Here is a 144,179-nt window from a genome sequence, read left to right as displayed (position 1 = left end):
ACCTCGAGGTGATGAAAATCAACTTTAGTTAGCAACAGTTTCTATTAACCCAGCACGGTCTGTCTAGTAAATGCCAACTGCATTTAATTCAGTAATCCACAGTTAAACAACTCTCGTTTATTTCTTATTCTTTCTTTGAGCACTCTTTCTTCAGGATCTGAATGTACCCACAACACAATGTATACATTGCGTGCCTTCTGCATTTTTCTCTTCCTATCAGAACCAAATGGGGCCAGTCGGGTGGAGAACAATTGGCTCAGATCCATCTAGAGAACTTCCACAACTGAAAGACTTGAAATCAACCCAACGCCCAAAATTTTATGCTCCATTAACTTATTACAAAGGATAGACTTGAAGTGAGAACATACTGTAGGAGATGACCGGGGAAGGCCTGAGAGAGGGGTCAAATGTATCATCAGTCTCGATGCCCACAAGAGATCTAAGGCCTGCTCACCTTGAATTCCATTGACTCTTTATCTACCACCAATTTTCTTTGACTGCTAGTACAGTGGTACCTCTACTTACGAACTTAACTTGTTCCGTGACCAGGTTCTTAAATAGAAAAGTTTGTAAGAATAAGCAATTTTTCCCATAGGAATCAATGTAAAAGCAAATAATGCATGCGATTGGGGAAACCACAGGGAGGGTGGAGGCCCAGTTTCCTCCCAGGAGATTCCTAGAGAGGCCCCATGGAGGGAGAACTCCAAAATTTGTTAAAGAAGATGAAACCAGAAATTAAATTTATATCTTCAGAATTAGATATCCCCCCCCCCCTGTACTGTCACTCCACCTGCGATGTTGTGCTGGCAAGATAAAACCTGTCTTCTTTAGTGATTTATCATTTGTATACCCTCAGGTGTTATCAGAGGTGGGTTCCGGATTCTGCTACTGCTGGTTTGCTCAGAAACGCACTGTGTAGGCGGCTTTGCGCACATGCCCAATACTAAATAAAAATACTAAAAACAAGATGGCGACGCCTATGGTGTCACCAAGAGGACCAGCTTGGGGGTCTGGCAGGCCTGGGTCACTGCCGGTTCCAGTGATTCAGGCTGCTAAGTTACTAACGGTTCTATAGCACCAGTTTGAACTGGTAGGAGCCCATCTCTGGGTATTATTTAGCCAAATTCATTTGTTGTCACTTGTTGAGATGGGTAACCACACAAATTGAATGAATGAATTACAGCTGTGGGCACGCAATGAATGAATCAATAAATAAATTACAGCCACGGTTGAAATTATGCTATAAATTAGCAGAGCAGAAATAGAATAGAATAGAATAAAATAGAATTCTTTATTGGCCAAGTGTGATTGGACGCACAAGGAATTTGTCTTGGTGCATATGCTCTCAGTGTACATAAAAGAAAAGTGCACCAAGAATCATGGTACAATATTTAATTAATTTATTTATTAATTAGACTTGATGATAGCCCAGGTACAAATAAGCAATCAAATCATATTAAGAGCCAATCAATATAAATTGTAAGGATGCAAGCAACAAAGTTACACTCACAGAACCATTTCTGGGAGGAGATGGGTGATAGGAATGATGAGAAGACTAATAGTAATAGTAATGCAGCCTTAGTGAATAGTTTGACATTGGTGAGGGAATTATTTGTTTAGCAGAGTGATGGCATTCGAGGGAAAACTGTTCTTGCATCTAATTCTTTTGGAGTGCAGTGCTTTATAGCGACGTTTTGAGGATAGAAGTTGAAACAGTTGATGTCCAGGATGTGAAGGGTCAGTAAATATTTTGACACTTCTCTTTTTGACTCATGCAGTAGTACATATCCTCAATTTAAGGCAGGTTGCTAGCAATTGTTTTTTCTGCAGTTCTAGTTATCCTCTGAAGTCTGTGTATGTTTTGTTGAGTTGCAGAACCGAACCAGACAGTCATAGAAGTGCAGATGACAGACTCAGTGATTCCTCTGTAGAACTGTATCAACAGCTCCTTGGGCAGTTTAAGGTTTCTGAGTTGGCACAGAAAGAACATTCTTTGTTGTGCTTTATTAATGACGTTTTTGATGTTAGGTATCCATTTTAGATTTTGTGATATGGTTAAAGTTAGAAATTTGAAGATCTCTACTGTTGATATTGTGTGGTCTAGTATTATAAGAGGTGGTAATATGGGTGGGTTTCTCCTATAGTCTACCACCATTTCTACGGTTTTGAGTATGAGAAAGAATTAATTGAGAATTCTCAAAAGCCATGGGAAATAACCTTTGTGTGCATATTTTTCCATCACATTTAAAAACTCAACAAAAACAGAAGTACTGTACATTCTGGGACTTTAACGGAAGCCTCCAAAAACAAGATAAGCCAAGCCATACAGCCCCTTCTGTTTTGTGGTCTATTAACTGAAAAATAGCATCTCGGATTTCACAAGATGGCAAATGTTGGGAACAGATAACAGAGGGGAACGACAGTGCTGTTTGTTGCCTCTTTCAGATCTCTTTAGCCGGTTTTTTTGGAAACACAGTGCTAAACCCAGTAGATTATGGCTTCAGTAGTTCTTTTCATATATAATTGTTACAACTTTTGTAAGAACTGATACAAATTTTTTTAACACAAATACTATGTAGATTACTATTGTTGTTCTCTTTTATAAAATCCAGTTGCTCTTAACTGAGAACAATAAATACATAGTTTAATTGCAGCTGCAACACTTAGGTTTTCACCTTGGATTAATGTTGTGGAATCATGGAATTCATTGGCGAGAAACCACATATACGGGAGGAATAAGAATGCTAAATCTTGGAAAATCTTGGTATGTTTTGTCAACACTGAAGGAGACTCAAGGATAATCTGCATAGTGAGCAACTGGATTATTTTGAAACATTGTTTTTTTTCCTTTTCCTTTTTAATTTGTTTTTATTACTAATTAATTTTATTAATTAGTATACAAGATAATTTATTGTGTTTTTATATTGTTGTAAGCCACCCTAAGTCCCATTGGGATTTTGCGGCATAGAAGTCGAATCAAATAAATAAACAAACAAACAAATAAACAGACAGACAGACAGACAGATCATGCCAGATTCATCTTATTGCATTTTTGGACAAAACATCAAATTAATAGACTAGATGCAGTGATGGCGAGTCTTCGGAGAGGGGCGGCATACAAATCTAATTAATAATAATAATAATAATAATAATAATAATAATAATAATAATAATAATAATAATAACAACAACAATAATAATAATAAGGCACGAGTGCCACAGGTGACACGTGGAGCCATATATGCTGGCACGTGAGCTGTTGTCCTAGCTCAGCTCCAACATGCACGTGTGTGTGAACCAGTTGATTTTTAGCTTGCACAGAAGCTCTGGGAAGACGTTTTTGGCTTCCAGAGAGCCTCCGGGGGGATGTGGGAGGCATTTTTAACCCTCTACTGGCTCCAGAGAAGTGGGCGAAACATGATCCTACTGGGTCCACCAGAAGTTGAGAAAGAGGCCTTTTCCAGCCTCCAGAGGGCCTCCGGGGGACAGGGGAAGCTGTTTTCACATACCCCAGGCATCGAATTATGGGTGTGGGCACTCACACATGTATGATAGCGCATGCCCACGTTCTTTCGGCACATGAGGGAAAAAAAGTTGCCATCACTGGACTAGAGGAATGCTGTCGATATAATTTACTTGGATTTCAGTAAGGCATTTGATAAAGTAGACCATAACCTACTACTAGATAAAATAGAAAAATGTGGGTTAGACACCATCTCCACCAGATAGATTCGTAACTGGCTGACCAACTGCACCCAATGTCCTTACCTCATTTGGTATAATGACTATTCTCACATATTGAAAAGAATTCAAGCAATAAACCAAACCCCATTTCATAGAAACAATAGAACCGATAGGAACTGAGCCTGCGGAGAGGGGCGGCATACAAATCTAATAAATAATAATAATAACAACAACAACAACAACAACAACAACAACTAGATGAGAGAATGTCAATAAGCTGACTTTGATAATGTGTCTGCAATTTAAAAACTGGTCCAGCTTCAAGAAGCAGTGGGAAAATACTGACATCTTACAAATGAAATTGTCTGGAATTCAGTTAATGATGCAGAATTGCAACACACGTACACTAGATATATGAGGACCCAAATGGCTGGGGACAATATGCTGACTCTTCAAACCACTTAGAGATGGCTGAAAAGCACTGTGAAGCAGTATATATTGTAAGTCAAAGTGCTATTGCTATTTCTATTTCTACTGATATGTATGTATGTATAGTGATCCCTCGATTAGCGCGGGGGTTACGTTCCAAGACCTCCCGCGCTAATCGATTTCCGCGTTATAGTGGTGCGGAAGTAAAAAACACCATCTGCGCATGCGTGCCATTTTTTTCATGGCCGCACATGCGCAGGTGGTGGAGTTTGCGTGTGGGCGGCAGGGAAGACCAAGCGCGGAAGCAGCGAGGAGCCGAAGATGGGGTTTCCCCGTTGCCCAGGCAAAGGGGAAACCCCATCTTCGGCTCCTCGCTGCTGCCGCGCTGCGGAGCGGATCAGGTGTTGGGCGGCTGAAGGAACCTTCCCTTGGTCTTCCCGCCGCCCAGGCAAAGGGGAAACCCCAAGATCGCTTGCCGCTTGCCGCTTGCCGTATTGCAGCTTGGAGCCTTGCTTCGCCTCCTTCGCTGCAATACGGCAAGCGGCAAGCGGCAAGCGATCTTGGGGTTTCCCCTTTGCCTGGGCGGCGCTGGGGCCATGCGGAGCCGCTCATCTAGGGGGGCGTGGACCGGCAAGGTGCCCTCCGCTCTCTCTCTTTCTCTCCCTGTTACCGGTGTGGTATAAGAGAGAGAAAGAGAGAGAAAGGAGGGCGACTTGCCAGTCCACGCCCCCCTGGATGAGCAGCCCCGCATGGCCCCAGCACCGGACTCCGCCGTTGCCTCCGCCCTTGTTCGGTTCTGCAGCTGAGAGGCCACGTCCACCCCCTCCTCGGTGTCCCCGGCACCCAGCGTCCCCACGCCGCCTCCACCTCCCGGTAATGCGCCCGACCTCTGCCTCTCTCTTTCTCTCTCATATACCACGCCGGCAACAGGGAGAGAAAGAGAGAGAGAAATGATAGAAAAAAGTGGAGAAAAAAAGAGAAATAAGAAAATGATTGAAGCAGAGAATGACAGGAAAGAAAGAGAAAGAGACAGAGAAGTGACAGAGTATGACGTCATCGGGTGGGAAAAACCGTGGTATAGCAAAAAAACCGTGGAGTATTTTTTAATTAATATTTTTTGAAAAACCGTGTTGTAGCGTTTCGCACTAATCGAGACCGTGCTAATCGAGGGATCACTGTATATCTACGTACAGTGGTACCTCTACCTAAGAACGCCTCTACTTAAGAACTTTTCTTGGTGTTCAAGATTTTTTTGCCTCTTCTTAAGAACCATTTACTACGTAAGAACCCAAGCCCAGAAAAAATTCCCAGGAAATTTGAGAGTGGTGTGAAGGCTCGGCCAGTTTCCTGCCATTCCCCCTAGGTTTCTCTCTCTGGCACAGTATATGGTGTATGGGAGGTGCATGCTTCTCCTCCCTGTCTCAGAGTCCCTCTTTTTTTTTTAAAAAAAAAAACCCTTAAAATTTTGGATTTTTTTTTATTCACCTCACCTTCTTCCTTCCACAGCGACTGTCCTCCTCCTCTTCTTCCTCCTCCTCCTTCCACCCAAATTCCAAGTTTTTATTTCTTTTCTAATGGGTTTGCACGCATTATTTGCTTTTACATTGATTCCTATGGGAAAAATTGCTTCCACCTACAAACTTTTCTACTTAAGAACCTGGTCATGCAACAAATTAAGTTCGTAAGTAGAGGTACCACTGTATATATTACATTATCCTGGAAATCTCTAGGGACCTCTAGTGGCTTAATTCCAGAAAACAACAATATGATAAAATATTTTAATAACATAAAGTTTTATTTTCAATTAGTTATACTATAGCACAATCAAAGCAAAATTCAAGTTATATGTTAACAAATCTGGCTAATTAACATTCATTTTTAAAAGGAGGTGACATTAGAAAACCCATTTCACAGAGACACTAGTTTGAATGAAATTCCAAAATGAATGTTAAATATATTCCTGCTTCCAACATTAAGATAAATATGCTAAGGGAAAATATCTTCATAAATTTGCCTCCGAAAATGTATATAAGCACAAGATATAAAAAGAAAAGAAACGATAATCCATAAATTTTCACACATATCCCCAATCTTATAACAATTAATTTTTAGAAAAAAATATTATAAATGATTGAATTGATAGATTACATTAAGTAAGCCTTGTTTTGCTTGGTTTGGAACTAACCAATTCTATGAATTGAACCAACTTAATAAATCATTGCTAAATAAACTTTGGCTTAACAAAATGTGATGTATCTTCATTATTACTTAAACAGAGGCTTTTTTGTGGATTATATAATCAATTTTATTTTATGAATCTAATATCGTATCCAAGGTATCTCTTTTTCAATACTACCTTAAGTTTATTCTGCAGTTAATGTATACCTTAAATATTATTGTATTTTTGTTTAGGTTTTCTGGGATTGTACCTAATTGAAATACCTGCAATTTATTTTATCATAGCTGTTTTTAATTGGTTCTGTCTCTTGTGACATTCAATTCAATTCAATTTATTAGATTTGTATGCTGCCCCTCTCCGAAGACTCAGGGCGGCTCACAACAACAAATACAGTAACAATAATACAAATCCAATTAATAAAAGGAGAATTAAAACCCCTTAATATTAAAAACAATCAATGTGACACAGTCATACCATTCTCAAGTGCTATAGTCAGAAGAGAGGGGGAAGTTAATCCCCTCATGCCTGGCAGCATAGATGAGTCTTTAACATCTTGCCAAAAAAGGGGAGGGTGGAGGCAATTCGAATCTCCGGAGGGAGTTGATTCCAGAGGGCCGGGGCCGCCACAGAGAAGGCTCTTCCCCTGGGGCCCGCCAACCGACATTGTTTAGTTGACGGGACCCGGAGAAGGCCCACTCTGTGGGACCTAATCGGTCACTGGGATTCGTGCAGTAGAAGGCGGTCCTGTAGGTATTCTGGTCCGATGCCATGTAGGGCTTTATAGGTCATTACCAACACTTTGAATTGTGACCAGAAACTGATCGGCAGCCAGTGCAATCGATATGTTCAGCAATAGTTTAGAAGGCCATTGAGTTGAATCTCATGCATACTTCCAAATGTGCTAAAGCATTTTGAACAGGTGGCTCTCCAGCCTCTGCTGAAATACCTTCACTGAATAGGAGCCTGAATGAACTCTCCTTAAATTTATTTTATTTTATTTTTTATTTATATTTATATATATATTTATTTATTATTTATTTATTTATTTATTTATTTCATTTGTATGCCGCCCCTCTCCGTAGACTCGGGGCGGCTAACAACAGTAGTAAACAGCACATAACAAACCTAATGTTTAAAATAATTGAAAACCCTTATTAAAAACCAAACATACACACAAACATACCATGCATAAATTGTATAGGCCTAGGGGGAAAAAGGGTAGTTCAGTTCCGCCAAGCCTGATGACAGAGGTGGGTTTTAAGGAACTTACGAAAGGCAAGGAGGGTGGGGGCAATTGTGATCTCCGGGGGGAGCTGGTTCCAGAGGGTTGGGGCCACCACAGAGAAGGCTCTTCCCCTGGGTCCCGCTGAAATAGCTGAAGACTCCTATCATCTCGCCCTCAATCTTTTCTTCTATCCAGTTCCTCAGAGGACTAGGTTTCAAAACCCTTCCTCACTCTCCTTTGAACTTGATCCAACTCATCAATGCCATTTTTGAGTTATTCTGCCCATATTCCCAAGTGAGAACCAACGAAGGCAGACTGCATATAAATCTAATAAATAATAATAAGTTATTGTTATTATTATTAATAATAATAATTAATTATTAATAATAATTAGTATTATCTTTACAATTATGAGTAATAGAAGCACAAAGACCCACCAGAATCTCCAGGCCCCACCCCCTTCTATGAGTTGCTCCTCCCCTTTTGGTTCCAACTCAATCAAGCGGCAATTATTTTAAGAGAACGTCTTTTAAGCGGCAAGAATTAGTTGCACTTCTCACACTTCCGGTTTCCAATTGACTGTCCCATAAGAGTAAGAGATTAAAGGAAAATGAACAGACGAAAATGCTCCGCCAGTCGGAAGAAGGCATGATTGCGCCTTCATGAATTTGCATTCGACACTCTTTCGACGTGGGACGAGACTCATTCACGTACTTGTTTCCCCCATGAAGTTGAAACCAGAAGTGCTATATTTTATTTGCTGTGTCTTTAACACTTTGCTCTCACTTCCGGTCTAAAACTGAACCTACGATATCTTCCTCTTTCCAATGTGGGGGTCGCATTGGAAAGAGTTGCGTCGCAACTTTATCCCGCCCTCCCGGCAAGCCAAACCGACCAATCCCGATCACACTTTCTACCGGAAGCGTAGCGACTGAGCCACTCTAGCCCTCTTTCTTTAATTACGGAACTTTACATAGAGTTATTACTCTATGATTTGACGTGCAGTGGGTGCTGTCCCGTGTGGAGGAATAATGGCGGAGCGGGCCTAACCGCGCGGCGCTAACCGAGAGCCTTGGGGTCGAGCTACATGGTTGGATCTCGTATGTGCTTCACAAGCCGGGAGCCGCTCCATTTAAGCCAGTCGTTACAGCAGGTAGAATCCATTATAATACAAATGTTATGATTGGGGTTTTTTTCTTGACGTAGTGCAGAGCTTTCAAGCAATTCTAGGTTGCAGAATCTGTTGATACGACATCCCTGTAAAGTAGACCAGCAGCCTCATTTCCCCATCACAACCCAATAATGGGCTGCTGCCCCCACGGGGGGGGGGCGCATTGGGGGTTGTAAGTTTATGCACTATTTATTGAATACTTAATAGGTTTTTTTAATTGTCCTTCCTTCTCTAGTACCTTAGTCTGATCCTTAATTACTTTTAAAATAGGAAATAATTAAAATAGTATGTTTTAACCCATAATCACTTAAATCATTTTAATCATTATCTAGAACTGAACTTCTATAGCAATTAAAGAAAATTGAGCTGAATACTATATATTCTTTTGCTACATTTTAAAATGCAGGCATGTCATTAGGGCTTTTGAGATGTAGCAGTAGAATGAAGATAACACCTCTGCTTAAAAAACTGTTTCAACTCCTACCCTCAAAACGTCCTACAGAGCACTGCACACCAAGACAACTAGACAAAAGAACAGTTTTTCCCGAACGCCATCACTCTGCTAAACAAATAATTCCCTCAACACTGTCAAACTTTTTACTAAGTCTGCACTTCTTTTTCTACTAGTTTTTTATCATCATTCCTATCACCAATTTCCTCCCATTTAGGACTGTATGACTGCAACTTGTATCCTTAAGATTTTTATTAATATTGATTGTTCCTTCATTACTTATTTGACCCCTATGACAATTATTAAATGTTGTACCTAATGATTCTTGACAAATCTATATTTTCATTTATGTACACTGAGAGTATATGCACCAAGACAAATTCCTTGTGTGTCTAATCACACTTGGCCAATAAAAAATTCTATTCTATTCTATATTCTATTCTATATTCTATTCTCTGCCATTCTGTGTTGCTTCATTGCCACCAAACCTCTTGAATTCAGTATATAGCTTGCTAAGAAAGGAAGATAGGCAACATTGAGACCATTGTCTTGGATGAGATGCATTGACCACGCTTTGTTTTTGTTTTACTATTGTAGGTTTTAACCAACATCCAATGGTGTGAGTTTGATTCCCTGCTTGTAAGATGACTACTGCTGCTCGGCCAACCTTTGAACCTGCAAGAGGCGGAAGAGGGAAAGGCGAAGGGGACTTGAGTCAGCTCTCCAAGCAGTATTCCAGCAGGGATCTTCCTTCTCATACGAAAATCAAATATAGGTAAAAACCACGTTTTTGTATTTGGTGATGCTGGGAATTGATTTTGGTTGCGGGTTTTATTTTGCCTGAAAAAGGAACACCTGCCATTTTGTTTTGTGTCTGGCATCTAGTGTATTGTCCATGCATAAGAACATAAGAAGAGCCATGCTGAATCGGGCCAAAGCCCTTTGAGTCCAGTATTCTGTGTCACACAGTTGCCATCAATTGTACATGGGGATCTTGAGCAGAAAGAGAAGGCAGGGTCTCAAATTTCATTTCGGGTCATATAGACCCGAGCATAGGAGAGGAGCAGGGTTAAGGGGTCGCGGCATTAGAAAAGGTGAGAACCACTGCTCTAAAAGGATGCAAATGACCAGCTGTGGTCTGCAAGGAGTATTCCATTGGCCACTATTCTGTCAGAGCTGAAGAAGCTTCATGGATGAGAATAATAATAATAATAATAATAATAATAATTTATTAGATTTGTATGCCACCCCTCTCCGAAGACTCTGGGCGGCTCACAACAATGATAAAAACAATATTATAGTGAAACAAATCTAAGAGTTGGCCTTCTCCGGGTCCCGTCGGCTAAGCGGTGTCGTCTGGCGGGCCCCAGGGGAGGGGCCTTCTCTGTGGCGGCCCCGGCCCTCTGGAGTCAACTCCCCCCAGGGACCAGAACTCTCCCCACCCTCCTTGTCTTCCGTAAATTGCTTAAGACCCACCTATATGGCCAGGCATGGGGGAATTGAGACATCTCCCCCAGGCTTATATTGTTTTATGTATGGTAGGCTTGTGTTGTATGGTTTTTAAATGATGGATTTTTCGGTGCTTTCTTTTAAATATTAGAAGTGTTCATTGTATTCTGTTTTATTATTGTTGTGAGCCGCCCCGAGTCTGCGGAGAGGGGCGGCATACAAATCTGATAGATAGATAGATAGATAGATAGATAGATAGATAGATAGATAGATAGATTAGATTAGATTAGATTAGATTAGATTAGATTAGATTAGATTAGATTAGATTAGATTAGATTAGATTAGATTAGATAGAAATATATAAAACCCTATCATATAGTGAAATCTCTTCCAAAGAAAAAACAAAAGTCCAATTTGCCTCCTGAAAAAAGCAACCACGGCCTGAATGACTGAGAGTCTCTACAGACTTGCAGAGGTTTTTATGTTCCCAAATAGAAAATGGCTGATGGGAACTTTCCCATCAGCCAATCATGTTGCTTTAGCACTTCCCCGCTTTCTTGTTTCATTTTCTTTGCCTGCTGTGCTGCATCGGCTCTGTTTTCTTGACTCTGCCTTTTTCATGTGCTGCTTCTTTCAGGCAAACCACCCAGGATGCCCCCGAAGAGGTGCGCAACCGTGATTTCAGGAGAGAATTGGAGGAGAGGGAAAGAGTTGTGGTGAGAGAGAAGAACCGAGACAGGCCGGCGCGAGGTTTGTGCCACCATCATAGCCAAGAGGAGGTTTTGTGTGGTTGATTGGCCTCTGTGGTGATAGCTGTGGATCGAATGTGTTGTGAGTGGTCCTTGATCAACTCTGGTAGTGATGGATTCTGAGGAGGATGGGCCAGGCCCATCTTGGTACCCTGGGCCAGTGGTGTTGCCAGCTGATGCAGAGAGTGAGAGTGAGGGAGAAATAGACCTGGATGAACCTGAAAGACCATGCAGATATGCCAATGACAGTAGAGTCTGACTTAGAGGAGGAGGAGGAGGAGGAGGAGGAGGAAGATCAGGAGCCCTTGCTAGAAGACTAAGAAAAAGACAAGAATACTTGTATGGGAAAAGGAAGTAATCTGTAGTTTGTTAACTCTAGGGAATTGTTGACCACTCCTCATTTAAGGGTGGCATATGGGAAATTCGGATGGAGTTTCAATGTTTTGCAATGGAGTCGGTTGATGATGATGATGATAATAATAATAATAATAAGAAGAAGAACAACAACAACAGTTTATTTATAACAACAACAATAATAATAATACAAGTTTATTTATAATAACAACAACAACAATAATAATAATACAAGTTTATTTATAATAACAACAACAATAAATGTTTATTTATAATGCCCTTTTAACAAAGGGCATAACAGCAAGCCATATACAACTAGCAAAGACAGACAGTAGGCAATACACAAACATAGCTAAAACACAACTAATAAAACCACAAAATGTGTAAAAAGCCTTCCCAACCTCTCCTATGTGTTCCCCTCTTGCTGATCCCCAGAACAAAGATGTTTCAATCTGCTGAATCCAAGAGGAATGTCTTTAATGCCTTGCAGAAGCGGAGAAAATTCTCCTCTAACTGAGGCTCTAAGGGAAGATTGCTCCACAGACATGGGGTCAGATCTTGAAAGGCCCACAATTTTGATGTTGCTCTACGTGTCTGTGGAACATTCAATGTTTGAGGTTTCAGCCAGGTTACGCTAGCCAACTTATTTCCCTGCTAAAATAGTTGGAGTAGAATTGCCCTGTCTGTGGAGATGCTGGAAGGCTGTAAATATAAGTCAGTGAAACTAGAGACTCTTTATCTCATAAAGGAATTCGCAATTAGCTTTCATCTTCAGTAGCAGCCTAGCCACTGGACTGTTATCTTTGAACTCCTCTCACTGAGAAGCTACCAAGATGATGATTATCATTATCATTATTATTATTATTATTATTATCATTATCATTATCATTATCATTATTATTTTTTATTGGATTTGTATGCCGCCCCTCTCCGTAGACTCGGGGCGGCTAACAACAGTAGTACAAAACAGCATGTAAATCCAATACTAAAATAGTTAAAAAACCCTTATTTGTAAAACCAAACATACATACAAACAAACATACCATGCATAAATTGTAAAGGCCTAGGGGGAAAGAATATCTCAGTTCCCCCATGCCTGACAGCAGAGGTGGGTTTTAAGGAGCTTACGAAAGGCGAGGAGGGTGGGGTCAATTCTAATCTCCAGGGGAGTTGGTTCCAGAGGGCCGGGGCCGCCACAGAGAAGGCTCTTCTCCTGGGGCCCGCCAAATGACATTGTTTTGTTGACGTGACCCGGAGAAGGCCCACTCTGTGGGACCTAACTGGTCACTGGGATTCGTGCTGAACTCGCATGCATGAATTTGGCTTGTATAAATGACGCTTGCTATATAAAAAGATTGATCTGAAATACTGTATCAGTGTGTGGATTCCTCCTTTGTTTTCAATCTGATAGGCCTGGGATAGAACAGAATGTAGGCCCAGGAAGTTCAAGAGGGGTTCACTCCAGGGGTGGGATTCAATCGGTTTTTGAGTGATTCAGGCCAATCAGTAATATTGATTTGTGGGTGGGCCTGCCCAGCCACTCTGGCGCTACGCCATCCTATTTAGCCACATTTTCTAAGCCCTGTGCTTGTGTGGTCACATTTTCAGTGCTGGGTCAGCTGTTAGATAAATTATATGAAGCACATCTTTGGTTCATTCAAGTAAATTTTGAAAATGTTCCATCAGGTGTAATTAATATACAGGCCAGCTTGTCAACTTGTCACTAGATTTTTTAAAAGGTACTGTATATAATTAACTTCTTTCCTTTATTTTAAAGACTGTTTACTGCTGGTGTCTCCAAACTTGGCAACTTTTAACCCTGGAGGACTTCAACTCCCAGAATTCCCCAGCCAGCTTTATTTATTTTTTATTTTATTTATTTATTTATTAGATTTGTATGCCGCCCCTCTCCGTAGACTCGGGGCGGCTTACAACACAATAAAACAGTTCATGACAAATCTAATAATTTACAATTTAAAATATTTTTAAAAACCCATTATTAAAAAGACATATATACAAACATACCATACATAAATTATATAGGCCCGGGGGAAATATCTCAGTTCCCCCATGCCTGACGACAAAGGTAGGTTTTGAGAAGTTTACGAAAGGCAAGGAGGGTAGGGGCAGTTCTAATCTCTGGGGGGAGCTGGTTCCAGAGAGTCGGGGCCGCCACAGAGAAGGCTCTTCCCCTGGGGCCCGCCAACCGACATTGTTTAGTTGACGGGACCCGTAGAAGGCCCACTCTGTGGAACCTAATCGGTCGCTGGGATTCGTGCAGCAGAAGGCGGTCTCGGAGATATTCTGGTCCGATGCCATGAAGGGCTTTATAGGTCATAACCAATACTTTGAATTGTGACCAGAAATTGATCGGCAACCAATGCAGACTGCGGTGTGTTGGTATAACATGGGCATACCTTGGGAAGCCCATGACTGCTCTCGCAGCTGCATTCTGCACGATCTGAAGTTTCCAAACACTTTGCTTTGCCAAGTTGCCAAAGTTGAAGACTCCTGGTTTACAGGCTTACAAGTAAAAATCACAGAGTCTTGGCAACTTCCTCTGCCTCTTCTTTTTTCCCAGTTAGCGAAGCAATAGCTATCAAGGCTGACAGTTGTCACGACCTGTTCTGGAAGTGAATTTCATAAACAAGTCAATTTGAATTTGGATAAACTGATATATCAGTGTGACCTAGTAACATTTTTTTTAAAATTAGCTGTCAGCTTCATTTTTTGTGGTATTCACTTTTCTTTCATCACTGTTGATTACAAGTTCTTTTTTTGTTGTTTGTTTTTGTGGCTATGTTTCTTTCTCAGAACACACAACTTCCTCTTCGGTCTCAAAGAAACCTCGACTCGATCAAATCCCTGCGGCTAACTTGGATGCAGATGACCCTTTGACTGACGTATGTTATTTCAAACAGTTTGAGTACTTAGTGGTTCTCTGCTCCGTGGCCCATCTTAATTCACTTATAGCTCCTTTGCTGTGACCGTTAGTGAAGTCATCACAAGAACATAAGAAGAGCCATGCTAAATCGGGCCAAAGCCCATTGAGTCCAGCATTCTGTGTCACAGTGGCCCACCAATTGTCCATGGGGATCTTGAGCAGAAAGAGAAGGCAAAACCCTCCCTTTCCCCCCAACAAATGGTACCCAAGGGAATCCTGCCTGCCTCAACACAAATAGAGGCGGAATTGGACATCCGTTTCAATAACCACTTATACACTTGGCATCCATCAATCTGTCTAATCCTGCCTTGAAGCTATCCAGGCTGACAGCTGTCATGACCTCTTCTGGAAGTAAATTCCATAAACCAATGACCCTCTGGGTGAAGAAATATTTCCCTTGATTTGTCCTCATTTTCTTACCAATGAGCTTTAGGGAGTGCCCCCTCGTCCTAGTATTGTGTGATAGAGACAAGATTTTTTTCTATCCCATGCATGATTTTATACACTTCGATCAAGTCACCCCTTAAACGCCGTCTTTCAAGGCTGAAGAGACCCGGGCGTTGCAACCTGGTTTCATAAGGGAGGGGCTCCATTTCCTTGGTTATTATTGTTGCCCTTTTTTGCACCTTTTCCAGTTCCATGATATCCTCCTTGAGGTGCGGTGACCAGAACTATACTCACTCAAGATTGAGTCTGCTGTTTCCGTTGCATCTGCTCTAATGGCACTCAATTGTGAGAAAGGAAGGGGTGGATTCAGTGAACCTAGAGCAGTGATGGCGAACTATTTTTGGTTCACATGCCAAAGGGGTGTGTGTGAGTGTGCTAGCATGCGTGCACGTGCCCACACCCTTCTGCATGCGCACCCCCACCGCACTGCCCCCCCCCCCCACATACGCACAGGCTTACTGAAGCCTGATAGGTGAAAAATAATGAATGTCCAAATAGACAAACCGGAAGTTCGGGAAAACGCACTTCCTGTTTGCCGTTGTGCTGTTTTTTGCACTCCGGACGGGTTTAGGGAAACTTCCTGAAGCTCCGGAGTGCAAAAAAACAGCACGACGGGCAAACCGGGAGTTCGGAAAACGCACGGTTTGCCTGTCTTGGCTTTAAAGCAGCTGCATCTTGGGAGGCAGCATTTGATCAGTGTAGGTAAGGAAGGGCTGCGTTTGGGCCTTTCCAGGATGGGATCCGAAGCATCGCACACTCCTCTTGGGTATAAAATTGAACGGTCTGCTGGTTTTGCTCCATTTGTAGGAAGAGGAGGAAGAGGAAGATTATGAGGAAGAGAGTGACGACGATACAGCTGCTCTGTTAGCTGAGCTGGAGAAGATAAAAAAGGAACGAGCTGAAGAGCAAGCCCGGAAGGTAAACACGTGATTTACGGTTTGTTGATGAAATTACAAAATGAAGAAAGATAGCTGGTTGATAACCTTTTAGGGCAGGAGGTATCAAACTCTTTATATCATTGAGGGCCATGTTAGGGTTGGTGTTTGACCTTTGGGGGGTAGAGGTACCACTGTATTTATTTATTGTTCAACTTGCGACCACAATTGAGCCCAAAATTTATGTTGCTAAGTGTGAAGCCTGTTAAGTGAATTTTGCCACATTTTACGATTCTTCTTGCCACATTTGTCAAGTTAATCACGGCAGTTGTTTAATTAGTAATATGGTTGTTACAATGCTTCCCCATTGACATGGGTCATCTGTAGGATGCAAAAGGCGATAGGATGCTTATTGAAATAAAATCTAGCCAAAATATAATAATAATAATAATAATAATAATAATTATTATTATTATTATTATTATTATTATTATTATTATTATTTGTTGTGATTCCGTCTGAGGCCCCTCAGGGAACGGCTGATCCTCTGCCGGCTTCCTGCTCAGAGGGGGAGGATGAGGAACAGGAGGTTCAGGCAGACGGGGAGGAGGAATCTCAGGCTGAGGGAGAGGGAGGACAGCCAGAGTCCCCCGAGAGGGAGCTCTCCCCAGCAAGCAGCCTGGATTCCTTAGATGAAAATGCACAAGCAATAATCGATCTCCGGCAGAGAAGAGCAACACCACAAAGGGGACAATTAGCCAGGTACTTTCAGCACTGAAGAGGCAACAGCTGGGTTTGGGTGTGGTGCTCTCTGGAAAGGCTGAAAAGGCAGACCCACCCTTCCTGGCTTGTGGAGTATTATCTTTGGGAGTCCTGGGACCTGGCTGTGATCTTTGGCGTCTTGGAATTCTGGTTTGTGACTTTGAATACTGAAACCTTGGGGGGAAAGGGTGTGGGTCTTATTCTCTACAGTGGTGGGTGTGCCAGCAAGAAGTCTGCTGTATTGTCTGGCCATCAGGACTCTGCTGTGAAGTCTCATAGCCTGCCTGTTGGGAAGAACAGGTTTTTCTCTGTGTTTATTTTTCAAACTATAAAGTGCTTTTGCTTTTACCAGCGTGTCTGGCTGCTTATTCCAGTTGGTGTTGAAGTCTGGGGGCACCCAGACAGAACAATTATTATTATTTATTAGATTTGTATGCCGCCCCTCTCCGTAGACTCACTCAAAAAAATAAAGGGAACACTTAAACAACACAATATAACTCCAAGTAAATCAAACTTCTGTGAAATCAAACTGTCCACTTAGGAAGCAACACTGACAATCAATTTCACATGCTGTTAGCACATTCAACTTTGTATAGAACAAAAGTATTCAATGAGAATATTTCATTCATTCAGATCTAGGATGTGTTCTTTGAGTGTTCCCTTTATTTTTTTGAGCAGTGTATATTTTATGGTTGCATATGGTAGGAGACAGCAGGGTCTAATTCACTAATAAAAACAGCCTGCTAAAAAGAATAGAGAGCTGGCAGTTCACCAAGGAGCAGCAAACCCTATGGAGAATTGTTGGGCCTCTGATGTAAGTAAACAGTTTTATTTCTTGGTAATCCAGAGATGCCAACAATCAAGTCTTGCCCATTACATTAGAGCAAACCAGTCATTGCAGGTGAGCTTAGATACGTGCAAAATTTTCAATTCAGAATGATTTGAATTTGGAATATTTTGCCGTTCCCAGATACAAAGATTGTTTCTAGAAACTCTGGTTTAGGACCACTAGAGGCTGCTAGAAGCTTTTCAATGTAAAGGTGTCCAGTTAGGCACTGTTCAGATTAACTTTCTCCAAATTTGGCAACTTTAAGGCGTGTGTACTTCAACTCCTAGAATTCTCCAGCCAGTATAGCTAGCTGGGGAATTCTGGGAGTTGAAGTCCACAAGTCTTAAAGTTGCCAAGTTAGAATACCTCTGGTCCAGAAGAATTGAATTGCAGTTTCTATCCGTGGGGAAAGGCTGGTCTGCAGCTTGCTTGGATCAGGGATGTGCAAAATTCCTTAGCACAGGAACAGTTCGCTCAGATGTTCACCAGGAATGTTCAACTCTTTTTCTTTCCAGAATGCACCAATTGTCTGTTTTATTTATTTATTTAATTTATTTATTGGATTTGTATGCCGCCCCTCTCCGGAGACTCGGGGCGGCTAACAGCAATAATAAAACAACATATAATAATAATCCAATACTAAAAAGAGTTAAAAACCCTTATTATAAAAACCAAACACACATACAGACATACCATGCATAAAATTGTAAAGGCCTAGGGGGAAAGAATATCTCAGTTCCCCCATGCCTGGCGGCAGAGGTGGGTTTTAAGCAGCTTACAAAAGGCAAGGAGGGTGGGGGCAGTTCTAATCTCTGGGGGGAGCTGGTTCCAGGGGGCCGGGGCCGCCACAGAGAAGGCTCTTCCCCTGGGTCCCGCCAAGCGACATTGTTTAGTTGACGGGATCCAGAGAAGACCCATTCTGTGGGACCTAACTGGTCACTGGGATTCGTGCAGCAGAAGGCAGTCCCTGAGATAATCTGGTCCGGTGCCATGAAGGGCTGTATAGGTCATAACCAACACTTTGAATTGTGACCGGAAACTGATTGGCAACCAATGCAGACTGCGGAGTGTTGGTGTAACATGGGCATATTTGGGAAAGCCCATGATTGCTCTCGCAGCTGCATTCTGCACGATCTGAAGTTTCCGAACACTCTTCAAAGGTAGCCCCATGTAGAGAGCGTTACAGTAGTCGAGGTGATGAGGGCGTGAGTGACTGTGAGCAGGGACCCACGGTCCAAATAGGGCCGCAACTGGTGTATCAGGCGAACCTGGGCGCGAACGCCCCTCTCGCCACAGCCGAAAAATGTTTCTCCCCCAGGGTTATGGACGGACAGATGGAATTGACCTTGGGAGGCAAAACCCACAGCCACTCCGTCTTGTCTGGGTTGAGTTTGAGTTTCTTGATACCCATCCAGGCCCCAACAGCCTCCTGTTTTGTGGTGGTATTTTCTGGATGTGGTCTGGACCTCAATCTGAAATCTTTTCTAGAAATCACGAAGAGAAAACCATTTTTTTCTCAGCAGAACTGTTGGGAATGTTCTTTCTAGTGCAATGGTTCTCAACCTTTCTAATGCTGCAACCCCTTAATACTGATCCTCCTATTGTGGTGACCCCCAACCATAAGTCTAGCGCCAATTCTCCCAACAGAGCTTTAAGATGATTGACAGGAAGGTCAGAGGATCACCCCCACTGTAAATGCCTGATTGGTCAGATTGTAAAAATATGTTCCAAGGCGCCAGAATAGAAGTTTTAGTTCCTAACACCATGGGAAATTTGTCTTTTCCCATAGTCTTAGGCGACCCCTGTGAAACGATCGTTCGACCCCCAAAAAGGTCCCGACTCCAAGTTGAGAACCACTGTTCTAGTGGATCATTCCAGGGAATACCCAAAAATGCTTTTTCAGGAAGCAACTGGACTTATTGTTTTTTCTTTTGAAAAAACACGATCATGGGGAATGGAAGGATTTATATTCCTTGCAGACAGCTGGTTACTACAGGAACCAGGAGCACTACTCAGTTGACCTTGAGGACATAGGTAAGCCTCCAAGTGCTTCAAGAACCCTCCAAAAGGATGCAGACTGCCAGCTGTCTGCAAGGAATATAAATCCTTCCATTCCCCACTATCCATCAGAGCTAAAGATTCTTCTTCGGTGAGAAGCGAAATGTCTTCCAAAGAAAAAAAACCCAAGAAAAGTCCAATTGCCTTCTGAAAAAAAGCACCTTTGAGACAACCATGACCTGGATGACTGAGGATCTTCACAAAATTCCAGGGAATATCAAAATATTCCATTGCTAGATCATTGTACGTTGTGCATAATCTCATTATTACTAGGGGTGTTGCAGTAGTACGGTTTGAATCTGAAAAGATGCTTCGAAGCATAGATTGCCACTCTTTAAATCAGCTACCTCATTTTATCTACAAAAGAGGGGACCTTTGTGATTCAAGAGAATATTAACAAATTGCAAATAGGACTCCCGTTTCTGAACCACGATGTACCAAAGTACTTTTTTAAAAAATAATCAAATATAAAGTATCACACAGCTATTTTTTGTTTGGTTTCTGTTTTAAACTTATCAAACTGATTATCCTGCATTGGATAGCTGGTTTACCAAGTACAGTGGTACCTCGTGATACGAACCCCTCGTGATACGAACCCCTCGTGATATGAAATTTTTTGTCTCTTCTTACGAACCCACCTCAGATCGCAAAATGGCGCTCCGCTGGGCGCCGCCGCCCGGCTGTCACCTTTTAAAACAGCCGGGGGGCTTCTCGGCGTTCTCCCGAACCCAAACTTTTCAGGTTCAGGAAGTCGCCGAGAAGCTCCGCCGCCCGGCTGTCACCTTCTGAAACAGCCGGGGGGCTTTTCGGCGTTCTCCACGTTTCGGCCTCCAGGAAGGACGTCTTCGTGACGTCAAAGCTCCGCCCATGGAATTCCCTATTGGGATTCCCCACCTCCTTTCCAGCCTCCAGATCGGCCGAAAACACCGCCACCGATTGCAAAAATGGCGCTCCACCAGCCGCCGCCGCCCAGCTGTAACCTTCTGAAACAGCCAGGTGCTTCTTGGCAGCCTCCTGAACCCGAACCTCCGGGTTCGGCGTTCAGGAGAACGCTGAGAAGGCCCCCCGGCTGTTTCAGAAGGTTACAGCCGGGCGGCTGCGCTTCTTGGCGGCCTCCCGAACCCGAAAAGTTCAGGTTCGGGTTCAGGAGAACGCCGAGAAGCCCCCTGGCTGTTTTAAAAGGTGACAGCCAGGCGGCGGCGGCCAGCAGAGCGCCATTTTGCATTTTTTCCCCTTTGCACGCATTAATCGCTTTTACATTGTTTCCGATGGGAAACAATGTTTCGTCTTACGAACTTTTCGCCTTACGAACCTACTTCCGGAACCAATTAAGTTCGTAAGACGAGGTATTACTGTATTTTTGCTTGATTGGCAACTATTCTCTAAGCTATCGAGCAATAGTTCTCCTGCACAGCACAACTTTGCAGCCTGAATTTTTTTTTCTGTGGCTAGTTCAACCCTGTTATGTTCCCCTTTCAAAACCATGCGACCTCCTGCTCAGCTTCGGCATTTCTGAAATGTTATGCTTGTCCTGAATCCTGTTTATGAGTATGCGCTATATCTGAAGTAACTAATATGCCTGTCTGGGAAATGACGGCGATGAATGCATGGAGTTTATGTATGTTATTAAAATTATGAGCATGTAGACATTTGAGTTTAACTTTTAGCCAGAAAGCAACGCAAGAGAAAATTATATTGATTAACAGTAAAGGATCAAACTTTAGGTATACAGTGTTCCCTCGATTTTCGCGGGTTCGAACTTCGCGAAAAGCCTATATCATGTTTTTTTCAAAAATATTAATTAAAAAATACTTTACGGTTTTTCCGCTATACCACAGTTTTTCCTGCCCGATGATGTCATATGTCATCACCAAACTTTTGTCCGCCTTTAATTAAAAAAAAATTAAATAAACTTTAATAAATAAACATGGTGAGTAATAATCTAAATGGTTGCTAAGGGAATAGGAAATTGTAATTTAGGGGTTTAAAGTGTTAAGGGAAGGCTTGTGATACTGTTCATAGCCCAAAATAGTGTATTTACTTCCGCATCTCTACTTCGCGGAAATTCGACTTTCGCGGGCGGTCTCGGAACGCATCCCCTGCGAAAATCGAGGGAACACTGTATTGGCTTCTGCTTGTAGTTATTGTTAACAAGACCATGTTTATGGAGTGGATCAAATAAATGAAATGTAGCGTGGGAATAAGATTAAACATTTTAACGACTATTTGAATACATTAGTTACCATATTTTTCGGAGTATAAGATGCACCGGAGTATAAGATGCACCTTAGTTTTGAGGGAGGAAAATAGGAAAAGAATCTGCTTAGCAGATATTCATCTGGTTAGCATCCTTAGTCTGGTCAGTTTCAGTACAGTGATCCCCCGATTATCGCGAGGGTTCCGTTCCAAGACCCCGCGCGATAATCGTAAACTCGCGATGTAGCGGCACGGAAGTAAAAAACACCATCTGCGCATGCGCGTCCTGTTTTCCATGGCCGCACATGCGCAGATGGTGGAGTTTGCGTGTGGGCGGCGGGGAAGACCCCTTCGGCCGCCCAACAGCTGATCTGCTCCGCAGCGCAGCAGCAGTGAGGAGCCGAAGATGGGGTTTCCCCGTTGCCCAGGCAGCTGCTGCAAGTGAGCAGCCGGGCGGGCGGGCAAGCGGGCAAGCGGCAAGCCCGCCCGGCTCCTCGCTGCTGCGGCGCTGCAAGCGAGCAGCCAGGCGGGCGGGCGAACGGGCAAGCGGCAAGCGATCTTGGGGTTTCCCCTTTTCCTGGGCAACGGGGAAACCCCAAGATCGCTTGCCGCTTGCCCGTTCGCCCGCCCGCCCGGCTGCTCACTTGCAGCAGCTGAGTCCTGAAGCCAGACGGCAAAGGCGTACTTCCGCGTTTGGCTTCAGGACTCAGCTGGGAAGCGGCGCTGGGGTCTTACTGGCCGCCCACGCAAAGGGGAAACCCCGGCTCCTCGCTGATGCCCGCCGCTCGCCCTCCCGCCAGCAAGAGGGGGAAGACCCAGGGAAGCCGCCCAGCAGCTGATCTGCCTGGGGAACGCAAACTCCACCATCTACGCATGCGTGGCCATAGATAAAAGGGGCGCGCATGCGCAGATGGTGTTTTTACTTCCGGGTGGAAAAATCGCGATATAGCGATTAGCAATGATCGAGAGCGCGAAACTGGGGGGACCACTGTATATCCCCTGGTTAAGGCTTTAAAAAAAACCTTATTTGGAACAGAGTAACAATGAAAGAGTTTGCAAGCCAGTAAGAGCTGGGAACATTGTTGGAACCTGGTTAGGACTGGAAAGAAACATTTTGAGCAAGTTAGAGCAATGAAAAAAACTGCAAAGACAGGGCTTTGAAAACATTCTTAGCAGAGAGTAACAATGAGAGCTTGCAAGGTGTAAGAGCTGGGAGCCTGGAAAGAAACATTTGGAGCAAGTTAAAGGAATGAAAAAACTGCATAGACAGAGCTTTGGAAACATTCTTAGCAGAGAGTAACAATGAGAGCTTGCAAGCTGTAAGAGCTGGGAACATTGTTAGCACCTGATTGGGGCTGGAAAGAAACTTACTTGGAGCAAGTTAGAGTAATGAAAAACATTCTGCGAAGACTTAGAGCTTGGAAAACATTCTTTGCACACAGTAACCATGAAAGAACCTGCAAGATAAGAGCTGGGAAGATTGTTAGCACCTAGTTAGAGCTGGGGGGGAAAAGCTTCAAAAAGAAGCTGCAATCAAAGTATAAGATGCACCTGAATTTTCAGCCCCTTTTAGGGAGGAAAAAAGTGTGTCTTGTACTCCAAAAAACACAGTACTTAATTGAAGAATACATACAGATCTGTTTAAGGTCTTACCAGGGTTTTGGGGGGGACGGATTGTCATGAAAAGGATTTTTATATGTCTTTTTTTCAGAAATCTTGTAGCACCCTGAGAAAAACTTAAGTGGAAGGTCTGGATTTCCTACATCCTGAATTTAATTATTACATTTTTAAAAAATTAGTGTGATTGACTTTTTATTGTAACATTTATGCTTGCTTGATCTGCTTCCAAACTCCAGATTACACTCTATTTGTGGAGGATGCAAATAGCATAATCTTTTACCACCTGGCCCAGACTAAACTGATTGGTATTCGCTCTCCAGTTTCATCCCAAGGATAAGCCCTGGAACCATTTTTGTTTCCAAGCAAGCCCAAGGTTAAAAGTTGAATCTGTCACTCGGGAACCGACGTTTCAAATTCCCTGCCATGATTTCACCTTGCAATTTTTATTGTGCTGAAAACGAGCATCGTTGGGTCTGGTTTGCTACGAGTGGCATTCTTGGGTGGTTTTTAAATAACCTTACCATTACGATATGCCTATTTAGGATTTATCGATAGCATTGCAGTTTGACAATTGTTGTAAATTACTTCTTGAAAAATTACTCCTTGAAAAAATTCATCTTTATTAGTTGAAAATTCCAATTCAAGTTGTCAAAAGCCTTCTCTGCATTGAGAAACATTAGGGCTACTGATTTTTCCTGGTATACTTCGTAATATTTAAGAATATTTAATATAGTTCTCATGTTATTTATTATTATTATTTTTTTAGTTATTATTATTATTTATTAGATTTGTATGCCGCCCCTCTCCACAGACTCGGGGCGGCTAACAACAGTGGTAAAACAACATGAACAATCCAATTAATGAAAACAACTAAAAAAAACCTTATTATAAAAAACCAAACCTACACACAAACATATCATGCATAACTTGTAATAGCCTAGGGGGAAAGGACAAAGGTGGGTCTTAAGTAATTTGCAAAAGACAAGGAGGGTGGAGGCCTTTCTAATCTCTGGGGGGAGTTGGTTCCAGAGGGCCAGGGCCACCACAGAGAAGGCTCTTCCCCTGGGGCCCACCAAACAACATTGTTTGGTCGACGGGACCCGGAGAAGGCCAACTCTGTGGGACCTTATCAGCCGCTGGGATTCGTGCGGTAAAAGGCGGTTCTGGATGTATTCTGGCCCAATGCCATTAGGGCTTTAAAGATCATTACCAACACTTATTTCCAATGTTTCTGTTTGGCAAAAAGCCATTTTGATCTGAGTGTATTATCTCATTGATTGTATTTTTTTAAGCGATCTGCAATTATTGTAGCAAATCAGAATTCTATTCCACTCTGCATTGGGCAGATCTCACCACGAGGACTCTTTAACATTTTGAGAAGGATTCTGACCCACTGGAATAGGTTTCGAGAAGGGCAAGAAAGATAATCAGGCGATTAGAAACTGAGGACTGTGAACAGAGATTACACAAGTTAGCAATATTGAGTATTGCGAGAAAAGATAAAGGGTGAGGACAGCAAACTTCAAATACTTTAAAAGGCTGCTAAGTAGAAGTCAGCCAAGAATCCAAATGAATTAAGTCCAATTAATAAATCATTAATTGTCCTCCTAGGAAGCCAGATGGAGAATAACGGTTTTATGATACGGCAAAATGAATCCAGTTGACTATTAACAAAAAAGACATTACAGTGATACCTCTACCTAAGAACGCCTCTACTTAAGAACTTTTCTAGATAAGAACTGGGTGTTCAAGGGTTTTTTACCTCTTCTTAAGAACCATTTTCTACTTAAGAACCTGAGCCTGGAAAAATTTCCCAGGAAATTTGAGAGCGGCACGAAGGCCCGGCCAGTTTCCTGCCATTCCCCCTTTAATCCCGACATTGTTTAGTCGACGGGACCCGGAAAAGGCCAACTCTGTGGGATCTAATCGGGCGCTGGGATTCGTGCTCTCCACTTCTTTAAACAAACTTTATTTATATCATTTTTCTCCAAGTAAAACACATCACATACACACAAACAAAATAAAAAACTTAAAAGATGCTTCAAAATGGCTTTGGGGCAGATATCCTTCTTTGAACATCTCATTGGGGAGCACAGGAGCTTCAGCCTGAAGGTGAACTCTTCATTCCTTGGATTGATAGCTGCCTAGCTTAGCTACCCGAAGCCAAAACCTCAGAATAGTCACTTGGCTGTAGTCCTGTATTTGGTCTATGCTTATTTCAGAAATGGAAACTTGGCACTACAAACTTTTTTTTTTAAGAAACTTTGAACGCACCACGAAAGAACTTGTGGCTGACTTTTTAGCTCTTTCCACAGGGATCTGAAAAGGAAACAGACCATTTTAAAAAAAAATAAAAGCCCACCTTTTCTTCTTTTGACAGGAACAAGAACAAAAAGCCGAAGAGGAGAGGATACGGATGGAAAACATCCTAAGCGGTAATCCTTTGCTGAACCTTACAGGACCAGTACAACCTCAAACAAATTTTAAAGTAAAGCGAAGGTATGGAGAAGCTAACGGTATATTAAATTGATTCTCAGCTTCCTTCCAGATTGTGAATAAGAGTCATAATTCCAAAACAGTTAACATAGAAACATAGAAGATTGACAGCAGAAAAAGACCTCATGGTCCATCCAGTCTGCCCTTATACTATTTCCTGTATTTTATCTTAGGATGGATATATGTTTATCCCAGGCATGTTTAAATTCAGTTACTGTTAAATTGGATTTTAATTGAATTGTTTAAAGAGAAAATCAAAAAGCGGAGAGTAAGGGATTTAAGGCCTTCAAGTGCAGGAGAAATCTTGTCAGACTATTTCAGAATGGACCAACGTATGTCTGGCAGAACTTCTGACGTTTTCCCTTTCCTCTTTTAGGTGGGATGACGATGTTGTCTTCAAGAATTGCGCTAAAGGTGTAGACGAGATGAAAAAAGACAAACGGTTTGTCAACGACACACTGCGGTCTGAATTTCACAAAAAGTTTATGGAAAAATACATCAAGTAGGATCTCGGGTTTTGAATAGGTTGCGTTGCGGATAGGTTGTGTGATGCAATTCATCTGCCTTTCGTCAGAAAAATGCTGGCTTGGATGGAAATCTTGTCAACTGTGGGCAGGTATCCCTCATGATCATAGGTCTCTTTTTAACTTAATTCCTAGTCTGGCATATTTTTGCATGTTTTACTGTTGTAAACATACCCCCTGCCGTCCCCCCACCCGCCCCTCGCTTTCTTGAAGATGTTGGTTTCCTTATTGCTGTGAATTTATGTTCACTGGAAAATCATTTTGTAAATGTTTTGAAAACGACTTCCAATAAACCCTTCACTCACCGATGAGACTATTTTCTTGGTTAAACGTAGATTGGCTTCCCTCTCCTGTTCTGCAAACTTTGTACTCTCCCCTTACTCAAGATGGGAAAAGCTTTGGTATGTTTTTAGACTCCGCAGTGGTCCTTCTGTCTTCTGAGAAGCAAAAAAATGCTGGGATGCGTGTGCACGCACGACACCTGAAGCACCTACCAGCGGTAGGAGCGACCTGCCCCTGGTGTAAATGCGCACCGCTAGTGAAATTCAACTGGAACCTGCCCCTGCCCGGGAGACAAATTCCTTGTGTGTCCAATCACACTTATTTATTTTATTTTATTTATTTATTTATTTTGTCCAATGCACAATGAGGGTTTTAGTGGGTATATATCTATATACACATAGTAAAATACATGATGAAGGTTATAGAGGAAATACTCATAGTAAAATATATCTAAGAAAGAATAGAAGAGAAGATATAGGAATAAAACATATCAATGAATGAATAGAAGAAGAGATATAGGAATAGAAGAAAGAAATAGGAGATATAGGAGAGCAATAGGACAGGGGACGGAAGGCACTCTAGTGCACTTGTACTCACCCCTTACTGACCTCTTAGGAATCTGGATAGGTCAACCATAGATAATCTAAGGGTAAAGTGTTGGGGATTTGGGGATGACACTATGGAGTCCGGTAATGAGTAAAGAATTCTGTTCTATTCTATTCCTATTCTATTCCTATTCCTATTCTACTCTATTCTATATAAAAGTGCAGTTTATATAGCAGGTATGGTATACAGGTACTTAGATGGAACTCAGTGGGATGGACTCTTACTCGTCCTTAATGATCACCAGGCTTCCTGTTGTTTTATTTTTCAATTCAAAATACTTAACCTTGATTTATGTCTCATCTCTCACCTATTTTCCTGCAAGCTCCTCCATTAAGCCAGCACTGCTGTGAAAATAATTGCAAACATTAAACCAGGCCTAACTAGAAACCTAGCAGGCTACAAAGCATCAGACAAACCATACATTCAAGTAGTCCTTGATTTACAGCAGTTCATTTAGTGACTGTTTAAAGTTACATCATCACCAGGTGAGGGTTGCTACTTACCAGAGTCTTCAGCTGCCCCGAGTCTTCGGAGAGGGGCGGCATACAAATCTAATGAATTGAATTGAATTGAATTACCGCTGCTACCGGCACGCTGCGGGCAAAGCTTTAGGTCGTTGGCATGCATGCACATGTATCCCAGTGATATTTTGCACATGCGCAGGAAGCAACATCTTGTGAGAGGACCCGCCTGCACATGAATACCTCCGAGACCGCCTCCTGCCGCACGAATCCCAGCGACCGATTAGGTCCCACAGAATGGGCCTTCTCCGGGTCCCGTCAACTAAACAATGTCGGTTGGCGGGCCCCAGGGGAAGAGCCTTCTCTGTGGCGGCCCCGACTCTCTCTCTCTGGAACCAACTCCCCCCGGAGATTAGAACTGCCCCTACTCTCCCTGCCTTCCGTAAACTTAAAACCCACCTTTGCCGTCAGGCATAGGGGAACTGAAACACCTCCCCTGGGCATGTACAATTTATGTATGGTATGTTTGTGTGTGTGCTTGTTAGTATATTGGGGTTCTTTTAAAACTTTTTTAAATATTTAAATTTATTTGGATTTGTTACGATTTGTTATGCCTTGTTGTGAGCCTCCCCGAGTCCGTGGAGAGGGGCGGCATACAAATCTAAATAATAAAATAAAATAAATAAAATGAGATTTCTGCATGCGCAGAAGTAAAAAAAAAATCACTGAAATCTCACACATGGGCGTGCCCTCGCAACATTTTCCTTCCTGCGCATGCATAAAAGCCAGATCTCACAGACACACACAAACGCACGCCGGCAAACCAAAGCCATGCACACATCTTCCATTTTACTACCAGTGTGCAGTGTGGCCCATATTGGGTAGCAACCCAATACTGATCATCACTGAAAAAAAGCGACTTATAGCCATTTTCCAAGGGTGTCATGCAATTTCCCCTTTTGCGTCATTTTGACCAGCCAAGTCAATGAGGATCCCAGGTTCATTTAACGACCATGTGACTAACTCTACAACTGAAGCGATTCCCTTCAAGAACTGTGGCCAGAAAGGTTGTAAAAATGGGCCAAAACTCATTTCATGCCTCCCTTAACAACATACTTTTTTGGATGAATTGTCATAAGTTGAGGGCAACCTATATTATTGGCTAATATGGTTCAGGAAAGGTAGATCACCAGGGCTTCACAGAGCTGTGACCAGTTTGGGAACTTTTACAACACAAAAATCCTGTCCAAAAAAATTACCCTGCCGTTTTTATGAAGTCACCAGGAATCAACGTTAAATCAAAGCCTTCTTTAGCTTTCATGACCCATATCCTGATGACGCCATCTTGTTTTATTTTGCTGCAATCCATTAGAAATTGGGAGCCTCCACTTGCTATCGGTTGCCATAGAAACAAGAGAGAGGAGACTTAGATATTCATGATGTGGGAAAAACGGTGATGGAGGAGTTGTCTCCGTGTATGTCTGATTAGGGAGCAGAAGGGAGGGAAGTTCTATACAGCGTTCCCTCGATTTTCGCGGGTTCAAACTTCGCGGAATGTCTATACCACGGTTTTTCAAAAATATTAATTAAAAAATACTTTGGGGTTTCCCCCCCTATACCACGGGTTTTCCTGTCCGATGACATCATATGTCATTGCCAAACTTTGGTCTGCCTTTAAAAAACATGTTTTAAAATAAACTTTAATAAATAAACATGGTGAGTAATAATCTAAATGGTTGCTAGGGGAATGGGAAATTGTAATTTAGGGGTTTAAAGTGTTAAGGGAGGGCTTGGGATACTTTTCATAGCCAAAAATAGTGTATTTACTTCCGCATCTCTACTTTGCGGAAATTCGACTTTCACGGGCGGTCTCGGAACGCATCCCCCGCGGATATCGAGGGAACAGTGTATATCATCTCCTGCAGGGGTCTCCAACCTTCCAATTGCCAGAATCTCCCAGCCAGCTTTGAAGTCCACCAGGCTTAAAATTGCCAAGGTTGGAGACCCTGATCTACTGTGCTGATCAATGGACTTATTGACAGCCAGTTCCAGGTCAACCATCCCCTCATGTCTCCACCTGAAGATACAGATAAGGACGCTGCACCATTAGCAAAAATTGAGCTGCACGCGCAGCTTCGCATCTCAGGTGCATGCATGCGTGCGTCCGAGCGAGATTTTGCTCCTGAGCATGCGCAGGAAGCAAAATTTTGCAAGGGGACATGTGTGAGATTTTAGCGATATTATTATTATTATTATTATTATTATTATTATTATTATTATTATTATTATATTATTATATTATTATTATTTTTATTTTTATTTTTTATTATTATTTTTTATTTATTTATTTATTTATTATATTTGTATGCCGCCCCTCTCCGTAGACTCGGGGCGGCTCACAGCATACAATAAGACAATTCATAACAAATCTAATAAATTTTAAAAACATTTAAAAAACCCATTATTAAACCAGACACACACACAGACACACCATTCATAAATTATATAGGCCCGGGAGAGGGAGGGGGAATGCCTCAATTCTCCCATGCCTGACGGCAGAGGTGAGTTTTAAGGAGTTTACGGAAGACAAGGAGGGTGGGGGCAGTTCTAATTTACGGGGGAGCTGGTTCCATAGAGTCGGGGCCACCACAGAGAAGGCTCTTCCCCTGGGACGCGCCGGACACTGTTTAGTCGACGGGACCCAGAGAAGGCCAACTCTGTGGGACCTAATCGGTCGCTGGGATTCGTGCGGCAGAAGGCGGTCCCGGAGATATTCTGGTCCGATGCTATGAAGGGCTTTATAGGTCATAACCAACACTTTGAATTGTGACCGGAAACTGATCAGCAACCAATGCAGACTGTGGAGTGTTGGAGTGACATGGGCATACCTGGGGAAGCCCATGATTGCTCTCGCAGCTGCATTCTGCACGATCTGAAGTTTCCGAACATTCTTCAAGGCTAGCCCCATGTAGAGAGCATTACAGTAGTCGAATCTCAAGGTGATGAGGGCGTGAGTGACTGAGCAGTGAGTCCCGGTGCAGATAAGGCCGATTTTATGCTTCTGCGCATGCGCGGAAGCAAACAAATTGCCAAAATCTCTCTCTTGTACGCGTCCCCTCATAAGATTTTACTTCCTGCGCATGCTCAGGAGCAAAATCTCACTCGGACGCATGCCAGAGATGTGCAGCTGCGTGCATAGCACACCTTTAGTGGAGGAGGTGGCAACTCCCACCTGATCCTGGGGGAATGAGGATTGGATGGTCAGCCCAAGTCCTTGGGGCGGGAGGGATTTGGGATTGATTTCAATATGTAACGTTCACGTCTTTTGCCTTAGATCTTGCCTTTAACTTGCTGCTTACAGTTCTTAACCTTTGAAGAGTGTTCGGAAACTTCAAATTGTCCAAAATGCAGTCGCGCAAGTGGTTATGGGCCTTCCAAGGTATGCCCATATCTCACTATCAGTGTGCGGACTGCATTGGCTGCCGATCGGTTTCCGGACACAATTCAAAGTGTTGGTTATAACCTACAAAGCCCTACATAGCATATGTTGTTGTTAGCTCTGGCCCAGCTCCTGCCCAAAGGACTGTGGATGTGGGGGAGACATCAACATGCTGCAGGCCTGTTTTGTCCCCGGTGGAATCTGCTGATGAAGGTTCCTCTGACCAAGGAGACATGAGTGACAGGGAGGAAAAGAGTGTGGCAGACAGCTCAGAAGGAGATCAATTATCTAGCTCCTCCTTGGATTCAGTACAAGAGTTAATGATACAGCCACGCATGCGGAGAGCGATGCATAGGCAACAACAACTGAGAGATTATTATCAAAGAAAATGAGGCCACCTGTGGTTGGGTGGGGCTGTGGTAATTAGTGAGGCTGCTATAAATAGCAGCCTGTGGGTTTGGCCATTGTGGAGGATTATCTGATCATTGTGTTTCGTGACTGCTTTGCTGACTTTGACTTTTTGTGTGCTGATTTTTCCCCGCTTTAAAACTAAACCAGAGCAAAGTGTGTTTCACTTTGTGAAAGAAGAAGGACTGTGAATTGCCTCACAGCTGCAAGCTAAGTATCACAGAACTGATAAGGGACTTGTACAAATTACCAGTTTGGTTGGAGACCAGTGCTCTTTGCTATACCAAAAGAGGGCTTGGTTTAAGTGAATTTTCATTATAAAGAACATTGTTTTGAATTTTCAAACGTCTGTGTGTCTGAAATTTGTACCTGTGAATTTTTGGGAGGATTCTACCAGAGAGCCCGACAGAACAGCATAGGACCAGACTATCTCTGAGACCGCCTTCTGCCGCACGAGTCCCAGTGCCCGGTGAGTTCCCACAGAGTTGGTTTCCTCAGGGTCCCATCAGCCAGACAATGCTGGCTGGTGGGACCTAGGGGAAGAGCCTTATCTGTGGGGGCCCCGGTCCCTGAATCAGCTCCAAGGCATACAAATCCAATTAATAAATAAAATGAATAAATAAATCTATCTATCTGTCATCCATATATCTATCATCCATATCTATCATTCATTCATTCATTCATTTGGACTTCTAGGTATGAGAAATTAATTTAGAAAATTAATCCTAAAATTTACAAAATACCCCCTTATAAATAGCATGAACCAATTAAAATTAACCCTAAAGACTCTAATATTAAAAATCATTCAACCAGTCATCCCTATCACTATCATACTATTAGGTCGGAGAAAGATGTCAATACTCAACGATCCCAGGCCTGTTGGCAAAGGTGCAGTGCGATCTCTGGGGGAGTTGATTCCATAGGACTGGGGCCACTACAGAGAAGGCTCTCCCCCTAGGGCCCGCCAGCCAGCAATGCTTGGCTGATGGGACCTGCAGAAGGCCGACTCTGTGGACCCTGACTGGCCACTGGGATATGTGAGGCAGGAATGCAGCATTGCAGGCAAACTGCCTACAGTCTAGAGTTCGATTCTGAACCGGCTCACGGGGACCCAGTTCAAGGAACGGAGACCATTTTACTAACGTTTACTGGGCACCACGATGAGCTTTTCCCCAAGGAAAAACCACATGCATAAATGTGGGATGGAAAGAGACATTTTGGGACCATCCAGTCATATTTAAGAGAAAGAAAGTTAAGAAGTTTTTTTAAAAGTAGGCACCTTTCAACCTCAGAATTCCCCAGCCAGCCATGAATTCTGGGAGTTGAAATCCACAAGTCTTTAAAAGTTGCCAAGACTGGACGTGCCTTTTTAAACCGTGAGAAAAATGAACCTGCCATGGGAGTGCAGCGCCTCCATTTATCATGGGCCTCCTCTCTGGGAAATTCCAGAAGAAAAGTATTTTCGCAAGACGAGTTGCTACAGAAATGCCCGTAGGTCTCTGTTGGGAATGGGGCCCTCCACTTCTCATGGCCATTTGGCTCTGGATAGTAAGTCCCAGAGGCCACTTCTTGCTTGACCTCTGTTATCACAACGACAGTGAAACAGACATTCCTTCAAAACTGCAGAAGAGAGTTTCTCACATATTTTCTTAAAACAGAAGAAACAAATGTGGCAGGCTCCAAAACTCAACTTAATTTAATTTAATTCATTTGATTTATAAGCCACCCATCTCCTGACGGACTCTTAAAGATCTTCAGTGCTCAATAGTAATGTTCAAAGCAGGACTGGGTTCTAACTAACCTCGCTGCCAGTTCGATTCCTCCCATGCTGAGTGGGTGCGCGCATGCATGCGCAGTGACAGGAGGGAGCCAAAACCAGATGATGACACATGCGCAGCGCTGGGGAAATATCACCAAAAGCAAAATCCAATGCATGCGCAGTGTCGGAAAAAATCATTTTTTAAAAAAGCCGAAAACAAGAATGACGCATGCGCAGTGCCGAAAAAATTTAAATATAAAAAACCAAAACCAAGATGGCGACCCACAGGGCTGAAAAAATAAACGAAATTCCCAGAAATTTTTTTTAAAAGATGGCGGTGCCCACAGATCGGCACCAACCAAACTGGTTCTGTGACATCATTGTGACATCACCAGCAGTTTGCTATCAGGAAAAATCCACCTCTGGCTCAAAGCCCTGATTTGATGAAAGAAAACTCCTACTGTGTTTGTGTGGGAAAGTATGACTGATAAAATGGCCAGCTGTCCTACTTTACTAAGAACAGCTCTTTTCAATAGTTCTGTACAGTGGTACCTCTACTTACAAACTTAATTCGTTCCGTGACCAGGTTCTTAACTAGAAAATTTTGTAAGAAGCAGCAATTTTTCCCACAGGAATCAATGTAAAAGCAAATAATGCATGCGATTGGGGAAACTACAGGGAGGGTGGAGGACCTATTTCCTCTCAGGAGATTCCTAGAGAGGCCCCACAGAGGCTTCTCCCCGCCTTTTCCGGCCCCATTTCCTCCCAGGAGATTCCTAGAGAGGCCCCACAGAGGCTTTCCCTCGCCTTTTCCGGCCTTGTTTCCTCTCAGGAGATTCCTAGAGAGGCCCCACAGAGGCTTCTCCCCACCTTTTCCGGCCTTGTTTCTTCCCAGGAGATTCCTAGAGAGACCCCACAGAGGCTTCTCCCTATCTTTTCCGGCCTTGTTTCCTCCCAGGAGATTCCTAGAGAGGCCCCACAGAGGCTTCTCCCCATCTTTTCTTGCCTTGTTTCCTCCCAGGAGATTCCTAGAGAGGCCCCACAGAGGCTTCTCCCCACCTTTTCCTACTTTAATAAGAACAGCTCTTTTCAATACTTCCGTATTTGATGTTTCAAACAAGTAGTTGTCCAATCTCTTCTTAAAAACCTCCAGTGATGAAGCACCCACAACTTCTGGTGGCAAGCTGTTCCGCTGGTTAAGTGTCTTCACTGTTAGGAAGTTCCTCCTTGATTCCAGATTGATTCTCTTTGATTAGTTCCCATCCATTGTTTCTTGTCCTGCCTTCTGGTACTTCAGGAAATAAGTTGACCCCTTATTCATTGTGGCAGACCATCAAATATTAGAATACTGACATCATGTCACCCATAATTTTCCTTTTCTCTAAACTTAGCCAAACCCAAATCCTGAAGCCGGTCTTCATATGTTTTAGTCTCTGGGCCTTAGTTGCTCTTCTCTGAACTTTTTCCAAAATCTCAAACATCTTTTTTTTAGTGCGGTGATCAAAATTGGTTGCAGTATTCCACATGTGACCTTATTATAGCTTTATAAAGCAGTACTAATACTTCACATGATCTTGATTCTATGCTGTTTACACAACCCAGACCTGCAATTACTATGAGCAAACATATAAAGATACATGGACTGTTTGCAACCTTCAACTTTTGCAAACTATTCGTCACAGTAGGAGAATATACACTGCTCAAAAAAATAAAGGGGACACTCCAATAACAAATCCTAGGTCTGAATGAATGAAATATTCTCATTGAATACTTTGTTCTGTACAAAGTTGAATGTGCACAACAGCATGTGAAATGGATTGTCAATCAGTGTTGCTTCCTAAGTGGACAGTTTGATTTCACAGAAGTTTGATTTACTTGGAGTTGTATTGTGTTGTTTAAATGTTCCCTTTATTTTTTTGAGCATTGTATTTGCAGGATATAGTTCAGGGTTGAGGTGAAGTGTTCTTGCTACTACAAGTGGATTTTTTTTCTGGTTTATATGTTGTTGAGCAAGGAGATAGTTGGTTAACAAAGTAACCTCTTGATCTGTGCCCACCCACAAACTCAAGGTTTATTCTAAACTTGGATAATTCATGATTGTGTAGTCTGTAGTTCAGTTCAGTTAGAAACATAGAAACATAGAAGACTGACGGCAGAAAAAGACCTCATGGTCCATCTAGTCTGCCCTTATACCATTTCCTGTATTTTATCTTAGGATGGATATATGTTTATCCCAGGCATGTTTAAATTCAGTTACTGTGGATTTACCAACCACGTCTGCTGGAAGTTTGTTCCAAGGATCTACTATTCTTTCAGTGAAATAATATTGTGGGAATTTTAAGTTGTGGGAATTTTTCTATTGTCATAAAATGTGCAGTAGAGTGAACCATTAAAGTCCACTTTCCGTAGAGCACATTATATCCACACAACAATTATGATAAGCCAACCAAAATTTAGAGTTTAGCGATCTTTGGAACAGGATGTTTTCCACAAGCACCAATTTGCCAATCTTTGTGTTATGTACAGGACTAGGGTGATGCAGTAGTTTGCATCAAAGAAACGTTTTGGAAAGCTCAGTTGTATACATTTATTATATACAATATTAAGGCACAAATTTAAGCAGCCGAGAATGGGAGAAAATTCTTTGGCTGGCCAGAGTCACCCATATTTGTTATGGAAAATGAGACGCTATGTTATATATACAAACCTATTTCAAGCTGTACAATGCTCTGCAGTAGCCAATCTGCACAACAGAAACACAACAGGGGAAAATAGACGTTATCTTACAAAACATTTGCCTGGAATATAACTACATATATAAATGCCAGGCAGGATAACACCGTAGCAGCACAGAGATCAGGTATTGAGCAAGCTAGAAAACATTGGTTTACAAGTATAGCAGCCACTCTACAAATGCAATACTTATAGATAGATTATGCTCTAATGCAGGGGTCTCCGACCTTGGCAATTTTAAGCCTGGTGGACTTCAACTCCCAGAATTCCTAAGCCAGTTGGCTGGAGAATTCTGGGAGTTGAAGTCCGCCGGGCTTAAAGTTGCCAGGATTGGAGACCCCTGCTCTAATAGGATGGACTGGAATGGGGGTGAACTTCCATCAGGTTTGAGGATCACGTCAAATTGGTTCAGGAAAAAAGGGGCAGGGATATTAGACGTTTGCAACCTGCCTAGATCAGGGGTAGGCAAAGTTGGCTCTTCTATGACATGTGGATTTCGACTCCCAGAATTCCTCAGCTAGCATGATTGGTTCAGGAATTCTGGGAGTTGAAGTCCACAAGTCATAGAAGAGCCAACTTTGCCTACCGCTGACCTAGAAAATCTAGCCAACCTTCCCTCCGTCCCCCAGTGCAAAAAAGACCCCCTAGGTTTTGGCCCCGTCCTACTTTGCTTTAGACTCTGGGAGCCCTCGCATTTTGGCATCTAAAAATCTACAGTCACATTATTATTATTATTATTTTTGCATGCCAGCCAGATTAACAAGGTTTTAATATCCTGATTTATTTGGGCTCGGGAAAGCCGCCTGTGGTTTGAACACACGAAAGAATGGTAACAATTCTCCCTTTGTTTGCAAGTGGAATCTTGGATGTGAATGTACTGTTGGGAAGTTTTAAATAGAAGGCCTGGTCTTTAATGAAATGTGGCAAGGTACCAGCGGTGGGCTATGAGCTGGAACACTAAATTGCACTCGTCGCCGCGGCTCGAAGTTCTTGCGGGACCAGCGCAATTTTGCTACTGGACCTGTGAAGGAAGCAAAATTGTGCATGGAGCCACAGGTGCGCCCCCGTTTCAGTGAGTTTTTTTGCTTCTGCGCATGCTGAAACACGGGTGCACCTGTGGCTCCATGCACGATTTTGCTTCCTCCACAGGTGCAGCAGCAAAATTGTGCTGGTCCCGCAAGAACTTACGAGCCGCGGCGAGGAGCGCAATTTAGCGTTCCGGCTCATAGTCCACCACTGCAAGGTACATATGCCTAAGTGTACATACATGTAAACAGTATTGAGTTCCTACCTGGAGGGGGAGAGGACGGCATTCCGCTAATGAAAATGGAGCTGTGCACACAGCTCTGGATAACCGGCCAGCGGGCGCGCCTGTCAAGAGCTAGATTTGGCTTCTGTGCATGCGCAGGAAGCAAAATCTGGTGAGAGGATGTGCGGGCACGTGAGTTTTTGGCAATTTTTGGCAACTCTTTGCTTCCGGGTGTTGTGGTTGGCTCTGGGCCAGCTTCTGCAGCTGGGAATTTTGATGCTGATTTATGGGAATCCTCGGTTTATCAGAGACCTGTTTCTGTCGCAGCTTGTATTTCAAGATTGTTGATAAACTTGATTTATTCCTACTGATTGTGTGTGTTTGAAACTTATTCCGAACTCACTGGGGGCTAATTGCCAATAGCCTGGCATAACACTGTGCATGCCAAAATATCACAAAATCTTGCACACCCAGATGTCCTCTCACAAGATTTTGCTCACTGCACATGCACAGAAGCCAAATCTTCCTTGGATGCATGCGTAAGCACGCCAGACATGCGCACACCCAGAGCTGCATTTGCAATCAGCACCATTAGCGGAGGGAAGTTGCAACCCCCGCCTGCATATAAATATACACTGCTCAAAAAAATAAAGGGAACACTTAAACAACAGAATATAACTCCAAGTAAATCAAAATTCTGTGAAATCAAACTGTCCACTTAGGAAGCAACACTGATGGACAATCAATTTCATTTTGTTGTCAGCACATTCAACTTTGTATGGAATAAACTATTCAATGGGTATATTTCATTCATTCAGATCCAGGATGTGTTCTTTGAGTGTTCCCTTTATTTTTTTTTGAGCAGTGTGTAAAGAAGTAATTTTCAGACTTATTCCCTTCTAGGTTGCCATGTTTTGAACTTCGGGAACAGCGCTGATCAAGCAGCACTGCACAGAATCCTGGCGTACATTTTGCCTTAAAAATCCAGGAGAGAAATTTGAGTAAGAATTCGAGACCTGCTATTTATGCTTTGGATAAAAACATAACTGGGCCTGACTAGAGCGCTACATTTTGGGCCATTTGCCACAGAGAACAAGGGCCTCTCCCTCCTGGATTTAAAATGTGTCTGTAACAAGAGGCAGTAAGACTGTCCCTCCGGTCTCCGGAGGAAGGGAAAGAGGAAAAAAGAGATTTGCGTGACCATGCTATCTACAGATACTCCGGGAAGTAGCATCTACTACAGGGGTATCAAACTCAAGGCCTGGGAGCTGAAGCTGGCCCATGGGGTGCTAAGATCTGGCCCACGGGGGGCTACCCTGTAAACAGCGAAGGACCGGCCCGCGGTGCCCCTGCCAATGAAAAAGGAGCTATGGAGGACCATGCGCTACCCTCCCAAACTTCATTTCCGCTGGCGGAAGGTTGCAGGAGGCCGTCCCAGTCGAAACCTGAGCTGACAGAGCATTCGGGCCACCGCAGGTGCCCCCAACATGATTGATGTCAAACTGGCCATGCCCCCCGGTCCCCCAGTTGAGATCAAACCCAACCCTGATACGGCCTTCGATGAAATCAAGTTTGACACCCCACTACAAGCTTTGGGAAACTATTATTTTTTCCACCTAACATCTGACGAAGAGGCAAATTCAGGAGTCAGAGCGAAACCAGGACACTGCTACATTGACTTAAGGACTCTTACACAGGCATACTTTTCTCCAGGAAGAGCACAAGGTAACAGGCACGACACGACACGACAAGAGGAGAATACAAAAAAACAGCTGCACATTTGGGCCCCATCATCCGAAAGGGGCCGTCGTGTTATAACTACCTCCGACATTATATTAGGACTCTTTCAACAATCCGGCTTATGGCAGACATTCAAAGATCTCTTATCTAGCACCAGGTCATAAGTAGATCTACCGGCAAGTCAGCAAAACTGATCCTAAGATGCGCTATCTTCACACATGACTGTTTCAGGTGCATGATCTCTGGACGGAGACCAATGTCCATCGGGAACTTTGCTGTGGGTGCATTCTCACTATGAATCCAGGGAAGTATCGAATTTTTCGGAGTATAAGATACACTTTTTTGTCTCCCAAAAGGGGGTGAAAACGTCCATGCATCTTATAGACTGAATACTGCCGAAGCCCACCCCACCCACTGGCCTTTTTTTGGCCTCGGCACACCCTGTTTTCAGACCTTTTTTCAGCCTTTCTCCACCTTATTTTGGGGACTTTGTCCAGCCCATTTTCAAGGTTTTTTTCAGCCCGTTTTCTCAAAAATAAAATAAAAATGAACCAAAAAAGCCTAGAAAATGGGCTGAAAAAAGCCTTGAAAATGGCTTTAAAAGCTGCAAAAACAGGCCGTAAAAAGCCCCCCCCCCCAAATGGGACGTATAAAGACTTGAAAGAGGGCCTTAAAAATGGGGTGTGGAGGCCAAAAACTTTGTTATTTTTGTCTTCTAAATTTAGGTGCGTCTTATAGCCAGGTGTGTCTTATATCCTGAAAAATGTGGTAATCTCATTCGGTGCTTCTGGGATTATTAATTTAAGGATTAGATGAGCTGGGCTCTGACACAGATAAAATGAATTTAAATCTGAAGGAACTGGAGATCGTTTGGCTGTTTTGTTCACCGATTGCTTAATTTCATAATGTAGATGATCTTACCGAATAAGATCGGCAAGTCGTGGCTCTCATGCGTTGAAGCACCCGGATGTCAACTCATTCTCTTCTCTTGTCAACAGCGTTCAGGAACCTCTGTTGACTGAGACAGCTACGGAGATCATGGAAAGAATTTATGATGAACCCGTCTAAACCTTGTCCTATCAGAGATCTACGTCGCCATATTTGACATACAGGAAAAACAGTAGAAGCCAACCCTGATGGTGGAGGGATCAAAAAGGAAAAACAGGAGGAAGGTAGCAGCTAAAAAGAATGATATTTGGAAGTCCTGCTCCCTCACCCAAGAATTGCAAATACAATTCAAAAGAATTCCATGAGGGCAACATACCACCCAATGATGTTACAAGTTATGTGGTTGGAGAACACATCAAACACATCTTCCATAGAAACGTCCTCTCATTCCTATAAAGTCTTGCCTTTCCCCACCCCACCCCAAATCCACAGCATGGTTAACTATACATAGACATCCAAATGTTCCATCTCCAACATTCTGAGTCTTCTGCGCTTCTCAACTCTTCAGATTCACCAGTTTTCGTCTAGATTCCAACTTTCTTGGTCCAACTTGTGGCATCTCCAGAGTTTTTAATTCAAACATAGCAATGAAAACAACACACACATCCTGTCTCGTTCTAGGGTGAAGAGGTGCTTTTCCCCGAAAAGCTCCATGGCTTCAAATAAGGACTTCCATCATATCTGGATCTGGGAATTCAGGCTTGTGGAGCAAATGGCTAACTCTGCTTCTGCTGCTGTCCAGGAGCTTCCCACAGCTGGAAGAGATTTCTAGTGGGGGGGGGGGGAAATATAGAGAATGGGTCACGTCTTAGGCTCAAATTGCATGTTTAGTATAGAAGTCAATCTACACCGCCACCTTCTGCCACACAAATCCCAGCGACCAGTTAGGTCCCAAAGAGTTGGCCTTCTATGCGTCCCGTCGACTAAACAATGTCGTCTGGCGGGACTCAGGGGAAGAGCCTTCTCTGTGGCGGCCCCGACCCTTTGGAACCAGCTCCCCTCGGAGATTAGGATTGCCCCCACCCTCCTTGCCTTTCGTAAACTCTTTAAAACCCACCTCTGCCGTCAGGCATGGGGGAATTGAGACATCTCCCCCAGGCCTATATAGTTTATGCATGGTATGTTTGTGTCTTGCTTTTTAAATAAGGGGTTTTTAGATATTTTTAAATATTAGGTTTATTGCTGTGAGCCGCCCCGAGTCTACAGAGAAGGGCGGCATACAAATCTAATTAATAATAATAATAATAATAATAATAATAATACACAAGTGACTTTTTCCTCCCTGCTTTGGGACACGTCTCATGCACACAATTCCCATGGGATTCTTTCTACGCTGTCATTGCATTGGGTACATATTTTTGCTACCTGCTTTTAGGGCTGTTCTTTCAGGCAATGGCGATCTTAGCCATTACTATTTAAAACGTGTCTTAAACGTACAGGATGTGTAAAGCTCTTGGCACATGTGGCTTCTGTTTCAACGATGTGCAAAGGAATAGAAGAAATGTTCTTAGGAGTGCCACCAGGGAAGCAAATTAAAGAAGCACGGAACCCCTTTAACTCCTAAGACCAGTAAGAGATTAATCATTCTAAAAATTAAAATCTGAGAATTTTCCAGGAGGAAAATCATCAATGGATGGAAAATAGATAATTTCTGAATCTGTACACTTTTCAATAAGTTTGCATTTGGTTCACTTACTTAAAATGCTTATAAGCAATTTTTCAGGTCATCTACAGCTGAATTTTACTTCCCAGGTGGTCCTCAACTTATGGCTGGTCACTTAACGACTTTTCAAATTTACAACAGAACCCTCTCCCCTCTCAAAAGCTATAGCAATAGCACTTAGACTTATATACTTTAAAGTCCTTTATGGCACTGGACCAGAATATCTCCAAGACCGCCTTCTGCCGCACGAATCCCAGCGACCGATTAGGTCCCACAGAGTGGGCCTTCTCCGGGTCCCGTCAACTAAACAATGTCGGTTGGCGGGCCCCAGGAGAAGAGCCTTCTCTGTGGCGGCCCCAATCCTCTGGAACCAACTCCCCCCAGAGATTAGAACTGCCCCTACTCTCCTTGCCTTTCATAAGCTCCTTAAAACTCACCTTTGTTGTCAGGCATGGGGGAACTGAGACATCTCCCCCGGGCATATACAATTTATGCATGGTATGTTTGTATGTATGTTTGTTTAGTAAATGGCGTTTTTTAAATCAAACTGGGGTTTTTTAAATATCTTAAATTATATTTGGATTTGTTATAAATTGTTTTATTCTGTTGTGAGCCGCCCCGAGTCTGCGGAGAGGGGCGGCATACAAATCTAAATAATAAATAAATAAATAAATAAATACTGCTTTACAGTGCTTTTACACCCCTCTCGAAGCGGTTTATAAAATCAGCACATTGCCCCCAACCATGTGGGCCCTCATTTTACCCACCTTGGATAGAAGGCTGAGTCAACCTTGAGCTGGTGGTGAGATTTGAACCGCTGACCTGCAGATCTACAGTCAGCTTCAGTGGCCTGCAGTACAGCACTCTACCTGCCGCGCCACCCGGCTCTTTTAGATCCTGCCAGTCACGTTCTCAGGATCAATGCAATTGGAACTACTCACCTGGTTTCTCCCCAGCATTTTTGCTTGCGATGTGCCTCAGGGCTGGACTGCTGACCGAACAGTGACTCAGTTTCCCTCTACCCGGAAAAGAAGCTGCAGTGGGCCAGAAAAGCTCCGTGCCTTTGTCTGTCTGAGTGCTGTTGTCTTTGCTGCCCGTTCTAGCGTGGCAGATGGTAACTGGCCATGAAGTCATGGTAGAGGACAAAGAAGGCATTGGAATGGTCAACGAAGGGATCGATGGCTGCTCGGAGGTATCTTTCCCTAACAGCAAACCTTCAATAAAATAACAACATGGACACAAAGGTATTTTTCATTATATTTCTGCCATGGCTTCCACCAAGAGTTAAATTTTGCAGTGTCTGATGCAAAGAAGCTACATTCAATACAAAATGGTCACAAGCACCCAAAACTCTAAGCTAAAATTCCCAACCCATAATAAGCAATATTACACAAACAAGAACCCAAGATCAGTGATGGGCTCCTACAGGAACAATCAGGTACACAGTAGTAATAGAAAAAGTTTGGTCAGGTACACAGAAACGGTAGAAAAATTTTGATTTTGATTTTTATCCCTTCTGTGCTCTGGGTATGTTTTTCCTATGGCAGTAAATGAGGTTGAACGTGTATAATTTTAGAAGAGCTGTGCATGTGTGTGTGTACATACAGATATTGACAAAATTGAACGGGTCCAAAGACGGGCTACAAGAATGGTGGAAGGTCTTAAGCATAAAACGTATCAGGAAAGACTTAATGAACTCAATCTGTATAGTCTGGAGGACAGAAGGAAAAGGGGGGACATGATCGAAACATTTAAATGTATTAAAGGGTTAAATAAGGTCCAGGAGAGAAGTGTTTTTAATAGGAAAGTATACACAAGAACAAGGGGACACAATCTGAAGTTAGTTGGGGGAAAGATCAAGAGCAACATGAGAAAATATTATTTTACTGAATAGTAGTAGATCCTTGGAACAAACTTCCAGCAGATGTGGTAGATAAATCCACAGTAACTGAATTTAAACATGCCTGGGATAAACATATATCCATCCTAAGATAAAATACAGAAAATAGTATAAGGGCAGACTCGATGGGCCATGAGGTCTTTTTCTGCCGTCAGACTTCTATGTTTCTATGTTACATGCACATACAGTTTATATAGCAGAGAATGTATATTTTTGTGTGCCTGTGTGTAATATGTAGGTACACATATGGCATTTATACATAGAATTAAATAGTATATTTTGGATGTCCAATAATAGTAAATAGAGAGGGAAATAGTATCTCTTTGAGGCGAGGAGAGGCCAGGCACCCTAACCCTTGACGTGAGTTGGCCACCTTTAAGCCAGTCATATGACCTTTAAGCCACATGACCTTCAAGCCACTCCCACCTGATCACATGGCCTGCAAGCCACACCCATAAAATAAGCCATGCTCACAGTGTGGTAGCAAAAAATGTTGTAGCTCTTCACTGCCCAAGATCTAGTCTGCCATAGAAACTTAATTGTCTAAACCTGGACAATTGCTGCTACTCTCACAAACTTGAATTTGGAGCTTGGGATTTAGTTGGCTTCCCGATCTTGGCTTTTTAGCGGATTGGTAAACCAGGATAGAAATAGATTGTTAATCTTCTTATAGACAACACTCTGCTGGTTATTCCAATTCATATCCATTGGAAAAGGAACAAAATGGGAATTGAATGCCTATGGAGATTCTCAGTCAGTGTTTCCCAACCTTGGCAACTTGAAGATATTTGGACTTCAACTCCCAGAATTCTCCAGCCAGGGAATGCTGGCTGGGGAATTCTGGGAGTTGAAGTCCAGATATCTTCAAGTTGCCAAGGTTGGGAAACACTGATCTAGGTTGTCCCAAACTAGGTGCTATTTTTTCAAGAGGCAACAGAACTTTCTCGGTTTTCTTTGAAGATGTTTCACCTTTCATCCAAGAAGCCTCTTCAGCATTTTTAAATTAAGTTCTACAGTATTATAAAATACAAAAGTAAATAGAAGAGCAATGAGAGGAGGAGGAGGAAGGGAGAGATGGGGGAGAGAGAAAAAGAATCACTTGACACTTCAATACCTATCATGGGGCAATGGATGCAGAAGTTGGTGGAGTTGACTGAAATGGCAAAACGGACCACTCTGATTAAAGAGAAGACCACAAGTACTTTTGTTTCTATCTGGAAACCACCTCTGAACTTGCTGCTTGATGTGGAAAAGAATGAAACTATGACCTTGGGTTTTACAGATTCGATTGACACAAGCACGTAATAGATTTAAACTAAATGTCAACCACTCCAATCTAGACTGCAAAAAATATGACTTCTACTGTGGTTTCTACTCCTAACCCCAAAACCTTTAGATTAGATTAGATTAGATTAGATTTATTGGATTTATATGCGCCCCTCTCCGTAGACTCGGGGCGGCTCACAACAATGGTAAAAAACAATACATAGTAACAAATCTAATATTTAGCAATCTAAATTACAGTTTTAGATTAAAAAATCCAAAAGAAACCCCAATATATAAAAAACAAGCACACAGTCGAATCATACACAGAAACTACATGGGCAAGGGGGAGATGTTTCAATTCCCCCATGCCTGACGGCAGAGGTGGGTTTTAAGGAGTTTCCAAAAGGCAAGGAGGGTGGGGGCAATCCTAATCTCTGGGGGGAGCTGGTTCCAGAGGGTCGGAGCCACCACAGAGAAGGCTCTTCCCCTGGGTCCCGCCAGACAACATTGTTTAGTCGACGGAACCTGGAGAAGGCCAACTCTGTCGGACCTAACCGGTCGCTGGGATTCGTGCGGCAGAAGGCGGTCCCGGAGATATTCTGGTCCGATGCCATGTAGGGCTTTATAGGTCATAACCAACACTTTGAATTGTGACCGGAAACTGATCGGCAACCAGTGCAGACTGCGGAGTGTTGGTGTAACATGGGCATACCTAGGGAAGCCCATGATTGCTCTCGCAGCTGCATTCTGCATGATCTGAAGTTTCCGAACATTCTTCAAAGGTAGCCCCATGTAGAGAGCATTACAGTAGTCGAGCCTCGAGGTGATGAGGGCATGAGTGACTGTGAGCAGTGAGTCCCGATCCAGATAGGGCCGCAACTGGTGTACCAGGCGAACCTGGGCAAACATCCCCCTCGCCACAGCTGAAGGATGTTTTTCTAATGTGAGCTGTGGATCGAGGAGGACGCCCTTAGACGCCTTTAACCTTAGACTGTCTACAATTGACCTCTCCCCCTTTCTAAGAGGTCTGTAAGGGGCGTGCATAAGCGCACTATTGTGCTACCGTCCCTGTCCTAATGTTCTTTTGTCTTCTATCAATACTTCTTATCATTACTTATCCAATGTTTAATTTGTACAAATTACCATCCTATAATTGCTTGATTGATAGATAGATAAATGACTCACAACTAACAACTAACTAGCTAACTAACTAACTAACTAACTAACAAACAAACAAATAAATAAATAAATAAATCTTTATAGAAACAACTTGTTCAGACTAGATGGACCATGGGGTCTTTTTCTGCCGTCAGTCTTCTATGTTTCTATGTTTCATGCTATTATGGAAAAGCAAAAAGCTGTGATTTGATGTTAATGCCTTACTTTACTATAAGAGAGAGAGTCGGAAGTCCAAGAAGCTTCAACTCTCAGAACTGAAAAAGCTTCTTGGATGAGAAGCAAAAAGTCTTCAAAGAAAAAAACCCCCAGAAAGTCCAGTGGCCTCTTGAAAAAAAATTAAAAATGTTTTCAATCTGTTTTTATGTAAACCCCTATAAACAACACTAAACAAATACAATAAGTAGCATATATATAGGTTGCCTATCATCATTAGCAATCCTGGGTGATATTTTATTGTATTACCCATATAAGCAAAAGTCTATGAGTCTACGGAGAGGGGCGGCATACAAATTTAATAAATAATAATAATAATAATAATAATAATAATAATAATGTAAAAGGTAGAATGAGAGCAAGCTAATGCTGAGTCATAGGCTGTGAGCTGCAACCTGATTGGGCCAGAGCATTATAAGGTGCAAATCAACTTCACCATGATTGTACCTTCTGTCTGCTGTTGTTTGCTGTTGATGGTGGTGGTTGTTAGCTGGCTGGCTGGAGCAGTATGAGCATGAGTTCAATATTGACTAGAATAGTAGCAGTGATACAAAGAAATCTGGATTGGTTTAGTATCTCCTACTAACCTGGATTGGTTTACTATCTACTTGTAAGTAAGTTGAATAATGGCTAAAGCAAAGTTCCTGTATATAGAAGACTGAAACGGAAGATATTTTGCACTGAAGAGTAAAACGATTGTTTTTTACAAACGTCTCTTCATCATTTATCTGGTTCCCTAATTGCTAAATTATATTCTGGTATCTTATCTAGTCCTCTTGTGTAGCTCTGCATATATATCCGGACATCATCCATTACTGTCTTTGTTAAGATATATTTCTCACAACCAATCCCAGTTAAATATGCTGATGTTTCTGAAACTCGCTGGCTCCTTCTAAAAGGTTGGGAAGGGGCCAGATCATCTTTTCCGACCACATTATGCTCATGGCAGTGATGCAAACTGGCTGAAATGATGTGACAGGGCTGACAGTTCACAAACATTTTGGCTGCTCTGGGAATAAAGCAATTGGAATGCTTCCAGCAGTAATTTATGAAGAAGGGGAAAATTGTCCATGTGGCAGAAGTAAGTTAAACCCGAGGGAAGCGTTAGCTTTGTATTGAGAACCGAAAAGAAGTTTCAAAGAGTTAGTCCGGATATAAAGAGACCTGAGGCTTAGACAACAGTGGGGACAACAGAGTCCAAAAGTTAAATAAAATTTGGATCATATGCTTTGTAGTCTGTAGTTTCTGGTGCCAGCTAGTGTTCCGGTTACTGGTGCACATACCAGCTGGCAGGCTGAACTTCCGATTTCTGGCATAGTCACATGCATGAAGGCCTGCTAATTATCACGCGCACATACACGTCAGTAACTAATGTGTGCGATTGGGGAAACCACAGGGAGGTGGAGGCCTTGTTTCCTCCCAGGAGATTTCTAGAGGCCTCACAGAGGCTTCTCCCTGCCTTTTCCGGCCTTGTTTCCTCCCAGGAGATTCTCAGAGAGGCTTCTCCCTGCCTTTTCCAACCCTCTTTCCTCCCAGAGATTCCCAGAGAGGCCCCACGGAGGCTTCTCCCTGCCTTTTCCGACCCTCTTTCCTCCCAGGAGATTCCCAGAGAGGCCCCACGGAGGCTTCTCCCTGCCTTTTCTGATTCTCTTTCCTCCCAGGAGATTCCTAGAGATGCCCCACGGAGGCTGCTCCCTGCCTTTTCCGGTTACAGTTTCGGAGGCTCGGGTTTGTACAGTAAGTGGAAAATGGTTCTTGAGAAGAGGCAAAAAAATCTTGAACACCCAGTTCTTATCTAGAAAAGTTCGTAAGTAGAGGCATTTTTAGGTAGAGGTACCACTGTAATTAAATAAAATAAAATAATGAAACCAAAGCTCACCAATGCTCCCTTTCCAAGACTTCTCTTCTTTCTTCTCCTCAACGCCCTGAATGTGGTTAAGGGAGGTCTGACGGGAGTGTGTCCCTGTAGCCGCGGCGATCGATGGCACCGACTGAGCAGGTCGCAAACTTGCAGAATCCCCTTTGCTGGTATCTTTCCTGGATCGCTGCTGAAGGACCTTGATCATGGCATCTTTCTCAATGATTTTTGCATACAGGTTCTTGATTCTAGTAACGGTAACAATTTTGGGCACTGGTAAATGTGGAGGTAACAGGAGTGGGCTGCAAAATCTTTTAGCAAGGGGTTCTCTGCCCAGTTGCTGGGTGGGCGTGGGTGGGGTGGGTGTGGCCTATTTGTCCTCCTGTGCCATGATTGGGGGGGGGAGGGAGTTTGTATCTTCCTTGGGCTCCCGAGGCTTTTCTCAAGTCTCTGGGAGGGCGAAAACGGAGGCCCTTTTCATTTCTCTAACTTGCTCTGAGTAAATTTCTTTCCAGCCCTAACCAGGTGCTAACAATATTCCCAGCTCTTACCAGCTTGCAAGCTCTTTCATTGTTACTCTCTGCAAAGAATGTTTTCCAAACCCTGTCTTCGTAGGGTTTTTTTAAATTGGTCTAACTTGCTCCAAATCTTTCTTTCCAGCCCTAACCAGGTGCTTTCAATGTTCCCAGTTCTTACCTGCTTACAAGCTCTTTCATTGTTACTCTTTCCCAAGAATGTTTTCCAAGCCACAAGTCTTTGCAGGGTTTTTTCCATTGCTCTACTTGTCTGAATGTTTATTTCCAGGTGCTAATGATGTGCCCAGCTCTTATTGGCTTGCAAGCTCTTTCATTGTTACTCTCTCTGAATAATTTTTTTTTCCAAAGCCCTAACCAGGGGATAAAATAATGTGCTGAAGCTGACCAGACCAAGGACGCTAGCCAGATGAATACCTGGTAAGCAGATTCTTTCCCCTATTTTCCTCCCTCAAAGTTAAGGTACATTTTATACGTCTTATACTCCGAAAAAAACGGTATATAGCCCCCCAAAAAGAACATTCTTATTAAGCACAGCTAGGACCCTCAGCACTGCGTATCTTCATTCAAATCCCATGGCGGCTATTTCACAGCTGTCGCTTACGTGTATTCCATGTCCTGACATTTCTGGTTCTTTTGCATCTTATCCTGTTCTTCTTGCCATATGCGGACTTCCAGGGAACTCTCGCTGTAGCTGCCACTGCGGGAGTGGTTGGTGGCCGAAGTATCTCTGGCAACAGGGGAAAAAAACCCCAAAAAGATTTTAACACCCCTGATCGAAATACAGGAACCTTCTTTTCATTGATCTAATCATCTGCTTCTCTACTCGGGAAATTTCTAGGCACAACAGTTTTATTGTCTCTCAAAACAGAATGCCTTTCATAAGGAAGAAAGGAGTGAGTGAGTGAGTGAGTGAGTGAGTGAAGGAAGGAAGGAAGGAAGGAAGGAAGGAGAGAGGAGAGGAGAGGAGAGGGAAGGAAGGAAGGAAGGAAAGAACGGAAGAGAAAGAAGAAGAAAGTAGTGAAGGAAGGGAGAAGGGAGAGGAGAGGAAGAAAGAAGGGAAGGTAAAAAAGAAAGTAGTGAATGAGTGGGTGACTGAGTGAGTAAAGGAAGGAAAGAAGGGAAGGGAAGGGGAGAGGAAAGAAGGGAAGGGAAAGAAGAAGAAGAAGAAAGAAGTGAAGGAAGGAAGGGGAGAGAAGAGAGGAGAAAGAGGAAAGGAAGAAAGAAGGGAAGGGAAAAAAGGAAGAAAGTAGTGAGTGAAGGAAGGAAGGAAGGAAGAAGAGAGGGGAGAGGAGAAGAGAGGAGAGGAAGAAAGAAGATAAGGTAAGGGGGGAAAGGAAGAAAGTAGTGAGTGAGTGAGTGAGTGAGTGAGTGAGTGAGTGAGTGAGTGAAGGAAGGAAGGAGAGGGGAGAGGAGAGGAAGAAGAGAAGGGAAAAAAGGAAGAAAGTAGTAAGTGATTGAAGAAAGGAATTAGAGAGGGGAGAGGAGAAGAGAGGAGAGGAAGAAAGAAGGTAAGGTAGGGGGGAAAGGAAGACAGTAGTGAGTGAGTGAGTGAGTGAAGGAAGGAAGGGGGGGAGAAGGAAAGAAGGGAAAGAAGGAGGAAGTAGGGAAGGAAGGAAGATATGTTTGGTATCTCCTTAATCACATGAGATAACTAAATCACTCAGTGCCTCACAAGAGATCTATGGTGAGCTTTAAAAAGACCTCAAAAACTCTTGAGTTTCACCCAACATCTATGGAACACTGAAAAGCCCGTGATTCAATCTTCGCTATAAATGGGGTTAAATGAAGTTTAAAAATCAACGCATCCTACTTTTCTGTGGCAGCTGTGGCTGCAGCATTCATGGCAAAGTGCCGGATGGTGCTCTCTTCCAGGTACTTCTGCTCCCACTTGGTCATGTCAGCTTCTAAAGCCAGGATCCTCTCGTCCTTCTCCCGCACTAACTCCATTAAGGCCGGGACATTATACTCGGGCACAGGGGCTGCTTGGTAATTCCCTTGTTTCTGGAATAAAGGAAGATGCCCTTCAACCATCTTTAATATGCATTTATTTTTATTTTTATTTAAATATCTTTATTGAATATTTACATTTAAAACAACAAAAACAGAGACCAAAAAAAAAAAGTATACAAACAAGAACATAACATACAAAAATATACAACTATATACTATGTAAGTTACTTTGGTATTAGAACTTAAGCACCTAACAATTAACATATATGCCAGCTATTCTGCTGGGCTTGTTCCTTAAAGCCTATCTATGTTTTATTCTATTTCGTTTTCTAAGTTTATTGTAAACTACGCTTTATAAGTTACGTGGTTTATATCGCTTTGTGTTTCTTTTTCTGGGTTATATTGTTTATCGTTACTGTGAATTTGTATTTCAGTAGGAATCAATGGGTTGAATTTAGCAAAAGATGGTCTGTTTGCTTAGTTGACCATAATTTTAAAGGATTTATAATATACATTTAACGGGCAATTGAAAAAAAAAGTCCTAAAAGAAAACAATAGTAAATCACTTCCATATTACAACAAAAAAAGAGACACCAAAAATTTGATACAGGTAATTCTTGAGGGACCATAATGGAGCCTCAACCCCCTGAGGCACTCTCCACCCTACTGAGTCCCAAATCCTTAAGGCCTACTCCCACCATTACACAACAGTCACTGAAGTGGACCTCAAAAACGTTTTTTGGGGAAGGCCTTCCTTCACAGAGGCTGCATGGTGCCGTCCCAGAAATGAGTACCATTTGGGAAGCAGACACAATTCTTTCAAGATGAAAATTGTGTCCATTCCCAAAATGGCACCCGCTTCCGGGAGAGCACAAAATGGCCACCATATAGGAAGGCTGAATGGAGGTGAGCCAGTTCTCCTACCCGAAGCTCTTCTTTAGGAAAGATAAGTAGACTGAGGTGTGATAGGGCAGGGGTTCTCAACCTGGGGGTCGGGACCCCTTTGGGGGTTGAACGACTGTTTCACAGGGATCGCTTAAGACCATGGGAAAAGACAAGATGTTAGGAACTAAAGCTTCTATTCTGGCGCCTTAGAATATATTTTTAGAATCCGACCAATGAGGCGTTTACAGTGGGGTTGTCCCTCTGACCTTCCTGCCAATCAGCTTAAAGCTCTGTTGGGAGAATTGACACTAGACTTATGGTTGGGGGTCACCACAACAGGAGGAACTGGATTAAGGGGTCGTGGCATTAGAAAGGTTGGGAGCCCACAGGCTCAAGCTCAACCCAAACAAGACCAAATGACTATGGGTATTATGGGTGGGTGGGTGAAAGATAGATGAGAGATGAGAGATAGATGATAGGTAGGTAGGTAGGTAGGTAGGTAGGTAGGTAGATAGATAGAAGAAAGAAAGAAAGAAAGAAAGAAAGAAAGAAAGAAAGAAAGAAAGAAAGAAAACCACTGTTAGGGGGAAGGAGGTTGTGGGACCCAGTAGGGCAGTGTGAATTGCTATTGGTTGTTATTATTATTATTATTATTATTATTATTATTATTATTATTATTATTTATCAGATTTGTATGTCGCCCCTTTCCGTAGACTCGGGGCGGCTCACAACACAATAAAAACAGTTCATGACAAAGGTTGGGCCTGGTATGGGTGTACTGGTAGCAGAGGACCAAAGTTCCGCTTTCAATTGCTCACCTGTTGCAGCCTCAGAGATTCCAACTCTCTTTCCAACCTGGTGCGCAACCGATGCTCCATCTGCTCTCGCTTCTCATAGGCTGCCTGAAGTTGAGTCAAGGCCTGCTGGAGTTTCTCGACCTTCTCGACATGCGCTTGCTTCTTCCGCAGCTGAAGGCAGAACCACAGAAACTCAGGGATCGGGAAGCCACTTTTGTCTGACCTCCAGTCCAATACAAGAAGCGCACCTCAATATGCCCAATGGGAATAAGTCTGCCTATAAAGCAGTGCTTCTCAAATAGTGGGGAGGCATGGAGTGATGCCACAGGGGGTGCATGGCCCCGAAAAACATGCTCTTTTTTTGCCGCAGGGAGTAGGGTGCGCGTCCTACCTGACACTTGTACTGGTAACCAGTGAAGGGCTACCAAAACTTTTACTACCACACTATGGCCATGGATTATGCATTTTCTTTCAACATCTTTCAGTGCAAATTGGGTGCTCTGGGGTGGAGCTCCATTTTCGCTACCCCATTGTGTTCCCCTCACCCCGTCCGGGCAGTAGCCCACCCCTAGGTAGGACACACGTTTCGTGGCCCACCCCACCCAACCTGCGACCACGAGACATGTGTCCTACCCGACACTTGTACTGGTACCTCCGTTGTGTTCCTCAGCGTTGTGTCCAGGGCAGCCCATTCTAAAAGAAAACGTCTTGTGGGTTTGCGAAGTTTGGTTGAACTCACAAGACGTTTTCTTTTACAACGGACTGGTGTCAAGTAGGAAACATAGAAACATAGAAAGATTGACAGCAGAAAAAGACCTCATGGTCCATCTAGTCTGCCCTTATGCTATTTCCTGTATTTTATCTTAGGATGGATATATGTTTATCCCAGGCATGTTTAAATTCAGTTACTGTGGATTTACCAACCACGTCTGCTGGAAGTTTGTTCCAGCGCATCTACTGCTCTTTCAGTACAGGACATGCATCTTGCGATAGGGAGCCATTTGGGAACTACAGTGTTCCCTCGATTTCCACAGGGGATGCGTTCCGAGACCGCCTGCGAAAGTCGAATTTCCGTGAAGTAGAGATGCAGAAGTAAATACACCATTTTTGGCTATGGACAGTATTGCAAGCCTTCTCTTAACACTTTAAACCCCTAAATTACCATTTCCCATTCCCTTAACAACCATTTACTCACCATTATTACTGGTACTCACCATTGAATAAGGCACTGAGTGATCCTGATATTTATAAACAAAATTATTTATTAACAATAATTATTATTTTTGTTATTTATTTGCAAAAATTATTAGTTTGGCGATGACATATGACGTCATTGGGTGGGGGGAAATGTGGTATAGGAAAAAAACCGCGAAGTATTTTTTAATTAATATTTTTTGAAAAACTGTGGTATAGGCTATTCGCAAAGTTCGAACCCGCGAAAATCAAGGGAACACTGTATTTACAATAGCAGCAGAGAGTTGAGGGGCTGCAAAATGTTTACTTCTTCCTGGGGGGGGGATAGCAGAAAATAATTGAGAAGCAGCAGGGGGAAATAAGAGCAGCAGGGGGAAAAAATATTTTACTGGGAAAAAATATACTGAGGTTGAGAACAGCGATTATATGTTTATACAAGACTGCATGTGTACGCAGGAAAAAGAGAGGAAAAATTGGCTTTTGGTTCAAAATAGCTTGGAGATCTTGGAAATGGTTCACAAATTACAATATGGTTTGTTTATTGTTCATTCTGCATTTTCAAGTCACTGAGGCTCATATAAACCATGGTTCTGCTGGAATAGCAACAGCACCCCGTTAGCGTCTGAAATTTAGTCTCTGTACATTCATCAAAGGGCGGTGGAAGTGTGGTGCTCCTTTATAACTTTTTCTAACTTTCTAACTCTCTCAATCTTTGTGAAAGATCCCTTTGATCTCCTGCTGCAGCAGGGAAGCAAATTAAAACGACTGTTGTGTGTAATTTCTGAAATAATGGAAACCTAGATAAGGGTATTTCCCTGCCTAACTGTAAAGCATGTTTAGATGTAGTTGTTACTGTCTGTTAAACAGCTGCTGGGCTAAATTCTGAACATAGTTTATGGATTATCCGTTATCCGTTCGGCAAACCATGTGTGATAGTATAAAATCCCAGCCTACTTTGAGGATCTCAAATAACTCTAGCCACTAGGAAACTAGTTCTAGTGGAACAAACTCCAACTTTCTTAGCAATTTGGGAATCAAGCCAATAGCTAAAATACCTTACATGTCGCATAATGACACAGAACATATTTAAAACACCATTAGGGCCACCAATTGAAGCAAATGTATGTAGCTGAACTGTGGAGTCCTTGGTGTTTTCTGATCCTGGCTGGTTGCTTCAGTAGGGTGATAATGTTACCTAGTTAGGTAACGAAAAGTCTGCATGCAAACCACAAAGCTCAGAGCCCACCAAAAACTCCATAGTGTTAATACTAAGGGACAGCTTGTCAAAACACGCGAAATTATGATCCAGATTAACAAACTACCTTACTCCTCCAGACTTCAAATAAAATGGTGCCTCTACCTAAGAACACCTCTACTTACGAACTTTTCTAGATAAGAACTGGGTGTTCAAGATTTTTTTTGCCTCTTCTCAAGAACTGACAAATTCGAGCCTCCGAAACTGTAACCGGAAAAGGCAGGGAGAAGCCTCCGTGGGGCCTCTCTAGGAATCTCCTGGGAGGAAACAGCCGGAAAAGGCGGGGAGAAGCCTCCATGGGGCCTCTCTAGGAATCTCCTGGGAGGAAACAGGCCTCCATCCTCCCTGTGGTTTCCCCAATCGCACACATTATTTGCTTTTACATTGGTTCCTATGGGAAAAAGTACTTCTTACAAACTTTTCTACTTAAGAAGGGAATGAATTAAGTTCGTAAGTATTGGTACCACTGTACTACGTTTAGACAATTTACAACTATGTCGCCTCCGAAATGATTTAACTGTTGTTCATAAAATCATACATCATAACGTCCTCCCTGTTAGTGACTACTTCACCTTTAACAACAACAACACAAGAGGATGTAATAGATACAAACTAAATGTAAATTGCTCCAAAGTAGCCTGCAGAAAATACGATTTCAGGAATAGAGTGCTCAACGCCTGGAATTCACTACCTGACTGTTGGTTCTTCCTCTAACCTCAAAATCTTCAACCTTACACTATCTACACTCGACCTCTCCCCTTTTCTAAGAGGTCTGTAAGTGGTGTGCATAAGCGCACCATTGTGCCTACCATCCCTGTCCTACTGTCTTTTTAAATCTTTTCTATCACTACTTTCTACTTATGTTAATACAAAATATATTTCTATACTTATTTGACAAACAAGCAAACAAACAAATAAATAAATAATAAAATGTCCATGTTATGATTTAACATTGACATATAATTGTCCATGCTAGAAGCAATCCGTGTTTAGATCTAAACTGCACATGCGCATTTGAATGCAATGTTGTGTCAACATTTCAAAGCAATCTGTGAAGAAGGTCCTGTTTTAAGCATCTGCACGTTTTTACCTGTCAAAGGTGTGATATCTATATAACACAGGTATATAAAAACACACACGTATTTGAATGCAATATTATTAAAATTTGAAAACAATTGGTAAAGAACTTTTGGAGATTTAAGATTTTGAACAAACAAACATTTAAATTTTTATTTATATGTTCTGTTTATTGAATATATATTTATTATATTAATATATTAATATAATATATTAAATATATATTTATATATATTTATAGATGTTCTGTCATTTAATATCCAAATATTTTATTTTATTTATTTATTTATTGGATTTGTATGACTCGGGGCGGCTAACAACAGTAATTAAAAAATAGCATGTAAATCCAATACTAAAACAACTAAAAAACCCTTATTGTAAAACCAAACATCCATACATACAAACATACCATGTATGAATTGTAAAGGCCTAGGGGAAAGAACATCTCAGTTCCCCCATGCCTGACGGCAGAGGTGGGTTTTAAGGAGCTTACGAAAGGCGAGGAGGGTGGACGCAATTGTAATCTCCAGGGGGAGTTGGTTCCAGAGGGCTGGGGCCACCACAGAGAAGCCTTTTCCCCTGGGCCCCGCCAAACGACATTGTTTTGTTGACGGGACCCGGAGAAGGCCCACTCTGTGGGACTTAACCGGTCGCTGGGATTTGTGCGGCAGAAGGCGGTCTCGTAGATACCCTGGTCCGGTGCCATGAAGGGCTTTATAGGTGATGACCAACACTTTGAATTGTGACTGGAAACTGATCGGCAACCAATGCAGACTGCGGAGTGTTGGTGTTACATGGGCATTTTTGGGAAAGCCCATGATTGCTCTCGCAGCTGCATTCTGCACGATCTGAAGTTTCTGAACACTTTTCAAAGGTAGCCCCATGTAGAGAGCAATATAGTAGTCGAGCCTCGAGGTGATGAGGCCGTGAGTGACTGTGAGCAGTGACTCCCGGTCCAAATAGGGCCGCAACTGGTGCACCAGGCAAACTTGGGCAAACGCCCCCCTCGCCACAGCTGAAAGATGGTTCTCTAATGTGAGCTGTGGATCGAGGAGGACGCCCAAGTTGCGGACCCTCTCCGAGGGGGTCAATAATTCCCCCCCCAGGTGATGGACAGACAGATGGAATTGTCCTTGGGAGGCAAAACCCAAGCCACTCCGTCTTATCAGGGTTGAGTTTGAGTCTTTAATGCATTGTAATGCTTATTTGCTATTAGCCACCCAGAATCATTTGAAACAAAATGGGCAGTAAATTACTTACCACTCCCCATTCCATCAGGCATTGAAAGCATGGTACCGGTACCGTTTATTAAGGAAACATCACCTCAAGAGGACCCAGCAAGAGAGCCTTTTCTGCCTTGAGGCTGCCTCATCATTTGTAATTTGTCATCTTCTGGCCTTCGGGGAGAATCTGAAGATTTGGTTTTGCCTGGGCATCTAGTAGTGTAGTCTGAAGCATACACTGTACTGCTAATAAATTGGATTTGACTCTCACAGACTTTTACTTTTAATATATGTTATTGTTTTTAATGTATTTTAATTATTTTTGTTGTATGACTTGGATTACTTTTGTATTGGATTATTATTTTGTATTTGGGTTATTATTTTGTATTAATACGGTGTGGAAATTAACCAACAGATGCTCTTCATACTTTCTGGATTAGAAACATAGAAGATTGACGGCAGAAAAAGACCTCATGGTCCATCTAGTCTGCCCTTATACTATTTTCTGTATTTTTGTATTTGTATTTGTATTTATTAGATTTGTATGCCGCCCCTCTCTGAAGACTTGGGGCGGCTAACAACAATAAAAAAGACAAAGTGAAAAAATCTAATATTAAAAATAATCTAAAAAACCCCAATTTAAAGAACCAATCATACATACAAGCATACCATGTATAAATTCTATAAGCCTAGGGGGAAGGGAAAATTTCAATTCCCCCATGCCTGACGACAGAGGTGGGTTTTAAGGAGCTTGCAAAAGGCAAGGAGGGTGGGGGCAACTCTGATATCTGGGGGGAGCTGGTTCCAGAGGGTCGGGGCCGCCACAGAGAAGGCTCTTCTCCTGGGTCCCACCAAACGACATTGTTTAGTTGACGGGACCCGGAGAAGACCAACTCTGTGGGACCTAACCGGTCGCTGGGATTTTATCTTAGGATGGATATATGTTTATCCCAGGCATGTTTAAATTCAGTTACTGTGAATTTACCAACCACGTCTGCTGGAAGTTTGTTCCAAGGATCTACTACTCTTTCAGTAAAATAATATTTTCTCACGTTGCTTTTGATCTTTCCCCCAACTAACTTCAGATTGTGTCCCCTTGTTCTTGTGTTCACTTTCCTATTAAAAACACTTCCCTCCTGGACCTTATTTAACCCTTTAACATATTTAAATGTTTCAATTGGAGGTGCCTGGCTTCCTTTATGTTTTGAGTTATTGTAGCCACAATAATAAAATGCTGAGGAGATACGCTTGCAGACGGGAAGATAGGACTAAGCCCAATGGCACATTCTTAAAAAATTGTGCACAGTCCAATTACTGTATCTCAAAACGAACAAACTCCGAACGATGCAGAAAAAGGCCAACCTGAAGGACAATCAATCAAAACAACGAAGGAATTTGAGAAACGATTTTTGAGAAGCATGATTAAAGCCTCCGAGACTCTGTAGTCAAAAATATTCCAGGCAGCACAGAAGTGTTGCTGTGTCCTAAGACAAATATCTCCTTCAATGCTGATGTTTGGATTGGAAGGCAATGCATCATCCTTAGCACCAACAGGAGAATTTTTCCACCCACACCAATCCCAGGAAAAGAAAACAAGTGTCTGTTTATGGGAGATAATTTAACCTCTCACCTCTGCTTCTAGTTTGATGACTTTGGCTTGAGCGCTGTTCAGAGCCTGGTCCAGGATCTCAATGTGCCTTCGATGCTCTTCATTGGTCAGGCGCAAAGCTGTCAAATCCATTTCTAGCTTCTCCTTCTCCTTCAAGTATTCTTTGTCTAGAAGGGCGACAAGATCAAGGCCAAATCCTTCAGAAAAAAACCACTAAGATTCTAGGTTTTGCAGAACCCAAATTAGTTTCCAGGACTCTTGGGATATTTATAGACAATTCTCCTAGCTTGTATGCTCCATGTTGCAAAGCAACTGTTGGTATCCATTACAGTATTATATTATATTATATTATATTATATATTATAGTCTTCGGAGAGGGGCGGCATACAAATCCAAATAATAAATAATAAATAAATAAATATTATATTATATTATATTATATTATATTATATTATATTATATTATATTATATTATATTATATTATATTATATTATATTATATTATATTATAACATTACATTACATTACATTACATTACATTACATTACATTACATTTCTGGGACCGCCTTCTGCCGCACGAATCCCAGCGACCGGTTAGGTCCCACAGAGTTGGCCTTCTCTGGGTCCCGTTGACGAAACAATGTCGTCTGGTGGGGCTCAAGGGGAGAGCCTTCTCTGTGGCAGCCCCGACCCTCTGGAATGAACTCGCCCCAGAGATTAGGATTGCCCCCACCCTCCTTGCCTTTCGCAAAATCCTTAAAACCCACCTCTGCCATCAGGCATGGGGAAATTGATTCCCCTGGGCCGTTTCCGTTTTATGTATGGTTTGTCTGAGATATATGACTGTTTTTTATATTAAGGGGTGGCATACAAATCTAATTAATAATAATAATAATAATAATTATTATTATTATTATTATTATTATTATTATTATTATTATTATATATACATATAATATTAATTTTATTAATTGGATTTCTATGCCACCCCTCTCCGAGGACTCGGTGCAGCTCAGAACATATAATACACAGTATACAAAATATTGAATCCAATTCATTAATTAAGAATCTAAAACCCTCCAAAAACCCTCCAAAAGAATCTAAAACCCTCCAATAAGAAACAAACATTCCATTCACTCAACATTCTCTCAACACATTCAATGCCTAGGGGGCAAGGATCTAATGGCCCCAGGCCTGGTGGCATAAATGAGTCTTCAGACTCTTAAGGAAGGTGGGGGCGGGGTGTGGGGGCAGAACAAATCCCCAGGGGGGGGACTGATTCCAGAGGGCTGGGGCTCCCACAGAGAAGGCTCTCCCCCTAGGCCCGCCAAACAACATTGTCTGGTTGATGGAATCTGAAGAAGGCCGAATCTGGGGGACCTGACCAGATGCTGGGATTCATGCGGCAGAAGGCGGTCTCGGAGGTATTCTGGTCCCATGCCGTGTAGGGCTTTATAGGTCATAACCAACATTTTCTTTCTAATTATGGCCCTGGGCTTCAAATATAAACTTTCTAACAGAACACAGGTAATCCATAACGTACAACCAGAGGTGGATTCTACCTACAGCCACTACCGTGCTCTTTCCCTGGAGGTCCGTGACCCCGTCACACGCCTGCGTGCATCCGAACAAAATTTTGCTTCTGCGCATACACAGGAAGCAAAATCTTGTGAGGGGACTTGTGCGCCAATGAGAGTTTGGCAATTTTTTTGCTTCCGTGCATGCGCAAAAGCAAAATTTCACTCGGTACATGCACAAGAGCCCTAGGGACACGGAGCTGTGTGCGTACCTCAATTTTTCCTACCAGAACTACAGTGTGGCCCGTACTGGTAGGAACCCAGTACTGCATACAACCAGTGTTCCCTCTAATTTTTTGGGGGGGTGGACGGAAAAGTATAGTGTCTGAGCGGCAGTCCCTTCAGGACTGGGCGGCACAGAAATATTAAATAAATAAATAAACAAACAAACAAACAAATAAATAAAAAAAACCACCCTGTTTTGCCTCAGAGAATTTCAAAATAAAATACAGTGGTACCTCGAGATACGAGTTTAATTCGTTCCGGACCTGGGCTCTTAAGTCGAGCAGCTCTTATCTCGAACGACTTTTCCCCATAGGAATTAATGTAAATAATTTTAATTGGTTCCAGCCCTCAAAAAACTCACAAAGTTAGTCTAAATTATGCAGAAAGACATGTTTTTAATGAAGAAATGTACATGTACATATAAATGAATAATGAAGTTTCTTTCACTTAACTTGTAAACTTTCTTAAACTTTTAAATTTACATATGTTCAACTTCTCTACCACCCAATCCTGTAGGACAGAGGTCCCCAACCCTTTTTGCACCAGGGACCGGCTTTAAGCGATCAAGAGAGGAATGGGTGAATGAATGGACGGAGGGTGGGAAGGAAGGAAGGAAAGAGGGAAGGGACAGGAACAGAGGAAGGAAGCAAGGAAACTTATGAAAGGGGAGAGTAAGAGAGGAATGAGTGAAGGGAGGGAGGAAGGGAAGAAGGTGGGAAGGAGAAAGAAAAGAAGAAATAGAGGAAGGGAAGGTAAAAGAGATAAAGAAAAAGAGCAAGAAAGAAAGAAAGAAAGAAAGAAAGAAAGAAAGAAAGAAAGGGGGAAGGGACAGGAACAGAGGAAGGAAGCAAGGAAACTTATGAAAGGGGAGAGTAAGAGAGGAATGAGTGAAGGGAGGGAGGGAGGGAAGAAGGTGAGAAGGAGAAAGAAAAGAAGAAATAGAGGAAGGGAAGGTAAAAGAGAGAAAGAAAAAGAGCAAGAAAGAAAGCTGCAAGCACCCCCCCGACCCCCCCAGGCCGGCTGCAACCTTTTAAAACACGCGCGCCGCTTCGCAGCTGTCTCCTGAAGCCGAACGCGGAAGTTAGCGTTTGGCTTCAGGAGACAGCTCCTTGGCGCTTGTATCTCGAATTTGGGCTTGTAAGTAGAACAAAAATATCTCTCCCCTCCCAGCTCTTATCTCGAGTTGCTCTTAAGTAGAGCAGCTCTTATGTCGGGGTTCCACTGTACTGTACTGTGTGTCTATAACAGTGAGCTCATAATAGGGCAACTCTATCAATATCAAAATGCCACTTAAATAGTTGAGCTAGCTTCAAACTAGATTTTGATTTTCTTTCTCTCTTCCTTACTCCCATTCTTTTTCTTTCTCTTTTCCTTCCTCTCTTTTTTCTATCTGTTTCTCTCTCTTCTTCTCTTCCTCTCTCTCTCCTTCCCACTCACTCTTTCCCTCTCGGCTTCTGGGCAGGTTTGGAAAACTCTGAGTTGATGATGATTTTTAAGTGAGCGATTGCTCACTGCTCAGCTTAGAGGGAACTATGCATACAACATTTCATTAGTTAGAACAATTTATCAGTGGAACAGCTTGCCACCAGAAGTTGTAAATATGATGGAGAATCCTAAGCAGAACGGTTTATTTTACCATTTGCATTGTAGTTCCTTGCACTGCTGAAAAGCCAAGCTGATTTTCAGCTTTGTCTAAAATGTACTCTTGGTTGCTTCTTCTATATATAGAACATATTTTATAGGTGCTATAAAAGATGCTATTACCAATACCTGGGGATAAAAAATGACTATAAATCAGCTGCCTGAAGAGCAAATAATTTGGGAGCGTGGGTGGTGGGGGAAGCTATTAGAGACAGAACCAGGAATGGACTAAAACTGAGATCTCATTCAACATGACATCTTCCCTTAAGAATTCACCCGACAGCCTCAAGGATAGGACAAATTGTCTACGATCAGTTGAAGGCTAGGTCATCTTTTCAAAGTCCCACACATTCATTTTGCAGCATTGTGCGCTTGCCTGACTAAATTTTGTGGTAAAACAAGCTGAGGAGAATATAGAGCAAAGATGTAGCCGACCATCTGGTTTTAGATTCAATTCAATTCAATTTATTAGATTTGTATGCCGCCCCTCTCTGAAGACTCGGGGCAGCTCACAACAACAATAAAAACAGTATAACAATGGAACAAATCTAATAATAAAATTACATTAAAAAAACCCAACAATTTAAAAACCATACAACACATACATACCAAACATAAAATATAAGAAAGCCTGGGGGAGATGTCTTAATTCCCCCATGCCTGGCGATATAGGTGGGTCTTGAGTAACTTGCGAAAGACAAGGAGGGTGGGGGCCGTTCTAATCTCTGGGGGGAGTTGATTCCAGAGGGCCGGTGCCGCCACAGAGAAGGCTCTTCCCCTGGGGCCCGCCAAACGACATTGTTTGGTCGACGGGACCCGGAGAAGGCCAACTCTGTGGGATTTTATCGACCGCTGGGATTCGGGCGGTAGAAGGTGGTTCCAGAGGTATTCTGGTCCAATGCCATGAAGGGCTTTAAAGGTCATTACCAACACTTTGAATTGTGACCGGAAACTGATCGGCAGCCAGTGCAGGCCACGGAGTGTTGTAGAAATGTGGGCGAATCTAGGAAGCCCCACGATAGCTCTCGCGGCTGCATTCTGCACAATCTGAAGTTTCCAAACACTTTTCAAAAATAGCCCCATGTAGAGAGCATTGCAGTAATCAAACCTCGAGGTGATCTGATACTTGTAAGAGCCATCTAGGCTCTTAAATAAGAACACCCATATAGTGTTCGAAATTATTGTGGGATTTATATCCTGCTTTTGGTCACTCAATGGTGCATTTATTTATATCATGCCTTAATTGGTTTTTTTTACAAATAACTCAAGGCTGTGTAAACACCTTATCTTATTTTCCTCACAACTACAATCTTGTGAGATGGATTGGGCTGAGACTGGCTTGAAGTCATTTAGAGAGTTTTGATGCCTAAGGGAGGACTACAACTCAGGTTCTGGGCCAGCACCTCCACCACGACACCAAACTGGTTCTCCACCTACACATACATTTGCATGTACAGTACATATATGCAAACATCTAGAAGGGGGCTGTTTGCTTTCCAAATGTGAGCCCTCACCAGTCCTAACACAAACTTTTAATAATAATGTGAAAACATAACAACAACAACAATAATAACAGAGTTGGAAGGGACCTTGGACGTCTTCTAGTCCAATTCCCTGTTTAGGCAGGAAACCTACACTACTTCAAAAAATGGTTATCCAACATCTTCTTAAAAACTTCCAATGTTGGAGCATTCACAACTTCTGGAGGCAAGCTGTTCCACTGATTAATTGTTCCCACTGTCAGGAAATTTAGTTCTAAGTTGCTTCCCTCCTTATTTAGTTTCCACCCATTGCTTCTTGTTCTACCCCCAGGTGCTTTGGAGAATAGGTTGACTCCCTCTTCTTTGGAGAATAGGTTGACTCCCTCTACCCCTGAGATATTGGAACACTGCTCTCATGTCTCCCCTGGTCCTTTTTTTTCATAAAAGGAATATGTTCTGCCGGGCTTTCTGGTATGAGCCTCCTGAAAATTCAAGGGTACAAATTGCAGACACACACACGTTTGAAAATTCAAAACAATGTTCTTTATCACAAAATTCAAAATAAACTAAGCACTCTTTTTGTATTGCAAAGAGCACTCGTCCCAAAACAACCTGGTAGTCTGTACAAGTCCCTTAATCAGTCCTTAAGTGCTTAGCTTGCAGCTGTGAAGAAACGTCACAGCCCTTCTTCTTCCACAAAGTGAAAAACACACACACTTTGCTCTGCTTTGGTTTCAAAGTAGTGAAAAATCAACAAAGTCCGGAGTCAGCAAGGCACGGTCCTGAAGCACAACGATCAGATAATCTTCCACAACGGCCAAACCCACACGCTGCTATTTATATCAGCAGCACTAATTACTGGAGCCCCACCCAAACACAGGTGGCCTCTCTTATCTCCTGTAATATGTCCTCAATTGGTCTCTTCTACGCATAACTCTGCGCCTGCGTGTGTCCAAGACTTCCGCATCTGAATCAACCGAAGATAATGGAGATTGCCTTCCTGGGCTGTGTGCCAAGCCCCCCTCTTCCAAGTCACCCCCACCTTCTTCTTTGTCCGAGGAAACTGAACTACCTGACTCTGTGGGCAATAAAACAGGCCTATGACATGTTGAAGTTTCCCCTGCATCCACCTCCACATTCCCTGGGGCAGGAGCTGGGCCAGAGCCAACCACAACAGAATATAATTTTGATATTATTATTATTTTAAAATATAGCAAGTCATTAAGGATGAGCCTCCATTTGAACTGGGATACCAGACAAAATGGATGTGCGTAAATGCACATGTCCACATCATCTGCACGTCCAGGCTGCCCCAAAGAGATTCAGTCCACCCTGGTGGGAAAACTACTTTAGATAAAAGCTTTCAAGTAGATTTGAAGCAACATATCTGCCATTGATTCCAGCAAGGCCTTGCTAATATCAACATCAGGGGGTGGGGAGGCAATGCTGTGCTTTATTTAGCTTTGCCCCATTCATGTGAACTTGGTACTGAGTCATCGGATGGGAAAGAATTCAATGCACTTCAGCTGCTGCCAAGCATCCCCCAAATGGTTTGGATGCCCTTGTGTGAGCTATGTTTCATTGCATGAGGAACATCTTCTGCCTGTTCGTTCTCCAGGAAACGCTTATGTGGAGTCCTCGAGATTCTGGTGAAGAATCTTCGGGGAAGTTCAGGAACAGTAAAATGTTCACACTAAATCGCTGATAGGGAGGCACAAATACCTATATATGCAAAACTAAATCTACATATGCAAAACTAAATCTATTTTATTGCAAAGCATATGTTTTACATCCTCAAACATAAAAAGGAAAAAAAAATTAAACTGAATTCTATTTAGGCTCACTGTTATCAGTTATCTTAAACATTGTGCTCAAAATAGAAACACATAAGCCAAGCCTTAAGGGAGAGGGAGTGTTGAGAAAATTATTGCAAGTTCCCCTCCCCATTTTTCCTTTCTTGCTTCCAGCCTCCTCTAACCGACCAGAAACCTCTGAACTGTATTTATGCTGTTGCACCCTCACATTGTGTATTGAAGACAATTGTGCATATCAAGTTTATTATTTTACATTTGCCTAAAAACTTTGGTTTCCCTTTTTGCTTGAATCTCAAAGCGCATTTATTTGCTGTTCATTCAATTATGCTCAATTTAAATTCACTATAATTTTGTGTTACAATTTTTACAACCATTAATTATAAGTGGGAAATTATTGTGATCTGCTTCGCGTATCTCTTTACTGTACAAAGCAGTAAATAAACATGCTTAACCCAAGTGCTCTGCTTAAATTCAAACTCCTCTTATATACAGTCACTCTCTGCACAAATTGGTAAGTTTCCAATATTTTAATTATCTTACTTAATGATCTTAGGAGCCGGGGTGGCACAATGTTTAGAATGCAGTATTGCAGGCTGACTCCATTCACTGGCAGGAGTTTGATCCTGACCGGCTCAAGATTGACTTAGTCCAAATGTAAAATAATGCACTTGGGGAAAAGGAATCCTCAATCTGAGTGTTGTATTGGCAGTTCTGTGTTAGCAAAAACTTCAGAAGAGAAGGATTTAGGGGTAGTGATTTCTGACAGTCTCAAAATGGGTGAACAGTGCAGTCAGGCGGTAGGGAAAGCAAGTAGGATGCTTGGCTGCATAGCTAGAGGTATAGCAAGCAGGAAGAGGGAGATTATGATCCCGCTATATAGAGCACTGGTGAGACCACATTTGGAATACTGTGTTCAGTTCTGGAGACCTCACCTACAAAAAGATATTGACAAAATTGAACGGGTCCAAAGACGGTCTACAAGAATGGTGGAAGGTCTTAAGCATAAAATGTATCAGGAAAGACTTAATGAACTCAATCTGTATAGTCTGGAGGACAGAAGGAAAAGGGGGGACATGATCGAAACATTTAAATATGTTTAAAGAGTTAAATAAGGTCCAGGAGGGAAGTGTTTTTAATAGGAAAGCGAAAACAAGAACAAGGGGACACAATCTGAAGTTAGTTGGGGGAAAGATCAAAAGCAACGTGAGAAAATATTATTTTACTGAAAGAGTAGTAGATCCTTGGAACAAACTTCCAGCAGACGTGGTTAATAAATCCATAGTAACTGAATTTAAACATGCCTGGGATAAACATATAAACATTGGTCGCCATGATGTAAAAAAGATGTGGAGACTCTAGAAAAAGTGCAGAGAAGAGCAACAAAGATGATTAGGAGACTGGAGGTTATAACGTATGAAGAATGGTTGCAGGCATAGTTCCCTCTAAGCTGAGCAGTGAGCAATCGCTCACTTAAAAATCATCATCAACTCAGAGTTTTTCAAACCTGCCCAGAAGCTGAGAGGGAAAGAGTGAGTGGGAAGGAGAGAGAGAGGAAGAGAGGAAGAGAGAGAAACAGATAGAAAAAAGAGAGGAAGGAAAAGAGAAAGAAAAAGAATGGGAGTAAGGAAGAGAGAAAGAAAATCAAAATCTAGTTTGAAACTAGCTCAACTATTTAAGTGGCATTTTGATATTGATAGAGTTGCCCTATTATGAGCTCACTGTTATAGACACACAGTACAGTATTTTATTTTGAAATTCTCTGAGGCAAAACAGGGTGGGTTATTTATTTGTTTGTTTGTCTATCTATCTATCTATCTATCTATCTATCTATCTATCTATCTATCTATCTATCTATCTATCCTGTTTCCCCGATAGTAAGACACCCCCGATTGTAAGACGTATCGGGGGTTTCAGGGGGGTCGGCCAATATAAACCGTACCCCGAAAGTAAGACATATGTCTTACTTTTGGGGAAACACGGGGGGTATTGCCACCTCCCTCTCATCTAGCTGCGCGCCGCCTCCTGCCCACGTCCGCACCGTCCCCCTCTCCATACGTCGCCGCGCTGTCTCCTGCACTTGTCACTGCCGCCTCTGCAAATTTACTCGGGCACGTCCCTACTCCAAAGAAACCTCCCCCCCCCCGCCCGTCACAGAAGGTAAAATGCATATACACTAAAAAAACACATTTTACACAGTTTTTTTTAGCTGTCAGTGCCCCTTTAACAATATAAGACATACCCCGAAAGTAAGACATAGTGGGGCTTTTGGGGATAAAAAGAAAGTAAGACACTGTCTTACTTTCGGGGAAACACGGTATCTATCTATCTATCTATCTATCTATCTATCTATCTATCTATCTATCTATCTATCTATCTATCTAATATTTCTGTGCCACCCAGTCCCGAAGGGACTGCTGCTCAGACACTATACTTTTCCGCCCACCCCAAAAAAAAATTAGAGGGAACACTGGTTACAGGAACTGGGTATGTCTAGTTTAATAAAGGAGGAAGACATGATAGTAGTGTTCCAATATTTCAGGAGCTGCCACAAAGTCAAGCTATTCTCCAAAGCACCTGAGGGTAGAACAGGAAGTGATGGGTGGAAACTAATCAAGAAGAGAAGCAATCTAGAACTAAGCAGAAATTTTTGGACAGTTAGAACAATTAATCAGTGGAACAGCTTGCCTCCAGAAGTTGTGAATGCTCCAACACTGGAAGTTTTTAAGAAGATGTTGGATAACCATCTGTCTGAAGTGCTGTAGGGTTTCCTGCCCTGAGCAAGGGGTTGGACTAGAAGACCTCCAAGGTCCCTCCCAACTCTGTTATTCTGTTTTCTGCTATTGCTATCTATCTATCTATCTATCTATCTATCTATCTATCTATCTATCTATCTATCTATCTATCTATTCTGATGACAGATATGGCGGAAGAAGAAAAAGGAGGAAGAGCAGGAGGAATGAACTAAATTTAATAATAATAATTAATAATAATAAATAATAATAAATAATAATAATAAATAATAAATAATAATAATAAATAATAGTAATAATAATAATAATAATAATAATAATAATAATAATAATAATAATTTATTAGATTTGTATGCCGCCCCTCTCCGTAGACTCAGGGCGGCTCACAACAGTAATAGAAAACAATATATAATACAAATCTAATAATTAAAACTAAAAACCCATAATTTAAAAAAACATGCACACAATATACCATACATAAACAGTATAGGCCTGGGGAAGTTATCTCAGTTCCCCCATGCCTGACGGCAGAGGTCGGTTTTAAGGAGCTTACGAAAGGCAAGGAGGGTGGGGGCAGTTCTAATCTCAGGGGGGAGCTGGTTCCAGAGAGTCGGGGCCGCCACAGAGAAGGCTCTTCCCCTGGGACCCGCCAAATGACATTGTTTAGTCGACGGGACCCAGAGAAGGCCAAGTCTGTGGGACCTAATCGGTTGCTAGGATTTGTGCGGCAGAAGGCAGTCCTGGAGATATTCTGGTCCGATGCCATGAAGGGCTTTATAGGTCAAAACCAACACTTTGAATTGTGACCGGACAAATCTAATATTTAAAATAACGAAAAACCCTTATTAAAAGCCAAACATACCATGCATAAATTGTATAGGCCTGGGGGGAAAGGAATATCTCAATTCCCCCATGCCTGACGACAGAGGTGGGTTTTAAGGAGCTTACGAAAGGCGAGGAGGGTGGGGGCAATTCTGATCTCTGGGGGGAGCTGGTTCTGTCATATAGACCTGATGATCACTTGGGAAGAATTTCTAAAATTCTAAAATTCCTAATATTCATCTTACTCCATATGCTGCTGCATAGAAACACCTTGCCCGTTAACCCAGGATACCCAGTTCTGTTTTTATCTCAGGACTACACTGCAGATGGTATTCACAAGGCTGTGAATATCTGAGTATAAATAAATAAAGCCTATCTGATGAGGATCTTCATAATCCTTTTTCTATTCTTGGAAACATTCTATCTGCTATTTGCAGCCTGGGCCTGTCTGAATTACATAGGGTATTCACGCCAAACATCTGTGGAATTTTGTATGACCCGTCCTTTAAGGAACTACATTGGCTCCTATGTTGTGGATCAGCAGCTCAACTCAGTTACGAATTGTGGTAGTTCCCGTAATATTTTTTAGCAAAGGGTACGTAGATGTACGTATGGTTAAGGGAAATTACACAACAAGAGACTAGACCTTCAATCCTGGGCCTAGAAAGTTTAGAACTAAGACGCCTTAAACAAGATCTAAGTATTGCCCACAAGATCATATGCTGCAATGTCTTGCCTGTCAGCGACTACTTCAGCTTCAACCACAACAACACAAGAGCACACAACAGATTTAAGCTTAATATTAACCACTCTAAACTTGACTGTAAAAAATATGACTTCAGTAACCGAGTTGTCGAAGCGTGGAACTCATTACTCCATAGTGTCATCCCCAAACCCCCAACACTTTACCCTTAGATTATCTACGGTTGACCTATCCAGATTCCTAAGAGGTCAGTAAGGGGCGAGTACAAGTGCACTAGAGTGCCTTCCGCCCCCTGTCCTATTGCTCTCCTATATCTCCTATACCTTTCTTCTATTCCTATATCTCTTCTTCTATTCTTTCATTGATATGTTCTATTACTTTATCTTCTTTTCTATTATTTCTTAGATATATTTTACTATGAGTATCTCCTCTATAACCTTCATCATGTATTTTATTATGTGTATATAGATATATACCCACTAAAACCCTCATTGTGTATTGGACAAAATAAATAAATAAATAAAATAAAACTCCAGAATTTTTTTTATTAGCTATTACAAATAATAAATATAAAAAAGAAATCTATTATTTAATAACTCATATTTTAGTAGCTGCTAGGATTGTCTTTGCCCAAAGATGGAAAGAACTGAAAATACCTAAAGAAGAGGAGGTATTTAGAAAAATTATAGAATGTGCAGAGCTAGATATGATGATGAGGTGGTTGAATAATCAAGAAGAATCAGAATTTTATAAAATTTGGCGGAAGGTCTATATCTGGTTGAATTTAAAAAAGTGTTTAATGATGTTAAAATAATAGGTTAAAATATTAGATTGAAATGTTTATAGATTGAGTTTTGTAATAGATGTGTTTATTTCTCTGAACTGATCTAACGTATAATAGTTTTTTCCTTTTTGTATTAAGAAGACTTCTATTCTGAGTGGAGCAATTGTAGCTCCTTTTTATGTTATGTGTTTCATCTGTTCCTTTCATGTTTGTTGGTAACGTTTTGTCTTTTACAGTATTTGAAAAACAATAAAAATTTTATATATAAAAAAGAAACTTACACACAAGAAAGAATGGTGTTTCTTCTACACTCCCTATTTTTCCACGTAATCTCCATCCCGTTCTATGGCCTTCCTCCAGCGAGACACAAGGGCGTGTATGCCCTGTCGGTACCACTCCTTATTCTGGTCACAAAGCCATTTCTGCACTGTCTTCTAATGGCCTCACCTTCTGTGCCCAGCGACTAACCGTACTTCTGTTGACTGCAGATTCTCCATAAACTGTACACAAACACGCTCCTTTCCCCTCCGACCCAATCTGCAGGCCGGCGGTCTTTGTCGCGGAGCCCAGCCATGTGGGCTCCGCTCCCTTCCCTGCCAGCCCGCTAGGCAGGCCGGCGGTCTCCGTCGCGGAGCCCAGCCATGTGGGCTCCGCTACTTTTCCCACTGGCCCAGTAGGCAGGCCGGCGGTCTCCGCTGCGGAGCCCAGCCTCGTGGGCTCTGATAGTCCGTTCGCTGCCAGCCAGGCCATGGCAGAGCGTCAAAAGAGGGAGGCAAGCGGCCCTCTGCCCCTTTTAAATGGGGGAAGCTGCTCGCTCGCCTCCCGGAAGCGTGTCACGCCTTGCGACGACGCGGGGCACACTGAGGCAATGGGGAGCGGGGGGGGTTTCCCTGTGCGCCTGCTCGCCACCCCGCTCCCCCTGACTGCCGCCGGAATCCCCCGTGTCCCGCAGTGCTCCCTGTGCCACCGCAACCGCCGCCGGCCTGGAGGCGGCCAACGGACCTTTAAGTCGACTGCAGATTCTCCATAAACTGTACACAAACGTTTGTGAATGTTCCCAACAGTTTCTTTCTCCATAGTGAGAAATTCAATGACGGCACACTGCTTGTAACGTACATTGCTTACAAACGCCATTTCGAAATACTGCTGCAGCTATGCTATCTGTCTGAAGAAACACAAAATTTACACACACACTCCTGACAATTCAAATAATCTATATCTAAAGTTTTGCATTCATACTATTACTGTAGGCTAAGAAAAAAAATGTGGTGCATTACTTTCTCGGCGACCTTCGTAGCTTAGAGAAATTCCCTGAAGATGGGCTCCAGCACAAGATTGAAAGCTTGGAAGACAAAACCTCTGGTCCTAGTAAACCCACCCAGATTGGATCCTGCAACATTATTCTGTACATTTATATTCGCCTTGGTTCATAAAAAAATAATAAATATTGTATTTTGCAGAGGCTGTGGTTCTGCTGTCCCAGTCCCAATGAATGGGCAGTTATTGCAGTTATTGACTGGGACTGGCAGATCCTAGATTTGTAGTTTATCTGTAAGAATTGTCTTTCGTAAGCTACTCAAGACCCACCTATATCTCCAGGCATGGGGGAACTGAGACACCTTCCCCAGGCTTTTATACTTTATGTTTGGTATGTATGTGTTGTTTGGTTTTAAATGATAGGGTTTTATATGTCTTTTTTAATTTTAATATTAGAAACATAGAAGACTGACGGCAGAAAAAGACCTCATGGTCCATCTAGTCTGCCCTTATACTATTTCCTGTATTTTATCTTACAATGGATATATGTTTATCCCAGGCATGTTTAAATTCAGTTACTATGGATTTACCAACCACATCTGCTGGAAGTTTGTTCCAAGGATCTACTACTCTTTCAGTAAAATAATATTTTCTCACGTTGCCTTTGATCTTTCCCCCAACTAACTTCAGATTGTGTCCCCTTGTTCTTGTGTTCACTTTCCTATTAAAAACACTTCCCTCCTGAACCTTATTTAACCCTTTAACATATTTAAATGTTTCAGGGTTAAATAAGGTTCAGGAGGGAAGTGTTAGATTTGTTCCATGGTAACATTATTTTTATTATTGTTGTGAGCCACCAAGTCTTCGGAGAGGGGCGGCATACAAATCTAATAAATTATTATTATTATTACATTATTATTATTATTTATTATTATTATTATTAAATTTAGTTCATTCCTCCTCCTCTTCCTCCTCTTTCTTCTTCTTCTGCCATATCTGTCATCCGAAGTTGGCGATCATGTTAGTAATCCTAATTTTCATCAAAAAAGTGCTGTTGAGTTTTCCCCCAATTAGTCCCTTAGATTTTGAAGCCATGATGTTCTTCTTCTATCTGGGCCTTGTTTGCCTTCAATCTTTCCTTGAGGATTAAGTGAATAATGCTGGTGCCACATCACATGTCCAAAATGTTCTAACTTTCTCTTTTTTATGGTTTTGATTCTTTCCCTTGGCTTTCCCAGGTGGCTTATTACCTCCCCATTTCTGATTTTATCAACCCAACTGATACATAACAGCCGTCTGTAAATTTCTCCTGCTCAGACAAAACCTTACCGCTGACAGCTACCTAGGGGCACTGCACTCTTTAATCAATTGCATCCATGTTTTAGGCTGCTGTTCTTCAAAGAAGTTGCCCTCCTGAAACTTCACTGATTAATTCCAGTTCACAGACACTATTCAGTCATTTAGCAATTTCTCCTAGCCTTTAAACAAAGTTTCTTTCAAATTAGCCAGAATTAAATGAAAAATATTCTACAAATAGAATAGAATAGAATGGAATGGAATGGAATTGAATTGAATTCTGTCTGGAACCCACACCAAATTTTGGACATCAACACCCTAGAAAAGGTCCAACGATACTTCACCAGAAGAGCCCTTCACTCCACCACGCAAAACAGAATACCCTACGAAAATAGACTTACAATCCTGGGTCTAGAAAGCTTAGAACTACGATGCCTTAAACATGATCTAAGTATTGCCCACAAGATCATGCTGCAACAATCTGCCTGTCAACAACTACTTCAGCTTCAACCGCAATAACACAAGAGCACGCAACAGGTTCAAACTTAATATCAACCGCTCCAAACTTGACTGTAAAAAATATGACTTTAGCAGTCGAGTTGTTGAAGCATGGAACTCATTACCAGACTCCGTGGTGTTCACCCCCAACTCCCAACATTTTTCCCTTAGACTTTCCATGGTTGACTTCTCCAGATTCCTTAGAGGTCAGTAGGGGCGAGCATAAGTGCACTAGTGTGCCTTCCGTCCCCTGTCCAATTGTCTCTCCTATATTTTATATATCTTTTCTCCCATCCATATATCCTTCCTCTACTCTTCATTGATGTATTCTATTCTCATATCTCTTCTTCTTTCCCTTCCCTGATATTTACTACTACACGTTTTTATTCTCCTTAACTTTCAATTTGTATTGGACAAAATAGATAGATAGATAGATAGATAGATAGATAGATAGATAGATAGATAGATAGATAGATTATTGATAGATAGATAGATAGATAGATAGATAGATGATAGGTAGGTAGGTAGATAGATAGATAGATAGATAGATAGATAGATAGATAGATAGATAGATAGATAGATAGATAGATAGATAGATAGATAGAATTCTTTATTGGCCAGGTGTGATTGGACACACAAGGAATTTGTCTTGGTGCAGATGCTCTCAATGTACATAAAAGAAAAATATACATTTGTCAAGAATCATGAGATAAAACACTTAATGATTGTCATAGGGGTCAAATGAGCAATGAATAAACAATCAATATTAAGAAAAATCTAAGGATACAAGCAACAAGTTACAGTCATACAGTCCTAAGCGGGAGGAAAAGAGTGATAGGAATGATGAGGAAAAAATAGTAGAAATAGAAGTGCAGACTTAGTTAAAAGTTTGACAAGTGTTGAGGGAATTATTTGTTTAGTAGAGTGATGGCGTTCGGGGGAAAACTGTTCTTGTGTGTAGTTGTTTTGGTGTGCAGTGTTCTGCAGCGACGTTTTGAGGGTAGGAGTTGCAACAATTTGTGTCCAGGATGTGAGGGATCAGTAAATATTTTCACAGCCCTCTTTTTGACTTACAGGTCCTCGATGGAAGGCAGGGTGGCAGCAATGGTTTTTTCTGCAGTTCTGATTATCCTCTGAAGTCTGTGTCGGTCTTGTTGCGTTGCAGAACCAAACGACACAGTTATAGAGGTGCAGATGACAGACTCAATGATTCTTCTGTATTTACAATTTATAATCTGACATACACCCTGGGTGAAGAGCGCATGGAAAGCCCTTGTGTCATTTACCCCATTACACCACTGACACTGGATGGACAAAATACCAACACTTCTCTGTAGAACACCCAGTTGTAAATTCACAACCATAAAATGTTACAGTTCTCAAGAGGCTTACAAACCGAATATGATAAGCCTAAGGGTAAAAATAGAGAATCAACACGATTCTCCATCCAGAACCTGGATAATCAGGGGCATTTAATGCTCTAAAATAGGACAAAATGATTATCATCTTTTTATTACTTTAATCAGGCTGAAAAAGTAGGGCAGGGATGGCTAAATTCATCCTCGACGATTCTTCCTACGGCATCATATGGCATCTATTTTTGGAACTTTAGAGAAAAGGACAGCAGCCAGTCTGTTCTTTCCTCTTAGGAACAATGACGATAATTTGAAAGCTGTTCTTGCCAGTCCCTCATTACTAATGAATTGGTTCCTAATTTCCTTGGTTGGCATCTCCACAAATTTGAGCCAAAAGTTCATACTCAACAGTTTCCCACCCAATCAGTAGGGGGTTACACTCAGTACGGGCGAGATCACATGCATCTCTGTGCCGCCGATGCGTGTACGCATACAGCCGTTTGAAATTTGGCTTTTGCGCATGCGCTGGAAGTGAAATCTCACGCGACGATGCTCTTGCGTGCGAGATTTCACCCATTTTTGGCGGATGAAATCGCCCCAAATCTCGCTTGCTCGCTTGTCCTCATGCGAGATTTGGCTTTCGGCGCATGCTCAGAAGCCGAATCGCACATTTAAGCACACGCGCCCTCTCGCCTGATCAGTGCCAGGGGATGTCCAGCTCTTTACCCTCTTCACTCTTTCTGCAATCATTCCATGCCCATGTTACACCAACACTCCGCAGTCTGCATTGGTAGCCGATCAGTTTCCGGTCACAATTCAAAGTGTTGGTTATGACCTATAAAGCCCTTCATGGCATCGGGCCAGAATATCTCCGGGACCGCCTTCTGCCGCACGAATCCCAGCGACCGATTAGGTCCCACAGAGTTTGCCTTCTCTGGGTCCCGTCAACTAAACAATGCCGTTTGGCGGGCCCCAGGGGAAGAGCCTTCTCTGTGGCGGCCCCGACCCTCTGGAACCAGCTCCCCCCAGAGATTAGAACTGCCCCCATCCTCCTTGCCTTTCGTAAACTCCTTAAAACCCACCTTTGCCGTCAGGCATGGGGGAACTGAAACATCTCCCCCGGGCCTATACAGTTATGTATGGTATGCTTGTATGTATGTTTGCTTTTAATAATGGGGTTTTTAGTGTTTCTTTTAAATTATTAGATTTGTTATATATTGTTTATTATTGCTGTGAGCCGCCCCAAGATCTATGGAGAGGGGCGGCATACAAATCAAATCAAATCAAATCAAATCAACCAACAAACAAACAAATAAATAAAATCTCCAGCTGCTGCATATTGCACCCTGAGAATTCCTTCACAAAGTCCTTTATCCACCCAGCAGTCCTGTTATAGTCCTTTTCGACCTCCCAGAAATCTTTCCAGAACTTTGTTATTTTCACCTCTGGCTTTTCAATTTTCTTATCTGTTTGCTGATGCAGGTTCTTGGAGAACTACCTCTGGTTGGATTGAAATGTTTGATTCTGCCTGTACTGGGTGATCCTAGCTTCATATCGCTCAATTTTCCTGGCTGTCGCTGTTATCTGCTGCTTTACAATTTCCAGAGCTTCCTCGATCTTTCTTGTACTAAGCCAGTACTTTTTTGTCAAATAGTCTTTGATCTTCTGATTGTTAAGTTTCTGCTCCTTAATTTTCTTCAGGTTTATTTATTTATTTATTTATTTATTTATTGGATTTGTATGCCGCCCCTCTCCAGAGACTCGGGGTGGTTAACAGCGACAATAAAACAGTGTACAATAGTAATTTGGTATTGATGATTAAAAATCAATTAATATAAAAACCAAACATACATACATACATACCATGCATAGAATTGTAAAGGCCTAGGGGGAAAGAGGATCTCAATTCCCCCATGCCTGGCGGCAGAGATGGGTTTTAAGTTGTTTACGAAAGACAAGGAGGGTGGAAGGTTACTTGCATCTGATCTCAAGCTTTTGATTTTCAGTTCTAGTCGGATTTTCCATTTTGGTTTTCCAGTTGGTTTTCCGATTGGTTTCTATTGCAGTAACCCTAGTTCTTCAGTTACTATCACAGCTGTACTGTAGGCAAGCTGATTCAATTCTTCAATTGAGGTTACATTGACAGTTGCAAGTGCAGAGTTAATGTCTTCCATCAGTGGGACAAGTCGTTTCTTGCTTATGTTTTTTAAGGCTGGCAGCAGTCTCTTTCGCTCTGCATTGGACCCCGCATGAGCAAGTATTTGGTCCTTAAGTTCTTGCTGCCTTTGAATTGCAGTGCCAAGTGTCTCATCTGCAGCTTCTTGCTGTCTTTCCAAATTTTCATCAGGTTCCAGTTGTGCAGTGACTTCAGATCTTATTGGAGCTTCTACTGGTGCCAGATCAGATTTTGGTGTTTCTATTTTGCAAATTTTCTGTATTTCTTCTAATTCGACTTCACTGAACATTTGGTTCCTGATTATCAGTCGTCACTGATCAGCCAGCCAAAGTTCCATTATTATTATTATTATTATTATTATTATTATTATTATTATTATTATTATTATTATTATTATGTTCACCCACTGTTTCCGTGGTCCGGTTGCAAACACCTAAGAATGCAAATGTATCTGTGGCATGTCTTAACAAAACATGAGCTACAGTGGCGCATATGGTCAGACTGCAGTACTGCAGGCTACTTCTGCTGCCTGCCAGCTGCTTGCAATTTGGCAGTTCAAATCTCATCAGGATCAAGGTTGACTCAGCCTTCCATCCTTCCGAGGTTGGTCAAATGAGGACCCAGATAATTGGTGGCAATAGGCTGACTCTGTAAACCGCTTAAAGAGGACTGGAAAAGCACTGTGAAGCAGTATATAAGTCTAAGTGCTATTGCTAAAGGCACCACATTTAATAGCTTCACCACTTTGGGTTCTGTGTGAATTTTGAAAGAACCAAGAAGGTGGGAAGAACTACATTTGCAAATCAGAGGGTGGGTTTCTGTTTTTCTCACATATTTTTTCACTTCCATTAAAATGTTCAAAGTCTTCCACTACCCCCCCCCCCAGAGTGTTACAACAATCTCTTCCAGAAAAACAGGACAGAAAACAGGGGGGGGGGGGATTCGGGTGCTAAGAAGTGACGGGAAATCACATACATTTTCATTCCTATATAGGTCCAGGATATATTAACACAGCACTCACTTTGAGAGGCATAAAGATCCTCTGTTGCCTTGTTTTCATGTCCCTCAAACTCTCGGCTGGCCAGTTGCCTATTTGCAGTCTCCAGTCGGTCTACACAGGAAGGAGAAAGATTTTAAGTATGTAAAATGTATCATGCGTATTGCACTGAATGCTTAAACGGTAAGAGGCAGGCTAACAAGTAACATAGAAACATAGAGGATTGACGGCAGAAAAAGACCTCATGGTCCATCTAATCTGCCCTTGTTCTATTTCCTGTATTTTATCTTAGGATGGATTTATGTTTATCCCAGGCATGTTTAAATTAAGTTCCTGTGGATTTAACAACCATGTCTGCTGGAGGTTTGTTCCAAGCATCTACTACTCTTTCAGTAAAAAAATTTCTTGCGTTACGTTTCTTGCGTATTGCCCACAAGATCATATGCTGCAACGTCCTGCCTGTCGGCGACTACTTCAGCTTCAACCACAACAACACAAGAGCACACAACAGATTTAAACTTAATATTAACCGCTCCAAACTTGACAGTAAAAAATATGACTTCAGTAACCGAGTTGTCGAAGCGTGGAACTCATTACCGGACTCCATAGTGTCATCCCCAAACCCCCAACACTTTACCCTTAGATTATCTACGGTTGACCTATCCAGATTCCTAAGAGGTCAGTAAGGGGCGAGTACAAGTGCACTAGAGTGCCTTCCGTCCCCTGTCCTATTGCTCTCCTATATCTCCTATATACCTTTCCTCTATTCCTATATCTCTTCTTCTATTCTTTCATTGATATATTCTATTCCTATATCTTCTTTTCTATTATTTCTTAGATATATTTTACTATGAGTATCTCCTCTATAACCTTCATCATGTATTTTACTATGTGTATATTGATATATACCCACTAAAACCCTCATTGTGTATTGGACTTTTATATCCTTTCTTTATATATAATAACTCATGTCTATCCTCTTCAATATGTATTGTGAATTGGACAAAATAAATAAATAAAATAAAATAAAATAAATAAATACTTCTGATCTTTCTCCCAACTAATCTCAGATTGGGCCCCCTTGTTCTTGTGTATGTCATAAATTTGAAAAGGAGTGATTCAGAGGGTAAGGGGAAATAAATAGCAGCAAGAAAGGCAAGATCATACTAGAGCAGTGTTTCCCAACCTTGGCAACTTGAAGATAACTGGACTTCAACTCCCAGAATTCCCCAGCCAGCAAATGCTGGCTGGGGAATTCTGGGAGTTGAAGTCCAGATATCTTCAAGTTGCCAAGGTTGGGAAACACTGTACTAGAGAATAAGGAAGAAGGATGCAAGTCAAGGGTAGAGGGTCTTTTTTTGGAGAAATCCAGCCTAGCTGAATTTTTTCCAACCCAGGACACATCAAGGAATGTTTTTTGGGGGGGAAGACTGGTTCAGTTCCTAACTTTGGCGTCTGTGAGCCAAAAGATTATTTCTGCTTATAAATAGCATTGGGTTCCAAGAAAAATATCTTTACGGCAGAGAATTTCCTATTTCTGTCATGTCAGTGATTTGTCACCTTGTGACTAAAACAGATTTTTGGGGAGCCCTAAAAGGTGAACCAAGGAATATATAAAGCCCTACATGGCATCGGACCAGGATATCTGCGAGACCACCTTCTGCCGCATGAATCCCAGCAACCCGTTAGGTCCCACAGAGTTGGCCTTCTCCGGGTCCCGTCGACTAAACAATGTTGTCTGGCGGGACCCAGGGGAAGAGCCTTCTCTGTGGTGGCTCCGACCCTCTGGAACCAGCTCCCCCCAGAGATTAGGATTGCCCCCACCCTCCTTGCCTTTCGTAAACTCCTTAAAACCCACCTCTACCGTCAGGCATGGGAGAATTGAAACATCTCCTTCTTGCCCATGTAGTTTTTGTGTATGATTTGATTGTGTGCTTTTTTTTAATGTATTGGGGTTTCTTTTTTTTTGGACTTTTTAACCTAAAACTGTAATTTAGATTGCTAAATACAGTATTAGATTTGTTACTATGTACTGTTTTTTACCATTGTTGTGAGCCGCCCCGAGTCTGCGGAGAGGGGCGGCATATAAATCCAATAAATCTAATCTAATCTAATCTATACCATGTCCTTCTTTTTTGAAATACTGAATTTTTCGGAGTACTGTATAAGACACACAATTTTCCCCACTAGGCTGAGGCTGAAAGGTTGGGTGCGTCTTACACTCCGAATGTACAGTGGGTGGACATAAAATTGGAAACACTTTACTTTTTGGCATCATAATGTTTGAACATGTTCAAATCAATCAAAACTTGACATATTTTAATGTTTTTTTTAAATTGTGTTATTTGATATGTTTTTTTAAACTACCTTTTTAAACAGAAATTTAAGGAAATTGGTTATAACCTTCTAGAAATGGCAGACTGCTCAGACTTTCAACGAGGCCAAATTGTTGGTGCTCGAATGGCAGGCACTAGTGTAACAGAAAGTGACCAAATGTTTGGAAATTCAACAGGTCATGTCTCAAAAGTAATGACTGCTTTTGAAAGAGAAGGGAAAACGTCCTCAGCCAAGCACAGGTCTGGTCGAAAGTCGAAGTTGTCTGAGAGAGACCGTTGGACTCTAAAGCGAATTATTAGAGCGGATCGCAAGACCGCAACTCCTAAAATCACTGCAGAGCTCAATAGACACGTACAGAACCCAGTTTCCACAAAAACTGTTCGAAGGGAGCTTCACAAATCTGCATTCCAAATTTGGATTTTCAAGGTGTTTCCATTATTTTGTCCACCCCCTGTAGCTTTTACTAAGCTTCTTTTTAGCCCTAACAAAGTGCTAAATACTTTATATAAATAAACTTTTTTTTTTGCACTTGTGGCATTCTAATCAAAATGTACCAGAGCTGACCAACATAATCCTTGACATTAGCAGGACGTGCTACATGTGATCCGATTATAACTAAATATGGTAATGTATCCTATACCTTCTTTGTGTTACTAAAACCACCCAGTGAAAGCTTGGATTTACTGAAGTTTATGTCCATGGCCAGGCAAGGGTTTCCCATCGATGCTGGTACAATTGTGTACGTCACTGGCGGGCGCACATGCAATGTTTTGCTTCTGCGCATGCACAGAAAGCCAAATCTTGCACGATGACACTTGCACGCACGCAATTTCACAAATTTTTGGCAAACTCCCCCAAATCGGTGAAATGTCATGTGCGTGTACATCCTTATATGAGACTTGGTTTTCTGCGCATGCGCAGAAGCCAAATCTCATGCGGGTGTGCCCGCCTGCCTGCTGGTCACGTAGAGCTACGCGCGCAGCTCCATTTTCCCTATCGGTGCTGTGGCCCAGGGGAAGAGTCTTCTCTGTGGCGGCCCCGACCCTCTGGAACCAACTCCCTCTGGAGATTAGAACTGACCTCCTTGCCTTTCGCAAACTCCTAAAAACCCATCTTTGCCGTCAGGCATGGGGAAATTGATTCCCCCATTTTATGTATGGTTTGTTTGCGATGCATGACTGTGTTTTTATAATAAGGGTTTTAAACTGTCCTTTTTTAACCATTAGATTTGTACTATGTATTGTTGTTGTAAGCCGCTCCCAGTCTCCAGAGAGGGGCAGCATTCAAATCAAATCAAATCAAATCAAATCAAATCAAATCAAATCAAATCAAATCAAATCAAATCAAATCAAATCAAATCAAATCAAATCAAATCAAATCAAATCAAATCAAATCAAATCAAATCAAATCAAATCAAATCAAATCAAATCAAATCAAATCAACAAACAAACAAATAAATATTTTTACCTCTTCTTAAGAACCATTTTCTACTTAACAACCTGAGCCCAGAAAAATTTCCCAGGAAATTTGAGAGCGGCACGAAGGCCCACCAGTTTCCTGCCATTCCCCCTTTAATCCCGGCCATCTTGGGCTTTTCTGGGCTGCCAGAGGAGCCTTTTGGTGGTGCTTAAGGAGGCTTTGGCAGTCCAGAGCGAACAAAGCATTTTCCTGTCTCTGGGCGCTTGGAGAGGAAATAAACCTCTGCCAGCACCCATAGAAAAGAAACACTCCCTTTGCTCTGGGCAGCGACTCTCCTCCTCCTCTTCTTCCTCCCACCCAAATTCCAAGCTTCTATTTCTTTCCTAATGGGTTTGCACGCATTATTTGCTTTTACATTGATTCCTGTGGGAAAAAATTGCTTCTACTTACAAGCTTTTCTACTTAAGAACCTGGTCACGGAACAAATTAAGTTCTTAAGTAGAGGTACCACTGTAATAAAAAGAGTGGAGAACATGAGTTAAGAAATGGAAGAAAAAGGTGCAAAAGTAATTAAGTTCATTGTTGTGGTTGATCTTAGAGTTTGGTAATAGAAATCACAAAATTATTTATTTGTTTATTTATTTATTTGTTTGTTTGTTTGTTTAGTTATTTATTTATTTATTTATTTATTTATTTTATTTATTATTTAGTTAGTTAATCCAATACACAATAATACACAATGAAGGTAATAGAGGACACCTTCGAGGAAATAGAATTAGAGAAAGAATACAAGAGAGAGTATAGGATAAAATAATCAATGGGAGAATAGAAGAAAGATATAGGGAGAGAAGAGAAGATATATGGGATATAGGAGAGACAATAGGACAGGGGTCGGAAGGCACTCTAGTGCACTTATGCACTTAGGCAAAGGAGAAAGAGAAGGACTCTGGCAGGAGAGTCTTCTCTCTGGAGAACTCTGACAGAAAGAGAAGGAGAAGGAGAAGAAGGAGGAGAAGGAAGAAGACCACGAGAAAGAAGAGGGGGAAAAGAAGAAGGAGGTGACATACCATGCAAGTCCCTGTTGAAATCATGGAGTCTTCTGATTTCCCCTTCAAGTTTGTTTCGCATCGCCTTGTCTAGAGACTCTCTCCTGGTGGTGATTTTCACCAGGTCGTCATAAGCTTCTGAAATCCTCTGAATTTCCATTTCGAACTAGGATAAAGGAGAAACGGGTGTCCTAATAAAAGCTGAATAAGGATGCATGTCAACCATTGCTGAATTTTATACAATACCAAGAAATCCTGCCAACTCTGCCCCACTTCTATAAAAAGAACTCTTTTACAATCTTTTACAACTAGACACAAGAACAGTTTTTTCCCGAACGCCATCACTCTACTAAACAAATAATTCCCTCAACACTGTCAGACTTTCTACTAAATCTGCACTTCTATTCTACTAGTTTTTCTCATCATTCCTATCACCCATTTCCTCCCATGTTGACTGTATGACTGTAACTTGTTGCTTATATCCTAAGATTTTTATTAATATTGCTTCTTCATTGCTTATTTGACCCCTATGACAATCATTAAGTGTTGTACCACATGATTCTTGACAAATGTATATTTTATTTTATGTACGTTGAGAGCATATGCACCAAGACAAATTCCTTGTGTGTCCAATCACACTTGGCCAATAAAAATTCTATTCTATTCTATTCTATTCTATTCTATTCTATTCTATCATGTCCAAATGGGAATCCTTCCACAAACATTTTAAAAAATCCAAATAATGCTGAAAGCAACCATTTTCCCAATCATAGAGGAATATTTAGGCATGTCAGTGGAAAACCTAGAAAACGGGCTTTCCATGCAACGGGTTCCATGTAAATTTATTTTAATTTGATTGGGACAATGATGCAAACAGAAGCTTGGTGGTTCTAATAGATGAATATACACTGTTCAAAAAAACAAAGGGAACACTTAAACAACACAATATAACTCCAAGTAAATCAAACTTCTGTGAAATCAAACTGTCCACTTAGGAAGCAACACTGATTGACAATCAATTTCACTTGCTGTTGTGCACATTCAACTTTTTACAGAAAAAAGTATTCAATGAGAAGATTTAACTCATTCAGATCTAGGATGTGTTATTTATTTTTTTGAGCAGTATATTTAGAATCCCGCTCAGCAGAATGATCAACTACGTTTAAGACCAATTTACTAGATTTAGAAGAAGAAATGACCCTCCATTTTTGTCATGAGACCACTAAGGTCAGAATCTAAATGGGGAAGAGCCTTCTCTGTGGCGGCCACGGCCCTCTGGAATCAACTCCCCCCCAGAAATCAGAACTGCCCTCACCCTCCTTGTCTTTCGTAAATTGCTTAAGACCCACCTGTATCGCCAGGCAGGGGGGAATTGAGATATCCCCCAGGCTTATATCGTTTTATGTATGGTATGCTTGTGTTGTATAGTTTTAAATGACGGGTTTTTAGATGTTTTTTAGATATTACATTTGTTAGATATTAGATTTGAGTGCTGGTGAGACCACATTTGGAATACTGTGTTCAGTTCTGGAAACCTCACCTACAAGAAGATATTGACAAAATTGAACGAGTCCAAAGACGGGCTACAAGAATGGTGGAAGGTCTTGAGCATAAAGCGTATCAGGAAAGACTTCATGAACTCAATCTGTATAGTCTGGAGGACAGAAGGAAAAGGGGGGACATGATTGAAACATTTAAATATGTTAAAGGGTTAAATAATGTCCAGGAGGGAAGTGTTTTTAATAGGAAAGTGAACACAAGAACAAGGGGACACAATCTGAGGTTAGTTGGTGGAAAGATCAAAAGCAACATGAGAAAATATTATTTTACTGAAAGAGTAGTAGATTCTTGGAACAAACATCCAGCAGACGTGGTAGATAAATCCACAGTAACCGAATTTAAACATGCCTGGGATAAATATATATCCATCCTAAGATAAAATACAGAAAATAGTATAAGGGCAGGCTAGATGGACCATGAGGTCTTTTTATGTCATCAGTCTTCTATGTTTCTATGTTACATTGTCACATTGTTATTACTATTGTTGTGAGCTGCCCCGAGTTTGCGGAGAGGGGCAGCATACAAATCTAATAAATTATTATTATTATTATTATTAATAATAATAATAATAATTACTTAATTATAGCTCCTTTTCCAAAGCAAGAATACTTTGCTGTCTCAATCCATTATGCACGGGCCACTTGCTAAAAGCTTAATTAAGTTTTTGTGTCAATAGGCCTATGCTCTGAACTTTTCGGGTGGGGAGAACTCTACTGCTTTATATGTGAAAATGTACAAAATTGGACACTTCCCAGGAAGCTAAAAGGACAGCAGCCCAGGCGACAAAGCCAAGCCTCCCAAAAGTCGGTTCAGGACAGAAAATTCTGGGAACCCCTGTTGTAGCCTACGAAAGCCCACGGCTGGGTAAACACTCTGTGTCAGCGGAGAATTTGGCAAGCGTTAGAAACAGGCTGACAGGCAGGTGACTGCGGCGTTACAAAACGACATCGCAGAAATTCACTCTGAGCGCTGGTATCACGCAGGCAACTGCAATAATACTGTTCACTCATAAAGCACTGCGAATAATTTCAGACTGGCATTCGATGGTGAATAACTATACTGCTCAAAAAAATAAAGGGGACACACAAATAACACATCCTGGATCTGAATGAATGAAATATTTTCATTGAATACAGCAGTGTTTCCCAACCTTGACAACTTGAAGGTATCTGGACTTCAACTCCCAGAATTCCCCAGCCAGCAAATGCTGGCTGGGGAATTCTGGGAGTTGAAGTCCAAATAGCTTCAAGTTGCCAAGGTTGGGAAACACTGGAATACAGTGTTCCCTCAATTTTCGAACTTCGCGAATAGCCTACCTATACCACGGTTTTTAAAAAAATATTAATTAAAAAACACTTCATGGGTTTTTTTCTATACCACAGTTTCCCCCCCCCCAATGACATCGTACGTCATCGCCAAACTAATAATTTTTGCAAATAAATAATAAAAATAATAATTATTGTTAATAAATAATTATGTTTATAAATATCAGGATCACTAAGTGTCTTATTCAATGGTGAGTACCAGTAATAATGGTGAGAAAATGGTTCTTAATGGAATGGGAAATGGTAATTTAGGGGTTTAAAGAGTTAAGGGAAGGCTTGTGATACTGTTCATAGCCAAAAATAGTGTATTTACTTCCGCATCTCTACTTTGCGGAAATTCGACTTTCGCGGGCGGTCTCAGAACGCATCCCCCACGAAAATCGAGGGAACACTGTACTTTGTTCTGTACAAAGTTGAATGTGCACAACAGCATGTGAAATTGATTGTCAATCAGTGCTGCTTCCTAAGTGGACAGTTTGATTTCACAGAAGTTTCATTTACTTGGAGTTATATTGTGTTGTTTAAGTGTTCCCTTTATTTTTTTGAGCAGGGTATATCGGCAAGGAGGAAAGAATAATATCATCTAAGGCCAGTAAAGCGCAGCCATTCGTAGCCCTACTGGAACGTTCCGGGGAGGAGAGAGCACGCACAACCACCCTTTAGCTTTCTGCGCATGCGCAGAATCGTGCCCGAAGCACAAAAAGAACAAATGACAGACAGCATGATTTGTTGAGGAGCACAGTCAAATTTTAAGGTTTTGTACTGAACCCACAAGGTTCAGTATGATAACAGATTAGGCAAGTAGCTCAATTTTCTTTAATTGCTATAAAAGTTCATTTCTACATAATGATTGAAATGGTTACAGCGTTTATGGGGTAAAAAAACATACTATTTAATTATTTCCTATTTTAAAAGTAATTAAGGATCGTACTATGATACTAGAGAAGGAAGGACAATAAAAAAAGTGTTTATTCAATAAATAATACAATAATTTACTACCCCCACTGCCCCCCCACCCCGCGGGGGACAGCAGCCCATCACTAGGGAAACCCGAAGTGGGGTTAGAGTCGGGTTTCTACAGACATGCCAAAATTACATGCCTAATAAATCAATACTTTGAGGAATATGCCTACCAGGCAGTTTTGATTCCATTACATAGAAACATAGAAGATTGACAGCAGAAAAAGACCTCATGGTCCATCTAGTCTGCCCTTATACTATTTCCTGTATTTTATCTTAGGATGGATATATGTTTATCCCAGGCATGTTTAAATTCAGTTACTGTGGATTTACCAGCCACGTCTGCTGGAAGTTTGTTCCAAGGATCTACTACTCTTTCAGTGAAATAATATTTTCTCATGTTGCTTTTGATCTTTCCCCCAACTAACTTCAGATTGTGCCCCCTTGTTCTTGTGTTGACTTTCCTATTAAAAACACTTCCCTCCTGAATCTTATTTAACCCTTTAACCTATTTAAATGTTTCGATCATGTCCCCCCTTTCCCTTCTGTCCTCCAGACTGTACAAATTGAGTTCATTATGTCTTTCCTGATAAGGTTTATGCTTAAAATCTTCCAACATTTTTATAGCCCGTCTTTGGACCTGTTCAATTTTATAATATCTTTTTGTGCATGAGGCCTCCAGAACTGAACACAGTATTCCAAATGTGGTATCACCAGCGCTCTATGCAGCGGAATCACAATCTCCCTCTTCCTGCTTGTTATACCTCTAGCTATGCGGCCACGCCTTCTACTTGCTTTCCCTACTGCCTGACCGCACTGTTCACCCATTTTGAGACTGTCAGAAATCACTACCCCTAAATCCTCCTCTTCTGAAGTTTTTGCTAACACAGAACTGCCAATACAATACTCAGATTGAGGATTCCTTTTGCCCCATTATTTTACATTTGGAAACATTAAACTGCAGTTTCCATTGCTTTGACCTCTTATCTAGTAAAGCTAAATCATTTGCCATATTACAGACGCCTCCGGGAATATCGACCCTATTGCACATTCTACTTGCTTTCCCCACCGCCTGACCGCACTGTTCACCCATTTTGAGATTGTCATTGGGTGTGTTAACTGGAAACCCAACACTCGCATTCCGTGGGCTGGATGTGCCACACCTTGGCCACTCCCACACCCAGTTTAGTGAATGGGGGGACAACACGGTCGTGACTCTCCTGGGCTACAGCCACTATAAGGCAGGTAGGTAGTCACGCTTGGCACCTGTCTGCAACCCACCTTCTGAAGTTTGTCGGCTTTCTCGTAGTAGCCCTCCAGCTCCTTCTGCAGGGCTTCATTATCTTCAGACAACATCGCCACCATTTGCTGGGCTCGCTGTACTATCGTGAAGGCGTCTGGCGTGAGGGGCTGCTGGCTAGGCGGCGTTGCGGGCAGAGACTGGGATGCGGTGGCCATTGAGAGAGGCGGCAGAGATGCGGAGTGCAGGGGGCCGCTAAGCGAGGAGGTCTGGGAGGACATTGGGCTGTGTTCCTGGGGGGTTGGCAGTGATGGAAAAGACGATGCACATTGACGACTACAAAAAAAGGAATACATTTCAGTTGGATTACTTTACACTTAAAAGAGGTCCGTTGCAAAGAGCTTGCAATTACCGAAATTATCAAATGAAGAAATTATTTAGAAAAATTTGTAACACAATTTCTGTTGAGTTTGATTTTTGAGCCTTTTTATAGTTAATTAGGCATGCTGGTTTCAAAACTGAAGTTACTTTTCTTCTACCACGTCAAGTTTTTTCTCTACATCTTATATATAATATTGAATTTTTTCCTCATTGCTTATTTGTCCCCTATAATCATTAAGTGTCGTACCTCATGATTCTTGACAAATATATCTTTACTTTTGTGTTCACTGAGAGCATATGCAGAATGCAGCTGTGAGAGCTATCATGGGCTTTCCTAAATATGTCCATGTCACACCAACACTCCACAGTCTGCATTGGTTGCCGATCAGTTTCCGGTCACAATTCAAAGTGTTGGTTGTGACATATAAAGCCCTTCATGGCACCGGACCAGAATATCTCCGGGACCGCCTTCTGCTGCACGAATCCCAGCGACCAGTTAGGTCCCACAAAGTTGGCCTTCTCCGGGTCCTGTCAACTAAACAATGTCGTTTGGCGAGACCCAGGGGAAGAGCCTTCTCTGTGGCGGCCCCGACCCTTTGGAACCAACTCCCCCCAGATATCAGAGTTGCCCCCACCCTCCTTGCCTTTCGTAAGCTTCTTAAAACCCACCTCTGTCGTCAGGCATGGGGGAATTGAGACTTTCCCTCCCCCTAGGCTTATAAAATTTAAGCATGGTATGTCAGTATGTATGATTGGTTTCTAAATTGGGGTTTTAAATTAACTTAAATATTAGATTTGTTTACATTGTATTATTATTGCTGTTAGCCGCCCCGAGTCTGCAGAGAGGGGCAGCATACAAATCTGATTAATAAATAAATATGCACCAAAGACAAATTCCTTGTGTGTCCAATTACACTTGGCCAATAAAGAATTATATCTATCTATAGTTAATTAGGCAACATGAGCATCAAATTGCATTTTTTAGCCATCTTGCTAACTTCCCAGAAAATCTTGGGGCAATCAGCAATGAGCAGAGTGAGTGATTCCACCAAGATTTGAAGGTCATAGAGACACGGTATCAAGGTAGATGGGTTGTACATAGGATGGCTGACTATTGTTGGACCATCAAGCGAGAATGTCCACAGATTAAACACTCCAGAAAAAGCTATAAGTGAAAAAAATTACCTTAATATGTATAATTAACATTCAATTAAAAAAAACTATTTTTATGAACACAATTTAACTTGCAGCAACTATTAAAGCCTCTGTATGAATAAAATTATTCTTTGTAAACAGTGTATTTTACAGGCTCGACTACAGTAACGCTCTCTACATGGGGCTATCTTTGAAAAGTGTTCGGAAACTTCAGATCGTGCAGAATGCAGCTGCGAGAGCAATCATGGGCTTCCCCAAAAATGCCCATGACACACCAACACTCCGCAGTCTGCATTGGTTGCCGATCAGTTTCCGGTCACAATTCAAAGTGTTGGTTATGACCTATAAAGCCCTTCATGGCACTGGGTCCCATCAATTAAACAATGTCGTTTGGCGGGACCCAGGGGAAGAACCTTCTCTGTGGCAGCCCCAGCCCTCTGGAATCAACTCCCCCCAGAGATTAGAATTGCCCCCACCCTCCTCGCCTTTCGTAAGCTTCTTAAAACCCCCCTCTGCCGTCAGGCATGGGGGAATTGAGATTCTTTCCCCCTTAGGCCTTTATAATTTATGCATGGTATGTTTTGTATGTATGTTTGGTTTTATAATAAGGGTTTTTAATTGTTTTACTATTGGATTGTCACATGTTGTTTTATCACTGTTGTTAGCCGCCCCGAGTCCACGTAGAGGGTCGGCATACAAATCCAATAAATAAATAAATAAAAATAAATATATATTTTGTAAGTTTTCCTTTCCTTTATATGCACAATTTGTGTGAGCTTAAAAAGTTGACACCATAGACAAAAACTGTGGTTATTTCAGGATCCAGAGGCCAAAAGTTAATTGAAAACAAGTCACAGATTTAAGACAATGAAGTTGCTGTTCCCCCAGTGTAATATTATTTACGTAATGAAGAAAAGAGGAAAAACTGTGCAAGGATCTGGGGTTTTTACCATAGGAGACCAAAAGAAATAGTAAAAAAAATTACCTGGTTATGCCGTATTCTGGGGGCCCCTGATATCGGACAATCGCAGGCTGGGATGCTGAGTAGGATGCCTTCGCCATTTCTTGAATGGTTCCAGAAGGCTGTTCATTAAAAAACACGCCCGGCTCTTGGCTTTTGCTTCCCGGGGAGCCCCCTTGCTTGATCTTAAACGGATAATCTGGAGGGGGTCCTCTCAGATCCATGCCTTTACTGGACGCCAGTGAAGGGGAAGGCCCTGCGGATTTGACCCCTCTGCTTCTCCCCGAGCAAGGGAGAAGCTGTTTGACCCCGTTCCTCTCCAAGGAAAGCTGCATGATTCTCTCGCTCAAGGAGCGAACGTGCCCTTGTTTCAGTTCCTTCAGGGCTTCGTCTTTGTGCGCCTGTCCACTGTTGGCACGGGCCAAAGTTGGCCTACCTTCCGTTTTAGACTTTGGACCGGTGCTGCTGGCCATGTAGAAGCTGGGCCCGACAACACTAGGCTGCTGGGTTCTAAAAAACTGAGACTGAGCTTTGGCTTCTTCGTAAGAAGGCAATTCTTCGTTGTTCTGCTGAGGCTGCGAGCCTCGGGTCTGCTTCTCCATCCCCGTGTTATCCCCTTGATGTTCCTGGCCTTGTGGTTCCTGGCGCGCCGACTGCTGGACCATTTGTGGGTCTTCGGGCACCAGGTTTTCCGCAGAAGAAGAAGACAGGGTGCTGCTCGCAGTGGAGTTGGAGGGCCCCGCGCTCCCCGTGGCTTGGTGCTGGAGAGCCAGCAGGTTCATATTCTCGTTGGGGTTGCCATAACGCAACTCCTGGATTAACCGCTGCAAAACAGTGCCAGGGACAACATCCTCCGAACCTCTCATTTCCACCTCTGAAGCCTGGAGAAAGCTTGGGGGGTAGAAGGTGCTCGAAGGGTCTTCAGCCCAGGTGCCAAGCAGGAAAAAAGGAAGAGATGGGGGGGGGGGAGGTAAGAGCTGTTATTATTAAATAAATAAATAAATAAATAAATAAATAAATACATACATACATACATACATACATACATACATACATACATACATACGTAACACACACAGTGGTACCTCTACTTATGAACTTAATTCGTTCCATGACCAGGTTCTTGAGTAGAAAATTTTGTAAGTAGAAGCAATTTTCCCCATAGGAATCAATGTAAAAGCAAATAATGTGTGTGATTGGGGAAACCACACGGAGGGGGGAGGCCCTGTTTCCTCCCAGGAGATTCCTAGAGATGCTCCACGGAGGCTTCTCCCTGCCTTTTCCGGCCCTGTTTCCTCCCAGGAGATTCCTAGAGATGCTCCACGGAGGCTTCTCCCTGCCTTTTCCGGCCCTGTTTCCTCCCAGGAGATTCCTAGAGATGCCCCACAGAGGCTTCTCCCTGCCTTTTCCGGTTACAGTTTCGGAGGCTCGGGTTTGTAAGTGGAAAATGGTTCTTGAAAAGAGGCAAAAAAATCTTGAACACCCGGTTCTTATCTAGAAAAGTTCATAAGTAGAGGTGTTGTTAGGTAGAGGCACAACTGTATATATAAAACATTTCTCAGACCAATCCTAGAATACAGCTCACCTGTATGGAACCCACATTGCATATCTGACATAAACACCATTGATAGAGTCCAGAAATATTTCACAAGAAGGGTCCTTCACTCCTCTTCTCGCAACAAAATAGCTTACTCCACCAGACTTGAAATTCCTCGATTAGACAACTTATAACTCCGTCGCCTCTGTTCCAACTTAACTATAGTTCATAAAATCATATACCAAAATATCCTTCCTGTTAGTGACTACTTCACCTTCAACCGCAACAACACACCAGCATGTAAGTGATTTAAACTAAATGTCAACCGCTCTAAACTAGGCTGCAAAAAATCCGACTTCAGCAATAGAGTAATCAACGCCTGGAATGCACTACCTGATTCTGTGGTTTCTACTCCTAATCCCAAAACCTTTAACCTTAGATTATCTGCAACTGACCTCTCCCCCTTTCTAAGAGGTCTATAAGGGGCGTGCATAAGCGCACCATTGTGCCTACCGTCCCTGTCCTACTGTCCTATTGTTTTTTATTATTACTTTTTATCATTACTTTTCTAATGTTATGTTAATACAAATTACCACCCTATAAACCCTTCCACCCTTCCACCTCTCACAATACTAGACAACACAGTATCAACAGTAGAGACCTTCAAATTTCTAGGTTCTATCATATCTCAAGACCTAAAATGGTCACCTAACATCAAAAACATCATCAAAAAAGCACAACAAAGAATGTTCTTTCTGCGCCAGCTCAGGAAGCTCAAACTGCCCAAGGAGCTGCTGATTCAGTTCTACAGAGGAATCATTGAGTCTGTCATCTGCACCTCTATAACTGTCTGGTTTAGTGCTGCAACTCAACAGGACCGACACAGACTTCAGAGGATAATCAGAATTGCAGAAAAAACAATTGCTGCCAATCTGCCTTCCATTGAGGACCTGTATACTGCACGAGTCAAAAAGAGGGCGGGTAAAATATTTACTGACCCCTCGCATCCTGGACACAAATTGTTTCAACTCCTACCCTCAAAACGTCGCTACAGAGCACTGCACACCAAGACAACTAGACACAAGAACAGTTTTTTCCCGAACGCCATCACTCTACTAAACAAATAATTCCCTCAAAACTGTCAGACTTTCTACTAAATCTGCACTTCTATTCTACTAGTTTTTCTCATCATTCCTATCACCCATTTCCTCCCATGTTGACTGTACAACTGTAACTTGTTGCTTATATCCTAAGATTTTTATTAATATTGCTTCTTCATTGCTTATTTGACCCCTATGACAATCATTAAGTGTTGTATCACATGATTCTTGACAAATGTATATTTTATTTTATGTACGTTGAGAGCATATGCACCAAGACAAATTCCTTGTGTGTCCAATCACACTTGGCCAATAAAAATTCTATTCTATTCTATTCTATTCTATTCTATAATTGTTTGACAAATATAAATAAATAAATAAATGAATAAATACAAAAAGAAAAAAGAAAAACCAAAACATACATACATATAAACATATAAAACATAAAAAGAAACTACCCCCACCCCCCCCACAAAACATCTACAATACTATGTTACATTTATAGTCTTTTGGATATGTACATAGTTATAATTTGTACTTTGTTTTTCTTCTAGTGGCTTATTTGTATTTATTCATATTCCTCTTTCTCTATGTACATGTGTTTATCTTTTACGTAGAAGACATAACTGTCAACTATTCTGTTGACTTTCGTAGCTTTGCGATCTAAGGATATGGTGTCTATATCAGATACATCCTGTTCTTTATTTTAGTTTTTTTGTTCTATTTTATTTTGTGTATTTAGCAATTGTCTAATTGTAGGTAAGTGTTTGGTTTTGTTATTCACACAACTTTTTTGTGGGGGAGAATACATCACTGTGAATAGCATCTTGCGGGTAAGATAAGCGGTCTGTAACTTTTATAAATAAATCAGTAAATATTATATAGAAGTTGGTCCCACTGAGGATTGTCTCAAAGGTGCTTTTTTTTCCCTTTCAAATTGCAACTAGATTTTCTTGTGGTTCCCCCCCCCCCCCTTTGAAAAGCTTTCACTTCTCATCCAAGAAGCTGGTTCAGTTCTGTAGACCAGTAGAAATGATGAAGCTAGTTGGATGAGAAGCGAAATATTTTCAATGAAAAAACAACAACAACCAATAGCCTTTTAGGGGAAAATAAAGCATATTTGGGACAACCATGACCTGGTTTATTGAGGATTTCCACAAACAAGATCCAGTTAAGAAATGAGGCCACTGAAGTAATATTGGAAATTTGTCTGTCTACCCATTTATTTCTATTTTTTTGGTAACATTTCATAACTTTTTCATACTGTTCTACTACAGTGGTACCTCTACTTAAGAACTTAATTTGTTCCGTGACCAGGTTCTTAAGTAGAAACGTTCTTAAGTAGAAGCAATTTTTCCCATAGGAATCAATGTAAAAGTAAATAATGCGTGGAAACCCATTAGGAAAGAAATAAAAGCTCAGAATTTGGGTGGGAGGAGGAGGAGGAAGAAGAAGAGGAGACAGTCGCTGCAGAAGGTAGAAGGTGAGCACCCCCTTTTGCCTTTCTGCACCCAGACGCTCTGGGAGGCAACCTCGCGCTGGGTGTATGGGAGCCGCTCCGAGTCTATGGAGAGGGGCGGCATACAAATCTAATAAATAAATACCTCCGGGACCATCCCCTGCCGCACGAATCCCAGTGGCCGATAAGATCCCACAGAGTTGGCCTTCTCCGGGTCCCGTCGACTAAACAATGTCGTCTGGCGGGCCCCAGGGAAAGAGCCTTCTCTGTGACGACCCCAGCCCTCTGGAATCAAGTCCCCCCAGAGATTAGAATTGCCCCCACCCTCCTTGTCTTTCGTAAATTGTTTAAGTCCCACCTGTATCACCCCGCATGGGGGAATTGAGACATCTCCCCCAGGCTTTTATATGCGTTTGGTGCATGGTTTTTAAATGATGGGTTTTTTAGATGTTTTTTAATATTAGATTTGTTTACATTGTAACACTGTTATTATAATTGTTGTGAGCCGCCCCGAGTCTTCGGAGAGGGGCGGCTTACAAATCTAATAAATTATTATTATTATTATTATTATTATTATTATTATTATTATTATTAAATAAATAAATGGGAGGCAGTATGAGGGAGTCACCACAGCAAAGTGGTTTATTCCCTCTTCAAGCACCCACAGGAAGGAAAATGCTTTGTTCGCTCTGAGCTGCCAAAGCCTCCTTAAGCGCCACCGAAAGGCTCCTCTTGCAGCCCAGAACAGCCGAGATGGCCGGGATTAAAGGGGGAATGGCAGGAAACTGGCCGGGCCTTCGTGCCGCTCTCAAATTTCCTGGGAAACTTTTCCGGGCTCGGGTTCTTAAGTAGAAAATGGTTCTTAAGTAGAGACAAAAAAATCTTGAACATTCTTACCTAGAACGGTTTATAAGTAGAGGTACCACTGTGCAAGGACATAATTTTATCCATACAATGACATTTTATTCATGGATTTTATTTATTTTGCTCAGCTGGGCTTCGGAAGAAATAAAGGTCAGTATAAACACAGGGCAGGAAGAAATAAAGGTCAGTATAAACACAGGGCAGGAGGGTCCTCTTTCAAGTGTCACCAGCAGGCGACTACCAGTTCGGGCGAACTGGTCCAAACTGGGAAGAACCCACCCCTGAAAAATTGAGATCCAAGAAACTGGTGACAGAAGATCCAATTAGAGATAACGAGGGGAAAAAACTTACCTTCAATGTTACTGACCGCTTCTACCGTTAATGGGGAACCATCTTGCCTATGGCCAAACAGATGAGGATCTGTGTGAAGATAGTCAGGGCCTTCCAGTACCTGCACAGGAGTACTGGAAGTATAGCAGATCGAGGTGGGGCCTAGGGAGAAAATTTTTAAAAGTATTATATATTTATTACTTGTTTGATTTAGAACAAGAAGCAATGGGTGGAAACTAATGGAAACTGCAGTTTAATGTTTCCAAATGTAAAATAATGCACTTGGGGAAAAGGAATCCTCAATCTGAGTATTGTATTGGCAGTTCAGTGTTGGCAAATACTTCAAAAGAAAAGGATTTAGGGGTAGTGATTTCTGACAGTCTCAAAATGGGTGAACAGTGCAGTCAGGCGGTAGGGAAAGCAAGTAGGATGCTTGGCTGCATAGCTAGAGGTATAGCAAGCAGGAAGAGGGAGATTATGATCCCGCTATATAGAATGCTGGTGAGACCACAATTGGAATACTGTGTTCAGTTCTGGAGACCTCACCTACAAAAAGATATTGACAAAATTGAACGGGTCCAAAGACGGGCTACAAGAATGGTGGAAGGTCTTAAGCATAAAACGTATCAGGAAAGACTTAATGAACTCAATCTGTATAGTCTGGAGGACAGAAGGAAAAGGGGGGACATGATCGAAACATTTAAATATATTAAAGGGTTAAATAAGGTCCAGGAGGGAAGTGTTTTTAATAGGAAAGTGAACACAAGAACAAGGGGACACAATCTGAAGTTAGTTGGGGGAAAGATCAAAAGCAACATGAGAAAATATTATTTTACTGAAAGAGTAGTAGATCCTTGGAACAAACTTCCAGCAGACGTGGTAGATAAATCCACAGTAATTGAATTTAAACATGCCTGGGATAAACATATATCCATCCTAAGATAAAATACAGAAAATAGTATAAGGGCAGACTAGATGGACCATGAGGTCTTTTTCTGCCGTCAGACTTCTATGTTTCTATATTTCTATGATTTTATGCTTTTTTCCAGATGCATAAAATTATTAGATGCATTAAAATGACCATATGTATGTCTATAAAGCACTAATAAGTTGGCCAGGCTTGCTGTAACCCTCTAAACCCCCATCTTGTAGATTTCAGCTCTATTCTGGATGCGCCTGCAATTTATGGCAGCTCTCAGCATGGAACCCAACATTATCGGAAAGCATCAGATTTCAATGGTGCTTCAGAAACTTTTAATTCTCCCCCTTTTCTGCCTCAATGTGTTGTATGAACAAAATTTACGGCAGTTTTCAAAAGCCTTGGGACAGGAATGCCATGGCAACCTTAGCTGTAAAAATGATTTAAGATCGTGTTTTTGCCCAAACTCGCTAGGAAAACAGACCAACATAATAGATAAGACGAGGGAAAATATTGCGACAGAATGATGACCCCAATACTCCAACTCTCAAAGTGAAATGATATAATTTTTGTATCTGCCTTAAACTGCTACCTCTGGTGAAATGCACACTTTTCATTTCATTGTCTATTCTGGTAAATGTTTATGTTTGGTCGCTGGAAGATGAAATGAATCCCTAGAGCAAAATTGTACAGGCCATTCTCGGGTTTGTGTGAGAGAGATAATAACAGCTTTGAAAGTGCAGCACTGGGCCAATTTTAGATAGGGACATACTATCTGATCACTTGTCCAGGATCGTCATCCACTATTAATTCTGTGCCAAATTTTACTCCTCCATTGAGCTAGCACCAAATTAGCAGATTCCCAGTTGTTTTTGCTGTTTTTTATTATCCCTATGGGAATTTTCCTGTATGCATAGCAACAGAGTAAATCAAAACTTTCTTGTTTAGCCTTAGTGGAAGGATGGAAGGCTGAGTCAACCTTGAGCCGGTGATGAGATTTGAACCGCTGACCTTCAGATCTACAAATCAGCTTCAGTGGCCTGCAATACAGCACTCTACCTGCTGCGCCACCCCGGCTCATTATTATTTATTAGATTTATTAGATTTGTATACCGCCCCTCTCCGCAGACTCCATCCTTCCAAGGTGGGTAAAGGGGACCCAGATTGTTGGGGTCAATATGCTTACTCTCTGTAAACCGCTTAGAGTAGGCTATAAAGCACTTCACAGCAGTATATAATAGCATTTAGCCTTATAGACCGCTTCATAGTGCTTTTACAGCTCTCTCTAAGCGGTTTACAGAATCAGCATATCACCCCCAACTATCTGGGTCTTCATTTTCCCCACCTCGGAAAGATGGAAGGCGAATCAACCTTCTGCCAGTGGTGAAATTTGAACTGCTGAACAGCAACTAGCAGTTAGCGGACGTAGCCTGCAGTGCTGAACTCTAACCACTGCGCCACCCCAGCTTTTATAAGCCTAAACTCTATATCAATGTAAATTAATTAACAAATTCATCTCTTTTTCAAACAAACATAAGGCTGGATGATGCTCATTCTTCAATGATGATTTCTAATAGAAACATAGAAACATAGAAGTCTGACGGCAGAAAAAGACCTCATGGTCCATCTAGTCTGCCCTTATACTATTTTCTGTATTTTATCTTAGGATGGATCTATGTTTATCCCAGGCATGTTTACATTCAGTTACTGTGGATTTACCAACCATGTCTGCTGGAAGTTTGTTCCAAGGATCTAGTCTAATATTCCAAGGATAATAGTCTAATATTTATTTTCATCTGTCCAGTCCAACATGCTCTCTACCACCACCAGACTGCCAAATTCAGAAAACACACACACAAGTAACAAGTCAACTGGGGCAGCGCGCATCATGTATATTACTGGGACAGAACATGCCAATTTTCACCCTGTTTTTTGGTGATTTGATAATTTACACACACATTACATCAAATAAAGACAAGCACTAGTAAGTTAGTGCTTACTATTGAGTTAGTTAGTTAGTTAGTTAGTTAGTTAGTTAGTTAGTTAGTTAGTTAGCTAGCTAGCTAGCTAGGTAGACTAGTTAGACCTCTCTGGGCACAATGAGAATATATCAGCTGAACAAAACTCCGCATTGGTGACAGGAAGGGCATCCAGGCAGTAAACACTCTGCTATCTCCATTCAGTTGCCCAGACACCATGTTGCAAGGGATTATAGGGTTGTTAAAAGAAGATGATTCATTTTTTTCATGAGTTCTTCAACTTTAATCTGAACTATCTCTCAATGGATCCAATTCTGGCACTTTTTGATGACACTTGCCAAAAAATCAAGTTATGTCATTTTCATTGTAGCTCATAGTTGAAGTGCAGCTACTGCTGATTAGCAAATTGTGTCTCATCAGCATTTAGCTCATACATACACAACTTGAGAATCCTGAATTTCAGGTGTGAACACCCTTTGAACAGCTGTCTAGTCCATGAAAAACTGAAATATCCACACACGATAGAAGAAGAAAAAACATTTCTAGGGTTGGTGTGTCTCTCCACACCCTCTGGTAATTATTTGCAATTTTTGCAGCCAAAATTGGTGCTTCTAAAACAGTGGTTCTCAACCTTTCTAATGCCATGACCCCTTAATACAGTTCCTCATGTTGTGGTGTTCCCCAACCATAAGTCTACCGCCAATTCTTCCAACAGAGTGTTAAGTTAATTGGCAGGAAGGTCAGAGGGATACCCCTACTGTAAACACCTAACTGTTTGGATTGTAAAAATATACTGCTCAAAAAAATAAAGAGAACACTCAAATAACACATCGTAGATCTAAATGAATGAAATATTCTCATTGAATACTTTGTTCTGTATAATAATAATAACAATAATAATTTATTAGATTTGTATGCCGCCCCTCTCCGAAGACTCAGGGTGGCTCACAACAATAATAAAAACAATATTATAGTAGAACAAATCTAACATTAAAAAACATATAAAACCCTATCATATTTAAAAAACCAAACAACACATTCATACCAAACATAAAACAAAATATAAAAGAGCCTGGGGGAAAGGTGTCTCAACTCCCCCATGCCTGGCGATATAAGTGAGTCTTGAGTAGTTTACAAAAGACAGGGAAGGTGGGGGCAGTTCTAATCTCCGGGGGTAGTTGATTCCAGAGGGCCGGGGCTGCCACAGAGAAGGCTCTTCCCCTGGGGCCCGCCAAACGACATTTGATAAGTCGATGGGACCCGGAGAAGGCCAACTCTGTGGGACCTTATCGGCCGCTGGGATTTGTGCGGTAGCAGGCGGTTCCGGAGGTACTCTGGTCCAATGCCATGTAGGGCTTTAAAGGTCATAACCAACACTTTGAATTGTGACCGGAAACTGATCGGCAGCCAATGCAGACTGCGGAGTGTTGAAGAAACGTGGGCGAATCTTGGAAGCCCCACGATGGCTCTCGCGGTTGCGTTCTGCACGATCTGAAGTTGAATGTGCACAACAGCATGTGAAATTTATTGTTAATCAGTATTGCTTCCTAAGTGGACAGTTTGATTTCACAGAAGTTTGATTTCCTTGGAGTTATATTGTGTTGCCCCTTTATTTTTTTTGAGCAATGTATGTTCCAAGGCACCAGAATAGAAGATTTAGTTCCTAACACCATGCGAAATTTGTTTTTTTCCCATGGTCTTAGGCAACTCCTGTGAAATGGTCATTCACTGGTCTAAACAGTAGGTCACAGAGATAAGAGATAAGGGCAATAACGCAAAGAGAGTAGGCCCCATATTTATTTATTTCCCACCTTTATTATTTTTATAAATTACTCAAGGCAGCAAACATACAGTGTCCAACATGCCTTCTTCCTTCTATTATCCCCACAAGAACAATCCTGTGATGTTTGTTGGGCTAAGGGAGAGTAACTGCCCAAAGTTCCCCAGTTGGTTTTCATGGTTAAACCGGGACTTGAACTCAGTGTCCCATTTTTTCTAGCCTGTGCTTTAGCCCCTAAACCAAACTGGCTCTCCATATAATATCAGACTGGTATTTTTCCTGGTTTAAGAGGAGGAGTTTTGGAACTGTGGCTGTTGTTTCTCTACTTCAGAACAGTGCCAATTTTCACCAGTAGCCATCATAGGGAACTACTGGGATGCCATATAGCGGTCCTACTCCTGTAAGGTCACATTAAAACAAACCAAAACCAGAAATAATGCATGAGTTTCTTGCTTTATAAAATTCACTTAGAAACATAGAAACATAGAAGTCTGACGGCAGAAAAAGACCTCATGGTCCATCTAGTCTGCCCTTATACTATTTCCTGTATTTTATCTTAGGGTGGATATATGTTTATCCCAGGCATGCATTCAGTTACTGTGGATTTATCAACCACGTCTGCTGGAAGTTTGTTCCAAGGATCTACTACTCTTTCAGTAAAATAATATTTTCTCATGTTGCTTTTGATCTTTCCCCCAACTAACTTCAGATTGTGTCCCCTTGTTCTTGTGTTCACTTTCCTATTAAAAACACTTCCCTCCTGGACCTTATTTAACCCTTTAACTGTGTTTAACATATTTAAATGTTTCGATCATGTCCCCCCTTTCCCTTCTGTCCTCCAGACTATACAGATTGAGTTCATTAAGTCTTTCCTGATACGTTTTATGCTTAAGACCTTCCACCATTCTTGTAGCCCGTCTTTGGACCCGTTCAATTTTGTCAATATCTTTTTGTAGGTGAGGTCTCCAGAACTGAACACAGTATTCCAAATGTGGTCTCACCAGCACTCTATATAGCGGGATCACAATCTTCCTCTTCCTGCTTGTTATACCTCTAGCTATGCAGCCAAGCATCTTTCCACCTTGCCATTCGCTCTACAGCTTTCCTTCGTTTTAATTCAGTGTTTTAACCTCGAAACTCTTTGAGGTGAGCTTTATAGGACTTAAGAATTCCTGAGGCTGAGAAACACTGCCTTAAAAAATTTCATTCGTGGTTTTTTTGCATCAAATGTACAGGTGAAACTCAAAAAATTAGAATATCATGCAATATCTCATATCTTTCAGTAACGCAACTTAAAAGGTGAAGAGCCCTTCACTCCTCCACTCGAAACAGAATACCCAATGAGACTAGACTTTCAATCCTGGGCTTAGAAAGTTTAGAACTAAGACGCCTTAAACAAGATCTAAGTATTGCCCACAAGATCATATGCTGCAACGTCCTGCCTGTTGGCGACTACTTCAGCTTCAACCACAACAACACAAGAGCACACAACAGATTTAAACTTAATATTAACCGCTCCAAACTTGACTGTAAAAATATGACTTCAGTAACCGAGTTGTCGAAGTGTGGAACTCATTACCGGACTCCATAGTGTCATCCCCAAACCCCCAACACTTTACCCTTAGATTATCTACGGTTGACCTATCCAGATTCCTAAGAGGTCAGTAAGGGGCGAGTACAAGTGCACTAGAGTGCCTTCCGTCCCCTGTCCTATTGCTCTCCTATATCTCCTATTCCTTTTTTCTATTCCTATATCTCTTCTTTTATTCTTTCATTGATATGTTATATTACTATACCTTCTTTTCTATTATTCCTTAGATATATTTTACTATGAGTATCTCCTCTATAACCTTCATCATGTATTTTACTATGTGTATATAGATATATACCCACTAAAACCCTCATTGTGTATTGGACAAAATAAATAAATAAAAATAAATAATATATGAGAGAGACTCATTACACGCAAGGTAAGATCCCCTCCAAGGTCAGACACAGCCCCAATGCTGTGAATGAAATAGAGTTTGACACCCCTGAGCTAGAGCATCTCTCAGTTAACAAATTTGAATTTTTCTGTTTTGCGTGCATCTCTGAAAAAGGAAGGCTGTTTTCCATAGGACCTTAAATTAGCTGCTACTTGATATTCCAGCTAGCATGCATAAAAATTAAAACTGCTGCATCAGTAATGTTTTGCTTAGCTTTTATCTCAAGGTGACTTCATAGAAAACCTTTTAACATTCCTGCACCTGTATAATCTTTAGGTATAACATTTGCACATGTCAGATAAACTCAGCCACATGTGTGTAAAGAAAGGAACAAAATATTAAAGCTATCATCTCGCCTTTGACGTAAAGAAATATTCCATTTACACATAAAACATAACAAATACACAGGGGCATTCTACCAATTAGAAAACATCCTTTACATACTCAACAAATACTATTGGGGGAAAAAACCTTGACACATAGACCGCTTAATTAAAACATTTAGTATCTGCTTCAAAAAGCTGGAATCACAACCAAATGCTTAGAATGGCATTCGATGACCAGACTACCTCCGGAACCACCTGCTACCGCACGAATCCCAGCGACCGATAAGGTCCCACAGAGTTGGCCTTCTCCGGGTCCCGTCGACTAAACAATGTCATTTGGCGGGCCCCAGGGGAGGAGCCTTCTCTGTGGCGGCCCCGGCCCTCTGGAACCAACTCTCCCCCGGAGATTAGAATTGCCCGCACTCTCCCTGTCTTTCGTAAACTACTCAAGACTCATTTATACCGCCAGGCATGGGGGAGTTGAGATATTCCTTCCCCCTAGGCCATTACAAGTTATGCATGGTATGTCTGTGTGTATGTTTGGTCTTATAATAAGGGTTTTTAGTTGTTTTATTATTGGATTGTCACATACTGTTTTTATCATTGTTGTTAGCCGCCCTGAGTCTATGGAGAGGGGCGGCATACAAATCCAATAAATAATAATTATTATTAGTAGTAGTAGTAGTAGTAATAGTATTATTATTATTATTATTATTATTATTATTATTATTATTATTATTATTATTTATGGGAAGATTATCTGAGTTTCCAAATACCTACTGCCAAAATTTATCAAGAAACTATCAGAGCCATATATAAACATTCAAATTTAATGGAGTGTTCCTCAACCTTGAGGAAGACACTTAAATATGTGTGGACTTCAATATCTAGGATTCCCCAGGTAGAATGACTGGCTGTGGAATTCTGCAAGTTGAAGGCCTCTTCAAGTGGTTTCCTCAAGGTTAAAAACATAGAAACATAGAAGTCTGACGGCAGAAAAAGACCTCATGGTCCATCTAGTCTGCCCTTATACTATTTCCTGTATTTTATCTTACAATGGATATATGTTTATCGCAGGCATGTTTAAATTCAGTTACTGTGGATTTACCAACCATGTCTGCTGGAAGTTTGTTCCAAGGATCTACTACTCTTTCAGTAAAATAATATTTTCTCACGTTGCTTTTGATCTTTTCCCCAACTAACTTCAGATTGTGTCCCCTTGTTCTTGTGTTCACTTTCCTATTAAAAACACTTCATTAGGAAATTATCCCAAAATAAAATAAACCAAAGGGCAATTTACATTACGGTCATTGAACAGGCTGTGGAGCAGATGGGAACCCTGTATGGCGCTGAAGGAAGAACTTAAGCCAATAGTGATAGCAAGAGGGATGACAGGAGTCAATACGCCCAGAGGCCCATCTCTTCAGCCATTCTAGCTTGTCCTCCTTTATTATTAAAATATATTCTGCCTGTCTGTCTATCAATCAAGCATCTATCATCTATCTAAAACTCTGAAATTGTCCTCTTCCATAAAAAGAGCCTTTCTCTGAAAACGATTTACAGCAATGCTTCCGGAATTCTTCATATGGTTAGAAAATAAGTATAGAAACATAGAAGACTGGTGGCAGAAAAAGACCTCATGGTCCATTCTAGTCTGTCCTTATACTATTTCCTGTATTTTATCTTGGGATGAATATGTTTATCCCAGGCATGTTTAAGTACAGTTATTTATTTATTCAATTTTTATGCCGCCCTTCTCCTTAGACTCGGGGCGGCTTACAACATGTTAGCAATAGCACTTCTTAACAGAGCTAGGCTATTGCCCCCACAATCCGGGTTCTCATTTTACCCACCTCGGAAGGATGGAAGGCTGAGTCAACCTTGAGCCGGTGATGAGATTTGAACCGCTGACCTTCAGATCTACAGTCGGCTTCAGTGGCCTGCAGTACAGCACTCTACCTGCTGCGCCACCCCGGCTCTTACTGTCGATTTACCAACCATGGCTGCTGGAAGTTCGTTCCAAGCATCTACTACTCTTTCAGTAAAATATTTTCTCACGTTGCTTCTGATCTTCCCCCCCAAGTAACCTCAGATTGTGCCCCCTTGTTCTTGTGTTCACTTTCCTATTAAAATAATATTAAAAAGTACACCCTCATCTTGATGGAGAGGTCTGAATGAATGATGTTGGGTGGTGGGAGCATGCATCACTGTGTACTGTCTTTTATGTAGTGTGTATCTCTTATTATTAAAAATTAATAAAATTTATTTTTTTAACAAAAAGAGAGAGAGAGAGAAAGAATGCTGAACCCTACATTGAAGAGCGTCCCAGTAACAATTAGCATCCTAGGATGGAGGCTGTCAACTAAATGTCACACTTGATAAATTTCTACATTTAAACAACTGAAAACGAGGGCTAGCTAGACGTGTTTATGCCCTGGTCTAATTTGAGATTTTCCTAGCAGTATGTTCCAATTTGGGCATTTCAGATGGTTTACAAAAACCCCCTAAGTGAGATTGTACAGAAGGGAGTTGGAAAGTTGTTTTGAGGTCTGGTGAAGTGCCAGCTCCCCAAATACCTCTCTGAAATAATCAGCGCATGTCTTAAATAAAACTGATGCCCAGCAGAAGCAATGTTCCAGTGCATAGGCAGTAGTAGCTTAATTACAGAACTACATGAACTATCTGTAAATACAGTAAATTATGTAGCCGAGTTTCTTTATTGACCTAACTGAAAGTACAGTAAGCCTAATACTGACTCCTTCCTTTCCCTGACCTGAATTTTAGATAATGAAGGCAAGCTGGCTGACTCAATTTCTGGATTTTAGTGAGACTTTTTCATTGTTATCTGCTTATTCCGGCATGTGACTTCCAGCTTGTCCAACACTATGAAAACAGAGCTCTTATCAGGAAGCTCAAACTGCCCAAGGAGCTGCTGATACAGTTCTACAAGGAATCATTGAGCCTGTCGTCTGCACCTCTATAACTGTTTGGTTTGGTTCTGCAACCCACTAAGACCAACAGAGACTTCAGAGGGTTAAAAAAAAGTGTTGGTTATGACCTATAAAGCCCTTCATGGCACCGGACCAGATTATCTTAGGGACCACCTTCTGCTGCACGAATCCCAGCGACCAGTTAGATCCCACAGAGTGGATCTTCTCCGGATCCTGTCAACTAAACAATGTCATTTGGCGGGACCCAGGGGAAGAGCCTTCTCTGTGGCGGCCCCGGCCCTCTGGAACCACATACCAAATCAACTAGATACAAGAACAGTTTTTCCCAAATGCCATCACTCTGCTAAACAAATAATTCCCTCTCAACACTGTCAAATTATTTACTAAGTCTGCACCACTATTACTACTCATTTTTTCTCATCATTCCTATCACCTATGTCCTCCCACTCCCACAGACCGTATAACTGTAACTTGATGGTTGTATCCTTAAAATTTTTAATAATATTGTTTCCTGATTGCTTATTTGACTCCTATGACAATCATTAAGTGTTGTACCTTATGATTCTCGACAAATGTATCTTTTTCTTTTATGTACACTGAGAGCATATGTACCAAAGACAAATTCCTTCTGTGTCCAATCACACTTGGCCAATAAAAAAAATCTAATCTATTCTATTTATCCCTCAACTTGATCTCAGATTCAACCAGCCTTGAAAGAATATTTTCATATAACTAAGTTACAACCAATTTTTGAATTCCATGCCAAAGTTCAAGTTTTACACCTTTCATTTAAAATTACATCCAATTAAGCAAAATGTTTGAGTGAATACTTTTCTCTATTCAGATGGGTTAAGTGATTGATTACGAGCTTGAAGATACCTGTGACAATAATTAAACAGGTCTGATTGAGAAATCACCCAACTCCAATAACATACAGTGGTACCTCGTGATACGAACCCCTCGTGATACGAACCCCTCGTGATACGAACCCCTCGTGATACGAACCTCTCGTGATACGAACCCGGGGTTCGGAAATTTTTTGCCTCTTCTTACGAACTTTTTTCAGCTTACGAACCCACCGCAGATTGCAAAATGGTGCTCCGCTGGCTGCCGCCGCCCAGCTGTCACCTTTTAAAACAGCCGGGGGGCTTCTCGGCGTTCTCCCGAACCCAAACTCGAACTTTTCCGGTTTGGGTTGCTGCTGAGAAGCACCGCCGCCCGGCTGTCACCTTCTGAAACAGCCGGGGGGCTTCTCGGCATTCTCCCGAACGCCAAACCCGGAAGTTCAGGTTCAGGTTCCGGAGGCTGCCAAGAAGCGCCCGGCTGTTTCAGAAGGTTACAGCCAGGCGGCGGCGCCCAGTGGAGCGCCTTTTTGGGATTATTATTATTTTTGCACGGATTAATCGCTTTTACATTGTTTCCTATGAGAAACAATGTTTCATCTTACGAACGTTTCGCCTTACGAACCTACTTCCGGAACCAATTAGGTTCATAAGACGAGGTATTACTGTATTTTAATTTAGTTATGTCCATGCCATTTGCATTTGTTTTATTATTTACAAGAATATATACCTACATACATCAAATGCAAAATGTCTGCCCTGTGGACAATGAAATGAAATAAAGTTTCTCAAACTTGGCTATTTTAAAATACATGGACTTCAACTCCCAGCCCGACGCCTCCCAGGAGAATTCTGGGAGTTGAAGTCCTCCCATCTTAACATGGCTAAGGGGGATAAAGAATAGTGAGTGCCATTTAATTGTGTTTGTATTTCACTGCAAATTGGGATACCGCTGGGAAAAGTGGAAGACTATCAATACTTTTGTCTGCATCCATAAATCTTGCTGTCATGCAATCACAGCTAGGTAATTTCGCATAATTGCAAATGATGCGTCATTGTATGAAGCAAAGTGAACATGGACAAAGAGAAAGAAAAGCCGAAAGCTGGCTGAGGATGAGTGGAAGAAAGTGACAACCAAGTTTGATAAAGATAAAAGGCTACAAATCCCTCTTCAGAATTCTTCATGTGTCCACACGGTTGCTAATATTATCAATAAATTTAAGGTCTATAGGACTATAGACAACCTGCAGGGTTAAGCCACAAGAGGAAAACTATCCCCACATTGAACAGAAGTAGTGTTCAAATGGTGGTGGTGGGGGGGACCAAGGAAAACTTAAGTAAGTAAGTCTAGTTGCCTCCTGAAAAAGCGTCTTTGGGACAACCATGACCTGGATGAATGAGAATCTCTACAGATTTTTAGCTGTGCTATTTGGGGTGGACACCCTTTGAATGGTGTGGGAGTAGGAATAGATCTCCAGAGGACAAATTGCAGACTATAAGAACCAGGAGCGCTACTCAAGTAACCTTGAGGACACAGATAAATCTCCAAGTGTTTCAACCACTCTCCAAAAAGGATGCAAATAATTAGCTCCTGAAGGGACTATACAGGTGAAACTCAAAAAATTAGAATATTGTGCAGATGTTCATTTATTTTGACCAGGTTCGCCTGGTGCACCAGTTGCGGCCCTATTGGGACCGGGACTCACTGCTCACAGTCACTCATGCCCTCATCACCTCGAGGCTCGACTACTGTAATGCTCTCTATATGGGGCTACCTCTGAAAAGTGTTCGGAAACTTCAGATCGTGCAGAATGCAGCTGCGAGAGCAATCATGGGCTTCCCTAGGTATGCCCATATTACACCAACACTGCGCAGTCTGCATTGGTTGCCGATCAATTTCCGGTCACAATTCAAAGTGTTGGTTATGACCTATAAAGCCCTTCATGGCATCGGACCAGAATATCTCCAGGACCGCCTTCTGCCGCACGAATCCCAGAGACCGATTAGGTCCCACAGAGTTGGTCTTCTCCAGGTCCCGTCGACTAAACAATGTCTGGCGGGTCCCAGGGGAAGAGTCTTCTCTGTGGCGGCCCCGACTCTCTGGAACCAGCTCCCCCTGGAGATTAGAACTGCCGCCACCCTCCTTGCCTTCCGTAAACTCCTTAAAACTCACCTCTGCCGTCAGGCATGGGGGAATTGAAGCATTTTCCCCCCCCCTCTCACGCGGGCCTATACAATTTATGTATGGTATGTCTGTGTGTATGTCTGGTTTAATAATAGGGTTTTTAAATGTTTTTTAAATTTATTAGATTTGTTGTGAATTGTTCTATTGTATGTTGTGAGCCGCCCCGAGTCTACGGAGAGGGGCGGCATACAAATCAAATCAAATCAAATCAAATCAAATCAAATCAAATCAAATAAATAAATAAATAAATAAATAAATAAATAAATAAATAAATAAATAAATAAATAAATAAATTTCAATGATGTAACTTAAAAGGTGAAACTTAATATATGAGAGATGCTCTAAACATGCAAGGCAAGATAGTTCAAGCTCGTTGGTCCACTGTGCTTCCTTAAGTCCAGGGTCAATGCAGCTGTCTACCAGGAAATTTTGTAGCACTCCATGCTTCCATCCGCATATGAGCTTTATGGGGATGGTGACTTAAATTTTCCAGAAGGTCTTGGCCCACACTGCCAAAAGCACCAAAACCTGCTTTGATGACCGTAGGATTACTGTGCTTGATTGGCCAGCAAACCCGCCTGACTTGAACCCCATAGAGAATCTATAGACTATCTGAGGTTAAAAGATTTTGGGGTTTGGGTGTTGAGTTGGTGTTGAGAGAGAGCAAAAAGAGTGATGATGAATCAGAGGATGAGCCTGTTAGACGCAAGAATGAGACGAAGTATTAGCAGCTAAAAGTATTTGAGGAGAAAAGGATCTGTACATTAGTAGCTCTATGGAACACTTGGCCACGCCTTGGGACTATATAAGGGAAACTCTCGTGAGAAGTCAGTGTGATGGTCAACATTCCCCAATGGCTGGATGTGAGTCTAAATAGCATTTCAAGGCAGTTTTAAAACCAGGCAGTCTGCTTCTCCGGAGAGGCTATGGAGATGTGAAAGTTTGGTTGATTGACAGAATCACTTCAAAGAGAATTTCTTAATGAACTTTTGGATTCCAGTGAAGGCTGTTCTTATCTGAGCGTTATTAGTCTGAGAACACTGCCAAAGTGGATTAAAACATCTCTTGGTTTATTAACCATTTTATACCTTGACCTTTTAAAAACAATATACTTTATGCTACACTGTCCGTTGAGTGTGTGTGGTCTTTAATTTCTGCCAATGGCTCATTTGGACAGAACAGTCTGCAGCTACCAACTCTTTTTTATTTTCTACCAGAGGCCCAGAGGCCCAAAGGTCTAGAATTCTAGAAGATACTAGAAATTATTATTATTATTATTATTATTATTATTATTATTATTATTCTGACCCCGGTGGAGGCAGAGCGTATGGCAGACACCAAGTGGAAGGAGGCGTCTAAACAAATACTTTCTACTAGGCCAAAAGGCATTCTCAGCAGCATAAGCAGAGGTTTTAGGATTGAGGTTCCCTGCAATATAGAGCACTTATTTAGATTTAAGTCAATAGAGCTTAACCTCTATAGTAAACAGATCGAATTCCTGGCATGGAAAAGATAATGAGAAAGATATCTAATTGAAACTCGGAAGGGTGGTTTAGCAGTGAGTAAGCTAATTCTACATTACATGGGTCAGTGACTTGGGAGCAGGCTTATATGCAATAAAGCAATTAATGCACTGGGTTATTCAAGAAATACAATTGTTTGGGCACATGGAAACACAAACACAATTTGCACTACTTAGGTGGCCCTGAGGACACAGACAAAGCTCCAAAAGGCATATATATATATTCGACACATAAATATGTAACCCTTCCCTGGTGCAGAGCTGAAGGGATTGGATACTGTAGCCTAGAGGATAATTCTCTGCCTTACAAGGCAAAGGTTGCAGGTTCAAGTCCCAGTGGGTATGGCTAGCTGATGAGGCCAAAATAAGGCCGAAATAGATCTATCCTAGTCTCCCTTAATTTTCAAATTCAGCTTAAACATGTGACATATGTATGTATGTATGTATGTATGTATGTATGTATGTATGTATGTAGATTGTTCTGAGTTCGGGTTTTGCCCTGTGTAATATTTTGAGTGTCTATGCGACGTTTCGGTGAAATCACATTCACCATCATCAGGCTAAAGTTTTAAGCTTCGTGCTGTTGTAAATATGGAATGAATAAATTTCCATATTTACAACAGCACGAAGCTTAAAACTTCAGCCTGATTATGGTGAATGTGATTTCACCGAAACGTTGTCCACTTAGGAAGCAACACTGATTGGCAATCAATTTCACATGCTGTTGTGCAAATTAAATAGTTGTGCAAATGAAATCTTCAATGAGAATGTTTCATTCATTCAGATCTAGGATGTGTTATTTGAGTGTTCCCTTTATTTTTTTTGAGCAGTGTATATACTGCTCAAAAAAATAAAGGGAACATTCAAAGAACACATCCTAGGTCTGAATGAATGAAATATTCTCACTGAATACTTTGTTCTGTACAAAGTTAAATGTACACAACAGCATGTGAAATGGATTGTCAATCAGTGTTGCTTCCTAAGTGGACAGTTTGATTTCACAGAAGTTTGATTTACTTGGAGTTATATTGTGTTGTTTAAGTGTTCCCTTTATTTATTTTTTTGAGCAGTATACATATCCCCACAAAGCATGACTACACATCCTTAACGGGTATAAATGTCTATTTAATCACACAGTTAGTCTTCAATGTATAATCAGTGTTAGATACTAGGACTGAAGCACGTAGGTTTCAGTCAGGTCCTCCATTCTGGCGGGAAGAATACTGAGTGCTGATTGGTTAAACTATCTGACAGTTCCCTATAAAAGGGCTAGCTGTCAGACAGAACCTTTGCTGGATTGTAAATAGTTGCTGAATAAAGAGCTGTTTTTAAGTCACTCCTGTCTGCCTCATCTATTCACATTATCTAACACTGGCGACGAAGGTGAAGGTCGGTCGTCTGTTGAGTTTGCTGCCTCTCCATAATGGGTACAAATGTCTTTTTAATCATACAGTTAGTCTTTAACCTATAATCAGTATTTTTTGAAGCGAAGGTGGCAAAATCCCATCCTCATCGCCAGTGTGAGATAGGGTGAATGGAGGAGGCAGACATACATATATACATGCATACATACATACATACACACATACACACATTAAAAGAGTACTGAAGAGAATTTAAAAATTGGTAATTGAGGAAGAAGAGCAAGCAAAGCTGGAAGGTGGAGTTAAATATGTCATAAATTTAGAGTCTTCTCACGGGAGACCCAAATCCAGCCCCCCTCCAATTCTGCTGATCCTTATCTATGGCAATTTAGTGCTGAACTACATGGTTGACTAGATTCTTGGGTACAGGCTGTAGTAATAAATCTCCTGTGCTTAAACTCAACAAATGAGCCTGGTTCTTTGAATCAGCTAGTTTTTCCCCATCATCTTTTGACAATAAATTAAGCTCATCTGTACTTTACTGGCCAAATACATTCTGAAGAATATGTAGAACCCTGGTTTTAAAGAGAGAAAAACCTTGGTTACTAAATTCTACTGTATTTTGTATTTCTTTTTGTTCATGCGCAAGCCCATATAAGCAAAGGAGGAGAAAATAATATAAATCACTTAAAATTGGCTCAAAACAAGCTCCTCGTTCATCCATCATCTTGATCTTGACAGGATCACATTCAAGAGACAATTGAATGAAGCTCCATAAGAACTATCTAAAAAGTTATTCTTCCTTATCATGATTCCACTTCCTGAAAAATCTCAGCTGGAATCATCATCATTATTATTATTATTATTATTATTATTATTATTATTATTAATGCTGTCTATCATTTATCCTTTTTGTGGCTATTCAAATAATGTGACTTAACTGAAAAAGAGTCCAATTTGAAAACTTATCTTGGTCGGTAAGCCACTCACACCCAGTCACATGACCTTTAAGCCATGATGGTCAAGCCCTACCCACCTAGTCACATGTCTGGAAAGCCTTTCCTATCTGGTTACATGACTATTAAGTCCAAGTACCTATTTGGAAACTTATCTTGGTCGATAAGCCCCTCCTACCCAGTCACATGACCTTTAAGTCACCCCATCACATGATGGTCAAGCCCTCCCCACCTGGTCACATGACTGGAAAGCCACTCCTATCTGGTCACATGACAATCAAGACTACGGAGTCTACGGAGAGGGGCGGCATACAAATCTAATGAATAAATAAATAAGACACGTCCACATTTGCAGTCCTTCACTGCAACATCCCTATGATCAAAATTCAGATGCTTGGCAACCAGTTCATACTTATGACCGTTGCTATGTCCCAAGGTCATGGGATCCCCTTTTAACAACCTTCCAATAAGCAAAGTCAAGAGGGGGGAGCCAGATTCACTTAACAACTGGGTTACTAACTTATCAACTGCAGCATTTCACTTAACAACCCATGGTAAAACAGATTGAACCCCACTTAGCCAATGTTTCACTGAGCGCCATAAAAAATCTGGGCTCAATTGTGGTCGTAAGTCCAAGATAGAAGCTCGTTGGAAAGTGAGCTCTTCTCTGGATCAACGGAAAGATCGGAGAAGAGGACCTCTTCTAGCATCCGCTAGAATAGATCCCAGGATCAAATGGATCGCTTCAGCTGCCGAAAAGCAACTTGGAGGCTCCTAAACCAAGTGTGGAAGATGGGACCTTCACCCCACAACACTCACACACACAAATTATTTTGGGGTGGGAGTTGGTGGAGCAAACCGGGAGCCCAGTTCCATTTAGCAAGCCTCTCTCTCCCCCCCCCTTCCTTCACCCCCACCGACCCCCACTCCCTCCCCATGGTTCCCAGCCAACTCTACTTGGAACCATCCATCCCGATCTCCAGGTCCATTTATCAATCCTCTCCCCCCCTTCACCCCCAACGATCCCCACTCCATCTCCAGGTCCATTTGGCAATCCTCTCCCACCCCCACTCCTCCCCCCATCGTTCCCTGCCAGCTCTGATAGGAACTATCCATTCCGATCTCCAGCTCCATGGGGATGGGAGGGGGGTCGTTGGGAGGGTGAAGCGAGGGGGGAGAGGGTTAATAAATCGTCTCCCCCCTCCCTCCCTCCCCGACCCCCACTCTCCTTCCCATCGTTCCCAGCCAACTCTGATCAGAACCATCCATTCCGATCTCCAGTCCCACTTAGCAATCCTCTTCCCCACCTCCCTTCCACCCCTACCGATCCTCACTCCCCTCCCCATCGTTCCCAGCCAGCTCTGCATCGGAACCATCCACCCCGATCTCCAGTCCCATTTACAATCCTCTCCCCCCCCTCCAGCGCCACTATTCCCCTTCCCATCGTTTCCAGCCAGCTCTGGATCGGAACCACCCATCCCGATCTCCAGTCCCATTTAGCAATCCTCTCCCCCCCCCCTTCACCTCCACCTCCACAGACCCTCACTCCCCTCCCCATCGTTCCCAGCCAGTTCTGGGTCGGAACCACCCATCCCGATCTCCAGTCCCATTTAGCAATCCTCTCCCCCCCCTTCACCTCCACCTCCACAGACCCTCACTCCCCTCCCCATCGTTCCCAGCCAGTTCTGGATCGGAACCACCCATCCCGATCTCCAGTCCCATTTAGCAATCCTCTCCCCCCCCTTCACCTCCACCTCCACAGACCCTCACTCCCCTCCCCATCGTTCCCAGCCAGTTCTGGATCGGAACCACCCATCCCGATCTCCAGTCCCATTTAGCAATCCTCTCCCCCCCCTTCACCTCCACCTCCACAGACCCTCACTCCCCTCCCCATCGTTCCCAGCCAGTTCTGGGTCGGAACCACCCATCCCGATCTCCAGTCTCATTTAGCAATCCTCTCCCCACCCCTCTCCACCTCCACCGACCCTCACTCCCCTCCCCATCGTTCCCAGCCAGTTCTGGGTCGGAACCACCCATCCCGATCTCCAGTCTCATTTAGCAATCCTCTCCCCCCCCCCCCTTCACCTCCACCGACCCTCACTCCACTCCCCATCGTTCCCAGCCAGGTCTGGGTCGGAACCACCCATCCCCATCTCGCCCCCCCCCCGTCTCCCCCACCACCACCAAACCCCAAGAAACTCCAGCCAAAATGAGGGAAGGCTTAAAGGCAGGCGGGCAAGCAGGCAGGCGTTAAGGGAAGGTCGCTGCTGGGGGATAAGCGCGTGCAGCTTTGACAGGCTAAAGCGGGGTTTTTTCTTTTGGTTTTGGGGGGTGTTTGGCATCCTGCGAAGCAAAAGGGGAGAGAGGGATAGGGGGAGTCGGGGGGGGGACGGAGAACGAACCCGCACCGCGCTTCTCCCACGCCGGAATGTTCGGAATGCCGGAGCAAAAAAATAATAATGGGGGGTGGGGGTGTAATTTTTTTTCCTCATTTTTTTTTTTTATTTACCTACGGCTGCCCAAATCATAGCAAACGCCTCTGGGGTCCTACGGGTGGGCCCATGTAGTCCGCCGCGGCGAAGCGGGAGAAAAATCCCCGGCGAGGGTGGGGAAGGTGGAGTTGCGGAGAGTGGAACCGTCGTGTCCCGAAAAAACGAAGCTCGTTTCTTCCGCCGCCCACCCCCCCCCTTTTTTCCCCCTTCCCCTTCGGACACTTGGGCGAAAAAGGCGACGTAATTCGAGCCGCCCACCCGCCCACGCTGGGGGGGGGGGAGGCTCGGAGGAACCGGCGGCGAAGCGGCACCTCGCCCTGAGGCGAATTGCGGCCGGGTCCTAACGCTCGAGAGGCTCCGCGCCGCAAAGCCGCTTTTGGGCCTCGCTCGGACGTTTTCCTCTCTCCCCGGGACGTGGCGGCGGCGGCGGGCGAGAGGAAAAAAGAGCAGGGCGGAGCCGGAGGGGCCTGACGGGTTTCTCTGAGGGGGCTGCTGCGCCCACCTGAGAGGCTTGTGGTGGTGATGTGGGTTAACTTGAGTCGAGGCTGCTAGGCCCTAATTTAGGGGCCCTTCAGATCAGTGGTCTTCCAACCTTGGCAACTTTTAAGCCTGGAGGACTTCAAATCCCAGAATTCCCCAGCTCCATGTTTAAAAATCTTCCAGGCTTAAAAGCAACGCTCCAGGTTTAAAAAGTCTCCTCCAGGTTTAAAAGTCCTCCAGGCTTAAAAGCAATGCTGGCTGGGGAATAGAATAGAATAGAATAGAATAGAAATATTTATTGGCCAAGTGTGATTGGACACACAAGGAATTTGTCTTTGGTGCATATGCTCTCAGAAAATATGCATTCATCAAGAATCATGAGGTACAACATAGGGGATTGACATAGGGGTCAAATAAGCAATGAAGAAATAATCAATATTAATAAAAATCTTAAGGATACAAGCAACAAGTTATAGTTATAAGTCTGGGAGTTGACTCCAGGCTTAAAAGTCCTCCAGGCTTAAAAAAAAAGCTCATCCAGGCTTAAAAGCAACACTGGCTGTAAAATTCTAGGAATTGAAGTCCTCCAGGCTTAAAAGTAAAAATCCCCCAGGCTTAAAAGTCCTCCAGGCTTAAAAGCAACACTGGCTGGGGAATTCTGGGGGTTGAAGTCCTCCGGACTTAAAAGTAAAACTTGTTCAGGCTTTAAAAGGCTCCTCCAGGCTTAAAAATCCTCTAGGCTTAAAAGCAACGGTGGCTGGGGAATTCTGGGAGTCAAAGTCCTCCAGGCTTTAAAAAGGCTATTTCAGGCTTAAAAGTCCTCCAGCCTTAAAAGCAACACTGGCTAGGGAATTCTGGGAGTTGAAGTCCTCCGGGCTTAAAAGTAATAGTCGTCCAGGCTTAAGAAGGCTCCTCCATGTTTAAAAATCTTCCAGGCTTAAAAGCAACACTGGCTGGGGAATTCATCTGTTTTCATCTGTTCCACAACTTCTCAAGATCATGTGAAATGCTAGCGCCTTGGTATAAGACCACACTTGGAATGGAAACCTCACCAGAGTTAGCCCCCACATTTCAACCCTGAGTTGCAAATATTATCTTCTAATCAGGAAGATAAGCAGAGTTGCATGAGATTATACCATGGACGGAAGTCACAAAAACTCATTGAAGGATTTTTCCACAAATAGGACAACATTCTTTCCTAGTTTGAGCAAGCAAACATGAATTTTGAACTTGGATGGAGGATAAATGTCTGATATAATCTGAATAATTCAACAGGTCAAAGGGAGTATCCATCCACTGGTTTGCAGAAGTACACACTAATCTAGGAAAATAATTCTCAGTAAGAGGCAAGCAGGCTGATCAGTTAAGAAAAGTAGAGGTAGTCCTCAATTTACGACCACCATTGAGCCCAGGTTTTTGTTGCTAAGCGAAACAATGAAGTGAGTTCTGCCCCATTTCCTTGCCACAATGGTTAAATGAATCACTGCAGTTGTTGAATTAGTAACATGATTGTTAATTGAATCTTCCCCATTGACTTTGCTTGTCAGAAGGTCGCAAAAGCAGATCACATGGCCCTGGGATATTGCATTGGTCACAAATATGAATCAGTTGCCAAGATCATATGCTGCAACGTCCTACCGGTCAATGACTACTTCAGCTTCAACCGCAACAACACAAGAGCACGCAACAGATTCAAACTTAATATGAACCGCTCCAAACTTGACTGTAAAAAATATGATTTCAACAATCGAGTTATCGAAGCGTGGGACTCATTACCGGACTCAATTGTGTCAACCCCTAACCCCCAACATTTCTCCCTTAGACTCTCCACGATTGACCTCTCCAGGTTCCTAAGAGGCCAGTAAGGGGCGTACATAAGTGCACTGGTGTGCCTTTCGTCCCCTGTCTAATTGTCTTTTCTTTCTCTCACTTATCATATATATTTTCTTTCTTTCATATATCCTCTCCTCTAAGTTCACTTTACCCTTATATATATTACTACATGTCTATTTTTCTTCCTATGTATTTGTGTATTGGACAAATGAATAAATAAACAAACAAACAAATAAATAAATCTGAATTTTTATGACATGGCCATCGGGCCATTGGTTGTAAGTGTGGAAAACAATCAATGGCCTTTTTTCACTGCCACTGAAACTCTGAATGGTCACTAAATGAATAGTTATAAGTTGAGGACTACCTGTAACATGCTTCTTGGAAAAGATAGAATACGGACACAGGGAGAAAGAATATGGGTGGCGCAGTGGTTATAGTGCAGCACTGCAGGCTACTTCAGGTAACTGCTAGCTGTGGTTCAGCAGTTCAAATCTCACCACCGGCTCAAGGTTGACTCAGCCTTCCATCCTTCCGAGATGGGTAAAATAAGGACCCAGATTGTTGGGGGCAATATGCTGATTCTGTAAACCGCTTAGAGAGAGTTGTGAAGTAGTATATAAGCCTAAATGCTAAATGGTTTAATAGAAATATTTCTAACATTTTTAAACCCAAACTATTTTCAAAATGTTAAGATCTGAACTTTAGATATTGTATTATTGTAGAAAGAAGTGTAATCTTTTGAAGTTTGCACCTAGACAGTAGGTTTAGCAGCATTTATTCTGAAAGTTTCATAATCTTATTGCATACAGTATAATGGCTAACGTAGACTGCTTATTGCAGTATTTGTCAACTTCAACCAGAGATGTGTGGGCTTCAATTCCCAGAATTCCCTAGCATGCTGGCTGGGGAATTCTGGGAATTGGAAGTCCATACATCTTTAAATGCTTGAGTTTGAGAAACACCAGCTGAGAGCCTTGCTGGTATAAATTTTTTAGTTTCTCCAACATAAAATAAAAACAATACATAACTTCAAACACAGCATCAGTGCTTATAATCAAACATATACAATTTTTTTCTTTTTTCTTATGATCATTCAATGGCTCTTTTATCCCACGAATCCCAGCGACCAGTTAGGTCCCACAGAGTTGGCCTTCTCCGGGTCCCGTCAACTAAACAATGTCGTTTGGCGGGACCCAGGGGAAGAGCCTTCTCTGTGGCGGCCCCGACCCTTTGGAATCAACTCCCCCCAGATATCAGAGTTGCCCCCACCCTCCTAGCCTTTCGTAAGCTCCTTAAAACCCACCTCTGTCGTCAGGCATGGGGGAATTGACATGTTCCTTCCCCCTAGGCTTATAAAATTTGTGTATGGTATGCTAGTGTGTATGATTGGTTTTTAACTTGTGGTGTTCTTAAAATTAATTTAATATTGGATTTGTCTTGTATTGCTGTTGCTGTGAGCCGCCCCGAGTCTGCGGAGAGGGGCAGCATACAAATCTGATTAAACTTAAACTTAAACTTAAACTTAAACTTATCTCTTTCCTCCTATAAAGGACTCTATAAGCTTATACAGCATTATAAATTATTAAACCTCTAAGAAAGTATCTTTTCTCCATCTAACAATGAAACATTGCAACAACCTATACATTCTGCCACAGAACCTATACATACTGCCACAGAACTACATCCAACCAAAGATGATAACCCCCTAGAAATCATATGGGTCAACATAAAAGAAAAAAAGAGCAACACCACAATTGGAGTATACTACAGACCACCCAACCAAACAGACACAATGGATGACCTCTTCACATGCCAACTAACAGACATATGCAACAAACACAGCACGACAATAATGGGGGACTTCAACTACCCAGACATCAACTGGAAAACTAACTCAGCACCAAGCGGAAAGTCTGCCAAATTTCTTTCCAGTCTAGCTGACAACTTTCTAACCCAAAAAGTTGAAACAGGAACCAGAGGGAATGCTATATTAGACCTAATACTAACAAACAGGGAAGAAACAATAGAGGGAACAGAAGAAGAAGGGAAACTGGGAGAGAGCGACCACGTCATCCTCAAATTCAACATAGTGCAATCACTAGCTACTATACCCAACACCACTACAGTCCCAGACTTCAGAAAAGCAGACTTTAACAAGCTCAGAGCGAACCTTGAACAATGCCCCTGGAACGAACTCTTAGAAGGAAAAACCACTCAGGAAGCCTGGGTGATCCTAAAAAACAGCATCATAGACGCCCAAAACAACGCAATCCCCATGAAAAGGAAAAACAGGAAAACCAAAACTAAACCTGCATGGCTAAACAAAGTCCTTGCAGATGACATAAAAGGAAAAAAAGCTAAGTACAAACAATGGAAAGAAGGACTCATAACCAAAGCGGAATATCAGCAAACAACCAGTTCCTGCAAACAAAAAATAAAAACAGCAAAGGCACAATATGAACAACACCTTGCAGCGGAAGTCAAAGACAACAAAAAAAAGATTCTTCCAACACATGAACAATAAGAAGAAAATCAAAGAAACAATCGTCACACTAAAAAACGAAGAGGGTAGAGAAATCACAGACAGCAATGACCAAGCACAGCTACTCAACGCCTACTTTGCATCAGTCTTCACACAAAAGGGAACCTCCCTCCAACCAATCTCCAATTTAACTGCAACAAACTGCCCCAGAACCGAACTCAACATAGACAAAAGCACAGTGAGGGACTACCTGAGGGAACTCAACGAATACAAATCACCAGGGCCAGACGGACTTCACCCCAAAGTCCTAAAAGAATTGGCAGACACCATAGCGGAACTCCTCCTCATCTACCAAATATCCTGGATCACTGGAGACCTACCGGAAGACTGGAAGCGAGCTGACGTAGTCCCCATCCACAAAAAAGGCAAAAAGACCGACCCAGGTAACTACAGACCAATCAGTCTGACCTCTATACCTGGAAAAATACTGGAGAAAATAATCAAAAAACAACTTACCCACTTCCTAGAAACAAACAAGATCATATCCAATAGCCAGCACGGATTCATCAGAAACAAATCATGCCAAACCAATCTCATATCATTTTTCAACACCATAACCAAGTCAGTTGACCAACGCAACTCAGTGGACCTCATATACTTGGACTTCAGTAAGGCTTTCGATAAAATCGACCACAATCTCCTAATCCGCAAACTAGAAAAAAATGGAGTAGATTACTACACATGTAGATGGATAAACAGTTGGCTGACCAACCGCACCCAACGAGTTGTCCTCAACGGCACCAAATCCACATGGAAAAAAGTAGACAGTGGAGTACCACAGGGCTCTGTCCTGGGTCCTGTGCTCTTTAACATCTTCATCAACGACCTGGACGAGGGAATAAAAGGGGAACTAATAAAATTTGCAGATGACACCAAGCTGGCGGGGGTAGCCAACACCCTTGAGGACAGGCTCAGAGTACAAGAAGACCTAGACAGACTATCACAGTGGGCCCATACCAACAAAATGAGGTTCAACACCGACAAATGCAGAGTCCTCCACCTCGGCAAAAAGAACCCTAGACATACATACAGCCTGGGAGATACCCCACTCAGCAGTAGTGACTGCGAAAGAGATCTTGGAGTCTTGGTGGACAATCAACTAAACATGAGTCAGCAATGTGCAGCAGCAGCCAAAAAAGCCAACGCAATCCTAAGCTGCATCAACAGAGGAATACGCTCCAAGACCAGGGAAGTACTAATACCACTCTACTATGCCCTGGTCAGACCCCACCTGGAGTACTGCATCCAATTTTGGTTACCTCACTACAAAAAAGACATCGAAACTCTGGAGAAGGTGCAAAAAAGAGCAACCAAAATGATTAGGGGACTCGAAACCAAGACTTACGAAGAGAGATTGAGAGAACTGGGCATGGACAGCCTAGAAAAAAGGTCTAGAGGGGACATGATAGCAGTTTACAGATACTTGAGGGGTTGCCACGGTGAGGAGGGGGTCTCTTTATTCCCCAGGGCACCAGAGGGCCGGACGAGGAACAATGGTTGGAAGCTGACCAAGGAGAGATTCAACCTGGAAATAAGGAAGAACTTCCTGACTGTCAGAGCGATCAACCAATGGAACTGCCTGCCAGGGGAGGTGGTGAACTCCCCAACTCTGGACACCTTCAAGAGGAGATTGGACTTCCATTTGGCTGGGGTGCTGTAGGGTTTCCTGCTCAGGCAGGGGGTTGGACTCGATGACCTAACGGTCCCTTTCAACTCTATTAATAAAATTAAAATTAAAAAAAATTCATAAAATCTCATTAATTCGCATCTTAATTTAATCTTACATATCTGCAGTGAAGGGTTGCAAAAAATTTTTACTACCACACTGTGGGCATAGCTTATTTTGTGGGTGTGGCTTGCCGGTCATGTGATCAGGTGGGAGTAGCTTGACAATAGTGTGACGGGGTGGCTTAAAGGTCATGTGACTGGCTTAAAGGAGGCCAACTTGATGTCACTCAAGTCAAGGGTTTAGGTTAGAGTTAGGGTTCTCCTCGCCTCAAAGAGATTTCCTTATCTATTTACTATTACTGACCATCCAAAATAAACTATTTAATCTTATGTATGTATGCCATATGTGTACATACATATTACACACATGCACACAAAAATATACATTATGTACTATATAAACTGTATGTATACATACGCACGCACAGCTCTTCTAAAATTATACACATTCAACCTCATTGACTGTGAACAGTACCCAGAGACAAGAAGGGGGGGAAGAAAAAAAATTCAAACTTTTTCTACTGGTTCTGCATACCTGATTGTACCCGTAGGAACCCATCACTGTATATCTGTTAAACTAATTAGTCCAATATCTGATCACCAGCTGAGAGTTTTAATGGGGAGAAGCAGAATCAAAGTCACACAGATAAATAAATAAACTAAGTGTTGTGGTTCCGTCTGAGGCCCCTCAGGGAACGGCTGATCTTCTGTCGGTTTCCAGCTCAGAGGGAGAGGCTGAGGAACAGGAGGTGCAGGCAGACGAGGAGGAGGAATCCCAGGCTGAAGAAGAGGGAGGACAGCCAGAGTCCCCCCAGAGGGAGCTCTCCCCAGCAAGCAGCCTGGATTCCATAGAGGAATTCCTTATGCACAAGCCATAATTGATCTGCGACAGAGAAGAGCTACTCAGAGAAGGGATCAATTGGCTAAGTACTTTCAGCATTAAAGAGGCAACAGCTGGGTTTGGGTGTGGTGCTCTTTGGAAAGGCTAAAAGGCAGACCCACCCTTCCTGGCTTGTGGAGTTTTATCTTTGAAAGTCTTGGGACCTGGCTGTGAACTTTGGCGTCTTGGAATCCTGGTTTGTGCCTTTGACTACTGAAACCTTGGGGGTGGGTGTGCCAGCAAGAAGCTTGCTGTATTGTCTGGACATCAGGACTCTGCTGTAAAGTATTATAGCCTGTCTGTTGGGAAGAACAGGTTTTCCTCTGTGTTTATTTTTTCCAGCTATAAAGTACTTTTGCTTTTACCAGAGTGTCTGGCTGTTTTTTCCAGTTGGTGTTGAGGTCTGGGGGAACCCAGACAGAACACTAAGTAAGGCCAGCCTTGCCTTAGAACGTTCTATGATACACCTCATGCATTCTTCATCCTAAGTAAAAGCTTAGCGTTTTGCTACTCAAGTTCAGAGTGAAGAATGAAAAACTTCAGAAGAGAAGGATTTAGGGGTAGTGATTTCTGACAGTCTCAAAATGGGTGAGCAGTGTGGTCGGGCGGTAGGAAAAGCAAGTAGGATGCTTGGCTGCATAGCTAGAGGTATAACAAGCAGGAAGAGGGAGATTGTGATCCCCTTATATAGAGCGCTGGTGAGACCACATTTGGAATACTGTGTTCAGTTCTGGAGACCTCACCTACAAAAAGATATTGACAAAATTGAACGGGTCCAAAGACGGGCTACAAAAATGGTGGAAGGTCTTAAGCATAAAACGTATCAGGAAAGACTTAATGAACTCAATCTGTATAGTCTGGAGGACAGAAGGAAAAGGGGGGACATGATCGAAACATTTAAATATGTTAAAGGGTTAAATAAGGTTCAGGAGGGAAGTGTTTTTAATAGGAAAGTGAACACAAGAACAAGGGGGCACAATCTGAAGTTAGTTGGGGGAAAGATCAAAAGCAACGTGAGAAAATATTATTTTACTGAAAGAGTAGTACAGATCCTTGGAACAAACTTCCAGCAGACGTGGTTGGTAAATCCACAGTAACTGAATTTAAACATGCCTGGGATAAACATATATCCATTGTAAGATAAAATACAGGAAATAGTATAAGGGCAGACTAGATGGACCATGAGGTCTTTTTCTGCCGTCAGTCTTCTATGTTTCTATGTTTCTATGAAGGAATAAAGAAAGTAACTTACCACCTTGTTCATCCTATGATGTGGATTCCCAAAGACCATCGCGCATTTTGATAAGACGCAAACCCACATGCACAGCTTAAGAAATGCCACTCATTGCAATGCATTTATGCTTAATGTTTCAAAACTGCTGAAAGCCGGAGGAAGCCTCAGTGCAGGCTCTTTCGGAGAGCGGTTAATAAAGTTCCATCTGCAAGCCGCACTTAAAGCCATACCAAACCTTGCTACCAACCAGAATCCGGTAAGCATTGAAAAGAGACCTTGTCCTCCCTTTCTAAAATTAATAGCCACAGTGAGATCTTTGCCATGGGAATGAATGTATGTATTTATAACATTTCCTCCAGCAGTCTTCTGCAAAACACAGGCCGTTGGAAAAAGCTTACCCCTCCCTTTAAAAATGGGAAAGAAAATTCCGCCGCACATCTGGTTTTTGTATTGGGAGGGAGAGCGTCCATCTTTCTTTTCTTTTAATAACTTGACCTGTTTTGTTTCTGACAAAAGGATGCTGTGTCTCTTTGGATTCATTCCAAGCACAGATGAGGTCAGCATGAGAGAGAGAGAGAAAGAGAAAGGGAAGGAGAGAGAGAGAGAGGAAAAAAAGCCCAATTCTCACAGCTGGATGTCCACCAACAATCTGAACAAACTATTTCGGTTGCCATTCGCCTTAAACAAGATCTAAGTATTGCCCACAAGATCATATGCTGCAACGTCCTGCCTGTCGGCGACTACTTCAGCTTCAACCACAACAACACAAGAGCACACAACAGATTTAAACTTAATATTAACCGCTCCAAACTTGACAGTAAAAAATATGACTTCAGTAACCGAGTTGTCGAAGCGTGGAACTCATTACCGGACTCCATAGTGTCATCCCCAAACCCCCAACACTTTACCCTTAGATTATCTACGGTTGACCTATCCAGATTCCTAAGAGGTCAGTAAGGGGCGAGTACAAGTGCACTAGAGTGCCTTCCGTCCCCTGTCCTATTGCTCTCCTATATCTCCTATTCCTTTCTTCTATTCCTATATCTCTTCTTCTATTCTTTCATTGATATATTCTATTCCTATATCTTCTTTTCTATTATTTCTTAGATATATTTTACTATGAGTATCTCCTCTATTACCTTCATCATGTATTTTACTATGTGTATATAGATATATACCCACTAAAACCCTCATTGTGTATTGGACTTTTATATCCTTTCTTTATATATAATAACTCATGTCTATCCTCTTCAATATGTATTGTGCATTGGACAAAATAAATAAATAAATAAAATAAATAAATTTCAATCAGAATCGAATACAGTCCGATTCCTTGTTGCAACAATTGTGGGTTGAGGACCGCAATCTTGCAATTTTTTACTCCTGACATCCGAATAACTTCTATTTCATGTCCTTGCAAGAATGTGTGCGTATTTGTATACATCCACACCAGCAGGTTAGTCTCAAGTTAGCTCACTATCAATTTAAACAAGGAACAGCAATAAAAAACATATCTCCGGGACCGCCTTCTGCCGCATGAATTCCAGCGACCGGTCAGGTCCCACAGAGTTGGCCTTCTCCGAGTCCCTTCGACGAAACAATGTTGCCTGGCGGGACCCAGGGGAAGAGCCTTCTCTGTGGTGGCCCCGACCCTCTGGAATCAACACCCCCCCGGAGATTAGAACTGCCCCCACCCTCCTTGCCTTTCGCAAACTTCTCAAAACCCACTTCTGTCATCAGGAATAGGGAAATTGATTCCCCTGGGCCGTTGCACTTTATGTATGATTGTTCTTTGTATTAAGGGTCTTAAATGTGTTTTAATTTTTGGATTTGTATTGTTACTTGTTGTAAGCCGCTCCAAGCCTCTGGAGAGGGACAGCATACAAATCTAATAAATAAGTAAAATAAAATACCAAAGACCCCGGGTGGCGCAGCAGGTAGAGTGCTGTACTGCAAGCCACTGAAGCTGACTGTAGATCTGTAGGTCAGCGGTTCAAATCTTATCACCGGCTCAAGGTTGACTCAGCCTTCCATCCTTCCGAGGTGGGTAAAATGAAGACCCGGATTATGGGGGCAATATGCTGGCTCTGTTAAAAAGTGCTATTGCTAACATGTTGTAAGCCGCCTTGAGTCTAAGGAGAAGGGCGGCATAAAAATTGAATGAATGAATGAATGAATGAATGAATAAAATAAAATAATAAAATAAAATAATAAAATAAAATAAAATAAAATAAATAGCCAAACAGGAACTAAACTGCTAATTGGAGTATTCATTACTGCCACTGTCTATTATTGGATTGCAACTATGGTGGATGCCCTCGTGGCTATCAGGCAGTGAAGGGCTACCAAAGTTTTTGCTACCACACTGTGGGCGTGGCTTATTCATTTTCTTTGAACATCTTTCAGTGCAAATTGGGTGCTCTGGGATGGAGCTCCATTTTTGCTACCCCACTGCATTCCCCCCCCCCGCCGTCCGGGCAGCAGCCCACCCCTGCTATCAAGAGACACAAAATGTGTTGGAATTCAGGCAATGGATGTCCAAGCGCCGCCTCTATGTTGGTTGAGATAGGCAGGATTCCCTTGGGTACCATTTGTTTGGGGTCAAGGGAAAGGGAGGGTTTTGCCTTCTCTTTCTGCTCAAGATCGCCATGGTTAATTGGTGGGCCACTATGTGACACAGAGTGCTGGACTCGATGGACTTTTGGCCCGATTCAGCATGGCTCTTCTTGTATGTTCCTATGTTCTTAACTTCTGGCAAAGAGGCCAGCTCATGGAGCTGAGCTCGTGTGTAATCCTGACTGCATTCCAATCCTTTCATCAGCCCATCATGCATAAGTCTAAATGTCCTTCCGCAGCTGGAAAGGACAATATTGGAGAAAATGATCATAAGTACCTTATCTGTTTAAGCACTTTGGTCAGAAGGACATAAACATAACATACATTATCTTTAGCCACCCTTATCTTTAGCAATGCACCGTTTTGCCTATGAGGAGCCCTGGTGGCACAGTGGTTAGAGTACAGTACTACAGGCTACGTCTGCTGACTACCATAGAAACATAGAAACATAGAAGTCTGACGGCAGAAAAAGACCTCATGGTCCAACTAGTCTGCCCTTATACTATTTTCTGTATTTTATCTTAGGATGGATATATGTTTATCCCAGGCATGTTTAAATTCAGTTACTGTGGATTTATCTACCACGTCTGCTGGAAGTTTGTTCCAAGGATCTACTACTCTTTCAGTAAAATAATATTTTCTCCAGACCATGCAGAATGCAGCTGCGAGAGCAATCATGGGCTTCCCTAGATATGCCCATGTTACACCAACACTCCGCAGTCTGCATTGGTTGACGATCAGTTTCCGGTCACAATTCAAAGTGTTGGTCATGACCTATAAAGGCCTTCATGGCATCGGACCAGAATATCTCCGGGACCGCCTTCTGCCGCATGAATCCCAGTGACCGATTAGGTCCCACAGAGTTGGCCTTCTCCGGGTCCCGTCGACTAAACAATGCTGGCTGGCGGGACCCAGGGGAAGAGCCTTCTCTGTGACGGCCCCAACCCTCTGGAACCAGCTCCCCCCAGAGATTAGGATTGCCCCCACCCTCCTTGCCTTTTGTAAACTCCTTAAAACCCACCTCTGCTGTCAGGCATGGAGGAACTGAGATATCTCCCAGTTCTGATTTTTAAACAATGGGTTTTTTTAGACTTTTAATGTTAGATTTATTATTATAGACTTTTAATATTAGATTTGTCATTATATACTGTTGTTATCACTGTTGTGAGCCACCCAAGTCTGCGGAGAGGGGCGGCATACAAATCTAATTAATAATAATAATAATAATAATAATAATAATAATAATAATAATAATAATAATAGCTTGGTGCTTCTTGGAATCTTGGAATGACGTTCCCCATATTCTTACTCAAAGGATCCAACTCTACAGGGTTATGTATTGGGAACAACGTAATTCCAATCCAGGAAGTACACAACATCTTCCCAGCAACTTTATCATTGATTCCCAATAGAAAGCCGCTGAATATGTCATAGGAAGATGTATAATAATGACCCCACAAAAAAGGGTGCCAAACTTTGAATGACCAGCAATGGACAATCCTGAGTAGGATTCGCACCTCACAAACAGCATCTGCCAAGACTTTGTATAAATGGGGCACAGTATCCTCGGTGTAACTATGAGGTCCCACATCAAATGGTAGATCACATAATTCACATTGTAATTGGCTGTAAGCTGAGGGCATATACGGGTCCGATTTAAAAAAAATATAAACAATGCTGCGTTTCAATGGTTAGATGGCCGGGACATTGGTATTTAAACGTAGCTCTTTTTAACATTTATCTTTTTTTGTGTTTTTCCAATTTAGATGAAATGTGAATACATAACAGTAGGCCATGTATGATATGCTATATTCTAAATCAGGGCTGTCAGACTTGATCCTATTGTTGGTAGTATTAGGATTTTGTTTGCCCTTGTGGGGTGGGGCAGGATGGGTGTGGCTGACCGTTGGTCCTTTACTGTCTCCAGGACAGCCTCGCGGGACAACTCAGAACCTGTCGCAGACCGGCGTATTGGGCCGTACTGGGTCAAACCAGTAGCATTTTACCCCTGGTTTAAAAGTACAATAATTGTAAGCGCTGTACATGTAATAAAATGAAGCAAGCAAAGTAAATCTAAGCTATTAAGTTTGTCCAACTATAACAAGTTTAGTTAAGCTTATTTTATGGGAAAATGATGATAATGAAAACCACCACAAATTGCCAACAATTATCATAATATATTAATATGTACCGTATGTCCACATGTGTATGTGAATTCCTCTCTGTGTGTCTCTACAGACTGATACTGAAAAAGTATTTGTTTTTCTAAAGAGTTGGTGCACAAGCAGCAGTTGTATGCACTCTGCTCCAGCAAATGTGAAATAGTGAAGAATTTAGGTGTTAGTTGATAAAACTACTAGCAAACTCTTCTTTCCCATGCATCGATGCTATTGCCTAACCTAGGGGTAGGCAAAGTTGGTTCTTCTATGACACGTGGACTTCAACTCCCAGAATTCCTGAACTAGCATGATTGGCTCAGGAATTATGGGTGTTGAAGTCCAGAAGTCATAGAAGAGCCAACTTGCCTACCCCTGGCCTAATCCAATAATGAAACATCTGCAGGAAGAGAAACATAGAAACATAGAAGATTGATGGCAGAAAAAGACATCATGGTCCATCTAGTCTGCCCTTATACTATTTCCTGTATTTTATCTTAGGATGTATATATGTTTATCCCAGGCATGTTTAAATTCAGTTACTGTGGATTTACCAACCATGTCTGCTAGAGGTTTGTTCCAAGCATCTCCTTCTCTTTCAGTAAAATAATATTTTCTCACGTTCCTTCTAATCTTTCCCCCAACTAATCTCAGATTGTGTCCCCTTGTTCTTGTGTTCACTTTCCTATTAAAAACACTCCCCTCCTGAACCTTATTGAACCCTTTAACATATTTAAATGTTTCAATCATGCCCCCCCTTTCCCTTCTGTCCTCCAGACTATACAGATTGAGTTCATTAAGTTTTTTCTGATACGTTTTATGCTTAAGACCTTCCACCATTTTTGTAGCCCGTCTTTGGACCCATTCAATTTTATCGATATCTTTTTGTAGGTGAGGTCTCAAGAACTGAACACAGTATTCCAAATGTGGTCTCACCAGCACTCTATACAGCGGGATCACAATCTCCCTCTTCCTGCTTGTTATGCCTCTAGCTATGCAGCCAAGCATTCTACTTGCTTTCCCTACCGCCTGACCGCACTGCTCACCCATTTTGAGACTGTCAGAAATCACTACCCCTAAATCCTTCTCTTCTGAAGTTTTTGCTAACACAGAATTGCCAATACAATACAGTACTCAGATTGAGGATTCCTTTTGCCCAAGTGCATTGTTTTACATTTGGAAAGTAGATAGCTGAAATAACACCAAGAAGGCGACAATCGAGAAAAAAAGGCTTCTAAAATGGAAATCAAAATGCACAGGATGTACAGAAAGTCTTTGACAACGAACACATTTGAAGGAGGGGAGGGTTGCTCCTACCTCCTGCTACCAGTGCGCTGTGCACGCAGCATTGGGGGGGGGGTTTCTCACACATGTGCATGCACTATGCACGAACGTGTGTGTGCATCCCCGGCGTGATTTTGCTCCTGCACATGCGCAGAAAGCAAAAATGTGCTGAAATCTTGCCAGGGGGTGCACACGTGCGTGAGATTTTGGCAAATCTAAGTGCCAAAGCCCACTGCAACAATATCGCCAAAAAGGCTTCTAGAGTTGTTAACCTGATCCTACGCAGCTTCTGCTCTGGCAATCTCACACTACTCACCAGAGCCTACAAAACTTTTGCCAGACCCATCCTTGAATACAGTTCATCTGTCTGGAACCCATACCATATCTCGAACATCAACACCCTTGAAAATGTCCAAAGATACTTCACCAGAAGAGCCCTTCACTCCTCCACTCGAAACAGAATACCCTACAAAAGCAGACTATCAATCCTAGGTCTAGAAAGCTTAGAACAATGTCGCCTAAAACACAATCTAAGTATTGCCCACAAGATCATATGCCGCAACGTTCTACCTGTCAATGACTATTTCAGCTTCAATCGCAGCAACACAAGAGCACGCAACAAATTCAAACTTAATATTAATCGCTCCAAACTTGACTGTAAAAAATATGACTTCAGCAACCGATTTGTCAAAGCGTGGAACTCATTACCTGACTCAGTAGTGCCAACCCCTAAGCCCAAACATTTTTCCCTTAGACTATCCACGATTGACCTCTCCAGGTTCCTTAGAGGTCAGTAAGGGGCGTGCATAAGTGCACCAGTGTGCCTTCCCTCCCCTGTCCATTTGTCTCTCCTTATCTCATTTATCTTTTCCTCCTTTCAAATATGTTCACCTATACTTTTATATCTTTTCTTCTATTCTTTTCTTTACTTATATTATTACATATCTTTCTCTTCAATGTGTATTATGTATTGGACAAAATAAATAAATAAATAAAATAAATAAATAAAATTGTTTGCTTCCACGCCTGCACGGAAGCAAAAAATGGCCAAAATCTCCCCTGCGTGGGCATCCTCTCGTAAGATTTCGCTTCTGCGCAGGAAGCAAAAAATACCAAAACATTAAAGAAAAAAGATATCTAGCACCAATTCTCCCAGCGGAGCTTTAAGCTGATTGGCAGGAAGGTCAGAGGGCCACCCCCACTGCAAACGCAGGATTGGTCGGATTGTAAAAATATGTTCCAAGGCGCCAGAAAAGAAGCTATAGTTCCTAACACCATGGGAAATTTGTCTTCTGCCATGGTTTTAGGTGACCCTGTGAAACAGTTGTCGGTCCGTCCCCCCCAAAAGGATCCCAACCACCAGATTGAGAATCACTGTATAGTCACTTATCAAGAAGAACTTCCTGACGGTCAGAACGATCAACCAGTGGAACAACCTACCAGCGGACATTGTGAACTCCAATACTCTGGACACTTTTAAGAGGAAATTGGACTGCCATTTGGCTAGGATGCTATAGGGTTCCTGCTTAGGCAGGGGGTTGGACTTGACCCGCATGGTCCCTTCCAACTCTAACAATAAATAAATAAAATAAATAAATAAATCCAAAAGAGTAGGTTTTGCTGCTTCGTAAGGGGGCTGGGCTCGAAGATCTCCATGGTCCCTTCCAGTTCATTCATTCTAAACAAATATAGCAAGGATCAACAATGTTGGGGTTTTCCAATAACATCTGGGTGAATTCAAGTTCTTCATTCCTTTCTAGCCAAACAGAAGGCTCCCATAAAGAAATGGAGGATTGTTGTCCTAGGAGGGATCGTGACGGATCATCTTGGAAATTTAATAAACTGGGTCAAGTCTTAAAAACTACAGAACAGCTAGAAATTTAGTCAAAGAAGACATATGCAATGATAATTGTGGGATTCAGAGAGATTGGCTTTGAGAGTCTTAGGACAAAACGTAAGAATTCATAGCTTAATCTACTATGAAGGAAAGAAACTTCACAAAGACGTTTCGTTTTTTAGTTTATAGGTATTAAAATGACCACAGCAATTTGTACAAAATAAAAGATATTACGAGGCATGCCAGAGTATTATTTTCATCTATCGTTCTATCTCGGAGGATAGAATGTTTTAGGATTGAACTCCAAAGCTCTAAATTAGCCACTTCATAGAAAAATTGGATCAAGGTCAAATTGGATAGGAAATTACTTGAGTATCAAATAGGCATTGGAGCAATTTCCTGACATATAAATCAAAAGGGGGGGGGGGGATGCCCAGGTATTTCAAGCGGAGCATGTTATTTTTTTTATGTGAAGCTTTTTTCTGAAATATTCTTGTCTTTGCTGCTTTTTTTTCCCCCCAGGAACAAAATGGATTCTTGAGCTAAGATTTCGGGATAATGACCAATAACAAAAATATGAACAGAGAACCAATATGCCCGAGCCCCTTTATAATGTAACTAATTCATATAATGATAATAATAATAATAATAATCATCATCATCATCATCATCGTCATCATCATCATCATCATCATGATAATAATAATAATAATAATAATAATAATAATAATAATAATAATAATAAACCAAGGCATGTAAACATCAAAACATACCTGGAGGTGTCATGTGTTTTCAATCATTTAGCCACGCGCAATCTGAATGCAACCAAAAACGTAGAGAATTCCAAAAGGACAAGACACCATGGCATTCACTTACCCAAGTGATGGACCCCAAAAACTGTTGGAATAACTTGGGGAGCTTCAGCGTCTGAGGAGATAAAAGCAGAATAACCATGTTGGAGTCAAATCAGAATGGGATCTGGTTTAGAATTCCCTCTTCTGCTGCTATGCCGACGCCGTCATCATGCTGTCTCAAAAATCCCATGTCATCTAATTAATTATTACTGCAATAATTACATTAAATGGAAACAAACTTCAGCCGGAGGGGGGAAGACCTCATTGCTTTAGTGCAAGAAAAACACACACACACACACACACAAACAAACACACACACACAGAGAAGATCCTCACCCAACAAACTTTATGCCGGATGGAGCTATGAGGTTCACCTGAACAGCAGGGTTGACACTTTCCTCACCTCCTCATTTTCGCAGGGTTTCCCTGCTCCCATCTTCTTCCTTCACCGAAGCCCCCAAGCTGACCTCGGAAGAAGCATCCCTGGCTTTTGGATTCCACAGCTGGATGGAACATTTCGGTCCTGAACCCACCTGAATTGACACAGCAACTCTTGCCTATCAACAGCGTTCTCTCTCTTGCAATCCAACTGGCCTTGTATCAGTTGCTAGGCAACCGAAGATGGCATATTCGATGAACGAGAGAGGCATTAACATCACAATCCTTTTTTTAAAAAAATCTTGCATTTAGAAGCATTGTGGTCTATCTACCTGTCCTAAATGACCCGATTTGTACTAAATCCATGATGATAGAGATAGATAGATAGATAGATAGATAGATAGATAGATAGATAGATAGATAGATAGATAGATAGATAGATATGTGAGAGATAGATAGATAGATAGATAGATAGATAGATAGATAGATAGATAGATGGGTGAAAGAAAGATGAGAGATGAGAGAGAGAGAGAGAGAGAGAGAGAGGCGAGAGATAGATAGATAGATAGATAGATAGATAGATAGATAGATAGATAGATAGATAGATAGATAGATAGATGGGTGAGAGATAGATGAGAGATGAGAGATAGATAGATAGATAGATAGATAGATAGATAGATAGATAGATAGATGGGTGAGAGATAGATGATGGGATTGATGATAGATGATAGATGATAGATAGATAGATAGATAGATAGATAGATAGATAGATAGATAGATACATACATACATACATACATACATACATACATAGATGCATGCATGAGAGATAGATGATGGATGAGAGATAGATGATGGATGAGAGATAGATGATAGATAGATAGATAGATAGATAGATAGATAGATAGATAGATAGATAGATAGATTAGATATGCAAGAGATAGATAGATAGATAGATAGATAGATAGATAGATAGATAGATAGATAGATAGATAGATAGATAGATAGATAGATGGGTGAAAGATAGATGAGAGATGAGAGAGAGAGAGAGAGAGAGAAAGAGATAGATAGATAGGTGAGAGATAGATAGGCGATAGATAGATAGATAGATAGATAGATAGATAGATAGATAGATAGAGACAGACAGACAGACAGACAGACAGACAGACAGACAGACAGACAGATAGGATAAAGAGAAAGAGAGAGAAAGAGAGATAGATGGAGAGATAGATATTTAAGGCAGGATGTTCTGAACAGAAAGCAGAAAGTCTCCCAGAGCAGCCTGAGTGAAACGGATCCTATCCCAAATGTACTGTTCTAATTCTCATCATTTTCATTCGGCTCACTGGAAATCATGTCCAACACATCTGGAGACAAACCAGATTGGAGACCTTTGCTATTGAGGTGAGTGAAGTAAAGACGTTTCGAATCCAATAAGAAGGGAATGTGGAATTTGTGTCCTCCAGCTGTTGCCAAGCTACACTTTGAAATTTCGACAAGTTTCCATTATGATGCAGACGGCTGGGAAGGAAATCACATTTAGTTTTCTCTCTGTACCTCAAGTGGTTATTTATTTTATTTTATTATTTTATTTTACTTCATTAGTTGCATGTGTCATCTTTTTTTCCGGGAACTTAAACCGTTGTACATTATGGGAGAAGAACACAGAACATGGAATAATAGGGTCGGAAGGGCACTTGGAAATCTTCTATTTCATCCCCTCTTCATGCAGGAGATTCTATGATGTTCCAGACTAATGGCTATTCAGTCTCTTATCGAAAACCTCCAGAGATACAGCACCCAAAATTTCTGGAAATAAACCATTCTATGTTTAATGTTTTCACAGCCTGGAAAAAAAATCTTTAGTTTTAGATTGGATCTCTCTTTAATGATCTTCTAGAGTTGTTAACCTGATCCTACGTAGCTTCTGCTCCGGCAATCTCACACTACTCACAAGAGCCTACAAAACTTTTGCCAGACCCATCCTTGAATACAGCTCATCTGTCTGGAACCCATACCACATCTCGGACATCAACACCCTTGAAAACGTCCAAAGATATTTCACCAGAAGAGCCATTCACTCCTCCACTCGAGACAGAATACCCTACGAAAATAGACTAACAATCCTGGGTCTAGAAAGCTTAGAACTACGACACCTAAAACACGATTTAAGTAGTGCCCACAAGATCATATGCTGCAACGTCCTACCAGTCAATGACTACTTCAGCTTCAACCGCAACAACACAAGAGCACGCAACAGATTCAAACTTAATACAGTGGTACCTCATCTTACGAACGCCTCTTCTAACGAACTTTTCAAGATACGAACCCGGTGTTTAAGATTTTTTTGCCTCTTCTTCCAAACTATTTTCACCTTACGAACCCAAGCAGCTGCTGCTGGGATGAAGGGGTTTCTTTTTTTCCCTTTTTTTGAAGAAAGAAAAGGGAGGGGCTGCTTGGAGTAGGAAACATTTTGCAGAGAACAAGGTGCTTGCAAAGGCACTGAAACGGTGTCTTTTTAAGAAAGAAAAGGGAGGGGCGCCCCCCTTGCCTTTCTTCCTTCCCACTCACCCTTTAGCCTAGCCTTGCTTCTTCCACCCACCCCCTTTAGCTGCTCCTCCCTGCCCCCTGTTCGCCTCCCTTCTAAAGTTTGGGATTTTCCTGAAGGATTTGCACGCATTATTTGCTTTTACATTGATTCCTATGGGAAACATTGTTTCATCTTACAAACTTTTCACCTTACGAACCTCCTCCTGGAACCAATTAAGTTCGTATGATGAGGTACCACTGTATTAACCGCTCCAAACTTGACTGTAAAAAATCTGACTTTAATAATCGAGTTGTTGAAGCGTGGAACTCATTACCGGACTCAATAGTGTCAACCCCTAACCCCCAACATTTCTCCCTTAGACTATCCACGATTGACCTCTCCAGGTTCCTAAGAGGTCAGTAAGGGGCGTACATAAGTGCACTAGCCTGCCTTTCGTCCCCTGTCCAATTGTTTTTCCTTTATCTCACTTATCATATATATTTTCTTCCTTTCATATATCTTCTCTATTTTTACATATTATCTTTATATATATTACTTCATGTCTATTCTCTTCCATATGTATTGTGTATTGGACAAATGAATAAATAAATAAATAAATAAATAAATAAATAAATAAATAAAAATAATAATAATCTTCCACCTATAATTATTTTTTTATCTTGCCCTCAGACAATTTGTAAAATACACTGACCCTCTCTTTTCTGTGACTTAGCCCTTTTTTTCTTAGATTAAACATACCTACTTCCTTCAGTCCTTCAATGTATTGGTGAGAGAACAGATTTCCTTCATTTTATCTTTTTAAGAGAATTATGAAAAAGACTGGGGTTGAAAAATAGGGTCACCCACTGAGTTTTATAGTCTAGTGTGGTCCCGAATCCTAATTATTACACCATTTGAACTCTGAAGTTCTTAACACCAATATATATAAGCCAAAAACCACTCAGTCATCACAAAATCTCTAGAACTGTAAAGCGTACAAACTTGAAACTCGGCACATATGTTCCACTTGGCTTCTATGTGCTTGCTAAGAAAGGGTTTTTCAAAATGACCACCAAATCATTAGTATTTTTCATACAGTATTATATTAACATGCTCTGATGCTAAGGAGTTAGGCGTTCTACTCCCCCTCCCCACCTGAAAAGAACTCTGTTCCAACTGCAAACTGCCTTATATTAATATGCTCTGATGCTACCCTTCACTAAACCGGGTTAGTGTGTGACTCATCCGGCCTGCAGGCTGGCAGTTTAGACAGTCTACTCCCCCTCCCCACCTGAAAAGAACTCTGTTCCAACTGCAAACTGCCTTATATTAATATGCTCTGATGCTACCCTTCACTAAACTCTGAAAAGAACTCTGTTCCAACTGCAAACTGCCTTATATTAATGTGCTCTGATGCTACCCTTCACTAAACCGGGCATGGCTAGTGTGTGAATCATCCGGCCTGCAGGCTGGCAGTTTAGACATTCTACTCTCCCTCCCCACCTGAAAAGAACTCTGTTCCAACTGCAAATTGCCTTATATTAACATACTCTGATGCTACCCTTCACTAAACCCGGTATGGCTAGTGTGTGACTCATCCGGCCTGCAGGCTGGCAGTTTAGACATTCTACTCTCCCTCCCCATCTGAAAAGAACTCTGTTCCAACTGCAAACTGCCTTATATTAACATGCTCTGATACTAAAGAGTTACATATTCTACATACATTATTCTATTAATTGGCTTACAAATGTTTTATATTGTATTTTTTTATCGAAATGTTGTGAGCCGTCCTGAGACCATGGAGAGGGGTGGCATATAAATCCAATTAATAATAATAAAAAGCTTTAAGTATTAATGTATCAAGCCCAATTATAATTACTTAACTACTTAATTTTAAAGCTGTAGCTGTCAATTTATTAAGCCCAATCACTTAGTTTCATAGCGAAGCATGGTAATCTAGTTACTAGTATCCTCTAAAATAATGTTGATTTCATTCTTTCTTTCAAAACTGAGCCACCTCTGAGTTACATTCCTTTCAACATCCTGCAGTATTCCAAGGCCACATTTGGAATACAGTGTTCCCTTGATTTTCGTGGGTTCGAACTTCGCGAATAGCCTATACCACGGTTTTTCAAAAAATTTATTTATTTATTTTATTTATTATTTGGATTTGTATGCCGCCCCTCTCCGAAGACTCGGGGCGGCTCACAACAAGTGAAAAACAATCCAATACAATCCAATTAATTAAAATATTATAAATTTAAGAAAATCCCCTATACTAACATACACACATACAGGCATACCATATATAACTTCAACGTGCCCAGGGGGAGATGTTTAGTTTCCCCATGCCTGACGGCAAAGGTGGGTTTTCAAAAAATATTAATTAAAAAATACTTTGCGGGTTTTTTTCTATACCACGGTTTTTCCTCCCCAATGACATCATATGTCATCGCCAAACTAATAATTTTTGCAAATAAATAACAAAAAAATAATTATTATTGTTAATAAATAATTATGTTTATAAATATCAGGATCACTAAGTGTCTTATTCAACGGTGAGTACCAGTAATAATTATGAGTAAATGATTGTTAAGGGAATGGGAAATGGTAATTTAGGGGTTTAAAGTGTTAAGGGAAGGCTTGTGATACTGTCCATAGCCAAAAATGGTGTATTTACTTCCGCATCTCTACTTCGCGGAAATTCGACTTTCGCGGGCGGTCTCGGAACACATCCCCCGCGAAAATTGAGGGAACACTGTACTGCATTCAGTTTTGAATGTACAGTATAAAGGATGTAAAAAGGAGGTTGAGATTCTAGAAAGAATGCAGAGAAGAGCAACAAAAATAATTAGGGGACAGGAGGCTAAAACATGTAAAGAATAGTTGCAGGAACTGGATATGTCTGGTTTAATAAAAAGAAGGACCGGGGAAACATGACAGCAATATCTTAGGGGTTTCCACAAAGAAGAGGGAGTCAAGCCATTTTCCAAAGCACCTGAGGGTAGAACAAGAAGCAATGGGTGGAAACTAATCAAGGAGAGAAACAACTTATTTATTTATTTATTTATTTGTTTGTTTATTTAATTTGTCATACAAATATAGTATTGCATTGTAATATGTTTAACATAATATAAGTATAAAGTAGAGATAGAAAAGATAAAAAAGACATTAGGACAGGAACTGTAGGCACAAAGATGCAATTATGCACACCCTCTTAGAAAAGGGGAGAGGTCTATTGTAGACAACCTAAGATTGAAAATTTTGGGATTGGAGGAAGAAACAACAGAGTCCAGTAGTGAATTCCAGGCGTTGACCACTCTATTGCTGAAATCGTATATTCTGCAGTCTAGTTTGGAGCGTTTTACATTTAGTTTGTATCTATTTCATGCTCTTGTGTTGTTGTTGTTGTTAAAGGTGAAGTAGTCACTAACAGGGAGTACATTGTGTTGTATGATTTTATGAACAACAGTTAAATCAGTTAGGAGGCGGCATAGCTGTAAATTTTCTAAACATAGTTTAGAAAATTCCTAAACTTAGAACTAAGAGAAATTTCCTGACAGTTAGAACAATTAATCAGTGGAACAGCTTGCCTCCAGAAGTTGTGAATGCTCCAACACTGGAAGTTTTTAAGAAGATGTTGGATAACCATTTATCTGAAGTGGTGTAGGGTTTCCTGCCTAAGCAAGGGGTTGGACTAGAAGACCTCCAAGGTCCCTTCCAACTCTGTTATTCTATAATCCTTTCTTCTTGTTGCATCCCACCTTCAGAGCTAAGAGCTTTACTGGCAGACATCCTGGCTATTTTGACTTAATCTTGGTTGACATTTTGGCATTCCACAAGACCTCTGTTGCAAACCTGGTCCCCAATGGAAAAATAAGAATAAAAGGATGGAATGTGAGCGCTGACCTTGGAGAAACTATGCTGGAACAATTACACAAACATTTAAGTCCAGGAATAAAGAAAACATTAGAAAGAAACTCAATCTTGTTCTTTCTTAACTCCCTAAGGCAGTGTTTCCCAACCTTGGCAACTTGAAGATATTTGGACTTCAACTCCCAGAAGTCCCCAGCCAGCATTTGCTGGCTGGGGAATTCTTGGAGTTGAAGTCCAAATATTTTCAAGTTGCCAAGGGTGGGAAACACTGCCCTAAGGTACCAGATATAAGAAAGAGAATAAGAGGGAACAGGGAAGCACAACCAAGTTATCATGATTTTCTTAATACAGTGTTTCCTCACTTTTCGCGGGGGATGCGTTCCGAGACTGCCCGCGAAAGTCAAATTTCCGCGAAGTAGAGATGCGGAAGTAAATACACTATTTTTGGCTATGAACAGTATCACAAGCCTTCCCTTAGCACTTAAACCCCTAAATTACAATTTCCCATTCCCTTAGCAACCATTTAGATTATTACTCACCATGTTTATTTATTAAAGTTTATTTAAAAATATTTATTAAAGGCGGATGAAAGTTTGGCGATGACATATGACGTCATCGGGCAGGAAAAACCATGTTTTTAGGGGGGGAAACTGCGAAGTATTTTTTAATTAATATTTTGAATAACCGTGGTATAGACTTTTCGCAAAGTTCGAACCCGCAAAAATCGAGGGAACACTGTACCGCCTCTATCAATAAAGGGCAGTTTTAGTATTTTTTAAGAAGTCTGTTTCCTGATCTGGCCTACTTTGGAGGCTGACAGAGAAAGATCAACCATAGTGTATGGAGATTTTTAGTCATCCAGGTCATTGTTGAACCAAAGGTACTTTTTAAAAAACCAGATGGACTTTCTTGTTTTTGGGTGGAAGTGGCGCTGGCGGCATTTATGCTTCTGGCAGCACCCGTTTGCCTAGCTACCCAGCCTGAGGCGGGGGAGGCGACCCAAGAAAGAGAGCGCGGGAAACGCGAAGCAAATTGTCACCCCAGCGAGCAACACTGGTAAGGTTGTAAGTCGAGGACTTAACAGTTCACTTGAACGATGATTTTTCAAGCCACTCCCACCTGGTCACATGGCTGGCAAGCCACTCACATGACCATTAAGCCACACCCACAAATTAAGCCACACCCACAATTTTGGCTGCCCATTACTGGGTGAACTCCTGTTACTTGCCCCATCTTTGACTCTTCTAGCAGTTCGAAAGCATGAAAATGCGAGTAGATAAATAGGTACCACTCAGGGGTGTGCAGCAAGTGCTCTGTCCTGGTAGGAATTTTCGGGACGGTGTGCAGCTGTGCACCCCTGATGTTCCCCTGCATGAGATTTGGCTTTGCGCATACACAGCAAGCGAAATCTTGTGTGAGGACGCTCATGCGAGTGAGATTTCGGCGATTTTCGGTGACTTTTTGCTTCTGTGCATACGAGGAAAGAAAAATATAGCCGAAAATCACCAAAATAATAATAATAAGGGTTTTTAGTTGTTTTATTATTGGATTCTTATATTCTGTTTTTTATCATTGTTGTTAGCCTACGGAGAGGGGCGGCATACAAATTCAGTAAGTAAGTAAGTAAGTAAGTAAGTAAGTAAGTAAATAAGTAAATAAATAAATAAAATCTCACTTGCACAAGCGTCCTCACACAAGATTTCACTTGCTGCGCATGCGCAGAAGCCAAATCTCATGCCAATTGTGTCATTGGAATGCACCAAAATCAGGAGTGTTTAAAAAAGTATTTCTTCAGAAGAGGCAAAAAATTATTTTTTCTCCTTCACGCCTTACCTGGAGCTGAGGGTAAGAATGGGGAAAAAACGGGGGCTGAGGGTAAATATCATATTCTTGAATTACACATACCTTTCAGGGCATTGACAACATGAAGAATTGCATCGTGGGTCAGCCAATTGAAATCGTCCAAATTCCAGCTTTCATGCAAGTCCATCTTCTTGATAAGGTCCAGGCCTGGTTGCTGCATATATAATACTTTACAAGAGGGCAGGAGCAGCTAGAAACACCTTGGAAAGAAAGCAGTGCAAGATAAAATTAATCCCAACGCTATCTATTTCAGAATGTGATGAAACAGATAGTTGCTGCAAAGGCTAGTCCCATTAGTCCCTCTAGACTTACAATCCTAGGTTTAGAAAGCTTAGAACTACATCGCCTTCAACATGACCTAAGCATAGCCCATAAAATCATCTGCTACAATGTCCTTCCTGTCAAAGATGACTTCAGCTTCAACCACAACAACACATGAGCACACAACAGATACAAACTTAAAGTAAACCGCTCTAAACTCGACTGCAGGAAATAAGATTTTAGTAACGGAGTAGTTGATGCATGGAACTCACTGCCAGACTCTCTAGTATCATCACCTAACCCCCAAAACTTTATCCTTAGACTGTTGACCTCTCCCGATTCCTAAGAGGTCAGTAAGGGGCCTACATAAGTGCACCAGCGTGCCTTCCATCCCCTGTCCTAATGTTTCTCTTTTACTAGTATCATGTATATAAACATAGTTATACCTTGGTATGCCTCCTATACATGACAAAACAAATAAATACATAAATAAAATAAATTATATGAAGCAAGTAGTAAAACTCCCATTTGAACAATGGGTTTCTTTAATGCCTGTGGCCTTTGCTTAATAACCACAACATTTTTATTTGTTTGTTTATTATTTGTGTTTGTCAAAAACATGTACAAGATAGTAGGTATTGTTATAAACAAACATAAGCAAAGTAGGTACAGGTAAATTTAGACAATAGGACAGTAGGACAGGGGATGGTAGGCACAATGGTGTGCTTATGCACGCCCCTTATAGATCTCTTAGGAATGGGGTGATGTCAACTGTAGATAGGGGACACAATCTGAAGTTAGTTGGGGGAAAGATCAAAAGCAACATGAGAAAATATTATTTTACTGAAAGAGTAGTAGATCCTTGGAACAAACTTCCAGCAGACGTGGTAGATACGGTAAATCCACAGTAACTGAATTTAAACATGCCTGGGATAAACATATATCCATCCTAAGATAAAATGCAGAAAATAGTATAAGGGCAGACTAGATGGACCATGAGGTCTTTTTCTGCCGTCAGACTTCTATGTTTCTATGTTTCTATAGTCCAAGGTTAAAGCTTTTGGGGAAATAAACCACAGAGTCAGGTAACGCATTCCAGTTATTGACCACTCTATTGCTAAAGTCGTATTTTCTGCATTTGAGTTTGTTTACATTGAGTTAGAATCTATTGTGTGAACGTGCGTTATTGCGGTTGAAGCTGAAGTATTCATTGACAGGTAAGACATTTTGGAAGATCAGGGGTAGGCAAAGTTGGCTCTTGTATGACTTGTGGACTTCAACTCCCAGAATTCTTGAGCCAATCATGCATGAATTCTGGGAATTGAAGCCCACATGTCATAGAAGAGCCAACTTTGCCTATCCCTGTGGTAGATGATTTTATAAACTACATTTAGATCAGATCGAAGGCGACGTAGCTCTAAGTTATCTAAGCCCAAAATTTCAAGTCTGGTGGAATAAGGTATTCTATTGTGAGCAGAGGAGTGGAGGACTCTTCTTGTGAAATATTTCTGGACTCTCACAATTGTATTAATGTTTGCGTAAATGTGGTAAAATGGTTCGGTCACATGATGACCTGCTTAACAACCAACATAATTTACAAGTTCTGGAGACCTCACCTACAAAAAGATATTGACAAAATTGAACGGGTCCAAAGACGGGCTACAAGAATGGTGGAAGGTCTTAAGCATAAAACGTATCAGGAAAGACTTAATGAACTCAATCTGTATAGTCTGGAGGACAGAAAGAAAAGGGGGGACATGATCAAAATATTTAAATATGTTAAAGGGTTAAATAAGGTTCAGGAGGGAAGTGTTTTTAATAGGAAAGTGAACACAAGAACAAGGGGGCACAATCTGAAGTTAGTTGGGGGAAAGATCAAAAGCAACGTGAGAAAATATTATTTCACTGAAAGAGTAGTAGATCCTTGGAACAAACTTCCAGCAGACGTGGTAGATAAATCCACAGTAACTGAATTTAAACATGCCTGGGATAAACATATATCCATCCTAAGATAAAATACAGGAAATAGTATAAGGGCAGACTAGATGGACCATGAGGTCTTTTTCTGCCGTCAGTCTTCTATGTTTCTAAGCATAATTCTGGGCTCAATTACTGCCATACATAAGATAAAGACTGACTATATTACATTGATTCGAGTTTATACTCCATCCATAAACGCAGAGGAAGCAGCAGTCAGATAGTTTCTAATGATTTTCAACATCTTGTCAACATAATACTCAGGAAAAGATGTTCCAGTAATTGCAAAAGACTAGAATAATAAAGTTGGAAGTAATATAGCAGATTGAAAATGGAGAAAAGAATTGTTCTCAGCGTACAAACTGAAGCAGGAGCCAGATTAATAGTGTTATGCCAAATACACTCATAACAAATAATATATTTCAAGCATACATATTGAATATCATCACTATGTGAACAACACTGAAACCAAATTGACTATATATCTTCAAGCAAAGGCGGGGAACAAAACAAGACTGGTCCAGACACAGCTCCTATCATGATCATAAACACCATGCAAAATTACAACTTTAATTAAAAGAAACAAATGCAATCATCAAACTAACAAGGTACAGCCATGTTATTAAATACTGCGGAAAATATGGATTGGATTGGATCCATAAACTGCCTGAAGACTTTTGGAGCAATATGTATGATATCATTAAAGGTGAAGTAAACAAATACACCGTAAAGGCAAAAAAGCACAAAATGTCTATACTAACACAGTAAGCAATAGGCAAGAGAATATGTTGCCCAATTAATGACATCTACACTCCGCAGTCTG

General features: G+C 41.8%; 2 protein-coding genes across 3 annotated transcripts; one reads left to right on the top strand and one right to left on the bottom strand.

The window, feature by feature from the left end:
* The first annotated feature begins 7,832 nt into the window (after nucleotides 1–7,832).
* CWC15 (CWC15 spliceosome associated protein homolog) lies at nucleotides 7,833–26,748 on the top strand. The gene is made up of 7 exons (XM_070749647.1): nucleotides 7,833–8,670; nucleotides 9,737–9,914; nucleotides 11,226–11,338; nucleotides 14,506–14,594; nucleotides 15,890–16,000; nucleotides 25,803–25,921; nucleotides 26,295–26,748. The coding sequence occupies exons 2-7, from the start codon at nucleotides 9,784–9,786 to the stop codon at nucleotides 26,422–26,424; spliced, it is 693 nt and encodes a 230-aa protein (XP_070605748.1). The 5' UTR covers nucleotides 7,833–8,670; nucleotides 9,737–9,783; the 3' UTR covers nucleotides 26,425–26,748.
* Nucleotides 26,749–40,292: 13,544 nt separating this feature from the next.
* On the bottom strand, nucleotides 40,293–141,274 carry AMOTL1 (angiomotin like 1). Of its 2 annotated transcripts, XM_070749646.1 has the most exons (14): nucleotides 141,161–141,274; nucleotides 132,494–132,544; nucleotides 95,745–95,885; nucleotides 90,458–91,352; nucleotides 87,978–88,272; nucleotides 82,873–83,017; nucleotides 78,074–78,163; nucleotides 58,694–58,839; nucleotides 52,336–52,485; nucleotides 50,493–50,683; nucleotides 49,284–49,409; nucleotides 48,168–48,394; nucleotides 42,672–42,944; nucleotides 40,293–40,835 (listed from the first exon to the last, which is right to left on the bottom strand). In XM_070749646.1, the coding sequence occupies exons 1-14, from the start codon at nucleotides 141,243–141,245 to the stop codon at nucleotides 40,726–40,728; spliced, it is 2,925 nt and encodes a 974-aa protein (XP_070605747.1). In that variant the 5' UTR covers nucleotides 141,246–141,274; the 3' UTR covers nucleotides 40,293–40,725. The 2 variants fall into 2 exon arrangements, with proteins under 2 accessions (XP_070605747.1, XP_070605746.1); XM_070749645.1 differs by lacking the exons at nucleotides 132,494–132,544; nucleotides 141,161–141,274 and adding an exon at nucleotides 115,042–115,529.
* Nucleotides 141,275–144,179: the final 2,905 nt, after the last annotated feature.

This window comes from Erythrolamprus reginae, chromosome 4 (assembly GCF_031021105.1).
Source record: "Erythrolamprus reginae isolate rEryReg1 chromosome 4, rEryReg1.hap1, whole genome shotgun sequence".
Lineage (NCBI taxonomy): Eukaryota > Metazoa > Chordata > Lepidosauria > Squamata > Dipsadidae > Erythrolamprus > Erythrolamprus reginae.
The sequence above is the reverse complement of the archived record's forward strand: the minus strand, read 5'-3'. Positions and strand labels throughout refer to the sequence as shown.

Bases quoted from the DNA above. Each gene is read 5' to 3' on its own strand.
- CWC15 (XM_070749647.1), top strand. From the start codon at position 9,784: ATGACTACTGCTGCTCGGCCAACCTTTGAACCTGCAAGAGGCGGAAGA. The intron at 16,001-25,802 runs GTAAACACGTGA...TTCTTTTGACAG, and splicing joins CTGAAGAGCAAGCCCGGAAG to GAACAAGAACAAAAAGCCGA. The intron at 25,922-26,294 runs GTATGGAGAAGC...TTCCTCTTTTAG, and splicing joins AATTTTAAAGTAAAGCGAAG to GTGGGATGACGATGTTGTCT.
- AMOTL1 (XM_070749646.1), bottom strand. From the start codon at position 141,245: ATGGACTTGCATGAAAGCTGGAATTTGGACGATTTCAATTGGCTGACC. The intron at 78,164-82,872 runs GTATGTCACCTC...CTTCCTGTGTAG, and splicing joins TTTCAACAGGGACTTGCATG to ACCGACTGGAGACTGCAAAT. The intron at 58,840-78,073 runs GTGAGTGCTGTG...TCGCCCTTCTAG, and splicing joins GGATCTTTATGCCTCTCAAA to ACAAAGAATACTTGAAGGAG.